This window comes from Petromyzon marinus, chromosome 41 (genome assembly GCF_048934315.1).
Source record: "Petromyzon marinus isolate PM22_M1 ecotype Great Lakes invasive population chromosome 41, UKy_Petmar_22M1.pri1.0, whole genome shotgun sequence".
In the NCBI taxonomy this organism is placed as follows: Eukaryota; Metazoa; Chordata; class Hyperoartia; order Petromyzontiformes; family Petromyzontidae; genus Petromyzon; species Petromyzon marinus.
This window is the reverse complement of record NC_133707.1, coordinates 4121023-4247703: the sequence shown is the minus strand read 5'-3', so window position 1 is coordinate 4247703 and position 126681 is coordinate 4121023. Positions and strand designations below refer to the sequence as shown.

The following is a 126681-nucleotide window of genomic DNA, read 5'->3' as shown; positions in this document are numbered from 1 at the left end:
TGCGTTGTGACGCGTGATGCTTTGCTGTCGGGGGGGGGGGGGGTGGGGTTAGGCTGACCCGGTAAATATCTGGCAGTGAAATTCAGCCAGGGCCCACTTGGAACTGCACCCGGGTCCATCTCCGTCGTCCTTGGCGAGGGCCCGGGGTCCGGACCGCGGAGAGATCTACGCTCCTTAGCGCAGAGCCCACTGCCAAAGTGGTGCGGTGCGGAGAGATGAAATATCACTCGGGACTTCCTGTGCGAGCTGGCGTCGGCCTCGCGCGCTCTGCCCTGTGGTATTTTTTTTTCCCCAGAATCAATCTATAAAAATCCACATCCATCGCTCACACTTGCGCAATCTCTCCACAGTCCATCTCCAAACTCCTCAAACCCATCTTCCCAAAATCGAATTTCCACAAGCGAGGGACCGTATTCCGAAAATTCACTGTGGTCTTGCGCTCTTTCACCGGAGGAGGGACGGCAAAATCCACGCGAACTCACCCTTGCCTCCCGAAGCCCCTCTCGTCTTGGCCAGCAGACCCAGACATTAGCATCTCGCTCCTGAACGCATTGCCAGCAATCGCGCGCAAAGAGGAGAATCTGGCAATGCCAGGACAGAGGAGAATTACCCTCCGATGGCGTTGGCTCTTGAAGTGCCGCATGATTATTGAGCAACTGACCAACAAAAAAACACCGGGTGGGGGGGGGGGCGGTGATAGCGTCCCAGGGAAACTTATGACAGATTTTCCGGGATAAACGGCGACCTACCCTCAAGAAGAAGACAATCCTGGGAAATACAGGGCAGGTGGCAAACCTACCCCAGACTTCAGTGGTGGCGCTCTGCACAGGAAAAGGAACGCGCCTTGGGTGGAACCCAAGCAGCTCAATGGGTCTTTAGATTGGTCACGAAAATGTTTAATTTTTGTGGGTCAACAAAGTATCAGCTCTTAATTAAATCAAATTAATTCAAGGTAAAAAATACATTCGCGTTCGTCACTAGGTTTCCACTGGAATCGGTTGCCGATTTCTCGACTTTCGGAGGCGATAAACGGTTCTGAAAACGATCTTGATTTGAAGCTTTCGTGACTGCAGGAATCCATACTCTTGGGTTCTTTTGGTAAAGTCACGCTTGTTTTGTGCCCGAAACGTGATTTATTTTATTTTATACCGACGTGACTTTACCGAAAGAACCAAAGAGTATGGTTCTGAAAACGGTTTGCCTGTTTACAGCGGTTCGTGTTTCACAACCTTAGTTTCTGGATAAGTAAGCAGACAATACATCTGCTTCACGTGCCTGCCCCTTTAAAGACGGCCTTTGAGAGTGCACCATTTCAGTCCGCATTGGTGCAGTGCAAGCAAAACTTGGGACCGGTTTCCACATGCGGTGTCACATCAGGCGTGCGTGAACAGGCGCCAGATGTTATGGGCAAGTTCAAGTTCGCGTTGTTTAACGAGACCAGGATAGAGGAGGTCCCATTTATATTTTTTATATATAGCACCTTTATCCAAGGCGCATTACAAGGGTTATGAGTGGTACAATGAGGGTAGCTAAAGGTTGATGCGGTGAATATGGATGGGCGTGGGGAGGTTAGGTTAGTGGGTACGGGAATTACGGTGGGTACCTCGGGATGGGGGCAGTGCCGGATGAAGCTAGTGCAGGGCCTGTAGCATATGTTATAAAGGGGCCCTAAATATACAAATATTAAAGCAATTTTTTTACTTGCATAGTAAAATAATTGTATTTTTTTATTTGCTATACAGCCAGATAATACGACAAATCCCTAACCTTAAACACCCAGTCGTTCATAAAAGTTGAAGACGGTATAGTACTATAGTAATAGAGCAAGTGCAGAATCACTGAACCGGAATTGATAGCTTGAAAGCATTTAGCGCGGGGGGCCCTTGAAAGTGCGGGGCCCGTAGCTACTACACGTGTAGCGTCTTGTGCTACTCGGATTATCCGGAACTGGATGGAGGAGGGAAGGATGGGCCAGGGAGAAGAGGCGAGGGTGTTGAGGGAGGAGCGGAAACTCGACAGGGAGGGCGCTCGTTGCTTGACGTGGAGAGGGAAGTTTGTTCCAGTGCAACGGGGCAAGTAGGGAAACGGTGGATTGTGCGCAAGGAGAGGGGGGGGATCGGTGAGGTGTAGAGATATTGAGAGCGGAGGTACGGTGGGGCGACCTGGGCCATGGCTCTGCCAATAGGGGGGCGGAGATTGCTGCTGTTTTTGTATCTTCGCGTGTGATCCCAATTGAGTAATTTGCGGTGTCATTTTCTCATTTACCCAATTCGGGCCCTCTCATTCGCGTCACCTGCATGGATTATTACGCCGACGGTAATAATCAGGGCGGCCGCTGGCTTCGAACCACTGCAATAAACGGCGAACGCGCGTCCACCACCCGCCCTCTGTTACGTCACGGGCCATTGTTCACGGCAAGAAAAATGACAACACAAAATACCGATTAATCGCGTGTCCTGGTGGAGAACAAAAACAACTTCTGGAGTGCGAGGGGGCCTCGGACACGGCTGCCAAGTCTGGCCGCGTGGGGTCGCCCCTGGCCCCCGCCAGCGCCGCGTGGAGCCACGAGCCACGGCCATCGTGGTGGAGTCGTGGAGGGGCGAGCGGTGGTGCAGCGGTTGGCGCGCTGCACTACCACCCGCGAAACCGAGTTCGATTCCCGCTCACGGCCAACACCAGTGGATGATGTTCTGAAGCGGTTCTGGGCCTCCTCTAGGTCGACTCGGCCTCAAATGATTAGCTGATGCGATGAGTACACATCGCCACTGGGGAAACAAAGGCGGCCGGGCGTGGTGCTGGCCATCCACCCCCCCCCCCCCCCCCCGTGTGCCGTTCCGGCCTTCATAGGTGCTACTCGCTAACAGCACTTGCCCCAACAGTCTGTTAAGGCTATACGGGGGATCTTTTACGTGACCCCCCCCCCCCGGCTCGCCCAAGGCCGCCTCTGAGTCAATGAGCCGCATTGTGAATGAGCCCGCGGCTGGAGTCTGCTCTCAATGAACCTCGCCGTGAATGAATGGATCAGGATTTGTGAATGAGTTCCGCGAGGTTACTTTATAATTATCCTACACGTGAAGCCCCACGCCCCCCTCGCGAATGAATGGATAGGCACACGTGCGTATGGCTTCCACCTTTAGTACAAAATAAACACGGGACATATCGAGTGCTTTTTTCTGTTCAAATGAGCATTGAGTAGATGCTCATGTGGCCACCGCTTACAGCCCTGGGCTAGTGGTGGAAATTCCACGTTCCTAAGGCCGGGGGCGGAGACTCTAAATAGGAAACGCACTTTTCATCCCCGCAAAGCGATTCTCGTGTTTTAAAATTGGACCCCGGAGGGATTGATGCGCTGAGTCACCTTTTCAAGCCATGAGGATTTGGAACGCGCAACCTCGTGCTTGCGAATCATCCGCTCTGCCGCTGGCTGGGTGACCTCTCATGTTTAAGAAGGCGGAATGGACCTGAACTTATCCAGATTTAGATAGCGCCTTAATGCAATGCGCTTCATGCAACAATTATACAAATAGTATGTAAGAAAATAGTGGTTAAAATAAAGGTGGTGGTGGTGGTGGTGCAGTTATGTTCACAGGAGGGCAGGCGGGAGTGGTTAACGAGTGGTTGGGGTAGTGATAGTGGTTGGGGTAGTGATAGGGGTTGGGGTAGTGATAGGGGTTGGGGTAGCGATAGGGGTTGGGGTAGCGATAGGGTTTGGGGAAGCCATAGGGGTTGGGGTAGTGATAGTGGTTGGGGTAGTGATAGGGGTTGGGTAGTGATAGGGATTGGGGTAGTGATAGGGGTTGGGGTAGTGATAGGAGTTGGGGTAGTGATAGGGGTTGGGGTAGTGATAGGGGTTGGGGTAGCGATAGGGGTTGGGGTAGCGATAGGGTTTGGGGAAGCCATAGGGGTTGGGGTAGTGATAGTGGTTGGGGTAGTGATAGTGGTTGGGGTAGTGATAGGGGTTGGGTAGTGATATGGGTTGGGTAGTGATAGGGGTTGGGGTAGTGATAGGGGTTGGGGTAGTGATAGTGGTTGGGGTAGTGATAGGGGTTGGGTAGTGATAGGGGTTGGGTAGTGATAGTGGTTGGGGTAGTGATAGGGGTTGGGGTAGTGATAGGGGTTGGGGTAGCGATAGGGGTTGGGGTAGCGATAGGGTTTGGGGAAGCCATAGGGGTTGGGGTAGTGATAGTGGTTGGGGTAGTGATAGTGGTTGGGGTAGTGATAGGGGTTGGGTAGTGATATGGGTTGGGTAGTGATAGGGGTTGGGGTAGTGATAGGGGTTGGGGTAGTGATAGTGGTTGGGGTAGTGATAGGGGTTGGGTAGTGATAGGGGTTGGGTAGTGATAGGGGTTGGGGTAGTGATAGGGGTTGGGGTAGTGATAGGGGTTGGGGTAGTGATAGGGGTTGGAGTAGTGATAGGAGTTGAGGTAGTGATAGGGGTTGGGGTAGTGATAGGGGTTGGGTTAGTGATAGGGGTTGGGGTAGTGATAGGGGTTGGTGTAGTGATATGGGGTGGGGTAGTGATAGTGGTTGGGGTAGTGATAGGGGTTGGGGTAGTGATAGGGGTTGGGGTAGTGATAGGGGTTGGGGTAGTGATAGGGGTTGGGGTAGTGATGGGGGTTGGGGTAGTGATAGGGGTTGGGGTAGTGATAGGGGTAGTGATAGGGGTTGGGGTAGCGATAGGGGTTGGGGTAGTGATGGGGGTTGGGGTAGCGATAGGGGTTGGGTAGTGATAGGGGTTGGGTAGTGATAGTGGTTGGGGTAGTTATAGGGGTTGGGGTAGTGATAGGGGTTGGGGTAGTAATGGGGGTTGGGGTAGTGATAGGGGTTGGGGTAGTGATAGGGGTTGGGGTGGGAATAGGAGTTGGAGTAGTGATAGGGGTTGGGGTAGTGATAGGGGTTGGGGTAGTGATAGGGGTTGGGGTAGTGATAGGGGTTGGGGTAGTGATAGGGGTTGGGGTAGTGATAGGGGTTGGGGTAGTGATAGGGGTTGGGGTAGTGATAGGGGTTGGGGTAGTGATAGGGGTAGTGATAGGGGTTGGGGTAGTCCTGGTCGTAGCTGGAGACATTAATGTGATTGTAACAGGACAAATATAAGGTGCAGTACAATCAAATAGTATTGTTATGGATAGGCGTGCCTTGTTACTCGTGGTCGTGCCTTACGCCGATAACACACGCAGAACCCCTACCACTGTAGAACCCCTAACACACACACAGAACCCCTACTATTATAAAACCCCTACCACAAAGACAGATCCCAGACTTCTGTAAAACCCCTACCACCCACACACACACAGATAATTCCCTACCACAAAGATCTACTTTAAAGCCCCTACCACTACAGCACCCCTACCACACACACATCCACATGTCGAGCCCCTTTAAATGCCCATGTGGCGCTGCGCCCCTCCCCCCCGGCCGGGCGGCGAGCCGCGTCACGTGACCGCGAGAATCATTTGGCCGGAGTGGAGGAGAAGGAGGAGAGAGTTCAACATCGCGGCTCCATCACTCCGCGTGGCTCCAGGTTAACGCCGCGCCCCGCTCGTCTCACCCCGGCCCGAGTGTGGAGCCTCCTGCTCCCTCCTCCATCTGCTCCATCTCCCTGCCCGTGTTCCTCCTGCTCCCAACTCATCCTTCTCCCGTGGCTGCTCCGTCTCCCGTTATTCTCCTTGTTCTCCCCCCCCCCCCCCCCTGTTGCGCCTCCATCTGCTGCTAACTTCACATCCCGCTTCAGCTCTCCTCCGGTCCGTGCTCCGCCTGCTCCCCCCCTGTTGCACCTCCATCTCCTCTTGAGCTCCTTTCTCTGCTCCGCCCGACGCTCCTCCGTCTCCTGCTCACTTCAGCTCCTCGTGCTCTGTTGCTCTTCTGTATCTCAATCTACTCCTACTGCTGGCTGCTGCCACATGCTCCGTTTTCTCGTCATCTCCCCTCTCTGCCCCCCCCCCCCCCACCCACGGTCTCCCTGTTGCTGAATGCGGCTCCCATCGTCTGCTCCAAGGAGCCGGCGGCGGCTCCCTCTCGGCTCCCTCTCGGCTCCCTCTCGGCTCCCTCTCGGCTCCCCTAACCTCCGCCCGTGAAGAGATCGCGGCTCGGAGTCGAGACGTGAGACGTGGCTCTGCCCGCCGCGTCCCGGCGATCAGGATGATTGTGATCGTGATAATTACTTAATGATATGATGATTATGATGATGATGATAAAAGTGGTAAGGATGATGGCAAAGTTACGAACGGACGATAGTAATTATGTTATGACAATTGTGAAGTTAATCTTGATGATGGGATAAGTAAAGTGATGCAGTGACGATATGATGATGGCGATCGATGATGAGATTATGCTGGGAGTGTGTTAAAAACTGAGCTCGGTTCACGGCCGGGAGACCTACCACGGTCTAGAGAGACAGAGAGACAGAGGTTCAGAGAGACAGAGGTTCAGAGAGACAGAGGTTCAGAGAGACAGGTTCAGAGAGACAGAGGTTCAGAGAGACAGAGGTTCAGAGAGACAGAGGTTCAGAGAGACAGAGGTTCAGAGAGACAGAGGTTCAGAGAGACAGAGAGAGACAGAGACACAGAGACAGAGACACAGAGAGACAGAGACACAGAGAGACAGAGACACAGAGAGACAGAGACACAGAGAGACAGAGACACAGAGAGACAGAGACACAGAGAGACAGAGACACAGAGACACAGAGAGACAGAGACACAGAGAGACACAGAGAGACACAGAGAGACACAAAGAGACACAAAGAGACACAAAGAGAGACACAGAGAGACACAGAGAGACACAGAGAGACACAGAGAGACACAGAGAGACACAGACACAGAGAGACACAGAGAGACAGAGAGACACAGAGAGACACAGACAGACACAGAGAGACACAGACAGAGAGACACAGACACAGAGACACAGAGAGACACAGAGAGACAGAGACACAGAGAAACACAGACACAGAGAGACACAGAGACACAGACACAGAGAGACACAGACACAGAGAGACACAGACACAGAGAGACACAGACACAGAGAGACACAGACATAGACACAGAGACACAGAGAGACACAGACATAGACACAGAGACACAGAGAGACACAGACATAGCCACAGAGACACAGAGAGACAGACACAGAGACACAGACGTTCATAGAGACAGAGGCAAGAAACAAAGATACTGTGAAAGACAGATAGAGGGACAGACGGACAAAGACCGAGATTCAGACGGACGGAGAGACCGAGAGACAGGGGACCATCCATTTAGTACGTACGCCTGGAGGGGGGTTAACCCAAATGCGCACGCTTGTGTATGGGGATCTACTAATGTGCGTACGCATAGGAAACCGGGGGGGGGGGGAGGGGGGTGAAACCTCGATAATAATTAGTCTTAATTGGCCTTCAACTGAGTTAGATAGTCCGGCGGTGGGACTATCTGTTTGCTTAAACACGTTAATATTATTAATCCTTGATCGTTTCTGCGTGGATTAAATATCGGCCGTTCTGTAGGAGACACATGGTTGCCAGGCTTAGGACGGAAGCTGTAATATTTACGAAAAATTTGAGCTGAATATAATGTATCTTGTGTAAATTTAACGGCAGTGAATCTGGCACAAAACTATGTCATAAAACACCTCACTTCATGTCACTATAGCACTGTATATAACTGACCTTCAATTTGTTCAAATTCACTGCTCTGATACTTTAGTATCTTATGTTTTCGGTCGCTGGTGTTGAAATAAATTGGAATTCGATAAAATATCTGGAAAATCGCCGATAAATGTCTATTTTGCCATAATGTAGAAGCATACATCTACTTTGTTGCTGCGTATAATTATTTTTTAGATTCACTTGCAATAAAGAAAACGTCAAACTTAAAGCGAATTTGCGAAAAATAAATTATTTCCGCTCGACCTTCTGCGTGAGTGTAAAAATCCACCCGGCATGTGGAGTGACGTCACGCGCGTTACACACAAACATTCTTGGCTCATCTCATTTTCAGTTCATTTCAGTTTCATCTATTAGGTGTAGCCCTGTGAGCCATTCGGCTCTTGAATCGGGTGCAACCGCAACAAACAAAAACGTGAACAAGAAAACAACTTAAAGTGACTATGCGCAACAGAAAAATCCAGGAAAAAACGGCAAAGTCTTCCAGAAAAAGCATCGTATATCAACGCTGTGTGCAAAAATCCCAGTGGGATGCAAGTCAAACAATAACAACCATAAGACAATTTGGATTAAAGATATCAGTCGAACTCTGTATTATAAGAAAAAAATGGCTAAACCAAAACATTTTCGAAATCACCAAAATAAAGCTATACTGTACAAACAATGTAACAGTGATCATAGGAACTGTGATTCAAATTTAACAATAAACGATATACATAACATGTACGACCAAACTTTGCAGCCATAGCTGGTAGCATGAATCTTGTAGTAATTCGGGGGAGGGGTGTAAACAGTCCGCGTGCGTACAGGGAGGGAGGGGGGGGGGTCAAGTTTTGACAGATTTGTGCGTACCTACTAAACGGATGGCCCCTAGATAGAGGCATAGAGATGCAGAGACAGATCAACACAACGACAAAAGAGACACGGAGAGACACCGACATAGCGGAGCTGTACTCGTGCTTTGCTTTGTATCGACTCGAGGCGCGTCTGAGAACAGGCGGCAAGGGTAGACTGGTTATCCGTGATGCCATGGTTATCCGTGACTGCCAAGGTTATCCGTGATGCCCTGGGTTATCCGTGACTGTCAGGGTTATCCGTGATGCCATGGGTTATCCGTGACTGTCAGGGTTATCCGTGACTGTCAGGGTTATCCGTGATGCCGTGGGTTTTCCGTGACTGCCAAGGTTATCCGTGACTGTCAGGGTTATCCGTGATGCCATGGGTTATCCGTGATGCCCTGGATTATCCGTGACTGTCAGGGTTATCCGTGACTGTCAGGGTTATCCGCGATGCCATGGGTTATCCGTGATGCCATGGGTTATCCGTGACTGTCAGGGTTATCCGTGACTGTCAGGGTTATCCGTGATGCCATGGGTTATCCGTGACTGTCAGGGTTATCCGTGACTGTCATGGTTATCAGTGACTCTCATGGTTATCCGTGATGCCATGGGTTATCCGTGACTGCCAAGGTTATCCGTGACTGTCATGGTTATCCGTGATGCCCTGGGTTATCCGTGACTGCCAAGGTTATCCGTGACTGTCAGGGTTATCCGTGATGCCCTGGGTTATCCATGACTGTCAGGGTTATCCGTAAATGTCAGGGTTACCCGTGACTGTCAGGGTTACCCGTGACTGTCAGGGTTACCCGTGATGCCATGGGTTATCCGTGACTGTCAGGGTTATCCGTGACTGTCAGGGTTATCCGTGATGCCCTGGGTTATCCGTGATGCCCTTGGGTTATCCGTGATGTCCAGGGTTATCCGTGATGTCCAGGGTTACCCGTGACTGTCAGGGTTATCCGCGACCGTCAGAGTTACACATCGCTATCAGAGTTATCCGTGACTACCTACATGGGTTAGTCACCATACTCTCCGGATTCTCAGACGCATCCCTCATCCCCTGTATTTTAAATCGTTCTCTCGTCCGGCAATTAACGGGATTTTCTGTTGGTGGTGATGCTGCTGCCACTCCTACGTTGGCAGTGGTGCTCAAACACCAACAACAACCACCTTTAACAATAACCACCTTTGTCGATAACAACACAAAGGAATAGACGACGATGATTAATGATGGTGGTTGATGATAATTGCCAAAGACGGTAAATATGATTCAATGAGGATGGCGATGATGATGACGACGATCGTTGAAAATGAATGCTCATGAGGGTAATGATGATTCAGCGTTCATGATGATGAGCAACGGTAGTTTCCTCTTTATGGTGGTTGATGAATGGTCACGCCGTGAGAAGTGATTCATCTCCATGTTGATGGTGATGGTGGTCGTGGTGAGTTGAGGTCACAAATCGGTCGCTTTCGTAATATTACATGTCGCGATGACGCAGGGGAGATGTGATTTAGAGATGAGGAGCCACAGCTCCTCCTCCCACGCGCCCCCTCTCCTATATAAATCTGCTCGCCATGATTCGGAGAGAGAGAGATATTGTGTGTCCAGGAGCGACTCTTAAGAGTCCCGCAGAGAATCACCGAGAGTCTCTTGGACCCCCCCTCCCCTCCCCCCCCGGGAGATACCCGCAAAGGGACGTGCCCGCATTTACACCAGACTCTCTCCGATCCTTGTCTTAGTGCCGCGGGGAGAAACCGTAAGAGCTGAAGAGTCAACGGAGAGAGAGACCCAGCTCCAGGGAGAGACGGAGAGACCGTGAAGAGAGGAGAGCTCCGGCTGGAGTCGAGAAAGAGAATCCGATAGCTCCAGGGATACACGGGGAGAGTGGAACGCATCACAGGAAGAGTCGGCGAGAGAGGAGGAGAAGAAGCGGGGCGGTTAAAGAGCTCTGGGGAGACTCGGTTGAGAGTTTGGGAGGAATCCGAGGAAGAGGCGGCGAGCGTGGGAGAGCTCCAGGTGGAGTCGGAGTCGAAGGAGAAATTGAGAGCTCCAGCGAGCGAAACGCATCCAGGAAGAGACGGTGAGAGAGAGACGGTGAGAGAGAGACGGCGAGAGAGAGACGGCGAGAGAGAGACGGCGAGAGAGAGACGGCGAGAGAGAGACGGCGAGAGAGAGACGGTGAGAGAGAGACGGTGAGAGAGAGACGGTGAGAGAGAGACGGTGAGAGAGAGAGTGTTAAAGAGAGCCGGTGAAAGAGTTTTTGGAGAACTTCGCTGGGAGAGTCGCCGAGGAGCTCCGCGCCCGGTCTCCCAGAGTCGCATCCACGCACCTGGTTGCCATGACAACCGGTCCCCTGCTCCTCCTCCTCCTGTTGCTGTCGGCGTGGGGAGGCGGTGGCGCGGGGTCCTGGGGGGACTCGGGGGACCCGGAGTACCCAGGTAACCCTGGGGATCTCTACTCCGACGACAGCGAGGATGGCATCGACTACAGGGACCCCTGCAAGGCTGGTGAGACGAGAGGGGGCATGCGGGAGCGAGAGGGGTCTCTGAGCTACTATTGATCTGGCTCGGTGGTGGTGGTGGGACAATCACAGGGCTGAGGGAGGAGCGGTGGTGCTGTGGTTCACCACGAACGCGGCCACCTGAGTTCGATTCCCTGGCCCGCGGCTAACATCGCGCAAGCCGCACCTCGTGCTGTTAAAAGGCGACCTTTGTATTTCTATTGAGTGTTAGGATGTGTGTTGAGGGGCAGTATTAGGCGCGTGTGTTAGTGGATGAGCAGTGCTAGTGGTGTGCGTGTTGTGTTGCAGTGTGTTTGGGTGTGTGAGTGAATTATGTGTAGGAGTGTTTGTGTATTATGTGTAGGAGTGTGTTTGTGTATTGTGTGTAGGAGTGTGTTTGTGTATTGTGTGTAGGAGTGTGTTTGTGTATTGTGTGTAGGAGTGTTTGTGTATTGTGTGTAGGAGTGTGTTTGTGTATTGTGTGTAGGAGTGTTTGTGTATTATGTGTAGGAGTGTGTTTGTGTATTGTATGTAGGAGTGTGTTTGTGTATTGTGTGTAGGAGTGTTTGTGTATTGTGTGTAGGAGTGTGTTTGTGTATTGTGTGTAGGAGTGTTTGTGTATTATGTGTAGGAGTGTGTTTGTGTATTGTGTGTAGGAGTGTGTTTGTGTATTGTGTGTAGGAGTGTGTTTGTGTATTGTGCGTAGGAGTGTGTTTGTGTATTGTGTGTAGGAGTGTGTTTGTGTATTGTGTGTAGGAGTGTTTGTGTATTGTGTGTAGGAGTGTTTGTGTATTGTGTGTAGGAGTGTTTGTGTATTGTGTGTAGGAGTGTGTTTGTGTATTGTGTGTAGGAGTGTGTTTGTGTATTGTGTGTAGGAGTGTTTGTGTATTGTGTGTAGGAGTGTTTGTGTATTGTGTGTAGGAGTGTGTTTGTGTATTGTGTGTAGGAGTGTGTTTGTGTATTGTGTGTAGGAGTGTTTGTGTATTGTGTGTAGGAGTGTGTTTGTGTATTGTGTGTAGGAGTGTGTTTGTGTATTGTGTGTAGGAGTGTGTTTGTGTATTGTGTGTAGGAGTGCTTGTGTATTGTGTAGGAGTGTGTTTGTGTATTGTGTAGGAGTGTGTGTATTGTGTAGGAGTGTGTTTGTGTATTGTGTGTAGGAGTGTGTTTGTGTATTGTGTGTAGGAGTGTGTTTGTGTATTGTGTGTAGGAGTGTTTGTGTATTGTGTGTAGGAGTGTTTGTGTATTGTGTGTAGGAGTGTGTTGTGTATTGTGTGTAGGAGTGTGTTGTGTATTGTGTGTAGGAGTGTTTGTGTATTGTGTGTAGGAGCGTGTTTGTGTATTGTGTGTAGGAGCGTGTTTGTGTATTGTGTGTAGGAGCGTGTTTGTGTATTGTGTGTAGGAGCGTGTTTGTGTATTGTGTGTAGGAGCGCGTTTGTGTATTGTGTGTAGGAGCGCGTTTGTGTATTGTGTGTAGGAGCGTGTATTGTGTGTAGGAGTGTGTTTGTGTATTGTGTGTAGGAGTGTTTGTGTATTGTGTGTCGGAGTGTTTGTGTATTGTGTGTAGGAGTGTGTTTGTGTATTGTGTGTAGGAGTGTGTTTGTGTATTGTGTGTAGGAGTGCGTTTGTGTATTATGTGTAGGAGTGTGTTTGTGTATTATGTGTAGGAGTGTGTTTGTGTATTGTGTGTAGGAGTGTTTGTGTATTATGTGTAGGAGTGTGTTTGTCTATTTTGTGTTGGAGTGTGTTTGTGTATTGTGTGTAGGAGTGTTTGTGTATTATGTGTAGGAGTGTTGTGTATTATGTGTAGGAGTGTTGTGTATTATGTGTAGGAGTGTGTTTGTGTGTAGGAGTGTTTGTGTAGTGTGTAGGAGTGTGTTTGTGTATTGTGTGTAGGAGTGTGTTTGTGTATTGTGTGTAGGAGTTTGTTTGTGTATTGTGTGTAGGAGTTTGTTTGTGTATTGTGTGTTGGAGTTTGTTTGTGTATTGTGTGTAGGAGTGTTTGTGTATTGTGTGTAGGAGTGTGTTTGTGTATTGTGTGTAGGAGTGTGTTTGTGTATTATGTGTAGGAGTGTGTTTGTGTATTATGTGTAGGAGTGTGTTTGTGTATTATGTGTAGGAGTGTGTTTGTGTATTATGTGTAGGAGTGTGTTTGTGTATTATTTGTAGGAGTGTGTTTGTGTATTATTTGTAGGAGTGTGCTCGTGTATTGTGTGTAGGAGTGTGCTCGTGTATTATGTGTAGGAGTGTGTTTGGGTGTGTGAGTGTATTATGTGTCAGTGTATGTGTTGAAGTGTGTTATCATGTCGGCATCGCTCGCTGTGCCGAGTCTCAGGAATGTGGCTCCTCTCCGCCCCCCCCCCCTCTTCCCGCGCTCTCCCCCCACGCTCCCATCTCTCGTTGCCTCCTCCCCGGGGAATTCTCTCCATCTCGCTCTCACAGCTGGCCCCACTCTCTCAGTGCCATAACTCTCCCCCCCTCTCTCCCTCTCACCCACCTCTCTCTCTCTCTCTCTTTTTCTTTTACGATCAGAGGAAACAAGAAGATGCTCCGTGTAGTCGGCACTTTGCTTCGTTCATCATTTCGGTTTTTTGTTTTTTAATGATTTGCTTGATGTAACCCCCCCCCCCCCTTTTAAATGAAAGATTTCACAATCGATTTCACGCTCTGCTCCCCTTACCCCTCTCTCTCTACCCCCTCTCTCTCTCCACTCTAAGATGTAATTGCTGCTTAAGAAGACGCAGGCTACTCCTGCTGAACCTGGGATAAAATTCAGGCTGAGCTTTTAGAATAATTATTTTAATAATATTGTATGCCTCAACGGAGTCTCAAGACTCTTTATATAGGTGGGTCTTGCTTTCACTGGGATGTTTGGCCAATTCCATTCACTTGGAATTGACACAGCGCAGTTGGCGCAAAAGGTCCAAAACGCCAAGCGGGCAGCTACAAACAGCACCCGCTCGTAATAACAAATAGCAAGAGATAGGCGGAGTGTAACGCGTCTCTTGAGTTGAGGTTATTGTTGACATAAGAGCTCGGTGGGATAGGAGACGGTGGTGAGAATGATGCGGAGAGAGAAGTGAGAGGTGACCTGCGGTGTGGTCGGTGGTGGGAGTTGGATACGGCGTACAGAGTGCGATGACGCGGTCACTGCCTGCTTGATGCATCGCTTACATTCTGTGTCGCCCTCTTGTGAGCTATGTCAAGCGCCTCGCGTGAAGGCGGCCGCCTCTCTGTGTGGACAGAAATGACATCGCGTCCTCGCCGTGCGATGATGAATCGGCGAGTACGTGTCACAGTGGCAGCGCCGGGTTTGGCACCGGTGGGTTCGGAGTTGGGTTACCCGTGGGTCAGAGTTGGGGACGCGTGGGTCAGAATTGTGGACCCGTGGGTCGGAGTTGGGTTACCCGTGGGTCGGAGTTGGGGACCGGTGGGTCGGAGTTGGGTCCCCGTGGGTCGGAGTTGGGGACCGGTGTCTCGGAGTTGGGTACCGGTGGGTCGGAGTTGGGTCCCCGTGGGTCGGAGTTGGGTCCCCGTGGGTCGGAGTTGGGTTACCCGTGAGTCGGAGTTGGGTTACCCGTGGGTCGGAGTTGGGTACCGGTGGGTCAGAGTTTGGTCTCGGTGGGTCGGAGTTGAGTTACCCGTGGGTCGGAGTTGGGGACCGGTGGGTCGGAGTTGGGTACCGGTGGGTCGGAGTTGGGTCCCCGTGCGTTGGAGTTGGGGACCGGTGGGTCGGAGTTGGGTCCCCATGGGTCGGAGTTGGGTTACCCGTGGGTCGGAGTTGGGTTACCTGTGGGTCGGAGTTGGGGACCGGTGGGTCGGAGTTGGGTACCGGTGGGTCGGAGTTGGGTACCGGTGGGTCGGAGTTGGGTCCCCGTGGGTCAGAGTTGGGTTACCCGTGGGTCGGAGTTGGGGACCAGTGGGTCGGAGTTGGGGACCGGTGTCTCGGAGTTGGGTTCCGGTGGGTCGGAGTTGGGTCCCCGTGGGTCGGAGTTGGGTTACCCGTGGGTCGGAGTTGGGTTACCCGTGAGTCGGAGTTGGGTTACCCGTGGGTCGGAGTTGGGTACCGGTGGGTCAGAGTTTGGTCTCGGTGGGTCGGAGTTGGGTTACCCGTGGGTCGGAGTTGGGTACCGGTGGGTCGGAGTTGGGTCCCCGTGGGTCGGGGTCAGGTTGGTCTAGAGACGCTATCGGGCTTTGAAGCTCGACCAGCCCAAGACCGGTTCAGACGTTCGCCGCTGACGTTGGCCCTGAGCCGGAAGCGAACTGGGGTCGTGGGGTTCGCAGCGCAGCGCGCTCACCCAAGCAGCCACCCGAAGTCGGCCTGCCCTAGGCCCTCTCAGCTTTAAATAATTACCTGTTGCGGTGTGTACAAATCGCCACTGGGGAGACGAGGCAGCCGGGCGTGGTGCTGGCCACCTACCCCCTCGTGTGCTGTGCTGGCCTTCATAGGTGCTTGCTAACAGCACTTGCCTCGACAGTCCGTTACACGCTATACGAGAGGACGGGGTCTTTGTCTTTGTGTTCGTGTGTGAGACGGAGTGCGTGTGTGTGTGTGAGAGATACGCGATGCGTCACATTCGGCCCTTGGTGCGCACCACACTAGAGGGGGTGACACGCGACGGGGGGCAACGGGGGGCGAAATGCCTTCGTCTGACCACGTGTGCATTGTCTCCGAGGAGTGTGATTCCGTGCGTCACTCGTTACACGCAAAGTCCTCGCCACAAAACGGACCACAACACCTCGCTGATCTCGTCAAGGAACTTAAACCCTCACGCGAACTCCGTTGGTCATCCTCGCAGCAGCGGCTGCTGGCTGGCCATCGAACAAAGGCGGTCACCGCATCACGCCCTTTCCGATGCGCTTCTGCGGCCATCTGGAACGCTCTTTTGGTCATAGGAAGCCACTGGAGCTGTTGCACTTTCAAGCCATCTCGATTGAAAACGAATTTCTTCCAAACTGTAGACTCGCACAGAGACTCATAAACTCGCACAGAGACCCATAGACTCACATAGATGCCCATAGACGTACACAGACGCATAGGTTCACAGACCCATAGACTCCGCATAGAGACCCATAGACTCCGCATAGAGACCCATAGACTCCGCATAGAGATCCATAGACTCCGCATAGAGACCCATAGACTCCGCATAGAGACCCATAGACTCTGCATAGAGACCCATAGACTCCGCATAGAGACCCATAGACTCCGCATAGAGACCCATAGACTCCGCATAGAGACCCATAGACTCTGCATAGAGACCCATAGACTCCGCATAGAGACCCATAGACTCCGCATAGAGACCCATAGACTCCGCATAGAGACCCATAGACTCCGCATAGAGACGCATAGACTCCGCATAGAGACCCATCGACTCCGCATAGAGACCCATAGACTCCGCATAGAGACCCATAGACTCCGCACAGAGACCCATAGACTCCGCACAGAGACCAATAGACTCCGCACAGAGACCCATAGACTCCACATAGAGACCCATAGACTCCGCATAGAGACCCATAGACTCCGCATAGAGACCCATAGACTCCGCATAGAGACCCATAGACTCCGCATAGAGACCCATAGACTCCGCATAGAGACCCATAGACTCCGCATGGAGACCCATAGACTCCGCATAGAGACCCATAGACTCCGCATAGAGACCCATAGACTCCGCATAGAGACCCATAGACTCCGCATAGAGACCCATAGACTCCGCATAGAGACCCATAGACTCCGCATAGAGACCAATAGACTCCGCATAGAGACCCATAGACTCCGCATAGAGACCCATAGACTCCGCATAGAGACCCATAGACTCCGCATAGAGACCCATAGACTCCGCATAGAGACCCATAGACTCCGCATAGAGACCCATAGACTCCGCATAGAGACCCATAAACTCCGCATAGAGACCCATAGACTCCGCATAGAGACCCATAGACTCCGCATAGAGACCCATAGACTCCGCATAGAGACCCATAGACTCCGCATAGAGACCCATAGACTCCGCATAGAGACCCATAGACTCCGCATAGAGACCCATAGACTCCGCATAGAGACCCATAGACTCCGCATAGAGACCCATAGACTCCGCACAGAGACCCATAGACTCCGCACAGAGACCAATAGACTCCGCACAGAGACCCATAGACTCCGCATAGAGACCCATAGACTCCGCATAGAGACCCATAGACTCCGCATAGAGACCCATAGACTCCGCATAGAGACCCATAGACTCCGCATAGAGACCCATAGACTCCGCATAGAGACCCATAGACTCCGCATAGAGACCCATAGACTCCGCATAGAGACCCATAGACTCCGCATAGAGACCCATAGACTCCGCATAGAGACCCATAGACTCCGCATAGAGACCCATAGACTCCGCATAGAGACCAATAGACTCCGCATAGAGACCCATAGACTCCGCATAGAGACCCATAGACTCCGCATAGAGACCCATAGACTCCGCATAGAGACCCATAGACTCCGCATAGAGACCCATAGACTCCGCATAGAGACCCATAGACTCCGCATAGAGACCCATAAACTCCGCATAGAGACCCATAGACTCCGCATAGAGACCCATAGACTCCGCATAGAGACCCATAGACTCCGCATAGAGACCCATAGACTCCGCATAGAGACCCATAGACTCCGCATAGAGACCCATAGACTCCGCATAGAGACCCATAGACTCCGCATAGAGACCCATAGACTCCGCATAGAGACCAATAGACTCACACAGGAATCCATAGACTACTTTTGTGTTCAGTGTTGTTGCCCTTCACCCCGCACCTACGATGAGCACGGTTGGCTACGCACGCGTGGGTCACCGTTCCGTGACAAGGGTCACGGTCGTCAGGTCTCCGTTGGCACGCGACTCATGACACAGGAGGCTCGGGGGCAGAGCGAGCGGCTCGCAATCGCAAGGTCACGAGTTCCAATCCAGGCTGGGGCGGGGGGGGCGGGGAGTGGGGGCTTGATTGAGTTTGTCAGGGGAAGTCAATTAGTGGTTGTCCCGTGGATAGACCTGCCCCCCAGACACCCCCTCCCCACCCTCCGGGATCTAGGAATGAGGAATTTCCACCAGTGGCTTAGAGCTGTGCACCCAGGGGATGTCATCCCACCCTGCGAATGAGCAACAAGTCTGCAATGCTCATGTTGAGCAGGAAACGGCGTGGCCGATCGGTGCGTCCGTTGCTGTGTGTCCAGCGGGCTTCTGGTTCGTGGGCCTCCGTGATCTCATCTCCAGTTGCTCTGTCACTCATCCCCCTCCATGTCTCTCCCTGCCTCTTCGTTCCCAATCTTCTCTCGGTCCCTCCTTCTCTCTGTGCCCAATTCCGCTTTCAGTTATTTTCCCTCGTTGCACCTCTTCACTGGAATCAACTTCCCCTGTACATGAAGCATTCCCCCTTATTAACCTCCTACACTTACCGTACACTTACGCTGCACTTTACCCTACGCTTACACCGCACTTAACCCACACTTACCCTACACTTATCCTACACTTACCCTACACTTACCCTACACTTGCCCTACACTCATCCTACACTTATCACACACTTGCCCTACACTTATCTTACACTTATCCCACACTTGCCATACACTTGCCCTACACTCATCCTACACTTATCCCACACTTGCCCTACGCTTACACCGCACTTACCCCACACTTACCCTACACTTATCCCCCACTTGCCCTACACTTGCCCTACACTTACCCTACACTTGCCACACACTTGGCCTACACGTGCCCCCACTTGCACTACACTTGCCCTACACTTACCCTACACTTGCCACACACTTGGCCTACACGTGCCCCCCACTTGCACTACACTTGCCCTACACTTACCCTACACTTGCCACACACTTGGCCTACACGTGCCCCCACTTGCACTACACTTGCCCTACACTTACCCTACACTTGCCACACACTTGGCCTACACGTGCCCCCCACTTGCACTACACTTGCCCTACACTTACCCTACACTTGCCACACACTTGGCCTACACGTGCCCCCACTTGCACTACACTTGCCCTACACTTACCCTACACTTGCCACACACTTGGCCTACACGTGCCCCCCACTTGCACTACACTTGCCCTACACTTACCCTACACTTGCCACACACTTGGCCTACACGTGCCCCCACTTGCACTACACTTGCCCTACACTTACCCTACACTTGCCACACACTTGGCCTACACGTGCCCCCACTTGCACTACACTTGCCCTACACTTACCCTACACTTGCCACCCTACACTTGCCACACACTTGGCCTACACGTGCCCCCCACTTGCACTACACTTGCCCTACACTTACCCTACACTTGCCACACACTTGGCCTACACGTGCCCCCACTTGCACTACACTTGCCCTACACTTACCCTACACTTGCCACACACTTGGCCTACACGTGCCCCCACTTGCACTACACTTGCCCTACACTTACCCTACACTTGCCACACACTTGGCCTACACGTGCCCCCCACTTGCACTACACTTGCCCTACACTTACCCTACACTTGCCACACACTTGGCCTACACGTGCCCCCACTTGCACTACACTTGCCCCCACTTGCACTACACTTGCCCTACACTTACCCTACACTTGCCACACACTTGGCCTACACGTGCCCCCACTTTCACTACACTTGCCCTACACTTACCCTACACTTGCCACACACTTGGCCTACACGTGCCCCCCACTTGCACTACATTTGCCCTACACTTACCCTACACTTGCCACACACTTGGCCTACACGTGCCCCCACTTGCACTACACTTGCCCTACACTTACCCTACACTTGCCACACACTTGGCCTACACGTGCCCCCCACTTGCACTACACTTGCCCTACACTTACCCTACACTGACCAAAACAAAGTGAATAAAATTAGTAATCAATCAAAAAGCAATCGGAACAAAAACAACTACATCCCATACAGCTCACAGTTTGATTTCACGACTCGGCAAAAGACAAAGGCCCCCCCGTGTAGCCTAAACAGACTGTAGGGGGCAAGTGCTGTTAGTGAACACAGATGAAGGCCGGCACGGCACACGAGGGGGTGGGTGGCCAGCACCACGCCCCGCCGCACTTTGTTTTCCGAGTGGCGATCTTTACACACCGCACCAGGTACTCATTTGAGACTGACTCGACACAGACACACACACACTTAAACATCAATGTCACGGACACGCGCACAGAAGTGTGTACGTGATGCGCCATAGTATGGATACTCTAAATGCTTTCTCTGAGTGACCTGTAATGACCCATAAACAGAGGCCCATAGACTAACACAGAGACCCATAGACTCGCACAGAGACCCATAGACTCGCACAGAGACCCATAGACTCGCACAGAGACCCATAGACTCGCACAGAGACCCATAGGCGCTCACAGAGACCGATAGGCTCGCACAGAGGCCCAAAGACTCGCACAGAGACCCATAGACTCGCACAGAGACCCCTAGACTCACACAGAGACCCATAAACTCACACAGAGACCAGTAGACTCACACAGAGACCTATAGCCATAGACTCGCACAGAGACCCATAGACTCGCACAGAGACCCATAGACTCGCGCAGAGACCCATAGACTCGCACAGAGGCCCATAGACTCCCACAGAGGCCCATAGACTCCCACAGAGGCCCATAGACTCGCACAGAGGCCCATAGACTCGCACAGAGGCCCATAGACTCGCACAGAGGCCCATAGACTCCCACAGAGGCCCATAGACTCACAAAGAGGCCCATAGACTCGCACAGAGGCCCATAGACTCGCACAGAGACCCATAGACTCGCACAGAGACCCATAGACTCGCAGAGACCCATAGACTCGCACAGAGACCCATAGACTCGCACAGAGACCCATAGATTCGCACAGAGGCCCATAGACTCGCACAGAGACCAATAGACTCATACAGAGACCCATAAACTCGCACAGAGGCCCATAGACTCGCACAGAGACCCGTAGATTCACAGAGAGAACCAGAAACTCACAGAGAGGCGCACAGATTCGCACAGGGATCCATAGACTCACATAGAGACGTAAAGACTGGCATGAAGGCCTCGAGACTCGCATAGTGACTCAAAATATCACGGACCTAGAAACTCGCAGAGAGACCCATAGACTCGCATAGAGACCCATAAACTCTCACAGAGACCCATAGACTCGCACAAAGACCCATAAAGTCGCACAGAAACCCATAGACTCGCACAGAGACCCGTAGACTCACACAGAGACCCATAGCCATAGACTCGCACAGAGACCCATAGACTCGCACAGAGACCCATAGACTCGCACAGAGACCCGTAGACTCGCACAGAGACCCATAGACTCGCACAGAGACCCATAGACTCGCACAGAGACCCATAGACTCGCACAGAGACCCATAGGCTCACAGATGCCGAGTTGTGATTGAACCGGTTTCTCAAGTGCAGGAAGTTTTTTTTATGAGTCCCAGCCTGGTAACCAACATGTACAATTTCATTCCGGACTTATTTTGGCTCAACTCCAGCTCTGAGGATGAAAAACAACGGGGTGTGACTGTTCGTGCGAGGGACGTCACCCTGCAGCAGGGTGTGTGCGAAAGTCCCGACCCCCTATGTTGGCTAAGGAAGCTGCTTGAAATAATTTCGGAAGCGGTTCTGTGATATTCACTTCCACAGACCGTTCTCTTAATATCGGGGTGTTCCGCTGTTCAGGAAGTTTGGGATTATTTTGTGAGGGTTCCTAATGGAATATTTATCCCTGGACGTGACGCCGATACGGAAAAAGAAAAAAAATCTGCAAAGGAAGTATAACATATACACTGTTACAGAATACCATTAACATTTGGCTGTTTTTCAACATAGTTTCCACCCTGTTCTCTGCACCTGCACCGGCTCGGGACGAGCGGCAGCATTCCACCCGCCGCACGGCCGTTCATCATCACCGTTGTTATCATCGCCACCACCATCATCGCCACCACCACCATCATCGCCACCACCACCATCGTCGCCACCACCACCATCGTCGCCACCACCACCATCGTCGCCACCACCACCATCATCGCCACCACCATCATCGCCACCACCACCATCATCGCCACCACCACCATCATCGCCACCACCACCATCATCGCCACCACCACCATCATCGCCACCACCACCATCATCATCACCACCACCACGTAGCCATTAGGGCTGCAGAGATGAGGATGTGAGGTGTGAGGGTGGTGCCGGCACGCCTGGGCTGTGTGGTGGACGGGGGCAGCGCAGTCCACCGAGCTGCGCACGTGTGTGTGTACACGTGTGTGTGTGTGTGTACACACGTGTGTGTGTGTACACGTGTGTGTGTGTGTACACGTGTGTGTGTACACGTGTGTGTGTGTGTACGTGTGTGTGTACACGTGTGTGTGTACACGTGTGTGTGTGTGTACACGTGTGTGTGTGTACACGTGTGTACACGTGTGTGTGCGTGTACACGTGTGTGTGTGTACACGTGTGTGTGTGTGTACGCGTGTGTATGTGTACACGTGTGTGTGTACACGCGTGTGTGCGTGTACACGTGTGTGTGTGTACGTGTGTGTACACGTGTGTGTGTGTGTGTACACGTGTGTGTGCGTGTACACGTGTGTGTGTGTACACGTGTGTGTGTGTGTACGTGTGTGTGTACGTGTGTGTGTGTACACGTGTGTGTGCGTGTGCACGTGTGTGTGCGTGTGTACACGTGTGTGTGCGTGTGTACACGTGTGTGTGTGTGTACACGTGTGTGTGTACACGTGTGTGTGTGTGTGTACACGTGTGTGTATACACGTGTGTGTGCGTGTACACTTGTGTGGTAAACAAAGGCAGGAATCCAACAGGGGTTGGCGGGTTCGTAGTGCAGCGCGCTAACCGCTGCACTACCACTCAACACCCTCCTCACCATCACCCACCGCCTCACTACTCTCCTCACCAACCTGCTCGCCGCTCCCATCAGCCTCTCCTGCCCCCGTTCCTCCTCCTCCCATAATGCTGGAGGGAAGGAGAGTGGTAGAGAGGGGGGGGCGGTAGGGGGGAGAGTGATAGAGGGGGGGGGGAGCGGTGGGGGGGGGAGCGGTGGGGGGGGGGGAGCGGTGGGGGGGGAGCGGTGGGGGGGGTGGAGCGAGAGAGAGAGAGAGTCCAGGTCCAGGCTGTTCTCCTATAACGCCTCCGGCTGTTCCCACAACGCAATGAATGTATTAGGCAACACGGTTCTGAGAACGCGGGATGCGTTCAGGACGTGACGCGATCGAGCGAACGGAGCGACGTCGCAGCGCGAGCGGGAGGAATGAGCGGCCGTAGCGGCTGCCTCGACGGAGCATCGCTCGAAGTGGGCAGCTGCTCAACGCCACCCACGCGCCTCAGTGTTGGTTCGACCTCCGAACACATCTCACCCTATGGTCGCTGACTGCGCCCTTACCCTGTCGTATTCATCGATTTACTAACACGCGATTTCCCACCCACCCCCCTGAACTACCGCCACGTGATAGTTGAATAGACTGAGCAAGGCGTGGCCTCACCTTGGCCTGTCGATGAATGTGAGGGTTGATGGGTCACAGCCCCCCTTACCGCTGGTGAGTCTGACCCCTGTGCCCCCCTTACCGCTGGTGAGTCTGACCCCTGTGCCCCCCCCCCTCCCCCCACCGTTTTCATGGCAGCTGCGTTCGTGGGGGACGTTGCCCTGGACGACCGCGACCTGAGGCTCCTGAGGCTGCACGGGGCACGGGGCAACTCCACACGGAGGGCACGCGGGGACCTCACCACGGGTACGAGGGCCTCACCACCGCATCGCTCTAACACTCACCACCTCGCTCTAACACTCACCACCACCTCACTCTAACACTCACCACCACCACCACCTCACTCTAACACTCACCACTACCTCACTCTAACACTCACCACCACCTCACTCTAACACTCACCACCACCTCACTCTAACACTCACCACCACCACCACCTCACTCTAACACTCACCACCTCGCTCTACCACTCACCACTACCTCACTCTACCACTCACCACCACCACTACCACCACCTCACTACCATTCACCACCTCGCTCTACCACTCACCACTACCTCACTTTAACACTCACCACCACCACCTCACTCTACCACTCACCACCTCGCTCTACCACTCACCACCACCTCGCTCTACCACTCACCACCACCTCGCTCTACCACTCACCACCACCTCACTCTACCACTCACCACCACCTCACTCTAACACTCACCACCACTACCACCACCTCACTCTACCACTCACCACCTCGCTCTACCACTCACCACTACCTCACTCTAACACTCACCACCACCACCTCGCTCTAACACTCACCACCACCACTACGTCACTCTAACTCTCACCACCTCACTCTAACTCTCACCACCTCACTCTACCACTCACCACCACCTCGCTCTACCACTCACCACTACCTCGCGCTAAGACTCACCACCACCACCACCACCTCACTCTACCACTCACCACCGCATCGCTCTACCACTCACCACCTCGCTCTAACACTCACCACCACCACCTCGCTCTAACACTCACCACCACCTCACTCTAACACTCACCACCACCACCTCACTCTACCACTCACCACCTCGCTCTAACACTCACCACCACCTCACTCTAACACTCACCACCACCTCGCTCTACCACTCACCACCGCATCGCTCTACCACTCACCACAAACTCGCTCTAACACTCACCACCACCTCACTCTAACACTCACCACCACCTCGCTCTACCACTCACCACCACCTCGCTCTACCACTCACCACCTCGCTCTAACACTCACCACAACCTCGCTCTAACACTCACCACCTCGCTCTAACACTCACCACCACCACCTCGCTCTACCACTCACCACCACCTCACTCTAACACTCACCACCACCTCACTCTAACACTCACCACCTCGCTCTAACACTCACCACCACCTCACTCTAACACTCACCACCACCTCACTCTACCACTCACCACCACCACTACCTCACTCTAACACTCACCACCACCACCACCTCACTCTACCACTCACCACTACCTCACTCTAACACTCACCACCACCACCACCTCACTCTACCACTCACCACTACCTCACTCTAACACTCACCACCACCACCACCTCGCTCTACCACTCACCACTACCTCACTCTACCACTCACCACCACCACTACCACCACCTCACTCTACCATTCACCACCTCACTCTACCACTCACCACCTCGCTCTACCACTAACCACCACCTCGCTCTACCACTCACCACCACCTCGCGCTAAGACTCATCACCACCACCACCTCACTCTAACACTCACCACCACTACCACCACCTCACTCTACCACTCACCACCTCGCTCTACTACTCACCACTACCTCACTCTAACACTCACCACCACCACCTCGCTCTAACACTCACCACCACCACTACGTCACTCTAACTCTCACCACCTCACTCTACCACTCACCACCACCTCGCGCTAAGACTCACCACCACCACCACCACCTCACTCTACCACTCACCACCACCTCACTCTACCACTCACCACCTCACTCTACCACTCACCACCTCACTCTACCACTCACCACCACTACTATCTCACTCTAACACTCACCACCGCATCGCTCTACCACTCACCACCACCACCACCTCACTCTACCACTCACCACTACCTCACTCTAACACTCACCACCTCGCTCTACCACTCACCACCACTACCACCTCACGCTAACACTCACCACCACCACCTCACGCTAACACTCACCACCACCACCGCATCGCTCTACCACTCACCACCTCACTCTTCCACTCACCACCACCACCACCTCACTCTACCACTCACCACCACCACCTCACTCTAACACTCACCACCTCACTCTACCACTCACCACCTCACTCTACCACTCACCACCGCATCACTCTACCACTCACCACCGCATCACTCTAACACTCACCACCACCACCTCGCGCTAACACTCACCACCACCACCACCTCACTCTACCACTCACCACCACCACCTCACTCTACCCCTCACCACCACCACCACCACCTCACTCTACCACTCACCACCTCACTCTACCACTCACCACTACCTCACTCTACCACTCACCACCTCACTCTACCACTCACCGCATCACTCTACCACTCACCACCACCACCTCACTCTACCCCTCACCACCACCACCACCACCACTCACCACCGCATCACTCTACCACTCACCACCACCACCACCTCACTCTACCACTCACCACCACCACCACCTCACTCTACCCCTCACCACCACCTCACGCTAACACTCACCACCACCTCACTCTACCCCTCACCACCACGACCTCACTCTACCCCTTACCACCACCACCTCACGCTAACACTCACCACCACGACCTCACTCTACCCCTCACCACCACCACCTCACGCTAACACTCACCACCACCACCACTTTACTCTACCCCTCACCATTTTGCCTCACCACCACTGCTAACACCACCACAACCTCACCGTCACCCTTACCAACATGCTCACTGCTACCCTCACCACCCACCTCGCCACTCTCCACGCGCGTGCTCACAGCACTCCGCGGGAGCGTCGCCATTCCTCTTTGTGACGTCACCGCCGTCGTGGACTCGCTGGGGAGTGGGGGTGAGGGGTGGGGGTGAGGGGCGGGTGGTGAGGGGTAGGAGTGAGGGGTGGGGGTGAGGGGTGGGGGTGAGGGGTGGGTGGTGAGGGGTGGGTGGTGAGGGGGGGGTGGTGAGGGGCGTGGGTGAGGGGGGGTGGTGAGGGGTGGGGGTGAGGGGGGGTGGTGAGTGGGGGTTTGGGGGGGGGTTGCGGGGGGGGGGTGCCCGTTTTATTTTGCTCTTCGAGTTTTGAGTTCTTGGCATCGCGTCTGCCGTGCAAGTCGATACAGTCTCGATTGTGAAAGCAACTTTTATGATGCTACTACGACTCACTCGTGTACCCTGAAGAGTCACACTCCAAGACTCTCTTTCAGTAAGGGAGCCATCGTGCTGCTGCTGCTGCTGTGCGATCCCAATCGAGTCATTCGCCCGTCACGTTTTTAGCGTTGGGATGTTTTTTGTTGTTGCTGTTGACCAATGGCATGTGCGTGCGGTACATTGCGTGCTGTTGTTTTGGTTGTTGTTTAGTTACGGGGAGCAAACTGTAGGGCCCGGAGGGAAACCCTCGCAGACCAGGGGGAGATAATACAAACTCCACCAACTCACTCACATTCTGCAGAACAGGGGGAGATAATACAAACTCCACTAACTCACTCACATTCTGCAGAACAGGGGGAGATAATACAAACTCCACTAACTCACTCACATTCTGCAGAACAGGGGGAGATAATACAAACTCCACTAACTCACTCACATTCTGCAGAACAGGGGGAGATAATACAAACTCCACTAACTCACTCACATTCTGCAGAACAGGGGGAGATAATACAAACTCCACTAACTCACTCACATTCTGCAGAACAGGGGGAGATAATACAAACTCCACTAACTCACTCACATTCTGCAGAACAGGGGGAGATAATACAAACTCCACTAACTCACTCACATTCTGCAGAACAGGGGGAGATAATACAAACTCCACTAACTCACTCACATTCTGCAGAACAGGGGGAGATAATACAAACTCCACTAACTCACTCACATTCTGCAGAACAGGGGGAGATAATACAAACTCCACTAACTCACTCACATTCTGCAGAACAGGGGGAGATAATACAAACTCCACTAACTCACTCACATTCTGCAGAACAGGGGGAGATAATACAAACTCCACTAACTCACTCACATTCTGCAGAACAGGGGGAGATAATACAAACTCCACTAACTCACTCACATTCTGCAGAACAGGGGGAGATAATACAAACTCCACTAACTCACTCACATTCTGCAGAACAGGGGGAGATAATACAAACTCCACTAACTCACTCACATTCTGCAGAACAGGGGGAGATAATACAAACTCCACTAACTCACTCACATTCTGCAGAACAGGGGGAGATAATACAAACTCCACTAACTCACTCACATTCTGCAGAACAGGGGGAGATAATACAAACTCCACTAACTCATTCACATTCTGCAGAACAGGGGGAGATAATACAAACTCCACTAACTCACTCACATTCTGCAGAACAGGGGGAGATAATACAAACTCCACTAACTCACTCACATTCTGCAGAACAGGGGGAGATAATACAAACTCCACTAACTCACTCACATTCTGCAGAACAGGGGGAGATAATACAAACTCCACTAACTCATTCACATTCTGCAGAACAGGGGGAGATAATACAAACTCCACTAACTCACTCACATTCTGCAGAACAGGGGGAGATAATACAAACGCCACTAACTCATTCACATTCTGCAGAACAGGGGGAGATAATACAAACTCCACTAACTCACTCACATTCTGCAGAACAGGGGGAGATAATACAAACTCCACTAACTCATTCACATTCTGCAGAACAGGGGGAGATGATACAACCTCCATGCACTCACGCTCTAACAAACATTCACACTCAAAGATCTCCTGTAAAACCTTAACAGAATTTCGGAGCAAGTGCTGTTAGCGAGCACCTATGACGGCCAGCACGGCACACGAGGTGGTGGTGGGTGGCCAGCACCACGCCCGGCCGAATTTTTCTCCCCAGTGACATTGTCAACACACCGCACCAGGTACTCATTTGAGGCTGAGTCGACCTAAGGCAGGAGGTCCAGGACCGGTTCAGATCATCGTCACTGGTGTTGGCCGTGAGCGGGAATCAAACTCGGGCCACCGGGTTCGTAGCGCATCGCGCTAACCGCTGTACCACAATAGATCACCTCCCCACCACCAGGAGGACATCGAGCAACGCCTGGTACCACCTCGTGGATCTCTGGCCCTCACCCGGCCACCAGTCTCTGCGAGTCGCCACGCTCCGTCCCAGCTCGACGTAAAACAATAACCCCGTGGCCTCGTCTCCCCAACGTCGCGAGGAATTGGCAAAAAGTCCCCCGTAGGTCGAAGTCATCCAGACGGGAACCCACAGCTGGCCTCCTCGGATACACAACTCCTCCACAGCCATCCTCATCTGCCACTCCTAGTGCACAATGAGTCATTTGCACCCCGCCCCCCCACTCAAAAATGATTATTGGTACGAACGAAGATGGCAGACGCTAACAAAAATAGAGGATTCCTTTAAAAAAAAACCTATTAATTTGGCAACAAGAGCACGTCGACCAAGGAGACGGAGTGATGATGGCAATGGAGAGAGACCTTCAGTGGATTGACCGCGGCTGCTGATGATGAATGTGATGATCCACCACCAAGAGATAAGACACCAAATGGGAACGTTGTCACACAAAGCAGACAACAATAACAATACGCTTGCTGCTCGTGGTGGACACTGCCCGTGGTGGACACTCCCCGTGGTGGACACTGCTCGTGGTGGACACTGCCCGTGGTGGACACTGCTCGTGGTGGACACGAGCAGCCTTTGCCACCCCGAGTGGTACCGACCCGGGACCCCCTTCCTTGGCCCATGGACCCATGAATCATCCTTGCCGCTGTCTCACGACGCGCGGACAGAGAGAGGCGTTGACAGCGGAGAGACGCGTGGACAGAGAGACGCTTCCTTGTCTCGTCGTGCGCACCCCCCCCCCCCCAAACTCATCATCCCGGCACGGCCCCCATCCGGCCGCTCCAAGATGGCCTTCAAAGCGGTCGCACGCGAGACCCCCATGTGGTTTCCATTTTTGCGGAGATTAATTCGCTCCACATGCCCCCACCCATCCCCATCCCCCCAACCCCCCTACAACCCCCCCATGCCACCCCATCCCCCCCACCCCCCCACACCCCCCATGCCCCCCACCCCCCCATGCCCCCCACCCCGCGTTGCCGTTGAAGAGGCTGTAGGGGGCAAGTGTTGTCGCCGGCACGCACTGACGACGGCCCACGCCTCGTCATCTTTTGCCTCCCTCGTGGTCCTAAATTTGAGGCCGAGTCGACCTAGGGGGGGGGGCGGAGGAGGGGGTTGGCGCTAGTCATCAGCGATGTTGGCCGCGAGCGGGGATCGAACACGCGGTCACCGCAGCCCCCAAAGCGCCACGCTGACGCCCTCCAAAGGCAAACGTTCCCCGTGTAGCCTCAACAGACTGTTGGGGCAAGTGCTGTTAGCGAAGTAGCACCGACGAAGGCCGCGCTACGGCACGTGCGCTCATGAGCAATTAAACGAGGACTCTTAACGCACTCACGGACTCGCACTGATACACACACACACTCGCACTGACACACACACACACTCAATCATTCGCACGCAACAAACTCGGACACATAAACACACAATGACTCTGCGTACTTCATCACGCGAACTCTCGTAAATGTAGAAAAAAAAGATTCCCCCGTTTCGCCTTAAGTGTCTCCCCAGTGGCGATGTTTACACACCGCACCAGGTCCTCATTTTAGGCGGAGTCGACCTAGGGGAGGCCCAGCGCGGCGCGCAAACCCCCCCCCCCCCCCCGCCACACATACACGCGTTCATAGACGCAGCGGAACACACGAACACACACGCACAGAGGAGACGCGATGGGAGGAGGGTGGGCGGAATGGCTGTTTGAGAGCTGTGTTTGGCTCGAGGCTGATGGAATCCCATCCGGTCGGCTCCAGCGAGCTCCCAGTGAGAGGACCTCCACGCACATCTCTCAGTCTCGGCAGGGAGCGCGACACTGACTCTGTACTCCTCCTCCCCTCTCACCCCCCCCTCACTCCTCCCCCCCCCGACTCCATCCCCCCCCCCCCCGACTCCATCACCCCCCCCCCCGACTCCATCACTCCCCCCGACTCCATCACTCCCCCCCCGACTCCATCACTCCCCCCGACTCCATCACTCCCCCCCCCCCAACTCCATCACTCCCCCCCCCGACTCCATCACTCCCCCCCACCCTCCCGACTCCATCACCCCCCCCCCCGACTCCATCACCCCCCCCCCCCCCGACTCCATCACTCCCCCCCCCCCCGACTCCATCACTCCCTGGCCTATGTTACTCCATCACCTACTTCACTGTTCTGTACTAATGTTTTCCCCTATAAGACGTGTTCCCCTACAAGACATCATCAATGTGTGGGCCTTCACACATTTGAAACCATTGGGGGGTTGACAGCATCACAATAATGATGGGGGGGGGAAGTGTTTTCACCATTTGTGTACTGTCAGGGGCCACACTAGAGGCCACCAGGGACTGCCAGTGGCCTGCCATCATTCTCTCACTCCATCATTCCATGAATCCACCACTCCCCCGACTCCACCACTCCCTGGCTAACTTACCCCAGCGCCTACCATCATCACGCCATCACTCCCTCGCTCTATCACTCGCTGCCTCGCATCGCTCGCTCCCATGGCTTGCCCCCCCCCCACCCCTTCACTTCGCCCCCCCCCCCCCTAATCGATGCGTGGTCGCCACTTTGGACACCTGCTGCTCCCTCGCCAGGGCCCTGCTGAGCCTCACCAGGAATAAACACACCATGTTTACTTGCGCGCGCCAGCTGCCAGGACCTGTTGCTGCTGCTGCTGCTGCTGCCTGTTTATATTTAGACACTCGGCGTTGGGCGGGTGTGTGGGTTTCCAGAGCGTTCAGCAATATCTGGCGTCCCGACGCAAGCCTCGGGCCAGGCTACTAATTGGTAGCGCGCATCGCGAGCTCAACTCTAGCGGTGTAAGGATTTGTGTTTCATCATTATTTATCGTGGGAGGGGTGGGGCGGCGGTAGATGCGTTCCTGATAAGGGCTGCGTGAAGCGAAAGCATAACGCCGCGCCCTCTGCGTTCTAACGGGGCACGCGTTCTAACGGGTGCGCGTTGTGCGTTGTCCAAAAAGTGTTATTCCGAAAGAAAGAACCACGTTACAGCGAAAATAATTCCATGAATCCATCACCCTCCCGACCCCATCGAAAACCGTGTTTGAGTAAAAACTGCGTGTTAAGCGAGGACTGAACGTGATTACCAAATTTGGAAAATGAGCCATCGATATTACTTCGGACATTTGCGAGACAAACGCTGCCGGGGGTGGTGCCAGCCACACCACCCATTCATGTGTCGGGCTGAATTTTAATAGGAGCTCCTAGTAACAAAGACAAAGATCCCCCTTAAACATACCGTTGGGGCAAGTGCTGTTAGCAAGTAGCACCTATGAAGGCCAGCACGGCACACGAGGGGGTGGGTGGACAGCGCCACGCCCGGCCGCCTTTGTCTCCCCAGTGGCGATGTTTACCCACCGCACTAGGTACTGATTTTAGGCTGAGTCGACCTAGAGGAGGCCCAGGACCGGTTCAGATAACAGTCGTAAGCGGGAATCGAACTCGGGACGCCGGGTTCGTAGCGCAGCGCGCTAACCGCTACACCACGGCACACTCCACACACACTCGCACACAGACGGGGGAGGCTGGTTTCAAACTGCAGCGGCTAGAAATCAAATTCCCCAAACAAACAGAGTCCTTACCCCCGCCCCTGCCAGGCAGCTGCGTTCATTCCGGACGGAGCTTAATCCCCTCTCTCAAATAAACAACCACCCCCAACCCCCTGGAGTTGTTATCTGTCAGCTGGACCGCGATGACGCGGGGACCCCTCGTCCTCCGCCTGGTCTCGGCCCCCCCCACTGGCACCATGCCCCGGCCGCCGTAGTCTCCCCCCTCGCCGCACGCCCTGTTCGCCCGAGCGGCGGCGTGGCCGTTGACGTGATTCAAAGCCGCGGTAGCGAGGAAATGATCTGCGCTCCGACGCTGCTGCCGCTGCTCTCGCCGTGTATGATGATTATTGTTATAGCCTGACCAGGAAACCATTCGTCATGCGGGATGTGAGGTGGGGTGGAGGGGTCCGCCTTGGGCTGTGGGAGTGGGCCCTGACTCTCATCTCACGCGGGGCCCCGGTGTGGGCGATCGGGCTCCGAGTCTTGACGTGCGCTGTCTCACTCTCTCATTCGTGCTCAGCCACGGCACGGTGATGGTCCGTGGCCCTCTTAAGTTGCTCGCTCCGTCCCTCGCTAGCTCCGTCACTCGCTAGCTCCGTCGCTCGCTAGCTCCGTCGCTCGCTAGCTCCGTCGCTCGCTAGCTCCGTCGCTCTCGAGCTCCGTCACTCTCGAGCTCCGTCACTCTCGAGCTCCGTCGCTCGCTAGCTCCGTCGCTCGCTAGCTCCGTCGCTCGCTAGCTCCGTCGCTCGCTAGCTCCGTCGCTCGCTAGCTCCGTCGCTCGCTAGCTCCGTCGCTCTCGAGCTCCGTCGCTCTCGAGCTCCGTCGCTCGCTAGCTCCGTCGCTCGCTAGCTCCGTCGCTCGCTAGCTCCGTCGCTCGCTAGCTCCGTCACTCGCTACAGTGAGGGGAAAAAGTATTTGATCCCCTGCTGATTTTGTACGTTTGCCCACTGACAAAGAAATGATCAGTCTATCATTTTAATGGTAGGTTTATTTGAACAGTGAGAGACAGAATAACAACAAAAAAATCCAGAAAAACGCATGTCAAAAATGTTATAAATTGATGTGAATTTTAATGAGGGAAATAAGTATTTGGCCCCCTCTAAATCAGAAAGATTTCTGGCTCCCATGTGTCTTTTATACAGGTAACGAGCTGAGATTAGGAGCACACTCTTAAAGGGAGTGCTCCTAATCTCAGCTTATTACCTGTATAAAAGGCACCTGTCCACAGAAGCAATCAATCAGATTCCAAACTCTCCACCATGGCCAAGACCAAAGAGCTCTCCAAGGATGTCAGGGACAAGATTGTAGACCTACACAAGGCTGGAATGGGCTAAAAGACCATTGCCAAGCAGCTTGGTGAGAAGGTGACAACAGTTGGTGCGATTATTCTCAAATGGAAGAAACACAAAAGAACTGTCAATCTCCCTCGGCCTGGGGCTTTATGCAAGATCTCACCTCGTGGAGTTGCAATGATCATGAGAACGGTGAGGAATCAGCCCAGAACTACACGGGAGGATATTGTCAATGATCTCAAGGCAGTTGGGACCATAGTCACCAAGAAAACAATTGGTAACACACTATGCCGTGAAGGACTGAAATCCTGCAGCGCCCGCAAGGTCCCCCTGCTCAAGAAAGCACATATACATGCCCGTCTGAAGTTTGCCAATGAACATCTGAATGATTCAGAGGACAACTGGGTGAAAGTGTTGAGGTCAGATGAGACCAAAATGGAGCTCTTTGGCATCAACTCAACTCTCCGTGTTTGGAGGAGGAGGAATGCTGCTTATGACCCCAAGAACACCATCCCCACCGTCAAACATGGAGGTGGAACACATGCTTTGGGGGTGTTTTTCTGCTAAGGGGACAGGACAACTTCACCGCATCAAAGGGACAATGGTCGGGGCCATGTACCGTCAAATCTTGGGTGAGAACCTCCTTTCCTCAGCCAGGGCATTGAAAATGGGTCGTGGATGGGTATTCTAGCATGGCAATGACCCAAAACACACGGCTAAGGCAACAAAGGAGTGGCTCAAGAAGAAGCACATTAAGGTCCTGGAGTGGCCTAGCCAGTCTCCAGACCTTAATCCCATAGAAAATTTGTGGAGGGAGCTGATGGTTCGAGTTGCCAAACGTCAGCCTCGAAACCTTAATGACTTGGAGAAGATCTGCAAAGAGGAGTGGGACAAAATCCCTCCTGAGATGTGTGCAAACCTGGTGGCCAGCTACAAGAAAGTCTGACCTCTGTGATTGCCAACAAGGGTTTTGCCATCAAGTACTAAGTCATGTTTTGCAGTGGGGTCAAATACTTATTTCCCTTATTAAAATGCAAATCAATTTATAACATTTTTGACGTGCGTTTTCCTGGTTTTGTGTTGTTATTCTGTCTCTCACTGTTCAAATAAACCTACCATTAAAATTATAGACTGATCATTTCTTTGTCAGTGGGCAAACGTACAAAATCAGCAGGGGATCAAATACGTTTTTCCCTCACTGTAGCTCCGTTACTCGCTAGCTCCGTCGCTCGCTAGCTCCATCACACTCCATCGACCTTCCCACGGCACCTGTGTGTCGTCGGGATGAGTCTGCGATTTAAACACTTCGGATTTGAATTTTGATTTAAAGCTTTCGTGACTGCAGTGATTCATATTCTTGGTTCTTTCGGTAAAGTCACACTTCGGATTTGCCAGGACTTTTTGCGTTTCTCTGTTACTCGGTCATTCACATTCCGTGCATGGACATTGCTTCGTCATTTACACGCCTGCAATCGGCACTGTGCAACCAGCACTGTGGAGGCAGCAGCGAGGGTTGGTGGATCACCACAGAGATGTTGGGAAACTTTCTTCCCGTGGGCATCGAGGAGGAGGAGCCCATACCCCAGGCTCTGCCAGCAAAAATGTGAACCCTGCCTGTTCCATCTGTACGGGATCGAGTGTTTGCTCCTTCGCATGCATGGGTTATTTCCGAGTTCCTCTCTACTATGGTCGCACCGATTTGCTCTTCCCTGCGGTTCCACCAAGTTGTGCTCTCTCTCTCTCTCTGTCTCCGCTGCGGTCGCTGCAGACGTCCGGCCGGGCAGCAGCAGCACGAGGAGGAGGCCCGAGGGGAGCGCGCGGCCAAGGAGAGCGGCCACGGCGCGGCCCGAGAGGATCTGGCCCGGCGGCGTCATCCCCTACGTCATCGGCGGAAACTTCACCGGTGAGCAGGAGGCGGGGGGCGGGAGGGGGGTGGTGGTGAGGAGCGGGGAAGGGGAGGGGGGACCCTGTGGTACCGCCGGCGTCCGTCGGCGTCCGACTGCGGAGGCCCTCTCGGTACCCATGCGCCGCCAGGCCTGGAGAGCCGAGCCCGCTTGGGTCCGCTGGGCCGGCGCTCCTGTGGCAGGCAGCCGGAGCGGGCGCAGCGATGGATTCGTGAATCTATCCGTGCGGAGCTCTGCCTTTTAAGCACGCGTGTCCCAGGACTTTCCCCGAGCAGCAGCACTTGCCGTCCCAACAGCCTGTTAAAGGCTACCTGGTGGATCTTTGTCTTTGTAAGGGTGTGTGACACGGGGTGTGAGTCAGCGTGTCATGTGTCAATGGGGGCGGTAGTGCAGTGAGATGTAGGGACAAGTCATTATGCAACTGCAAGAACATAAACTGGCAGTCTTTAGTCTGTGACCACATGTATGTGTGTGTGTGTGGGCAGCGGTAATCGTAGCGGTTAGCGCGCTGCGCTACGAACATCCTGTTCAATTCAGAGTTCGATTCCCGCTCGTGGCAAACACCAGTGATGTTTATCGGGAACCGTCCTGGACCTCCCCTAGGTCGACTCAGCCTCAAATTAGTCTCTGGTGCAGTGTGTGCGAACATCGGCACTTGGCAGACATAAAGGTGGCCGGGCGTGGTGTTGGCCACCCACCCCCTCGTGTGCCTTGCCGGGCTTCACGGGTGCTGCTCACTAACAGCACTTGCACCGACAGTCTGCGTAGGCTACACGGGGGATCTTTGTCTCTGTGCGCATGTGCAGGGAGCCAGCGCGCGATGTTCAAGCAGGCGATGCGGCACTGGGAGCGCTTCACGTGCGTCACCTTCGTGGAACGCAGTGAAGAGGAGAGCTACATCGTCTTCACCTACCGGCCGTGCGGGTGGGACTGCGCGACGACGCGATGCGACCGAGCGATGACGTCGCGGGACCGAGCGATGACGTCACGGGACCGAGCGATGACGTCACGGGACCGAGCGATGACGTCACGGGACTAAGCGCTGACGTGACGGGACTGAGCGCTGACGTGACGAGACCGAGCGATGACGTCACGGGACCGAGCGATGACGTCACGGGACCTATTGATGACAACACATAACCTATTGATGACGGGATGGGACCTCAAGAGAGTGTCGATGCATTTGGGCTCGCCTCTCTATAGATGTAGGTAGGGATGATGAGTCAACCCCCCCCCCACCAACCATGAGTTGAACTTGTGACCTCGCGATTGCGAGCCACTCGCTTGGTCCGCCCTGGCCAGTGACAAAACCGATGACGTCATGGGATGGTGGTGGTGGCGGCAATCGGTGGCAATGGTGGTTGTGGCGATGGTGTTGGCAGTGGCGGTGGTGATGGCAATGGTGGTGGCAGTGGTGGTAGCTGTGGTGATTGTGGCGGTAGTGATGGCGATGGTGATGATGGTGTTGATGGTGGTGGTGGTGCCGGTGGCGGCAGTGGTGATGGAACGATGACAAAACCGACCGGCGTGGTCACGTGACCAGCGAGGGGCAGCCTCAGCTGGAGGGGGGGGGGGGGCGTGGATTGTGTAACGTGCGGGCAGAGGGCCGGAATGGAACGAGATGGCTTGTGAGGAGGAGGAGGGGCCTAGCGGGTGAAGCCCCCCCCGGTGGCTCTCATTTTATTAGAGCCACATTGTCACCACTCCCACCTCCTTCCCAGCACCACAGCAGCGCCAATCACCCCCCCAAGGCCCCCTCCCCAATTCTCTCGCAGTTGCTGACGAGAATAACGGAGGCGCGGAGAGCGATTGCCCACAATTCCTTGTGCGCGCGCATGACAGGTGTAGTGAGTTAGCTGTGATGAGTTAGCTGTGATTAGTTAGCTGTGGTTAGTTAGCTGTGGTTAGTTGGCTGTGTATTCTTGATTCTTTCGGTAAAGTCACGTAGAAGGGAAACAATAAAATAATAAAAATACGTGACTTCACCGAAAGGACCAAGAATATGACTCCCTGCAGTCACGAAAGCTTCAAATCAAAATTTATTTAGCTGTGGTTAGTAACTTTGGCTAGTTAACTGTGGTCAGACACCGCGGCGAGTTAACCACGGCTAGCTCAATTGTGGTCGGTCACTGCGGTGAGTTAACCGTGGCTGGCCACCGTGGCGAGTTGGTGGTGGCTAGTTCAGTTTCAGTTTCATTCATTAGGAGGTATAACCCCGTGAGCCATGCGGCTCTTGACTCGGGCGCAACCGCAACAAAACAAAAGCATGAACAAGAAAACGTCTTAAAGTGACTACGCGCAACAGAAAAATCCAGGAAAAAAACAGCAAAGTCTTTCAGTTAACCGTGGTTAGCAACTAGCGGTGGGTGAGTTAACCGGCCGGAGTGTGTGTGTGGGGGGGGGGGGGGTGTGTCCGTCCACAGCTGTTGCTCGTTTGTGGGCCGCATGGGCGATGGGCCGCAGGCCATCTCCATCGGGAAGAACTGTGACAAGTTCGGCATCGTGGTGCATGAGCTGGGCCACGTGATCGGCTTCTGGCACGAGCACACGCGGCCCGACCGGGACCACCACGTGGGCATCGTACGCGAGAACATCCAGCCCGGTGGGCCGTCGTCGGCGTCATTAGCATCATTGTTATCGTTGTTATCATCGTAGTCGTTGTCGTCGTAGTCATAGTCATCATCATAGTCATTGTTAACATAATAGTCATTGTTAACGTCACTCATTGTTATCGTCATCAGCATCATAGTCGTTGTTATCATCATCATAGTCATTGTCATCGTCATAGTCATTGTTAACATCAGTAATTTTTATATTCTTGGTTCTTTTGGTAAAGTCACGTTGAATAATAAAAACAATAAAATAATAAAATATATATTTAAAAAAATTCCCACGACGTTTCGACTGCAACACAAGCAGTCATCATCAGGTGTGAAAACCAACGGCAAGAACATTTGAAAGAAGTGGCAGTTAGTATTTATTAATTTATTTTTAAACGTTAGCGCCACGGATAGCGATTTGACAGTTTGTTTAGATGGACGAGTCCATCTATGTTCGTAAAACAGGAGGGGGGAGACGAAAAATTAATGTATGCTGTCTGAATGCCACCGTAAGCGTGAACAATCAATTAAGACCCGAAATGGTTTATCAAATCCTTCAAATGATTGGTAAGCCAGAATCCATCTTATAGTCATTGTCATCGTCATCATCGTAGTCGTTGTCATAGTCATTGTCATCGTCATAGTCATTGTTAACATCATAGTCATTGTTAATGTCAGTCATTGTTATCGTCATCAGCATCATAGTCGTTGTCATCGTCGTTATTGTCTTCGCCACCATCATGGGCGTCGTCATCATCATCGTTGCCACCGTCGTCATCATTTTCGTCATTGTCGTTGTTATTGTCATCGTCATCCTCGTCGTCGTCATCAACATTACTATCAACATCATAGATCGTGTGGACACAATCGGTATTGTGTTGGTGAACATCTGACCTGGTGGGCCATAGTCACCGCCATCACTCACCCCCGTCATCATCATCATGATCATTGCCATCATTGGCATCATCGTCATGACCATGATCATCACAATCGTTACTGTTGGCATGATGGTCACGCCGGTAATGTGTGGGAAAAGATCCAGCCTGGACAACATCGTCAACATCATCATCACCACCACCACCATCATCTGTGTGTCGTTAGCATTGTCAGCGCTGTTATCTTTGCATTCCCCCTCGTCGACGTCGTCGTCATGGTCAGAGTAATTATCGCTATCACCCAGATCATCATCATCATCATTTGTGCAACAAGCTTCATTGTAAGTCATTGTAATCATCATCATCATGGTCACCTCGTTAGGAATGTCTCCGTGTTGTCATGGTGGGGTCACAGGTCAGGAGGAGAATTTCCTGAAGATGGAGCCGGGAGAGGTGGACTCTCTGGACGAGCCGTACGACTTTGACAGCATCATGCACTACTCACGCAACACCTTCTCCCGGTCAGTGTCAACCTCGCCCAGCACGTCCACCGCATCCACCACGTATACCACACCGCGTCCACCACACACCGCGCCAACCACACACCACGCCCACCATGTCCAAACCACACACCGCACTGCGTCCACCACACACTGCGTCCACCACGTCCATCACGGACACACCATAACCGCACACACCACACACACAGCCCACTAGAACTGCCTCGCATGCCACAGCCACTGAACCACACACACCGCTCACGCCACACACACACACACTGTGGCCTCCTTCCTGCCAGGGAGCCTTCCACACTGCACGCGGTCCCACTTCGCGAGGGCTGAAGGTGCACCCAGCCTGGTGTAGCCAATCCGTGGCATGTTGCAGATGCCTCGCCCGTCGCGCCTTCTCCCCATCCGTCGCGGATACGACCGTTCGCGCCGAATTTAATGAGCTAAAGTTCGCCCATCGAGCCCCCTGCCCCGTGTGGGCGCCTCGACCATTTGCGATTGCCCGCGGGATTCCTGTAAGTACGCATCGTAGAGAAGTGCTGTTGCAGTGACCCCCAAACTGCACTGCACTGCTCGCGATGATGATGCTGCTGCTGCCGCCGCGGAGGAAATACACGCGGTGTCGTCTCGTCTCCATCTTGTGTCCCACGCAAACCCAGCCCGGGTCACATGGTGCTCCCAGGGTCACAGTGAAGTAGGCAGAGGGAGGAAGGTTCAGGCAGCCCGCAATCTTTTCCTTTACTCCTTTGTTGTTGCTGCTGTGCTATATTTTGTTTGACTCCCACCGACTCTCAACGTTTACCGCGCAAATAGGAGTCGTATTTTACTTCGCGTTTCACGTTCGGAGTTAAAGTAGGGTAACGTCAAAACAAACGGGGAGAGGGGTGGGCGTCGTGCTACTCATCGTGAACCAGACCCTCGAGTTTTCCCATTTGCGCTTCGAGTTTGCGGATCGCGGATTTGCCGATTGCGGCGAATTTCAAGAACGTAACCGGGCCTGCGAAGAACATGTGGGTTTGGTGTGTTTGTGCGTAAGTGTGGTGTACGTGTGTTTGTGCGTAAGTGTGGTGTACGTGTGTTTGCGTGTAAGTGTGGTGTACGTGTCTTTGTGTGTAAGTCTGGTGTACGTGTGTTTGTGTGTAAGTCTGGTGTACGTGTGTTTGTGTGTAAGTGTGGTGTACGTGTGTTTGCACGCAAGTGTGGTGTACGTGTGTTTGCACGCAAGTGTGGTGTACGTGTGTTTGTGTGTAAGTGTGGTGTACGTGTGTTTGCGTGTAAGTGTGGTGGTGTACGTGTGTTTGTGTGTAAGTGTGGTGTACGTGTGTTTGTGTGTAAGTGTGGTGTACGTGTGTTTGCACGCAAGTGTGGTGTACGTGTGTTTGTGTGTAAGTGTGGTGTACGTGTGTTTGCGCGTAAGTGTGGTGTACGTGTGTTTGTGTATGGCACAGTGGTTAGCGCCCTGCGCTACGAACCCGGCGACCAACGTTCGAATTCTGCCGACAACCCAACAACAGTGGCCAATAGAGTATCTGAACCGGTCCTGGCCCTCGCTAAGGTCAACTTCAGCTTTGAAATGACTACCTGTCGCAGTGCGTAAACATCAGCAATGACGGGGAGACAAATGCGGCCGGGCGTGGTGTTGGCTATTGACAGCACTTGTCTCAACAGCGTTGTCAAAGGCTATGTAAGGGACCTTGGTCTTTTGATTGTGTGCTTGTTTGCGTGTGACTCTGCATGTCCACGCGTGTCTCCGTGTCTCTGTCTCAAAGTGTCTCCGCATCTCCATGTGCATGGCCCACATGTCTCAGCAGCCTTTTCGAGGCTTCACGGATGGTGGGGGGGGGGGGTCATCGTGTGGGATCATCGTCTTTGTAGGATCATTGTTTGTGGGATCATCGTCTTTGTGGGATCTCTGTCTCTGTGGTATGTGTGTGTTTGGCAGGGGCATGTTCCTGGACACGATTCTGCCTCGCAAGGACGAGACCGGAGTGCGCCCGGCCATCGGTCAAAGAACGCGGCTCAGTAAAGGGGACATCGCGCAGGCCAACAAGCTCTACCGCTGCCTGGGTATGCACAACAGCAACAATAACAACAGCAGCAACAACAACAATAACAGCAACTGCCTTTCGGCACTAAGTGGCGGTGATGTCACCACGGCGCTTGTGCCAGGCCACGTGCACTCCCAAGGCCACGTGCACTCCCATGGCCACGTGGCAAGCCGATGGTCAGTGGGCAGAAGAGCTCCTCGGTGTGTCGAGGACGCGGGGGCCCGCGTCCGCTATTCCATCACCGTGTAATCCAGCAGATATTATTGCTTGCGCCAGGCATGAATCCATGATGTTGTGTGGCTGCGCTGATGCCGGAACAGCGCGTTGGTAATTACAAGCCCATGGGCTGCACGGCAGTCTGGCAGCCTGCTACCCTTGTTATTGAGCTGGCCCGGCCCGGCCTGGCCCATGCCTTCCAATGACTCCGGCCCAAGTGTCTGTGTCATGACCCACTCGGGCATATTAAAGTCACCCAACAGGAGGGTGACTCTGTCCCGGGGGGCCACTTTAGCTAGCACCTGGGACAGGAGGTTATAGAAGTCGTCTGACTCATCGGCCTTGTCTGGGTACGCACACACGAACAGACACGTGCCCACACAGACGAAGGTCCTCCAGGTAGCCTACACAGCCTGTGCCAACAAGCAAATGAAGAGGCTCGTGTGAAGGGCTGGCAGCAGGGCAGACCTGTGAGTTGGTGGTGTGACCAACACCACCCATGCCAGACCGTTCTTGTCTCCCCAGTGTTGATGTTTTACACACCAACACCGGGGACGATCATCTGAACCGGTATTGGGCCTCCCCTAGGTCGACTCAGCCTCACGCGAGTCTGTAGTGCGCTGTGTAGTTAACATCGGCACTCGAGAGTCAAAGGCGGCGGGCGTGGTGCTGGCCACCGACCCCCTCGTGTGCCGTGCCGGCCTTCATAGGTGCTCCTCGCTAACAGCACTTGCCCCCACAGTCTGTAACGGCTATACGGGGGATCTTTGTATTTGTGCACGTGTGGAAACTCTGTGAGTGACGAGCAGAGTGCTCGTGTCGTGGTGGCAGCCGCTTACAGCAAACGCCCCCCCCCCCCCCTTCCCTCACCAACGCTGTTGAAGCTTCGCCGTTCTGGCGCGGATTGGCATCTCCCTTCGGTGCAGCTCACCCCCCAGCCCCCCCCCTCCAACCCGCCCCCATCCCCCCCTACCCCGCCCCCATCCTCCCCCAGCTGCCAACCACACGGTTTTGGGAAACCTGGAATGTGAGAGCCCAAAGGATGCCAGAAAAGAACGTTCCCCCACACGTGGGTACGCCAGGCACCACCAACAACGCCAGGCACCACCAGCAATGCCAGGCACCACCGACAATACCAGGCACCACCAACAATTCCAGGCACCACCGACAATACCAGGCACCACCGACAATTCCAGGCGCCACCAACAATTCCAGGCACCACCAACAATGCCAGGCACCACCAACAATTCCAGGCACCACCAACAATACCAGGCACCACCAACAATTCCAGGCACCACCGACAATACCAGGCACCACCGACAATTCCAGGCGCCACCAACAATTCCAGGCACCACCAACAATGCCAGGCACCACCAACAATTCCAGGCACCACCGACAATACCAGGCACCACCAACAATTCCAGGCACCACCAACAACGCCAGGCACCACCAACAACGCCAGGCACCACCAACAACGCCAGGCACCAAGAACAATGCCAAGCACCAACAACAACGCCAGGCACCACCAACAACGCCAGGCACCACCAACAACACCAGGCACCACCAACAATTCCAGGCACCACCAACAACGCCAGGCACCACCAACAATTCCAGGCACCACCAACAATTCCAGGCACCACCAACAATTCCAGGCACCACCAACAATGTCAGGCACCACCAACAACGCCAGGCACCACCAACAACGCCAGGCACAAACAACAACAATGCCAGGCACCACCAACAATGCCAGGCACCACCAACAACGCCAGGCACCACCAACAACGCCAGGCACCACCAACAACGCCAGGCACCACCAACAACGCCAGGCACCACCAACAACGCCAGGCACCACCACCAATGCCAGGCACCACCAACAACTCCAGGCACCACCAACAACGCCAGGCACCACCAACAACGCCAGGCACCACCAACAACAACGCCAGGCACCACCAACAACAACGCCAGGCACCACCAACAACGCCAGGCACCACCAACAACGCCAGGCACCACCAACAACGCCAGGCACCACCAACAACGCCAGGCACCACCAACAATTCCAGGCACCACCAACAACGCCAGGCACCACCAACAACGGCAGGCACCACCAACAACGCCAGGCACCACCAACAACGGCAGGCACCACCAACAACGCCAGGCACCACCAACAACGCCAGGCACCACCAACAACGGCAGGCACCACCAACAACGCCAGGCACCACCAACAATGCCAGGCGCCACCAACGGCAGGCGCCACCGTATGACTGTGTGTGACTGTGACTGGCTGTGCCTCCCCGTGACTCGCCCCACCCCCACCTCTCTCTCTCTGTCGCTGTGTGCGCAGCGTGCGGGGAGACGCTGCAGGACATGACCGGGAACCTGTCGTCCCCCGGTTACCCCAACGGGTACCCGTCCTACTCACACTGCATCTGGAGGATCTCCGTCACCCCCGGCGAGAAGGTGACACCGCTTCTCCACATCGTCACCTCCTCCACATTATCACCTCCGCATCGTCACCTCCTCCACAATATCACCTCCTACACAATGACCTCCTCCACAATATCAGCTCCTCCACATCGTCACTGTTCCACGTCATCACCTCCTCAACGTTCTCACCTCCTCCACATTACCACTCCTCCACTTCATCACTCCTCCACATCTACACGTCTTCCACGTCATCAATTCCGTAGATCATCACTCAACTCCTCTCGTGTGATATGTCGACAATTCCAACGTGTCATCACCGGATTCCTCCCTAGGTTAATGGCAGGGCTCGTGTTGGGGGTATAGGGATACAGTGTTAGTGATATGGCTGCAGTGTTGGGGCTCCAGCGGGTGATCCGTGCTGACCGCGCTGCCCGCAGATCGTGCTCAACCTCACGGCGCTCGACCTCTACCGGAGCCGCCACTGCTGGTATGACTACGTGGAGGTGCGCGACGGATTCTGGAAGCAGGCGCCGCTCCTGGGTACGTGCCCCCCTCCCCGCCCCCCTCCCCACCCCACCCCTCTCCCCACCCCCCTTCCCCCAAACATCTCCCAGCATCACCCCCCCTTCCCCACCCTCCCTCCCCACCCCCCCTTCCCCTCCAACATCTCCCAGCATCATCACCACCACCTCCCCATCCCCTTACCCTAACCCCCCAAAGAAAATACCTCGCCTGGTGTACAGAAGGTCGTGGGTTCGATCCCGACCCTCACACCTGCTGTATATTTGCGGTTTGCGGTGTCTCTCTCTCTCTCTGCCCAGCGGTCGCGTGGATTTTTCTCTGGGTCCTCCGGTTTTTCCCTTCCATCATTTAGCATCAACATCAGCATGTGTTTGGCTGCTATAAATGTCCACATGATGCGAAGCCACTTTGTTCAGCTGTCATCTGTGATTTCAAGGTCGCTTCTTCAAAAAAAAGCTACGCAGCTCAGTGGTAAAACACAAAAAGTCTATAGTCGTGGAATTGGAATGTTCCCCTAACTACTAACCCTAATTCCGTAACGCTATCCCTTAACCCCATTCTCCAACCTTAATCCCTGTAATGCTAATCCATTAACGCTCATCCTCTAACCCCTATCCCCTAACCGTGGTACTGCTCCCCTGCCCCCCGTGCCCTGCAGGGAAGTTCTGTGGGGACCGTGTGCCCGGCTCGCTCGTCTCCTCCGACAGCCGCCTCTGGATCGAGTTCCGCAGCAGCAGCAACTGGGTGGGCCGCGGCTTCTACGGCACCTACGAGGGTGAGCGTGCCGCCCCCCCTCCCCCCTCCTCCGTCAGAGTCCACCAGCTACTCCAGCAACACCAGTAGCCAGTACTAGCACCAGGATCATCACCCCTGGCACCACCAGCAGCACCACTACAATCGCGACTAGCAGCAGAACTAGCAGCGGCACCACCACCAGCCACACAGCCCAGAAGTCATTGTCAAACAGAGCGGAAAGAGTGGGCTGTTGTTTGCTGGCGTCACGGTCAGAACCAGCCCCACGCCCTGCAAGTTATTCGCAGAAGATCTCGCGGAATAAAGAAAAAAACCGCATGGCAAGTCGTCGCCCCCCCTTCCCGGAAAACCACCGCAGACTCCGCCCACCCGTGGCATGCGGCAGCGGCGGCGGCGGCGGCGGCAGCGGCAGCGGCGCCTCCCTTGGCGATAGCGCCGCGCCGTAGGCATGGCGAGAACACCGACCGCGCGAGTGCAGCTTTGGTTTCGTTTTGATCTCGCTCGGTGAGACGGGGGCACAACCCCCGTGGTGTTCACCCCCCCGAGTGATGTCCCTCGCCCCGCCAGCGATCTGCGGCGGGGAGCTGCACAGGGACTCGGGCACCATCCAGTCGCCCAACTACCCCGACGACTACCGCCCCTCCAAGGAGTGCGTGTGGAAGATCGTGGTGCCCCAGGGCCACTCCGTGGGCCTCACCTTCCAGTCCTTCGAGGTGAGGACCCCCACCCCACGTCGCACCGGTCCTCTCAGTTCCCATTACTCCCAGTCTCCCATGCTCCCATGCTTCCAAGTTCCCGAATTCCCATGCTCCCTAGCTCCCATGCTTCCGTGTTCCCGTGCTCCCTAGCTGCTGCGCTCCCCCGCCGTCGCGTGACACCTGCTGCCACCGTGCCCCACCCGCTCGCAGGTGACCTCGTCAAGGAACATAAACTATCACGTGAGCTTTGGTCATCCTCGCAGCAGCGGCTTTTGGCTAGCCAAAGACGGTGGTCGCCCCGTCGCGCGCTTTCGGACGCGCTTCTGCGGCCGTCTGGAACGTTCTTTCTTCCGATATTACGAAAACTCACTTCTTAAAAACTGCTTTTTGTGTCTGACTCGTTGCCCTTCTCCCCCCCCCCACCCACCTCCCCACAGCCCGCACCTCCGTTGAGCACGGTCGGCTACGTACGGCGCGAAACAATCTCACCGTACGTGCGTGCGTGCAGGTGGAGCGCCACGACACGTGCGCGTATGACTTCCTCGAGATCCGCGACGGCGACTCGGAGAGCAGCAAGCTGGTGGGGCGCTACTGCGGCTACGACAGGCCGAGCGACGTGCGCTCGAGCAGCAACAAGCTGTGGATGAAGTTCGTCTCCGACGGGACCATCAACAAGGCCGGCTTCTCCGCCTCCTTCTTCAAGGGTGAGCGGTTGGCGCCGGTGGCCGCGGAGGATTCGGGGAACGAGGCGGGAGAGGGAGACGCGCCGTATCGCTGTGGCTCGTGTCGCTGCGTGAAGAGGGGGGGCGAGAGGGCTTGCGGGGAGGAGCATGACAGCCGAAGGAAAACACTCACCCAAACTCGAGCGCCGACGAGCGAGCCAATCGCCCACTTGTAGGAGGCCTACCCCTAACCCCAACCGGCCGACCACTCGCGAGTACTAACCAGGACGGCCAATCACCAGCGGCTACCCCGAACCACCCAGCCAGCCTCTCGTCCTAACCAACGAGCCAGCCGGCCACCAATACTCGCCTTTCCCTGAACCCTTACAAACCAGCCGCAAGTACCAGCCCTGGCTCTAACACACTCCCGCTAGCCAACCCCCGCTCTTGTTATCAGTCGCTAAACCTCAGAAGGGAACTAATGGAGGTGTCCGGTGTGGATGTGGAGTGTAACGGTGAGTGGCGGTGTAGTGGTGGGCGTGATGGAGAGTGGCGCGGTGATTGTAATGACGTGGCGTGCCGTGGTGAGTGTGACGGCGGTCGCGTGCCGTGGTGAGTGTGACGGCTGTGGTGTGACGCCGATGGCATGACGACGGTGGCGAGACAGCGGTGAGTGTGACGGCGGTGAGTGCGACGCCGATGATGTGACGCCGACGGTCGCGTGCCGTGGTGAGTGTGACGGCTGTGGTGTGACGCCGGTGGCGTGACGGCGCGTTGTGCTGCTGCTCCTGTTGTAGAGACGGACGAGTGCTTGCGCTCCGATCGTGGTGGCTGCGAGCAGCGCTGCATCAACTCCTTGGGCAGCTTCACGTGCGCCTGTGACCCCGGGTACGAGCTGGCACCCGACAAGAGGACTTGCCACGGTACACGGGCCCCGCCACCCATGCAGCGCCGCCACCCAGCAACCCACCACACGCCACCTGCACCACCTGCATCACCACCTGCACCGCCACCCAGCAACCCACCACACGCCACCTGCACCACCTGCACCGCCACCTGCACCACCTGCACCACCACCTGCACCGCCACCTGCACCACCTGCACCACCTGCACCACCTGCACCACCTGCACCACCACCTGCACCGCCACCTGCACCAACTGCACCACCACCTGCACCGCCACCTGCACCGCCACCTGCACCACCTGCACCACCACCTGCACCGCCACCTGCACCGCCACCTGCACCGCCACCTGCACCGCCACCTGCACCACCACCTGCACCACCACCTGCACCGCCACCCAGCACCCAGCAACCCACCACACGCCACCTGCACCACCTGCACCACCACCTGCACCACCACCTGCACCGCCACCCAGCAACCCACCACACGCCACCTGCACCACCTGCACCACCACCTGCACCACCACCTGTACCACCACCTGCACCGCCACCTGCACCGCACCCAGTGCGTGCCCGCTCACTCTTCCTGTGTCCCACTCCCGTCCCTCTCTCCTCTCTCTGAGCTCTCTCCTCCATCCCTCCTGCTCCCTCCTCCATCACAATTCCCCCAACCCCTGCCCCCCAAACCGCTCAACCCTCCTCCTCCTTCCCACTGTTCCTTCCTCTTCCTCCCTGTTCCAAATGTCTAATTATCGTCGGTTCTAATGTATTAATGCTACGTCGTGTGTTTCCGCGTTTTTTTTTATAATGCCAATTAACATTTTGATATCACAATCGTACAATTAACGTCAATGTGTGCGACTAATGCGAACATAACTTAACTGGAATTTAACTTCGTGCGAATTAATATTGGCGCCATAAGATGCGACGCTAATGCCACGCAACTGGATCGGAAAGTATCCTGACACCCATCACCTATCGCCATGCGAACCATGACCATTGAAACCAATCACCATGGAAACAATCGCCATGGGAATCCCCATCATCATAGAAAGCATCACCATGGGAATCCATACCCTCTGCACCCATCACCATGGTATACTGGCATCCATCTCCCGTGACCATGGCAAGCATACCCAAGTTCCCATCGCCCTGGCAATAATCGCGATGGCAACTTCATCATCCACACCCATGACTATGACGCCCATCACCCGGGCTCGCCATCACCCGGGCTCGCCATCACCCGGGCTCGCCATCACCCGGGCTCGCCATCACCCGGGCTCGCCATCACCCGGGCTCGCCATCACCCGGGCTCGCCATCACCCGGGCTCGCCATCACCCGGGCTCGCCATCACCCGGGCTCGCCATCACCCGGGCTCGCCATCACCCGGGCTCGCCATCACCCGGGCTCGCCATCACCCGGGCTCGCCATCACCCGGGCTCGCCATCACCCGGGCTCGCCATCACCCGGGCTCCCCATCACCCGGGCTCCCCATCACCCGGGCTCCCCATCACCCGGGCTCCCCATCACCCGGGCTCCCCATCACCCGGGCTCCCCATCACCCGGGCTCGCCCTCACCCGGGCTCGCCATCACCCGGGCTCGCCATCACCAGGGCTCGCCATCACCAGGGCTCGCCATCACCAGGGCTCGCCATCACCCGGGCTCGCCATCACCCGGGCTCGCCATCACCCGGGCTCGCCATCACCAGGGCTCGCCATCACCAGGGCTCGCCATCACCCGGGCTCCCCATCACCCGGGCTCCCCATCACCCGGGCTCCCCATCACCCGGGCTCGCCATCACCAGGGCTCGCCATCACCAGGGCTCGCCATCACCCGGGCTCCCCATCACCCGGGCTCGCCATCACCCGGGCTCCCTCTGCACCATCGCCATGGCGATGGCTGCCACGCTCCGCTACTAACCGAGTGGGTCCCCCATCCCCGTGCCCCCCCCCACCCCCCCTGCCCCCCCCCACCCCCCCTGCCCCCCACCGTGCACGGTGCAGCGGCGTGCGGGGGGCTGCTGACGAAGGCCAACGGGACGCTGACGAGCCCAGCGTGGCCACGCGAGTACCCGCCCAGCAAGCACTGTGTGTGGCAGATCGTGGCGCCCACACAGTACCGCATCTCGCTCAGCTTCGAGGCCTTCCACCTGGAGGGCAACGACGTGAGCCGTGCCGCACGCACGCACGCACGCGAAGATCCAGCATGTAGCCTTTAACAGGCTGTTGGGGGCAAGTGCTGGTAGCCAGTAGCACCAATGATGGCTGGCTCAGCGCACGAGGGAGTAGTGTGGTTAACGCTACGATTAGCACGGTTGGCTAGGTACGGTGCGAAAGAAGTTCAACGCACATGCACGCTGCATAGGGCTGAGTCGACCTAGGGGGGAGGGAGGGTGCACAGGACCCGTTCAATTGTTTCGTCACTGATATTGGATCGGTTTGGGCGAATGGAAGCGGGGATTCCACCGTGTTCACGACGCGGGCCTCGCTAACCACTCGCTCGCGCGTGCGCCAGGTGTGCAAGTACGACTACGTGGAGGTGCGCAGTGGCCTGTCGGCAGACTCGAAGCTCCACGGGAAGTTCTGCGGCAGCGAAGTCCCCTCGGTCATCACCTCGCAGTCCAACAGCCTCCGCGTCGTCTTCCACTCGGACAACTCCATGTCCAAGCAGGGCTTCAAGGCCTACTTCTTCTCTGGTCAGACGCGCGCACTCATCCGCTCACTCACCCATCCACTCGTCGATTCTCACCTCACTTAACAACAAACTCCATTCGCCACTAAGTGGCGGTGACGTCACTATGGCGCTTGTGCCAGGCGATGTGCACGTTAACGCCACGTGAAGTGTCGAACGCCCGCTAGCAGGAGGTCACGGGACAGACCCAGGTGTCACGGGTCGACTGAGATGACTGGCTGATGCACCACCTGTGCCCCCTACTGTGTCAACCTGCTGTGCTTTAGCCACCTGGCACTCCACTTATTTGTCGAGAGTTGCTCCTCTGCCCTCCGTTGTTGCTGGAGGGCGATTGCCTCCAACTGCCCAGCAGCGTCCTTCACGAGCCTCCTCCACAGAGGCCAATTTTGACACCGCTGGTACCAGTCATCGGTTAGTCCACTCAGCTCCACATCCACCTGTACTGCATCACTCAATCTCTTCTCTAGCCCGTGGCGCGTCTGTTCAGTTCCCTCTATTCGGCCGAACAAAACCTGTTTAGGCATGCAGTGGCTGGGCATGCCGGCTACATGACCTCGCCACCTCCCTCTCACCTAATCCACCCACACCACCTACCTCGCTCACCTCATCCACCCACTCACCTCAACCATCCACCCCACATACTCACTCACCTCTCTCACTCATCTCGTCCACACCCACCCTTACCTCATCTACACCCACCCACCCTCACACCTCGTTTGCAGCGACCCTCACCGTCTACACTCACTCACCATGTCCACCCACTCACCTCGTCCACCACTCACCTCGTCCACCCACTCACCTCGTCCACCATCTGCTACTTGGCTCGCATCGCTCCACTTGGGAATTCCATCATCGTCTCTTGTTCCCAAGGCTCTTACAACAACGTCCTTGCTCAATGTGAGACACGGGTGTCTTACAGTTGGGGGGGGGGTGTTTAAACATCGCCACTGGTGAGACAAAGGCGGCCGGGCGTGGAGCTGTCCACCCACCCCTTCCTGTGTCCCAGTGCCGGCCTTCATAGGTGCTGCTCGCTAACAGCACTTGCCCCAAGTCTGTCAAGGCTATACGGGGGAATCTTTGTATTTGCCTTTGTTGACCGCACACGTGCACACAAAGATAAAGATCCCCCGTTTAGCCTTAAGACTGTGGGGGCAAGCGCTGATAGCGAGCACCTATGTAAGGCTGGAATGGCACATGAGGGGGTGGGTGACCAGCACCATGCCCGACCGCCTTTGCCTCCTCAGTGACGATGTATACACACCGCACCAGGTACTCATTGAGGCCGAGTCGACCTAGGGGAGGCCCAGGACCGGTTCAGATAATCGTCATTGGTTGTTGGCCGTGAGCGGGAATCGAATCCGCGTCGCCGGGTTCATAGCGTTAACCGCTCCACTACCGCTTCCCACTACACACACACGGGCGCATAGCTTGAGTGGACTGCACTGCCTCCGTGTCCACCGCACAGCCCAAGCGTGCTGGCACCGCCCTCGCATCCTCATCTCTGTCGCCCAAGGGCAGCGCGGCCACAGAGAGGGGGAGCGCGCGTGGGACCCCGCTCGGCGGTAGGGGGCGCTGTCAAGGTCATCTCCGGGAGGGGGAAGATTTGTGTCTGTGTGTCTCTGTGTGTGTGTGTCTGTGTGTGTGTGTCTGTGTGTCTCTGTGTGTGTATGTGTGTCTCTGTGTTTGTCTGTGTGTGTCTGTGTGTTTGTCTGTGTGTGTGTCTCTGTGTGTCCGTGTGTCTGTGTGTGTCTGTGTGTGTGTGTGTCTGTGTGTGTGTCTGTGTGTGTCTCTGTGTGTGTGTGTGTGTGTCTGTGTGTGTGTCTGTGTGTGCTGTAGACAAGGACGAGTGTGCCAAGGATAACGGCGGCTGCCAGCACGAGTGCGTGAACACGGTGGGGAGCTACGTGTGCCGCTGCCGCCAGGGCTACTCGCTGCACCCCAACCAGCACGACTGCAAAGAGGGTGAGGATCGCCCCGCCCATGCGAACCCTGACCCTCCAACCCTGACCCCTAACTGACCCCCCCGTCCCCCGTAATCCCAAGGAGGGGGGAGACCCCCACCAAGTATATAGGAGGTCGTGTGGGTTCGATCCTGATCCTGACGCCTGCTGCTGTATATTTGGAGTTGGCGACGTCTCTTTCCCCCGTGGTTGCAGGGATTTTTCTCAGGGTCCTGCGTGTTTTTCCCCTCCACACTTAAGGCTCAACATCAGCACGCGTTGAGAGTATTTGGCTGCTATAAATTCCCAAACGATAAGCCGCTCCCCATTGCTCTATCACTTGTGGCCAGGTCGTCTCTGAAAAAGAGAGCCGTATAGCTCAGTGTGGGCCTTAGCTGGTAAAATTAAAATGTAATTGTTTAACAAAAGTTTTCTTGAATTGTTGCTTAACGCTAACCCCAATCCCAACGCTAACCCCAATCCCAATGCTAACCCAAAATCCTCTAACCCTGCCCCCTACACCACCCCTGCAACCGCCCCCCCTGGGTCTGGCTACCCATGTACGTTTGGATCTCGCGTGTCCTGTGTGTGCTTTTCATGTCCCACGCGTCTCGCGTCACATGTCCCGTGTGACGTGCACCCCCAGCTGGCTGCAAGCAGCGCGTGGACAGCGCGGAGGGAATCATCACGAGCCCCAACTGGCCGGACCGCTACCCGAGCCGCAAGGAGTGCACGTGGACCATCACCGCCACGCCCGGGCACCGCGTCAAACTGGTACCACGGCAGCTCCGCAGGCGGCGGCGGCGGCGGCATCACGAGCGCGGTCGCACTGATCGCGCCGGGATCGAGCGGCGTCACGGATTTCGAATGCGATCACGGCGTGAGCTCAGGATCGTCGTGGATATCGCGCGACCTTGGCATGATCGCGGTGCGGGCTCAAAATCGCGCCGAGATCAGAGATCATGGTGAAATCGCGCCAAGATCACAATGCCGTTACAGTGAAAACCCTCCGAGATCGCACTGCTGTCATGGTGAAATCACGGCAAGATTGCACTCCCGTCACAGTGAAATCACTCCGCGATCGCACTGCCGTAACGGTGAAATCACGCCGACATCATCGCACTGCGGTCACATCACATGACAACGCAGCCAAGCTCTCGCCTAGATCATGCTGGCAAATCCCATCACAACATTACACCCAGCTCACACCATGAAACCAAGACTTGTGACCCACTGTGGTTACAGGTGCGACTATGGTGGCTGTCATAGTGGTTGGCGTCACTGCAGCTGTGGTTGCGGCCGCCTTGCTGCAGCTGCATTGGTATGGTCGTACGTACGCACGCGTATATGTTGTAACGTCTTTCACGCGGTACGTAGCCAACCGTGCTCATCGGAGGATGTTGTTGGTGTAGCTGTCGAGGTTGTGAATCTGTGGTTGCAGCTGCGTGGACATCTCGGTTGAGGGCTGTGTGGTTGTGATGGTTGGCGTAAATCATGAGTCGCGGTAGCTTCGTGGTTGCGATGGTTGTGGTGGTTGCCGCTCCAGGCGTTCAAGGAGTTCGAGGTGGAGCCGCACCAGGACTGCGCGTACGACCACGTGGAGGTGTTCGACGGCGAGAACTCGGGGGCGCCATCTCTCGGCCGCTTCTGCGGCATGCGGCGCCCGCTGCCCGTCGTCTCGTCGGGCAGCGCCATGCTGCTCAAGTTCTTCTCCGACGCATCCAAGCAGCGCAAGGGCTTCCAGGCGACACACTCCACCGGTGAGACGCTCCCGCCAAGAGGGGGATACACGGGGACGGACCGGCACGGGGATACACGTGGTCTCCCCGTGCCTTTCCATATTTCCCCGTGATCTCCCCGTTCTTGCCTCGACTCTACCTAGCATCACCTCGTGTCTCCCCTGTAACCTCAACAACATGCTTCTCCCACATCTTTCCCCCCTGGGTCTCTCCCCTGGGTCACTCCCCAACATCGCGTCTCGTCTCTCCGCGTGGCCTACCCCCCCCCCCGACCCCGTGCTGCGGCACTGCAGAGTGTGGCGGGCGCCTGCAGGCGACGGTGCGCACGCGCGACCTCTACTCGCACGCGCAGTTCGGCGACAACACGTACCCCGCGCAGGCCGACTGCGAGTGGCAGCTGTGGGCCGAGGGCGGCTACGGGGTCGAGCTGATCTTCCGCACCTTCGAGATGGAGGAGGACCAGGACTGCACCTACGACTTCCTCGAGGTGCTGGACGGCGTGGGCCCCGGCGTGCAGCCCCTCGCCCGCTACTGCGGCGCCGGCGTGAGTACCGCACCTCGGGCCTTCACCCGGCTCGGCGCTCGGGGCCTTCGGTTCAGGCTTCGGTCTCCCTGTGCTGTCGCCTGGTGATGCGAGTTGCAATTGCTGGCAAAAACGTCGTAGTCGGATTGTAAATGTTGTGGATTTGATCTCCAACGCACATGGTGGTGCTGTAACTAGCAACGAATTGGCACGTTCTGTTTACGCGACGAGCCTTACTAATTTGCCGTGTCCGCTGGTGGCGGGTTTAACGACGCATTTCCATTCACGTGATCCAACCTAAAGCAAACCTTTATTATGGACGTAGGCTTTCGCAGCCAATATTATCTATAAAGTTTAGTTTTTTTTTATTATCCCCCCACCACTACTTTTTCCCGGGGCCGTCGTTTCGAGCCTTCACCCCCCCCCCCAGCCGTTTTAATTAATTCCACGCAGCCTCTGCAGAACCACCGCCAGGGTGTGGGTCCGCTTCACATTGGCTGGCCGTCGAACGAAGACGGCCGCCGCATCGCGCGCTTGCGGATGCGTTTCTGCGGCCGTCTGGAACGCCCTTCCTTTCCGATATTCGGAAGCCACTGGAGCGGTGCACTTTTAAATCATATCGATTGAAAAATTTGTGTTTGGTTTGTTGTCCCACCCCCGCACGCGGTTGACTACGTACTGTGCGGAAGAAGTTCAACACACACACACATTTGGACCTTCACTCCGACCTTCATGCAATCACCTTACACCCTCGCTCCACCTTGCAGGGCCTTACAGGCGCCACTCCCCCCCCATCTCATCCGTACATTTTAAAAGAGCGTCACGGAACGTGCGCGTGGGTGGAGAGCGTGAATTTGGAGTGACGACGTAGATTAGGAGCGCCCAATGAGTACGAGCGGCATCATGACTGCTGTTAGCTGTGGCAAGAGAGACGTCGAGTGGCTGAGATCCCAATGGAGAATGCGAGTGGCAGTGTGACTTCGGTGGTGATAAGACTGCGGGGGGCCGAATCATCCCCCCCCCCCCACTCCCGCCCCCCACTCCCCCGCACAGCCCTCGGAGCCGGTGTACAGCACGGGGGACAAGTTGGTGCTCCGCTTCCACTCGGACGACTCGATCAACAAGAAGGGCTTCCACCTGCGCTTCACGAGCACCGGCTTCCAGGACGCCCTGCAGGAGGAGCAATAGCACTCCTGAGTTCCCCCCCCCCCCCCCGACCCCTCCAGCCTCTGCCCCCTGCTCACCGGCCCACCGTTAGCCCCCCAGACTGGCGCGAGCCTTTCCACGAACTGCTCAGTCGCACTTCTCCGCCGACCTTTGTAAGAGAGGAGGGTTTTTTTGTTGTTTTCCCCCACCCCTGTGGATTTTAACCCAGCATCCTCATCCCCCGCCCATCGGCCCCCCCATCCCCTTCGTGTGTGTCGGGCTGTAAGCCGCTCCCATTCCTGTCAGAGCGCTGTAGTCGACGGTACAGGGAGGCCTGCCGCTGTTTGTGAATGACGTCGTGCGGTGTGGCCGGGGCTGTCCAAAGACAACAGCAGACCCGCTCCTATGCAACGCAGGGAACCGTTGCCATATCCAGCGATCGCCTATTATCCGTCTACCTGCCTGAGCTGTGCCTTATGAGTAAATGGGACAAACGCCATGACCCTTGTTGTTGTCCGATAACGCGGGGAAACAAGGCGGGAGGGAGGGTGGGCTTCGTACAAATATTTTTTGTTGTAAACAACTCGTCTTGTCGTAGCGCCGGAGGAATCGCCGGAGGAATCGGCGCGCGACGTACGGTGCTTGGGCGCGACCTCGTGATCACGCACCTGCGGTCATCGGGGCCAGGTGTGCACGCGAGTCTGTCTGCCTGTGTGCGTCCATGTGCGATTAGTTAGCAAAAGGCACAGGGCAGCAGCAGAAGGGAGCGGTGGGGATGGGGCAATACCGATGAGTCCTGATGAGGGCGAAACCGGTGGACGGCCATCTCTCGGTTTCCGCTGCTGCCCGTTCTCCGTGTCGGTGCTCCGACTAAACGTCGCCACGGCCACGTGTTCAGCTCTTTTTGAGTTGGTGGTCTGGACAAGGCTGCGATGATTTGTGCCTTTCCCTGCTCTTTGTGCGTACACCCTCCGCGTGTCCGGGAGGTCTTCGCCACTCCTCCCGTTGCCTCTCCCTGGGAGAGGGCGAGTACTCTCTCTTTACCTGTTCTACGTTAACCGCCCTGTGAATTGCACTCACCGTGTGGGAACCAAAAACACGCCACGGGATCAACGGAATAAATGTGAATATCCCTCCCAGCGCCTCTCCTCCCCCACCTTCCGTGATAAGTGGTACGGTCCGAACGGTAACCTCCACAACCCGAGTTGCATTCGGTCCACCGGTACTGGACTTCACCATTCCACACGATGGTGTGGGGGTGGTGGCAGGGCAGGTGACCTCGAGCCACCCGCCTGCAGCGGCGCCCACAACACAGTGAGCTCCAGTTTGTGCCAATCACGGGCAGGGTGGGGTGGGTGGGGGGGCGAGCGAACCTGAAAAACCGTGCGGAGTGTGGGGGGGGGGGGTTGCTGGCACTGGGCAGAGCGCAGTCCGACCAACGGGGAGCTGTGCCGAGTCCGGTGACTCCTGGTCGAGACGCCAGTGCCGCACAACCCGTGTAGCGGCGGTTTACTCCACTACACCCTGCCGCAGAGCGGCCTTACCCCGAGCGAGCGCCGTTCACACCTAGGGCTGCCACCACCACCAGCGCTGTCGCCGAGCGAGCACCGTTTCCATGGGCGCCATCGCCACGGTGACCACGCTCCGCTCCCTGCTCCAACGACGATACCCGTTTCCGTTGCGGTGACGTGTCTGGAGGGGGGTGGGGGGGGGGAATCTGCAGGCAACGCGAGCGGCGAGCGAGGAAGAGGCGAGACCTTGACAGGGAAAAGCAGAGCCACTATTTATTTGTCTAACGCGTTGACACAGAACTCTTGAACAGATACAATCAACTACCGCGTTTTCGTGATCGGAGGAAGGTGGGGGGGGGGTGGTGGCAGCGGGCGTGGTGGTGGGGGAGGGGGGGTGTTAGGTGGGGAGCGGAGTCTGGTACTTTCTAGAAACCCGGAGGCATCCCTCGCTGTTACTGGAGCCGGTTCGCGGGGCCCACCAACCCCCCCCACCCACAGTTCACTGATCGAGACGGAGTCCGAGCATTGGCACGGCCGCGGCAGCGCTCGCACGATGACTGCATGCGGAGCGACACTTTACTGCCCCCCACCCCGCCCCCCACCCCGCCCCCTCAGCGCACAATGCACGCCCCTCGACGTGGAACGAACGGAAACCACCTTCGGTTAAATTCATTAAAGTCAATTTTTAAAACGACAGCGACCGGGGCTTCTTCACTCTGCGTGTGAACCTCTCTGGCCGGAACGATCGCCGCATTCTAACCGTCGGGGCCTGGCGCGTGGGGAGGTGAGTGTGGGGGGGGGGGAGGTGAGTGTGGGGGGGGGGGAGGAGGGGGGGGGAGGGGGGGGGCATGCACAGCATTGGGGGCGTGGGGTACAGGGTTCACCGCAGGCCACACACTGTCACCAACATCTCCCGGCGGGCGTTCTCTCCGAAAAGCGCCAACACGTTAAATTATCTCCGACTCGGCGCGATCTGCACGGCCTTTCTCACAACCAGGACATCATTGCACGGGGGAGGGGGAGCAGAAGGAAACAAACACGCAACTCCACAAATTATAAAGTGACACAACCAAGAGTGATTATATTATAATAATACTGCACAGCTATAGCAACACTCCACGATTACAACAATGGCAGCGGCGGCAGCTACCACCCACCACGGCCACGCAGAGACAAGGGGGCATTTCGGTTCCATCTCCCATCACGTTGCGAACACGGCCAGAGCACTCGCAGATTTCCCACAGCCCCCCCTCCCCCCCCCCCCAGTGTATAGGGATAGCGGTCCCACCCTTGACAGGTCCACCACAATCGAGTTGATGGTCCCCACCCCTTGACAGAGGGGGGGTCCCCCTTACGATTGTCCCGCCCATACTGGACATCCGTGACCGTGAGAGCTTCATCGCCCGTGGGATTCCTCCTCCTGCAGTCTCTAAATAAAGATTCGGATTGACAGCCCGGTCTGACACGCATTTTAACTCGCGGGGAAATCTGACCCAGATATTAAATCAGGAAACGAGGAGGTCCCTGCCAAGTATTGAGTACCCCCCCTCCTCTGCCTTTGATGTGGCTGACGAGTCCCCTTTGACTGACAGAGGGGGGGGGGGTCCATTTGGACAGGCGAGCCCCCCTTCATGCAGGCAGGTCTCGCCGGGGCTGTAACCAAGTCCCCTTGCACCGAAATCGGTTCCTATGGATAGAGGAATGCCTTTTGAGAGGGGGGATTCCGGAACAGAGACAGGACAGGGGTCCCCTTGGCAATAGAGGACCCCGCACCTTGGGTAAAGGGGGGGGCGGGGAGGGGGGGTTCTCTCTCCCCTGGGACCCTCTGAAATGACGACGTTCAACACCGAGTCCCTTCCACCCCCCCTCGCCGTGGGGGGAACTGGTGCCCGCTCAGACCCATCCTCGCCAACGCGTGCTCGCTCTGCAAGCGAGCAAAGATTCGCGAAAGCACGCACAACACCCCATCGTTCCACGTCGCGCTCAGCATAGCCAACGCGGTTTACACTTGGGGGGGGGGGCGGGGGGGGGGCGGGGGGGGACGAAACAAGCAGTGGGGGGCTGGGTGGGGGGGGGGGGTACACACAGTGGCCATTCCGCGTCCGTGGCTGCGTCTCAGAAGTTGAGCGTCTCGGACATCATCTTCCACCACGTGAGCATCTCCTCCTTCTCCTCCTCGCGGTGCGCGTTGGACGTCAGGTCGAAGTTCAGCTGTGGGGGGAGGGGAGGGGGCAACGGACAGGGGAGGTCGCTCCGAGCCCACGACCGCTGGCTCACCATGCATCACTAATACAGCTGCGTCATCGCCACCACGTCGTTATAATCACCACGTCGTCATAATCACCACGTCGTCATAATCACCACCGTGTCGTCATCACCAACACGTCATCATCATCACCAACACATCACGACCATGTCATCATCACTACCACGTCATCACCAACACATCATCGTCACCACTGCGTCGCCATCATCATCACAACCCGGAGTGGGGGGCTGCTTGCCTTGGTGGGGGGGCTGTAAGCGACCGCCACCTTCTTGGTGACGCTCTGGAAGCCCGGTGCCGACGCCGTCACCTGGTAGTCCCCGGGCACCAGCAGGCGCCAGTAGTCCCCGTCCCTCGCTGCGCACACACACACACACACACGCAAAGGTCCCCCGTATAGCCTTAACAAGCTTTTTGAGGCAAGTGCTGTTCGCGAGCACCTATGAAAGCCGGGGCAGTGTCCAACCGCCTTTGTCTGCCTAGTGGCGATGTTTACACACTGCACCAGATACTAATTTCAGACAGAGTCAACCTAGGGGAGGCTCAGCACCGGTTCAAATATTCGCCACCTGTGTTGACCGCGAGCGGGAGTCGAACCCGGTTCGCCAGGTTCGTAGCGCAGCGTAGCGCGCCAACCACTACGCCACCGCTCCCAAACACACACACCGACACATACCGACACACACACTGACACACACACACACTGCCACACACCGACACACACCGACACACACCCTGACACACACCGACACACACACTGGCACACACCGACACACTGACACACACACTGGCACACACCCTGACACACACACTGGCACACACCCTGACACACACACTGACACACACACTGGCACACACCGACACACACCCTGACAAACACACACACTGGCACACACCGACACACACCCTGACACACACCGACACACACACCGACACACACCGACACACACCGACACACACACTGGCACACACTGACACACACACTGGCACACACCCTGACACACACACTGGCACACACCGACACACACCCTGGCACACCGACACACACTGACACACACTGACAGACACTGCCACACACTGACACACACACACAGGACATGTGCGACTCCTTGTTTACACGTGGCAACAGGTGGTCACTTGAGGCCGAGTCGACCCGGCACACGCACGGCGCAAGCGTCAGACCAAGCGTTGTGGCGCGCGGTCTCTTGCCGACAAGCCAACGCCAACGCCAACGCCAACGCCCGCTTCCGCTCGCCGCCACCGCCGCCGTCGCCGCTCGACAAGAGACGCGTGGGCGAGGAGGGCGCCTACCTGTGGTGATGTCGTGAGCGATGCCCTTGACGGAGATGGTGGCGTTGGCGATGGCGCGCTCGTTCTCGTCGCGCACCAGCCCCTTGATCCCACGGTGCACCTGGGCACCGGCAGGTGGGGGGGGGGGGGGCGGGCAGGGGTGCGGGAGGAAGTGAAGAGTGAGAGAAGGGAGTGGAGAGCGAAGGAGAGAGGGAGGGGAGTGAGTGGAGAGGGGAGTGAGTGGAGAGAGAGAGGGAGTGTGAGTGAGGGGGGAGTGAGTGGAGAGAGAGAGGGAGTGTGAGTGAGGGGGGAGTGAGTGGAGAGAGAGAGGGGAGTGAGTGGAGAGCGAGGGAGAGTGAGTGAGGGGGAGTGAGTGGAGGCTGAGTGAGGGGGAGTGAGTGTAGAGCAAGTGAGGGGGGAGCAAGTGAGGGGGGAATGAGGGGGGAGTGAGTGAGGGGGGAGTGAGTAAGTGGAGTGTGAGTGAGGGGGGAGTGAGTGAGGGGGGAGTGAGTGGAGAGCGAGGGAATGTGAGTGAGTGTAGAGCGAGTGAGTGGAGACTGAGCGAGTGGAGGCTGAGTGATGGGGGGCGGTGCGTGGCACCACCTGCTGTACGTAGCTGACGAGCGAGTCGCGGTTCTCGCGCCAGTAGCGGCGCAGCTCCCGCTCCGCCGGGAACTTCTCACAGCTCAGCTCCAGCGTGATCTCAAAGCAGTTGCTGCTCAGGTAGTTGAAGTCCTGCATGCCTGTACACGCAACACGGTGTGAGGGGGGGGGGGCAGCACGGGGGGGGGCAGCACGGGAGGGGAGGCAGGGAAGGGGGACGGATCAGCAGGACAACAGCAACGTGTGAAAACTAAGGGTAGGGTTTTACCTTTTCCGGCAATGTAAAGACATTCAAACACCAAGTAGAACCCTTTTTGCAAGGAATCACGTCTGGATTAAACCGCACGTGCCTGCGGCAAAAGGTGCAAACAGCCAGACTCCGATGGTTTAATCTAATGCAAGCGTTTGTCTTTGATACTGATTGGCCCACACCAGAAATAGCCTTCTGTACGGTCTTGTCTCTGCACCAGTGTCCCATCGACAACAACAACAACAACGTTCGCCATTCACCACCGAGAGTGAGGGGGCAAGGCGATGGGACGAGCGAGGAGCGGGGGTGAGGCTCGGGTGAGGGGCCGGCGACGATGATGATGATGACGACGACGGCGATGATGATGACGACGACGGCGACGATGATGACGACGACGGCGACGATGATGACGACGACGACGGCGATGATGATGATGATGACGACGATGTGTGTGGAGCAGCTCACGGCAGGCGAGCGAAGGGAAGAGGCCAAGGAGCGAGTGTCTGTTGCAAGTGCCGGGAGGAGCGGGGGGGGAGGGAAGGGGGGAAGGGGGCGGGGGTGACGCACCCTCCCGGCACGCTGTACCACGCCGCGCCGTTGGTGGTGCCGTTGACGAAGCGGTCGTCCCCCTCCATGTCGCAGGGCGGGCGCCGCAGGTTGGACATGACCGGGTGCGGCAGGGAGTAGGCGAGCGCCAGGCTCTTGAAGACCACGTCGTCCGGGCAGGCCGTGTACTGCTGGTCGGTGCCTGTGGGGCGGCGGTGCGAGGCAAAGACAAAGATCCCACCCCCACCCGTGTAGCCTTAACAGACCGTTCGGGCAAGTGCTCTGAGGAATCAGAGGGTTTTTACGAATATAAGTGTGTCGTTTAAACCCGCCACCACCCGACACAGACAATTTGTAAGGTTTGACACGTTCACAAAATGTGGCAATTACAGTGAGGGAAAAAAAGTATTTGATCCCCTGCTGATTTTGTACGCTTGCTCACTGACAAAGAAACGATCAGTCTATAATTTTAATGGTAGGTTTATTTGAACAGTGAGAGACAGAATAACAACAAAAATCCAGAAAAAGCATGTCAAAAATGTTATAAATTGATTTGCATTTTAATGAGGGAAATAAGTATTTGACCCCTCTGCAAAACATGAATTAGTACTTGGTGGCAAACCCCTTGTTGGCAATGGCAGAGGTCAGACGTTTCTTGTAGTTGGCCACCAGGTTTGCACACATCTCAGGAGGGATTTTGTCCCACTCCTCTTTGCAGATCTTCTCCAAGTCATTAAGGTTTCGAGGCTGACGTTTGGCAACTCGAACCTTCAGCTCCCTCCACAGATTTTCTATGGGATTAAGGTCTGGAGACTGGCTAGGCCACTCCAGGACCTTACTGTGCTTCTTCTTGAGCCACTCATTTGTTGCCTTGGCCGTGTGTTTTGGGAATACCCATCCACGACCCATTTTCAATGTCCTGGCTGAGGGAAGGAGGGTTCTCACCCAAGATTTGACGGTACATGGCCCCGTCCATCGTCCCTTTGATGCGGTGAAGTTGTCCTGTCCCCTTAGCAGAAAAACACCCCCAAAGCATAATGTTTCCACCTCCATGTTTGACGGTGGGGATGGTGTTCTTGGGGTCATAGGCAGCATTCCTTCTCCTCCAAACACGGCAAGTTGAGTTGATGCCAAAGAGCTCCATTTTGGCCTCATCTGACCACAACACCTTCACCCAGTTGTCCTCTGAATCATTCAGATGTTCATTGGCAAACTTCAGACGGGCATGTATATGTGCATTTTTGAGCAGGGGGACCTTGCGGGCGCTGCAGGATTTCAGTCCTTCACGGCGCAGTGTGTTACCAATTGTTTTCTTGGTGACTATGGTCCCAGCTGCCTTGAGATCATTGACAAGATCCTCTGTGTAGTTCTCGGCCGATTCCTCACCGTTCTAATGATCATTGCAACTCCACGAGGTGAGATCTTGCATGGAGCCCCAGGCCGAGGGAGATTGACAGTTCTTTTGTGTTTCTTCCATTTGCGAATAATCGCACCAACTGTTGTCAGTCACCTTCTCACCAAGCTGCTTGGCAATGGTCTTTTAGCCCATTCCAGCCTTGTGTAGGTCTACAATCTTGTCCCTGACATCCTTGGAGAGCTCTTTGGTCTTGGCCATGGTGGAGAGTTTGGAATCTGATTGATTGCTTCTGTGGACAGGTGTCTTTTAAACAGGTAACAAGCTGAGATTAGGAGCACTCCCTTTAAGCGTGTGCTCCTAATCTCAGCTCGTTACCTGTATAAAAGACACCTGGGAGCCAGAAATCTCTGATTGAGAGGGGGTCAAATACTTATTTCCTTCATTAAAATGCAAATCAATTTATAATATTTTTGACATGCGTTTTTCTGGATTTTCTTGTTATTCTGTCTCTCACTGTTCAAATAAACCTACCATTAAAATTATAGACTGATCATTTCTGTCAGTGGGCAAACGTACAAAATCAGCAGGGGATCAAATACTTTTTCCCTCACTGTAGTTACGAGCACACCACAGCACACCGGTGTGTTGGAGTGTAACCAACTATCACGTTTTGTCATCCCCCCGCCCACGTGACTCCCCCCACCCCCGTGACTCCGCCCCCGTGACTCCCCCCGCCCCCGTGACTCCCCCCCCCCCCGTGACTCCCCCCCCCGTGACTCCCCCCCCCCCCCGACTCCCCCCCCCCCCCGTGACTCCCCCCCCCCCCCGTGACTCCCCCCCCCCGTGACTCCCCCCGCCCCCCGTGACTCCCCCCGCCCCCGTGACTCCCGCCCCCGTGACTCCCCCCCCCCCGCCCCCGTGACTCCCCCCACCCCCGTGACTCCCCCCGCCCCCGTGACTCCCCCCCCGTCTCCCCCCAACCCCGTCACCCCCCACCCCGTCTCCCCCCCACCCCCATGTCACCCTTCCCCCCGTGTCGCCCCCCCCCCACGTGTCCCCCCCACCCACCGTATCCACCTCCCGTATCTCCCCCCCCCCCCGCCTCACCCGTGCGTGTCTCGTCGTACGGGTAGTTGGCCACGATGTCTCCTCCGTGCAGGTTTGCCGACAGCACGAACGGCACGTCCATGATCCAGTGGATCATCGCCTTGGTCTCGGGCGCCATCTGTGCCACGGCCGCGACACAGGGCGGCACGGAGGGGATGTGCGATGAGTGGCCGTGTGGTTATAAAAACTAAAAACGATTTTTATTTTACCAGGTGAGGACCCCCCACTGAGCTATGGAGCTTTTATTTTTCAGAAGAGACCTGGCCACAAACGTGGAAATGTGTAGCAGGCAAATACTCGGAACGCACGTCCTTAAGCGTAAACTCCAAATCTACAGCAGCAGGCGTCGGGATTGAACCCACGACCTCCTGCACACCAGGTGAGGTAGTTAACATCTCCTAGCCACCGATGTTATGAGAGTGGGTATGCGGGTGTGGGTGCAATGGTGAGCGGGGTGTGTGGCTGCAAGGTGAGGAGTGGGCACTGTATGTGGCTACGGGAATAGTGGGTGTGCAGGAGAGTGGGGGCGTGGGATGAGTGGGAATGTGTGGCTGTGCTAGTGAGTGAGTGGATGAGCGAGTGTGTGGGCGAATTGGTGAGCGAGCGAGTGAGTGGATGAATGATTGTGTCGGCGACTTGGTGAGCGAGCGAGTGGGCGAGTGGGTGGGCGAGTGGGTGGGCGAGCGGGTGGGCAAGTGGGTGGGCGAGCGGGTGGGCGAGTCAATGAGCGAGCGTCCGGGCGAGTTAGCGAGCCGAGTGCGTGGGTAAGCAAGCTCGCGTGCGAGTGGGGGGGGGGGGGGGTGGGGGGGCGACACGGAGAGGACGGGAGACACGTTGGGCGAGTGGCCAGGCGTGTGGGCGAGCGTGAACGAGCGAGCGACGGGGAGCGGGGCGGCTCCCACGCACCCGGGGGTCGTTGTCCACGCGTGCCCGCAGGTCGTGCAGCAGGTGGTTGTTGGCGCCGCCGGTGCGCTCGTTGGCGTACACGATGCGGTCCAGGTCCGGGAAGTTGCGGTTGAGGTCGACTCCCTGGGCGTTGTTCCGTCCCAGCAGCCAGTCCTTGTCCGGGCCGTCCTGGGCAGCGCGCGGGGGAGGGGGGTACGCCGATCGTCATAATGGTCACCATCAAATAACGTTCACTTTCTCACCCCATTTCCAGAAGCAGCTGCAGGGCTGTCTGCGAGTTTACGAGACGCTCGAGGCAACGGCCTCGTCCCTCCTCGCTGGCACCACGCGCTTTGCTGTTGCTTTGTTTTTATTCGTTTTGCTGTTGTTGTTGTTGTTGCTGCTGCTGCGGTGGTAACCTAGGTGGCTCTTGCAAAATGAGGTTCTTCTATCCTGGCCTCTACAGTTCTCACCTGAAGTTGAACAAAATCAACTAGAGCAGTCTGCAATGCTCTCTCGCCCACTCACCCACCCATCCGCTCTCATTGTCTAGCTCACCCACTTACCCGCTGTCACCCTCTTGCTCGCCCACTCACCCGTTCACCCGCTCCGGCTCGCTCACTCGTTCACCCGCTCCGGCTCGCTCACCTGGCTGGCGGCGAGCTCGAACCCGTCGGGGTTCATGCTGGGGATGATGTGGATGCGCGTGCTGTGCAGGAGGTTCACGATGGTGCGGTTGCCACGCTTGTACTCGGCGCACAGGTACTGCGCCAGGTTGATGAGCAGCTCACGCCCCACCGCCTCGTTGCCGTGCATGTTGCCCACGTACTTGAACTCCGGCTCGCCTGCGGTGGGGGGGGGGGGGGGCACGGGGGGTGGGGCCGGGGGGGGGCACAGTCAAGGGCAGCCAGGCTAGACAGGACGTCTGTGAAAAAGAGCTTTATAGCTCATCCGATTCCTCCAGTATAAATATTCAAACTGTGATCCTGGGGGTCACGCGCAGGTCACCGAATACGGCCGCGCCAGCCCGCCAAACTCGTGCCGGACAACGCCGCGAGAGATCGAATGCTGTCCGGACCCGCGCAGGGCAAGTGTCGCACGGTCGACGTGCCCCGCAGCGTTAACCGGGGCGGCCTGCCGGATTCCAACCAGCCTCCACCGCCGACCGGCGCGGCCGCTCCCCCGCTGGGCTCCCCCCCCCCCCCCACCCCGCCCCCCAGTGGCCCCCTCCTGGGGCCCGTTGAACGTCCCGGCCAGGACGGTGTCACAATTCGCGACGTCCGGTTGGGGTGGGGAGGCGGTGGAGCAGGAGCCACACTCGCGCCTCGTTGCTCGAAGGCCCCGGGGGGGTTCGAGTCCCGACTCGGGTGCCTTTCCGCGCGCAGTTTGTGTGTTCTCTCTCCCTCTCTCTCCCTCTCTCCCCCCACTATTCCGCATGCGTTTTCTCCAGTTTCTCCCATTTCCTCCTCCCATAGATAAACACACACACAGAGTGACAGGGTATTGACGAACAACACCCCGCTGCCAAAGAAAAATACTGCAAATGACTCCACCGTCATAATCTTTATTTATTATGAAGGAATCCGATGAGCAATAAAAAGCTTTACCTGTATTTAACCAGGTAAAGCCCGCCGAGCCATATAGCTCATTTAAGTGGCTTATCACGTGGCAATGTATAGCAGCCAAATACTTTAAACGCATGTTTCTAAATGTGGAGGGAAAAGTCGCAGTCCCGGAGAAAAATCCACACCACCACGGGGAGAACATGCAAACTCAGGGTCGGAATCGGGATCGAACCCACGACCTCCTGTACACCCAGCGAGGTAGTCGACATCTCGCCACCGTGGAAAAGCATGGCAGCGACCCTCCTGACAAAGAGCCTCAGAGCTCGAGCGAGGCTTTCCCGCGTAAACAAGCGGAATTCGCTCACAACCGGCAATTTCTACAATGGGACAATTTTGCCGAAAATGCGACAAGCGGCGCAAAACGCCGCCGCGCCGGCGCCGTGGACGCAGAGGGCGCGCGAGCGGTGGAATTCCATCGCTCGGCGCCCGCCAGGATGTGGCGAGTCGATAATCCCGCCTGCGGCCACACGGCCAGACGGACCGACCGCGACCACGGCTGGAATTGCCCAGCAGACCTGGGCCTGGCCGGGGCAGGGGAAGGGCAGGGCAAGGGCGGGGGCAGCGTTGGGTTTCTGCAGGAAGCGCTGGGTCGGTGGCTGTGGGCTGCGCGCCGCAGGAGGTCGCGCTACTCAAACGGAGCGCTGCTCGCACGGACGTCCAGCGGCGCCAGGGAGGGGGGCCCGGCGATAACCGCATGGCGGCGGCGGCGGCGGTTAGCCCCACGGGGGTCCCGAGGAAAACCTACAACCGCCCCCGGCAACCCACTGCCTGCTTCGATTGCCCACCCGGGGTCTCCCCTGCCCAGTTCAATCTCCCTCTCCTGCATCTGTGGCACCACCATCAGCACCACCAAGACCAACACAACCGCCATTCGCCACTAAGTGACGGTGACGTCACCACGGCGCCTGTGCCAGGCCAGGTGCACTTTGAGGCCACGTGAAGTGTCGAAGCCTCGCTGACAGGAGGTCACGGGACAGACCCAGGTGCCGTGGGTTGGCTGACTGAGATGACCAGTAGATGCACCAGCTGTGCCACCTACTGTATTTTAGCCACCCGGCGCTCCGCTCGTTGTTGTGAGCGTCGCTCCTCTGCCCTCCGCTCATTATTGTGAGCGTCACTCCTCTGCCCTCCATTGTTGCTGGAAGGCGACTGCCTCCAACTGCCCAGTAGCGTCCTTCACGAGCCTCCTCTAAAAAGGGTGATCTTGACACCGCTGGTTCCAGTCGTCAGCAAGTCCACTCAGGGCCACATCCTCCCGTACCGCATGAGTCAGAACCACCACCATCATCAGCACCACCACCACCACCACCATCATCAGCACCACCACCACCACCAATGATGTGCGTTGGTGGTGGTGCACACCGCTGAGTAGCTAGGAACCCCGCGTGGCCGGGAGCTGCCAAGTCCCGGCGATCACGGAGCTGAGCTGACGCTGAGCCAGGCCGAGCGCCGTAATTGCACGCCGGCGCCGCGGAGCGTGAGCGGGGGGCATTCCTCATCCCCCCCCCCTCTACCCAAGGGGTCACGGGCGATCGAATTCCGGCAGTGGCCGCTGGCCACCCTCGCTCTGCCCCCCCCCCTCCCCCGTGGGCAATCGACCACCGGCCGTGCTCACTGCGGCTCGGGAAGGAAAGAAGCCACGAGCCACCGTGCCCCTCCGCACCACCGCTCTACCGCGCTACCGCACCACCACTCTACCGCGCCACCGCACTACCGCACCACCGCACAACCGCACAACCGCACAACCGCTCAACGGCACAACCGCTCAATGGCACTACCGCAATGCAGCCCCTACACCCCCCTGCTCCCGCCGGCGCTCGCCATTGACTCGAAGCCGGCGAGCCAATCGGAAGCGGGGAACGTGCCGAGCGCGAGGCCCATGCCACGGTGGCTACGAGATGTTAACTACCTCGCCCGGTATGCAGGAGGTCGTGGGTTTGATTGCGACCCCGACGCCTGTTGTGGCTGCATGAATTTTCTCCGGGTCCTCCGGTTTCTCTCCCCACATTCAGAATCAGCACACGCTCAGAGTATTTGGCTACGATACATTTCCACGCAATAAGTCACTTGCCTTGAGCTATCATTTGTGATAAGCCAGGTCACTTCTGAAAAAGAGCTACATAGCTCAGTGGGCCTTACATGGTAAAAGTAAAATGTGTTTAGTTTAGTGGGCCTCACGGAGCCACAGTCAATCACAGTGGACCCCGGCGAGCAGTCCCTCTCTCCCACTCACCGGCTCAACCACCTTGCTCGCCCGCTCGCCCACTCACCCGCTAACCCACAAACTCTCTCGCCTGCTCGCCCACCCCAATTGCCCGCATGCCCGCTAACCCACAAACCTGTTCACCCATTCACACCAAAGACAAAAATCCCCCGTATAGCCTGAACAGACTGTTGTTGGGGCAAGTGCTGTTAGCGAGCACCTATGAAGGCCAGAACGGTACACGACGGGGTGGGTGGCCAGCACCACGCCCGACCGCCTTAGTCTCCCCAGTGGCAATGTTTTTATCCACCGCACCAGGTTCTCATTTGAGGCCGAGTCGACCTAGGGGAGGCCCAGGACCGGTTCAGATAATCGTCACTGGGTGTTGGCCGTGAGCGGGAATCGAACCCAGGTCGCCAGGTTCATAGCGCAGCGTAGCGCTAACCGCTACACCACCGCTCACGCATTCACTCCACCCACTGCCTCACAACTACCGCTTCTGAGCGCCTCCCTCCCTCCCTCACCTCCACTCCTCCCCCGTCCCCGCGCGTCACAAAGACGCCACGGAGAGGAGGAGGAGGAGCAGGCGAGAAGTGTAAACAGGAAAGGGCCTTCGGTCTCCAGACACTTCCTGGTGATTGCGGCGATGCGCAACGCGGAGGAGGGGACTTACCCAGCAACGGGATGAGCAAATAATCAGCAAATGCCAACAATCATGCGCCTGATAAATCCATGACGGGATTTACCAGGGAGGGGGGGGGGATGCGGGCGGGGTATGTGGGTGGGTGGGGTTGGGGGAGCGCGAGACCTGCCGCGGGTTTTTTTTTTGGTGCGTTTTGCTGGGACCGTCTGTTTCCAATCACTCGCGAAAATTCATCCGTGCAGGAGCCCCTCGGCGCGCGTCCAGGAATAGCCATCCAATGGGGTTACCGTGTGCCCCCCCCCCTCCACCAGAGCTCTGTTTACCATGCCCCCCCCCCGGCACCATCCCCGGCTATTACATCACTGACAGGGCCTCAGAGTCCCCCCCACCCCGTGTCCCTCTCACAATGGCAAGGGACAAAACGACCGCTGCCGGTACCGAGCGACTCCCCGGCGCAATACGCCAACGTCACCGTCCATGCTCGATCCACTGCTGCACGAGCAGGCAGTTGAGCAATTTTACCCACCGCCCCCCCCCCCCGCAACATATTAGCGAGCGATTCCATGGATTGGGCACATCGCCCGCAACGTCGTCCGTTTTATACGCCGCGCGGTATTGTTGTTGTTGTTGTTGTCGACATGGAACGCGTCCAGCTGTCTGACCGTGCTTGTTCACTGCATGCCCAACGCAGGCTGGACGGCCGCACCTACGAGACGGTGGTGTGGCTGGGCCCACCACCACCACGCCCGGCCGCCTTTGTCTCCCTAGTGTCGATGTTTACACATCGCAGTAAGGTACTCATTTGAGGCCGAGTCGACCTAGGGGAGGCCCAGGACCGGTTTAGATGATCGTCAATGGACCGCCGGGTTTCGTGGCGCAGCGCGCAAACCACTACACGACCGCTCCCCCACACACGTGCACAAACACAGGCACCCCCTGTTACAGCCCGCGCAGCTCATAGTACCGCAGCCTCCCCAGTGACAACCACGTCCAACTGTACAGCGTCACAAGGAGCAAGCGGTTGCCTGGCAACCCCCATCCATTTGGGATTTCACGACAGGAAGCTGTACTCTGCGATGAGCTCTCACACACACACACAAAGACAACGATACCCCGTATAGCCTCAACGGGCTGTTGGGGAAAGTGCTGTTCTAGTGAGCACCTATGAAGGCTGACGCGGCACACACACACGCAGGCACACGCACGCCATACCGCACCCACACGGATACCACTCGCTCATGCTTACCAGGTCACCCTCAGCGCATCTATATTTCCATTCCTGGTTAAATAAAGGATAAATACTACAGAGCGTCTGTTATCCGTGGAGATATGGGAGCGGGGGGACCAATACCGCGGATCATATTATCTGCGGGGTTATCTGCCATTTTGTCCCTCTTATCCGCTGGGTAAAAACTAAAATCAGCGATGAAAAGGATGAATTTGGGTGGCGGCTCCTCTGATCCGTGAAGAATCGCGAGCACGAGGAAGCGGCATCGCCATGGCATTGTGGGTAAAAAAAATGTTTTATAATTCAGGGAAAATTGTGGATAAGAGGGAGAAACAGAGCTGCGGGCAATAAGAGCTTCTGCGGATCCTGCAGCCGCGGCGGATAAGTCGGTGTCGCGGGTAAAGGGGCGGCGGGTAATAGGAGGTTCTCTCCTGAACTCTTTATCCGTCGTCACGACGCAGCCCTTCGCGGTTAGTCAATCCAACCACGGCCGTTTCAAAAGGTCAGGCCTGGTGGTAAAATAAATCTCTACAACGTTAAACACAAAGCGGCCGCCAATTCCGCCACAGCGCTGGGGCTCCCCTAGGCAGTCAAAATTAACGAGACACCGATGAACCAGCCGCCCCCCCTGCCCCCCCCCCCCGCCCGCCACATTTATCCTGGAAGACAGCCGTCATGTGCACTGCGCAAAAGAATCACCACCACCACCACCGGCGGCGGCGTTGGCGCTGTGGAGGGCACGAGCCACAAGATTCACAACGAGACGCTCAGCCACCCCCCTTCGCACGTCCCCCCCAGTAACACGGCCTTCTGGGAGCGAATCTTTCTCAGCGGCATTGGTTTCCGTAGGGGAAAAACGCGGACCCGGTTTCGACGGGCAGCAGCGTCTCATCGGTAGAGTCGAGGCTGCCCGGCGTTGCGATAGGACTCCACGTGATGTTATCTGCGCGGTGACCGCTCAGCCACCGCTCCAATTTTTACATACAGTGTCGCCGTTTCTCGAAACTGCATATCTCTCATCATCGCCAAGGAGCCACAGATGAACTGGAAGGCAGCAGCCATGCGGCGAGCAGTCACCAACGGTTTCCCAAGCCCTGCAATCTTCTGTATACCAATATATTTTCAGCCAATTGATGGAGTGTTTAACTACACAAGTGGGGGGATAACTGGAGCACCTAAATTAAAACCCATGCGTGCGAGGGAGCAACGCTCCATCCCACGCAGATGGACATGGATGATATCAGCCCGCACTTTGCTGTACCATGCACTCTCCTGGCGAATACGGGGGGGGGGGGGTGTTACTCATCCTCGACGCCCAAGAGATAGGGAGTTTCACAACATTCGTGATGGTGCAAGATTCTGTAACGGAGTGGGTAAGGAAGAGGCAGCGGAAGAGAAAAGCGGTGTAGAAACTCGGCAGTGTGCACGAGAACATGGACCGGCGAGGACTGTCCCGATTATTTACCAGCATTGTGCAATCCTATCTCCACCACAACCCCAATGATTATCTTGTGTTGTGTGAAAGCGTTCCCGGTTCAACTAGGACCTCGTGACTAACAGTGTACTTGCCTAGAAACGTCTGGCAAGCTCGCCAGCATTGGTATAAGCGAGCCTGGTGATGGCTGACGAGGCCAATATGAATGTTGAAAGATAACTTCCAAGAACGCCGTGTAGCCTGAACAGACTGTTGGGGCAAGTGCTGTTAGCGAGCAGCGCCTACGAAGGCCGGCACGGCGCACGAGGGGTGTGGGTGGCCAGCACCACGCCTGACCGCCTTTGTCTCCCCAGTGGCGATGTTTTACCGCACTAGGTATTCGAGCCGGAGGCGGGGGGCAGGGGGCCCAGAACCGATTCCGATAATCGTCACCGACGTCGGTGGCAGTGAGCGCCAATCGAACTCGGGTTGTCGGGTTGGTAGCGCGAGTGCGCTGGTCCACCACCGCCACCGCCGCCACCCACACAAGGGCCACCTGCGGGCGGGGGATCAATCTCCCAGAACGGCAGTGGCCTGAAACGCCGAGACAGTCCGAAGGCACGAAACGCGATCTCCCTCCCTCCCTCCCCACAGGGCCCGCTCGCTGCTCAGCCCGCGATGGTTATCGCACGCTGGAGAATGCCGTTCTGTGTTCCAAGATCCTTCGCCGTCACCCCACCCACCACGATCCTGCCCTCCATCCCCCGCTCGACACGCTGCTGGAAGGCGATGTTGGAAGACGTGACGGAGACAGCTGGGCGTCTTCCATGAAACGCCATGATTCGGGGGGGTCACAGTTCAATTCGCGAAATCAGATCTCTTCCGCCTGTGCATTTTTTTTATTTTTACCATCTCATTTGCACTGGGGTTCTTTTTGCCGTTGTTTTTCGTCATCGTGGCCGCGTGCTGGACGCCAGACAGACCGTACAACCGGTGCGGGGGGGGGGGGAAGTTGAAATCGCCTTCGTTCGGTCAGGCCACACGCACAGCAACGGCGGAAACATCACCCAGCGAAGATCGACTCGCATGCCACGATCCCGCGTTTGCGGATGGGCTGGGGTGGGCCCTCAACTCCCAATGTCCCCCCCCCCCATCCCCCCAGCTCTGGCCCCACCCGAGTTCACTCGAACGCAAAGGACGCAACGCCTGTGGCCTTGAATTAAAGGGTCAATATTTGACACGAACAGCACGCATGAATCTCCACGTGCTGCGAAGAAGGGCCGCTCCCCGAAAGTGTCGCCGATTCTATTTTTTTTTCCTTCCTTCTAAGGCCGCAACAGCGTTGTTATTGACAAAAGCATCGGGTCCGTCGTCATTGTTGTTGTTGGTTGTGCTTGCGCAACCACTGCCAACGCGCCAGTCGCAGAAGTAGCAGCAGCAGCGTGACCAAAAAATCTGCTCAAGTTCACTCTGCCGGGCGGAATCCTGCTGCGACAGGACCCCCGCCCCCCCCCCCCCCCACACAGCATGCTGTGTCATCACCCCGAGGAGTCCACACTGATCCATGATCCGATCCACCCGCTCCCCGACTGCTACCGACAACGGTACAGCCACACCTGTCGATTCACCGCCAGATGAATGTACGTTGAACTTCTTTCACCGCGTACGTAGCCAACCGTGCTATAACCGGGGGTGCAGCCTTCCCGTGCATGCCGTGTAGCCCACAGAGGATTCCATCACCACGGGTTGTGAACTTGCCCAGTGGCGGTTTGGCAATCGCGACGAAGTGTTGGGGGGGGGGGGGGAATCAAACTCAGGTCCTCTGCTGCTGCTGCTGCTGCCACCACTACAGAGAGGGGAGAAGCACGCATAGACGTGGGCCCGGTGCACGCGGGGCGTGGCGGTGGCAGCCGGCCGTGTTTACCTCCGGACGGCAAAGCTTCAGAAGCGACCGCTCCTGCTCCGCCGCCCGCGAGCCCGCACGGAGTAAGCCGATTACGCCGGGGGCGGGGGGAGGGGGGGTGGCGGCGGGGGGGGGCTGCACGAGTCCCCCCACCGAGAGCACGGGAATGCCGCAGGGCGGACAACACCACAGCCGGCGACGTGGACGCTGGGGCCACTGAGGAGCGCCACCGCATGCCGTAACTCGCACCTCCGATTCGCACGGTTGGCCACGTACGGTGCGAAAGAAGTTGAACGTGCATCCAGTAACACACGTGCACACGGACATAAGTGCAGACGCACGCACACGCAGACGCGCAGACACGCGGGCACACACACACACAGAGACAATCTCAAGAAGCCATTCACTGGAGCCATTATCCCTGGCCCCACGATCTCCATCCTGGAAGGTCACGTCTGGTGACCAGCGCTTACAATCTGGTTGGATGGGGGGGGCTGCGGTGGGTGAGGGGGGGGGCTGCGGTGGGTGAGGGGGGGGGGCTGCGGTGGGTGAGGGGGGGGGCTGCGGTGGGTTTAATGGGGGGGGGGGGGTGAAACGCCTCCGGCTCGGGCCCCTTCCCCGGCAATGATCTCGGCAGCTCCGCTCACCACCGCTCACCATCACTCACCATCACTCACCACCGTCTCACCATCACTCACCACCGTCTCACCATCACTCACCACCGTCTCACCATCACTCACCACCGTCTCACCATCACTCACCACCGTCTCACCATCACTCACCACCGTCTCACCATCACTCACCACCGTCTCACCATCACTCACCACCGTCTCACCATCACTCACCACCGTCTCACCATCAATCACCACCGTCTCACCATCAATCACCACCGTCTCACCATCAATCACCACCGTCTCACCATCACTCACCACCGTCTCACCATCAATCACCACCGTCTCACCATCAATCACCACTGCCGTATTTATTGGGACAGTCGCTGGAAATTGAACCGTGAACCCTGCGGCCGAGTCACCGCACACACCTGTCTCATCCCCCTCCCTCCCCCGCCTCGTCCCCCCTCCCTCCCTCCCCCGCCTCGTCCCCCCTCCCTCCCTCCCCCGCCTCGTCCCCCCTCCCTCCCTCCCCCGCCTCGTCCCCCCTCCCTCCCTCCCCCGCCTCGTCCCCCCTCCCTCCCTCCCCCGCCTCGTCCCCCCTCCCTCCCTCCCCCGCCTCGTCCCCCCTCCCTCCCTCCCCCGCCTCGTCCCCCCTCCCTCCCTCCCCCGCCTCGTCCCCCCTCCCTCCCTCCCCTGCCTCGTCCCCCACCTGCGTACCAGGCGAGGCAGTTAACATCCCATAGCCACCGTGGCGAGGTGTTAGCATGAATGACGACAGCCGGGATCATCCTCCTCCTCTCTTGAGCCATCTCCATGGTGAATAATGAATGAGTAAACCCAGGCAGAAGGTCGCGGCATCTGCCGTGCAGTGCGAGCGGCTTTAACACCCACGGCTGACCGCACGCATGACGGCAAATACGTGCGAGCACGCGTGTGTACGTGTGTGTGTACGTGTGTGTACGTGTGTGTGTGTACGTGGGATTGGCATCGTCTCCGACTCCTCCTGATGTCGATGGTAAATGGGCGAGGTTTAGGACTGACTCATGCAGCTGCAATGGCTGCTTTGGGTATGCGGTCCAGACCTCCCCAGAGACCCTGGCTGACAGAGGAGGTGTTCAGGATGGTTGAGAAAAAGCGACAGGCCCACTGTCATCGGCTAGAGAATCCCACGTCAGAGAATGAGGAGGCTTACCGCAGCCTTCGCTCGGAGGTTCGGAGAGCCGTGAGGCGCTGCAAGGATGGGTGGTGGTCGCGGGTTGCTGAGGAGATGGAGTCTGCCTCAGTGGCCCATGATCACAAATCTCTATTTAACTCCATCAAAAAAGTAACCTGCAGCGCCACACCTATTACCATCATTAGGGGAAAAAACGGTGATCCAATCTCCGACCCCCAGGAACAGGTTTGCAGATTTGCTGAGCATTTCTGTGAGGTCCTGGGGGAGGGAAAATCCCTCAGCCAGGAAAACATCGTGGCACAAAGTGAGGATGACCCCGCTGAGGCTGCAGTGCCTCAAATATTGGAATAAGTCACCCCCTGTGAGTGGCTGGCTGAGGTGCCATCTGTTGAGGAAGTACTGAAGGCGATCCGGAGTCTGAGACCAGGAAAGGCAGTGGGCAGAGATGATCTTCCAAGCGAAATGCTGAGGGAGGGAGGCGTTTGTGCACAGACTGCCCTATATGACATCATAACAACAGTCTGGACCACTGGACGGGTTCCGCAGGATTGGAAGGATGCCCTGGTGGTCCCCCTTTTTAAGACTGTAACAACTACAGGGGCATCTCACTCCTCAGTGTGCCGGGAAAGGTCCTGGCAAGGATTATTCAACATCGCCTTGCCCGGCACGCTGAGGAGAGGCTTGCGGAGCCCCAATGCAGTTTCAGGAAAGGGCGGTCCTGCACAGATGCCATATTTTCTGTCCGTCTGCTACAGCAGAGGTGTAGGGAATTCCAACAAGACCTACATCTCTGCTTTATTGACCTGGTCAAGGCCTATGATACCATCAGTAGGCCTGGGCTCTGGGTTGTTCTTCGTGCTTTTGGAGTACCTGACCCTCTGCTCACGATCATTAAGGACCTTCATGATGGTGAGTGGGCCCGTGTAAAACTACGTGGCCGGGAGTCAGAGCCATTCCCTGTACACCTTGGGGTGCGACAGGGATGTCCTCTGGCTCCCACATTATTTAACATCTATTTCGACCACGTAGTTCGTGAAGCCTTCAATAGCTGTACCGGGGGAATCTCCATATGGTACAGATATAATGGGAGGCTGATCGATGCCCGGGTGCGGTCAAGGGATGGCTCCCCATTGCTCAACCATGTTATGTATGCTGATGATTTGGTAATAGCTGCTCATTCAGAGGAGGAGTTGGAGACGCTGCTGCTGAGACTGGAACGTGCCACGAAGAGATGGGGCCTTACTATCAGCCCCACCAAAACTTAGCACCTGCCTGGGTATTTTGTACCATCGGACACTCCACCCCCACGACTCCCAATCAGAGATGGGGCAGTTGTGGAGCGAGTGGAGAGTTTCCTATACCTGGGCAGTGTGCTTATGACCGGCTCCAGTTTAACAGCAGAGGTCTCACTCCGAATCAGTTGAGCGGCAATATCTTTTCATCGGTTGTGTAACGCTGTGTGGAAGCTACCTGGTCTGTCGCTCCGCACTAAGCTTCAGGTCTTCTCGGCCACGGTCATTCCCTCCCTTCTCTACGCTTGCGAAACGTGGACCCCCCTAATGGAACATCTTCGCCGGTTAGAAACATTTAGGCTGGCCTGCCTACGATCCATCCTGGGTTTAACCAGACTGGATTGTGTGAGGAGCTCACAAATCCTTGAAAGATCTGGGCAAGGTCCCATCGGTGAGCTCCTCCGGCAGGCATGGCTGCGATGGCTGGGTCATGTAGCCCGCATGCCCAGCCACCGCATGCCGAAACAGCTTTTGTTCGGCCGGATTGAGGGGGCTAAACGGGCGCGGGCTAGAGAAGAGATGGAGTGATGTGGTACAGGAGGACGTGGAGTTGAGTGGACTTGCCAATGACTGGTACCAGCGGTGTCAAGATCGGCCTCTGTGGAGGAGGCTCGTGAAGGATGCTATTGGTCAGTTGGAGGTAGTCGCCCTCCAACAACAATGGAGGGCAGAGGGGCGACGCTCACAACAACGAGCGGAGCACCGGGTGGCTAAAGCACAGCAGGTTGGCACAGTAGGGGGCACAGGTGGTGCATCAGCCAGTCATCTCAGTCAGTCGACCCGTGGCACCTGGGTCTGCCCCGTGACCTCCTGCCAGCGGGCGTTCGACACTTCACGTGGCCTCAGGGTGCACATAGCCTGGCACAAGCGTCGTGGTGATGTCACCGTCACTTAGTGGTGAATGGCGGTTGTTGTTGTTGTTGTGTGTACGTGTGTGTGTGTACGTGTGTGTACGTGTACGTGTGTGTACGTGTGTGTACGTGTACGTGTGTGTACGTGTGTGTACGTGTGTGTGTGTACGTGTGTGTGTGTACGTGTGTGTGTACGTGTGTGTGTACGTGTGTGTGTGTGTACGTGTGTGTGTACGTGTGTGTGTGTACGTGGGTGTGTATACGTGTGTGTGTGTACGTGGGTGTGTATACGTGTGTGTGTGTACGTGGGTGTGTGTACGTGTGTGTGTGTACGTGTGTGTGTGTACGTGTGTGTGTGTACGTGTGCGTGTGTACGTGTGCGTGTGTACGTGTGCGTGTGTACATGTGTACGTGTGCGTGTGTACGTGTGCGTGTGTACGTGTGTGTGTGTGTGGGGAGCGGTGGTGCAGCGGTTCGCGCGCTGCGCTACAAATCCGGTGCCCAGAGTTCGATTCCCGCTCATGGCCAACACCAACAGTGACGATTATCTGCACCGATCCTGGGACTCCCCTAGGTCGACTCGGTCTCAAATGAGTACCTGGTGCGGTGTGTAAAACATCGCCACTGGGGAGACAAAGGCGGCCGGGGGTGGTGCTGGCGATCCCCGGCCTCTTGTGCCGTGCCTGGCCTCCGTAGGTGCTCGGGGGGGGGGGGGGTGGTGGGAACACTTGCTGCTACAAACGTTCAAATGACAAGCCTGGTCGCTTTTGAACAAGTTCATACCTCCGTTGGCTTTGCCTGGTAGGATGTGGATGGTGTCGTTTTATGTGTGTGAGTGTTTGAGTCTTTGTGTTTACCTTCCTTGTACTTTGCACTCCTGTCGTGTTGTTGTACCGTTTGTTGTTGTTGACGTTCCTACCCACCAGGGACTGGACATCTGTGCAAAAAAGATCTTTGAAGCTCATCGGATTCCTCCTGTGTAAATAAATATTCCGATTCCAAGCGGCACACAGGTGTGCTAGCCACGACACTGGCCTTTTAGCGCCTGCAAGTATTACAAACGATGAGCTAGTTCCATGTGGACACAGAGACAGGCAAGAGCTCACGGTTGTAAGGCATCTTTGTGTATTATTTAGTATAATTGGTTTTTAACCCTTTTATCTGGCAACAAAACTGACACCTTTCTTTTACAAGGAGTCATGTTTGCATTGACCTCAATACCTGCGGTCGGAATGCAAACAAAAAAACATAACTCTGATAATGTATTGGCACTGTCCTTGAAATTGATTGGTCCACACCCGAGACAGCTTTCTTTAGAGCCTCGTCTCACATGGTGTTGGACCAGAAGATGCCAAAAGGCGCACAACTCAAAGACAATGCACCATCAGAGTATGAGAGCTCGGGGTAAGCATGTCAGATAAAAAAGGGTACAAAATGAAAGGGTAAAAAACCAATGATCATATTTTGCTACTGGCAAAGGAGGTTCCAATTGTATTATTTAGTTATTAATGGCTGGGTTTGTATGGCAGTGCGAGGGGGGATTGCTTGGATGAGTGCAGGAGGTCATGGGTTCGATCCCGACCCTGACGCCTGCTGCTGCTGTATATTTGGAGTTTGTGTATCTCTCGCCCCATGGTCGCGTGGATTTTCCTCCGGGTCCTCCGGTTTTCCCCTCCACATTTAGAAACATGCGTTTCGAGTATTTGACCGCTACCAATGTCCACTTGACAAGCCACATCATTTGTGGCCAGGTCGCTTCTGGACAAGAACTATATAAGCTCAATGGGGCCTTACCTGGTAAAATAAAATTAAAAGTTAAGTAAGGAGCATCAGGTTTCTACCGAAACGAATGCACCGCCTCGGTCTACAGAAGCCCAGGAGTAATTTGATTGCATCTTTCGCTTTGTAGCGAATTCGATTTGTTTGAATTCCACGCTGTGTTCATGCTCATGATGGGTAACATGACGAAAGGGCTTCAGGAAGTAGAGAGAGCTCGTGTAGTTTCGCTATTCCTCCTCCATTGAAGGACGACAGTGGATCATTATGTGGTTCGTAGTGTGGGTTGAATAGCTACAATCGCAACGTGGGCCCGCCTTTAATCAACATCTGTGTATCCCTACGAGTCTCTCTGAAGCTCTACGGGTCTCTCTGTATTTCTATGGGTCTCTCTGTATTTCTATGGGTCTCTCTGTATTTCTATGGGTCTCTCTGTATTTCTATGGGTCTCTCTGTATTTCTATGGGTCTCTCTGTATTTATACGAGTCTCTCTGTATTTATACGAGTCTCTCTGTATTTATACGAGTCTCTCTGTATTTATACGAGTCTCTCTGTATTTCTACGGGTCTCTCTGTATTTCTACGGGTCTCTCTGTATTTCTACGGGTCTCTCTGTATTTCTATGGGTCGCTCTGTATTTCTATGGGTCTCTCTGCATCTCTAAGGGTTTCTCTGTATCTCTAAGTATCACTACCGAGTCTCTATGGGTTTCTCTGTATCTCTAAGTATCACTACCGAGTCTCTATGGGTTTACTATATGCTACGTAGTTTTGGGGTTGTATTGCCACATTCTGCCTTGTCTTTAATTTCCCATTCATGGAGATGTGGTGGAACATCGGCCTGCTGGTGATGTTCTGATGCAGTTGATGGTTCCACCACCATTGTCTTCTAGGAGGAAGAATGGCACAGCCAGGAGGTGCGGTGTTTTTGGATCTTGAAGGAGGAAGGTTTTTTTTTTATTATTCTGGACGTCCACGTTGTTCCACTCTGTTCGCAGAGCAGCAGCGTTCTTTCCGGATCTGGATAGTGGCAGCGCAGATCACTCGATTTGGTTGTATATTGGTGCCAATGTTATGTAAACATTTTTGTTTAGATGAATCCTGGTTGGTTTGGCCTCGATGATTTTTGTGGATTATATATTTGGTTACACTGGCCAAACCGCAAATTGTTGATCAAGAGTTTGATTAAACCAGTTTTTTTTCTGTCTGAAACTCGGGTCCTTGTGACTTCCGCATTTACCAACTTTTATTTTTAGAGGTGTATTTAAATATTTGAGCTGGAAAACCAATTGATACGGAACGTCTCGCTTGCAAGGGCGTCCGGGGTTGCGATTAACGTTTACATAGCAGACACGTATACACATACATACATACACAGCAAACAAAGATACACGTCCCCCGTATAGCCTTCAACAGACTGTTGTGACAAGTGCCGTTAGCGAGTAGCGCCTACGAATGCTGGCAAGGCACACGAGGCGGTGGGTGGCCAGCACCACGCCCGGCCACCTTTGCCTCCCTCGTGCCGACGTTGAATACACACCGTGCCAGTTTACTCATCTTTAAGGCCGAGACGACCTAGGGGAGGCCCAGTGCAAGTTCAAATATTGGTGCTGAACGGGAATTGAACTCGGGTCACCAGGTTGGTAGAGCAAAGCCCTAACCACTAGACTAATACTATCCGTTTCCATACAAAGACACATATCCCCCGTATAGCCTTAAGACTTTTGGGGCAAGTGCTGTTAGCGAGCAACTCTGCAGGCCAGCATGGCACACGAGGGGGTGGGTGGCCAGCATCACGCACACACTCTCACTCACACCAACGCAAACATTTTCAACCTAAAACCAACAAAGCACATACGTACTCAAACAAGGAACAATGCGCCCAGTCAAACACAGACATAAATTAACAAAAACTCGTAAATAATTAATCGGTGTACCCCGCCGGTTCGAACCTAGCAGGCCGCCCTGGTTAAAACTGTGGCGAATATTTTAAACCGCAAAAGCAAAACACTCCTACGCGTCCCGTCTGCTTCACAGCGGATATTACGGATCCTCGTGACGGCATTCTAAAGAGGGGGCCACCGGCGTCTCGGGCACAACACGTTGGAGACAAACCTCACCGAAAGGTGACACCGCCAATTAAACACGTGCGCGTCTCCCAAACTCGCCAGGGTCTCTCGCTTCGCGACTGCCTCACGGCGCGCCAGGAACGTTCGCGCGGGCACCGAACCGCACGGAATTATTTGAAAAATCGTCCAACGGCTTAAGGACGCAAAGTGTCTCAACCTAAAGCGGCAGGTTCGAGGGCCCCGAGAATAAGCAAGGGGATCAGGTGGACGTATTATGGATGAGATTGGTGGCGAAAAGCCGACGCGTTAAACTCAGCTGGACGTCACCACCGATCATGCGGTTACGCAATAGCTAGCACGGCTATCTCGCTAGGTGCATTGTAAGAAGGGGGGCGGCGGCGGGGGGCTGGCAAGGTTCGAAAGCAAGCGGAAATACATTGCGCTAATTTAGTTTTGAGCGGGAGGGGGGGGGGATCAGGCCACGTAAATTATTTTGTTCAAACTTGTGTCGTCAAGACCCCCCCACCACCCGACACAGCCGCACGTAAAATGGTTTAGAAGAGGGTCCGGCGATTGTGCCGTGATTTCGGCCGGCTGGCCGCCTCGCTCGCCCGCCTCGGAGAGGTCTAAAGAAGCAACTTCCGCCGCTAGATCGAAGGGAGACGAAAGTGCACGATGTTTATTTTGCACGTAGCCTTTGGCCGAGCGTCTTACACACAAAACACGGGAAGCAGGAATTTGTTTTCTAAAGAGCACAGGAAGAGCGAGCGAGCGAGTGAGCGAGCGAGCGCGGAGCCGGCCACGGTGAAGTCGCCGTTGAGTGCGATCCGTCATCGCTGCCGTGCATGGGGGCAGGGAGGCCGCGCCGTGGGCGACCTCATCCATCGGTCGATTCGTCGTCGCCCCTCCGCGTGAAACCGATCGCGGCCCCCCTCGCTTTGCGTTCCGTCCGTCTAACGCGAGCGGGCGGCTGGCTCCGTTCCGTCTCCACGAGGCCTCTCCACACCTCGACGAGGCCCGCACCACCGTCACCGCGAGCATCCTAGCCGCACTAATCGGGTCCTGGTGTGGTGGCGGTGGGGGGGGGATATTTTCCACCCGGCAACAACGCCATGCGTTTCTCATTTGCATGCCAACACCGCCGCAGCGCTCAGTCGCTCTTTTTTGGTTACTAGGGCTTGCCAGGTGCTGTAGGCGTGGGGCTACGGGGTGGCCAGGAAACGTTACCAGGGAACGTCGTGGTGAGCGAGGGTTCTTCTCACCGTGCTCCGGATTCTTACCCGCAACGCCGCTTGTGAACCGGTATCGGTCAAAACATCGCTCCCCTGTACTAGGACCCTCCTGATAAAGTCTTGAGACTATTTGTCTGCTGGCTAATATAGCTGGCATTGTTATTGTATTGTCATTATCTTGAGACTATTTGTCTGCTGGCTAATATAGCTGGCATTGTTATTGTATTGTCATTATCTTGAACTATTTGTCTGCTGGCTAATATAGCTGGCATTGTTATTGTATTGTCATTATCTTGAACTATTTGTCTGCTGGCTAATATAGCTGGCATTGTTACTGTATTGTCATTATTTTGAACTATTTGTCTGCTGGCTAATATAGCTGGCATTGTTATTGTATTGTCATTATCTTGAACTATTTGTCTGCTGGCTAATATAGCTGGCATTGTTATTGTATTGTCATCAGCTTGTACTATTTGTCTGCTGGCTAATATAGCTGGCATTGTTATTGTATTGTCATTATCTTTAACTATTTGTCTACTGGCTAATATAGCTGGCATTGTTATTGTATTGCCATTATCTTGAACTATTTGTCTGCTGGCTAATATAGCTGGCATTGTTATTGTATTGTCATTATCTTGAACTATTTGTCTGCTGGCTAATATAGCTGGCATTGTTATTGTATTGTCATTATTTTGAACTATTTGTCTGCTGGCTAATATAGCTGGCATTGTTATTGTATTGTCATTATCTTGAACTATTTGTCTGCTGGCTAATATAGCTGCCAATGTTCTTGCATTATTTTCTTCAAATTATTACAGTATTATTCTATCCTTTTGATAGACTCACCCCCGTCATAAGAATGTGGAATTCCAACCACTGTTCATTTGAGCATTGAGGTTGAGTGGGAGTGGGGGTGGGATTTGTTGTATAATCTGCTAGCTGTGTGTGAGTGTGTGACCAGATCCCATACACCTGTCAACCCCTTATCAATGCCTACCATATTACAGACCAATTCAGACCTTATTGCTCACCCCGTGCCCTTAGAAATCTCAACGTTCATCCTACCAAGTCCCATCACAAGGGAGAAACACAGACACAAATAGACAAAACATTTTCCTGCCCGTATTGGAACGGCTGTACGCCGTATGGACCTTAAAACTCAATTTCCCTGTACAAGAATACGGGGTAAATCGTATGGGTCGACAGTTATGAAATCTGGGTAACATTATTGACAACAGGCACAACTTTTGGGGTGCCGTCTTACTTTCCGCAGCGTTGTACAATTCGGGAGATTACGGTAACACGCGAAGCCCAGGTGTGGCCATAAATTCTGAGCACAGATGGGAGACGCCGCCGAGGTGCGACGTGGGGTACCGTCATGGTCACGAGTCACCCAGGAACAGGTGGGACAAGTGGGACGGGTGGGACAGGTGGGAGGACAGGTGAGATCTGAACCGCGAGTCCAGGTGTCTCATCAAAGCGAACCCTACCACCCTGTATCTCCCGGAGGTCTGGCAGAAGGAAGGAAGCGATTGCACGGTGCGGTGCGAGGCTTCATTCCAACTGCAGCTGTCTCGTAAAGTGCTCAGGATAATATTTCTCTGCTACCCACCCTGCTATTGGGGGTTGGAGAGGTCCAGGGGTGTGGGGATTTCGAGGTCACGATGACCTCTTGACCTCTACCTCATCATTGACGTGGCCGGCGCAGTGACGACTCACCCCAAGTTCACGCCATAACCCACAATCGTCGTAATCAACATCATCATTCTCGTCATCATGATTCATCATCATTATCACCAAAGACAAAGACCTCCCCGAATTGCCTTTAACGGGCTACTGGGGCGAGTACTGTTCACGAGCAAACCCATGAAGGGCGGAACGGTGCACGAGGGGGTGGGTGGCCAGCAACACGCCCGACCGCCTTTGTCTCCCCATCACCACCGCCATCAATGTCACGAACATCACCACGCGCGGCGGGGTCGACAGAAATTCCACCCCTGCCAATGATGAATTTGTCTGGGTCCCCTTTACCCCGTCAGAACCCCTTCCCCGTCTCAACCACGTGCTCCTCGCGTGAGTCACCTATACCACAATGTCCATGGCCTCCTCCCTCCTCATCCCCGATCATCCTCCGTCGTGTCCCCTCCCGCACGTCCATGCTTTTGTCCCAAGCCGTTAAGAGTCATGTCCCATGATCCCCCCCCCCCTCACACAAGCCCCACCATTACACCCCCCCCCCCATCGATACTCATCGTTCCCGTGTGCGCTAAACCCTCATCATCTCCTACCCTCATGTTCCCCCACCCAGCCCACCTCAGCCACCTGCCCTGATGACTCATCATCATCTCCTTTGATAGTCCCCCCGTCTCCCCCCCCCGTCTCCCCTCCATCCCCCCCCCCGTCTCCCCCCCCCCATCCCCCCCATCTCCCCCATCACCCCCGTCTCCCCCCATCTCCCCCACCCCGTACCCCCCCCCCCACCTCACCGGGCTGGTGCTCCCCAGGCCGGTCTGTGAGCTCGATGGCGAGCAGCTCTCGGCCCTCGAAGCTTCTCCCCACGCTGTAGACGCGGCTCACGTCCGGGCACTGCAGCCACACGGCGAGCAGGGCACGACGGAGCTCGGGGTAGCGGTGGTACACGAAGGTCAGGCCCTGCTCCCCTGGCTCCTCGTCCACCCCTCGCTTGCCCGGCTCCGCCGTCTCCGTCTTCACCCCCTTCACCTCCTCCTCCTTCCCCACCGCCGCGATCTCCTCCTTCTCATCCTCCACGGAGGCGCCACCATTGTTTCCGTTGTCTGTCGGCCAGCACAGCACGACCGGGCAGAGAGACAGCAGCAGCAGCGACAGCGAGAGCCTCATGGTGCCGATGGTGATGAAGATTCACTTGCTGCTGATGCTGATGGTGGCTGCCGTTGAGAGCAATGCGGCGATGGATCCTGTACCAACAGCCTCTGTTACGCACAGCTGATGTATGCGCCGCGGCCACCGCTTCTGTCCGTGTCGTCTCGAGCTGCTGCTGCTGCTGCAGGCTGTTCGTGGAGCTGCTGCTGCTGCCGCCGCTGCTGCCGCTGCGCCCGGACGCTATCGTGACCGCTACGTGCCAGCTGTGTCAATATCCGCGGCGCGTTTCTTTGCTGCTTTACGTGCAGCGGTGGCTATGCCTGCAAGCGTGCCTGCTATGTCCCAGCCGTGGCGTGTCTCTTATTGTTGTTGTTGCGGGCTCAATAGCTATAGCGCGCGGCTACGGCTGTCTGCCGAACGTACAGCGGCGCTGCTGTAGCCGACCGAGTTCTATGGTGTCGGAGCCGCGTGCGGAGCGGGGTTTTAAACCCCAGCCCCCTCCCTCCTCCCCCCCCCCACCCCCAGTGACGTCACCGCGTAGCCTCGGCGTCCTGACGTAACCGCGTCGCCTCGGCGTCCTGACGTCACCGCGCACGCCCTTGTTGCTGCGGCGGTACGGCGGGGACGTCACCGCGTCCGAGCTGGCGTCGAGACGTTGCTCGGAACGTCGGCCAACCCCAGCCCCCCCACCCCCGGCACACAATTCAAATCCGATCGTCTCGCTCGTGGTCGATCAATGCGGCGTTCTTTGAGCTCCCATCGAGGCTTGAAGGCAGAGTGCCTCTCCGCAATTACACTGCAGCCATGCGCCTCTTTAGCTCCCTATTGTTTTAGACATGTGCAATGTTATTGATACATCCGTCGGGAAAGTCACTTAGGTAGAACAAATAATTATAGATCACGACGTTTCGGGCGCAACACAAGCGAGGGTCGCTTGTTTTGCGATCGAAACGTCGTGATGTATTATAGATCATTATGTTTTTCTACCCGATATAACCAAAGAGAATGGGTTCCTGCAGTGACGAAAGCTTAAAATCAAGATTAACATCCATCGGCGTTTGATGAAACGAAGTAGTTGTGGCTTACGTTCCCGGGCTTCATTTGGGTTTCGATGATTTACCTTCGAACAAAAAATATAGCCATATCTCGCACCCAAGGTTAAGAGCCAATGGTGTAGTGTATAGTGTAGTGTATAGTAGTGTATAGTGTAGTGTATAGTAGTGTATAGTGTAGTGTGTAGTAGTGTATAGTAGTGTAGTGTGTGGTGTATAGTGTAGTGTATAATAGTGTAGTGTATAGTGTAGTTTATAGTAGTGTAGTGTGTGGTGTATAGTGTAATGTATAGTAGAGTAGTGTGTGGTGTATAGTGTAGTGTATGGTAGTGTAGTGTATAGTGTAGTGTATCGTAGTGTAGTGTGTGGTGTAGTGTGTAGTGGAAAGTGTAGTGTAGAGTGTAGTGTGTAGTAGTGTATAGTAGTGTAGTGTGTAGTAGTGTATTGTGTGGTGTATAGTAGTGTGTGGTGTATAGTGTAGTGTATAATGTAGTGTATAGTGTAATAGTGTATAATGTAGTGCATAGTAGTGTATAGTGTAGTAGTGTATAATGTAGTGTATAGTAGTGTAGTGTGTGGTGTATTGTGTAGTGTATAGTAGTGTGTGGTGTATAGTGTAGTGTATAGTAGTGTAGTATGTAGTAGTGTATTGTGTGGTGTATAGTAGTGTGTGGTGTATTGTGTAGTGTATAGTGTAGTGTATAGTGTAGTAGTGTATAATGTAGTGTATAGTAGTGTAGTGTGTGGTGTATTGTGTAGTGTAGTGTGTAATAGTGTATAGTAGTGTAGTGTGTAGTAGTGTGGTGTATAGTGTAGTGTGTGGTGTATAGTGTAGTGTGTAGGAGTGTGGTGTATAGTGTAGTGTATAGTGTAGTGTGTAGTAGTGTATAGTAGTGTAGTGTAGTGTGTGGTGTATAGTGTAGTGTAGTGTGTAGTAGTATGGTGTATAGTGTAGTGTGTGGTGTATAGTGTAGTGTGTAGAAGTGTATAGTAGTGTGGTGTATAGTGTAGTGTCTGGTATATAGTGTAGTGTGTAGTAGTGTATAGTAGTGTGGTGTATAGTGTAGTGCAGTGTGTAGTAGTGTATAGTAGTGTGGTGTATAGTGTAGTGTGTGGTGTATAGTGTAGTGTATAGTGTAGTGTATCGTGTAGTAGTGTATAGTAGTGTGGTGTACGGTGTAGTGTGTGGTGTATAGTGTAGTGTATAGTGTGGTGTAGTAGTAGTGTGGTGTATAGTGTAGTGTGTGGTGTATAGTGTAGTGTATAGTGTAGTGTAAAGTGTAGTGAATAGTAGTGTATAGTAGTGTGGTGTATAGTGTAGTGTGTGGTGTATAGTGTAGTGTATAGTGTTGTGTATAGTGTAGTGTGTAGTAGTGTATAGTAGTGTGGTGTATAGTGTAGTGTGTGGTGTATAGTGTAGTGTATAGTGTTGTGTATAGTGTAGTGTGTAGTAGTGTATAGTAGTGTGGTGTATAGTGTAGTGTGTGGTGTATAGTGTAGTGTATAGTGTTGTGTATAGTGTAGTGTGTAGTAGTTTATAGTGTAGTGTGTAGTAGTGTATAGTAGTGTAGTGTGTAGTGTAAAGTGTAGTGTGTAGGGTATATTGTATTGTATAGTATAGTGTGTTGTAGTGTATAGAGTAGTGTATAGTGTAGTGTGTAGTATTGTATAGTAGTGTAGTGTATAGTGTAGTGTGTAGTATATAGTGTAGTGTGTAGTAGTGTATAGAAGTGTAGTGTATAGTGTAGTGTGTGGTGTATAGTGTGGTGTATATTGTTGTGTATAGTGTAGTGTGTAGTAGTGTATAGTAGTGTGGTGTATAGTGTAGTGTGTAGTAGTGTATAGTAGTGTGGTGTATAGTGTGGTGTATAGTGTAGTGTATAGTGTAGTGTGTAGTAGTGTATAGTGTAGTGTGTAGTATATAGTGTAGTGTGTAGTAGTGGAAAGTAGTGTAGTGTATAGTGTAGTGTATAGTGTGTAGTAGTGTATAGTAGTGTAGTGTATGGTGTAGTGTGTAGTGTATAGTGTATAGTGTAGTGCGGTAGTAGTGTATAGTGTAGTGTATAGTGTAGTGTATAGTGTAGTGTGTAGTAGTGTACTGTATAGTGTATAGTTTAGTCTATAGTGTAGTGGTGTATAGTGTAGTGTATAGTGTAGTGTGTAGTAGTGTAGTGTATAGTGTAGTGTATAGTGTAGTGTATAGTGTAGTGTGTAGTAGTGCATAGTGTAGTGTACAGTGTAGTGTATAGTGTAGTGTATAGTAGTGTGTGTATAGTGTAGTGGTGTATAGTGTAGTGTATAGTGTAGTGTGTAGTAGTGTACTGTATAGTGTAGTGTATAGTGTAGTGTAGAGTTTAGTGTGTAGTGTATATCGAAGTGTATAGTGTAGTGTATAGTGTAGTGTATAGTGTAGTGTGTCGTAGTGTATCGTAGTGCAGTGTATAGTGTAGTGTGTAGTAGTGTGTAGTAGTGTATAGTGTAGTGTAAAGTGTAGTGTAGAGTGTAGTGTGTAGTAGTGTATAGTGTAGTGTATAGTGTAGTGTATAGTGTAGTGTAGTGAATAGTAGTGTAGTGTATAGTGTAGTGTATAGTGTAGTGGTGTATAGTGTGTAGTAGTGTACTGTATAGTGTAGTGTATAGTGTAGTGTGTAGTAGTGCATAGTGTAGTGTATAGTGTAGTGTATAGTGTAGTGTGTAGTAGTGTAGTGTATAGTGTAGTGTGTAGTAGTGTATAGTGTAGTGTATAGTATAGTGTGTAGTAGTGTATAGTGTAGCGTGTAGTAGTGTATAGTGTAGTGTTTAGTGTAGTAGTGTATAGTGCAGTGTATAGTGTAGTGTGTAGTAGTGTATAGTATAGTGTGTAGTAGTGTAGTGGATAGTGTAGTGTATAGTATAGTTAGTGTGTAGTAGTGTATAGTGTAGTGTGTAGTAGTGTATAGTGTAGTGTATAGTGTAGTGTATAGTGTAGTGTTTAGTAGTGTATAGTGTAGTGTAAAGTGTAGTGTGTAGTAGTGTATAGTGTAGTGTATAGTAGTGTAGTGTATAGTGTAGTGTGTAGTAGTGTATAGTGTAGTGTATAGTAGTGTATAGTGTAGTGTGTAGTAGTGTATAGTGTAGTGTACAGTGTAGTGTATAGTATAGTGTGTTGTAATGTATAGTGTAGTGTATAGTGTTGTGTATAGTAGTATATAGTAGTGTAATGTATAGTGTAGTGTATAGTGCAGTATATAGTGTAGTGTATAGTGTAGTGTATAGTAGTGTATAGTGTAGTGTATAGTGTAGTGTATAGTGTAGTGTGTAGTAGTGTATAGTGTAGTGTATAGTGTAGTGTATAGTAGTGTAGTGTATAGTGTAATGTATAGTGTAGTGTATAGTGTAGTGTTGAGTGTATAGTAGTGTAGTGTATAGTGTAGTGTATAGTGTAGTGTATATTGTAGTGTATAGTGTAGTGTATAGTGTAGTGTATAGTGTATAGTGTTGTAGTGTATAGTGTAGTGTATAGTGTAGTGTGTAGTGTAGTGTATAGTGTAGTGTAGTGAATAGTAGTGTAGTGTATAGTGTAGTGTATAGTGTAGTGGTGTATAGTGTGTAGTAGTGTACTGTATAGTGTAGTGTATAGTGTAGTGTGTAGTAGTGCATAGTGTAGTGTTTAGTGTAGTGTATAGTGTAGTGTGTAGTAGTGTAGTGTATAGTGTAGTGTGTAGTAGTGTATAGTGTAGTGTATAGTATAGTGTGTAGTAGTGTATAGTGTAGCGTGTAGTAGTGTAGTGTTTAGTGTAGTAGTGTATAGTGCAGTGTATAGTGTAGTGTGTAGTAGTGTATAGTATAGTGTGTAGTAGTGTAGTGGATAGTGTAGTGTATAGTATAGTTAGTGTGTAGTAGTGTATAGTGTAGTGTGTAGTAGTGTATAGTGTAGTGTATAGTGTAGTTTATAGTGTAGTGTTTAGTAGTGTATAGTGTAGTGTAAAGTGTAGTGTGTAGTAGTGTATAGTGTAGTGTATAGTAGTGTAGTGTATAGTGTAGTGTGTAGTAGTGTATAGTGTAGTGTATAGTAGTGTATAGTGTAGTGTGTAGTAGTGTATAGTGTAGTGTACAGTGTAGTGTATAGTGTAGTGTGTTGTAATGTATAGTGTAGTGTATAGTGTTGTGTATAGTAGTGTATAGTAGTGTAATGTATAGTGTAGTGTATAGTGCAGTATATAGTGTAGTGTATAGTGTAGTGTATAGTAGTGTATAGTGTAGTGTATAGTGTAGTGTATAGTGTAGTGTGTAGTAGTGTATAGTGTAGTGTATAGTGTAGTGTATAGTAGTGTAGTGTATAGTGTAATGTATAGTGTAGTGTATAGTGTAGTATTGAGTGTATAGTAGTGTAGTGTATAGTGTAGTGTATAGTGTAGTGTATATTGTAGTGTATAGTGTAGTGTATAGTGTAGTGTATAGTGTATAGTGTTGTAGTGTATAGTGTAGTGTATAGTGTAGTGTGTAGTGTAGTGTATAGTGTAGTGTATAGTAGTGTAGTGTATAGTGTAGTGTATAGTAGTGTAGTGTGTAGTGTGTAGTAGTGTATAGTGTAGTGTAGTGTATAGTGTAGTGTATAGTGTAGTGTAGTGTATAGTGTCGTGTATAGTGTATAGTAGTGTATAGTAGTGTAGTGTATAGTAGTGTAGTGTATAGTAGTGTATAGTGTAGTGTATAGTAGTGTAGTGTATAGTGTAGTGTATAGTAGTGTAGTGTATAGTGTAGTGTATAGTAGTGTATAGTAGTGTATAGTGTAGTGTATAGTAGTGTATAGTGTAGTGTATAGTAGTGTAGTGTATAGTGTAGTGTATAGTGTAGTGTATAGTGTAGTGTATAGTGTAATGCATAGTGTATAGTGTAGTGTATAGTGTAGTGTATAGTGTAGTGTATAGTAGTGTATAGTGTAGAATATAGTAGTGTATAGTGTAGTGTGTAGTGTAGTGTATAGTGCAGTGTATAGTGTAGTGTATAGTAGTGTAGTGTATAATGTAGTGTATAGTGTAGTGTATAGTGTAGTGTATAGTGTAGTGTATAGTAGTGTATAGTGTAGTGTATAGTGTAGTGCATAGTGTAGTGTATAGTAGTGTAGTGTATAGTATAGTGTATAGTAGTGTATAGTAGTGCATAGTGTAGTGTGTAGTGTAGTGTATAGTGTAGTGTATAGTGTAGTGTATAGTGTAATGTATAGTAGTGTAGTGTATAGTGAAGTGTACAGTGTAGTGTATAGTGTAGTGTATAGTAGTGTATAGTGTAGTGTATAGTGTAGTGTATAGTAGTGTATTGTGTAGTGTATAGTGTAGTATATAGTGTAGTGTATAGTAGTGTAGTGTATAGTAGTGTAGTGTATAGTGTAGTTTATAGTGTAGTGTATAGTGTAGTGTATAGCAGTGTAGTGTATAGTAGTGTAGTGTATAGTGTAGTGTATAGTGTAGTGTATAGTAGTGTATTGTGTAGTGTATAGTGAGTGTATAGTGTAGTGTATAGTGTAGTGTATAGTGTAGTGTATAGTGTAGTGTATAGTGTAGTGTATAGTGTAGTGTATAGTAGTGTAGTGTATAGTGTAGTGTATAGTGTAGTGTATAGTAGTGTATAGTGTATTGTATAGTGTAATGTATAGTGTAGTGTATAGTGTGGTGTATAGTGTAGTGTATAGTGTAGTTTATTGTGTAGTGTATAATGTAGTGTATAGTGTAGTGTATAGTGTAGTGTATAGTGTACTGTATAGTGTAGTGTATAGTGTAGTGTATAGTATAGTGTATGGTGTAGTGTATAGTGTATGGTGTAGTGTGTAGTGTAGTGTATAGTGTATAGTAGTGTATAGTGTATAGTAGTGTATAGTGTAGTGTATAGTGTAGTGTAAAGTGTAGTGTATAGTGTAGTGTATATTGTAGTGTATAGTGTAGTGTATAGTGTAGTGCGGTAGTTCTTAACCTTTACTGCAGCCTTGCACCCCTTTCGTTCTCATTCAATAAAACATGTACAATGTTAATAAATACGTAGGGTTTGATGAAACAAAGTAGTCGTACTTATGGGCAGTCCATAAATGACGTCACGCACCTGCGGGGGGGGGTCATATTTTTGTGACGATGCGTGACGAGGGGGGAGGGAGTTTGAGAAATGTGACGTCACACCAAAATGCGCAACTTTAAATAAATATAGAATTGTTATAACAACACTAATTGTTCTAACAACACTTCTACAACATCAGAGTGCACTACAATGACAATAGTTTAAAGCGATTTGAAGCATGTTTTATTTTAAAAATGGAAATATGGTTTTGGGGGGGGGCGGGGGGCAGAGCTTTGTGACGTCATATTTGAGGGGGGGTCTGACTTTTTGTGACGCCGCGTGACGAGGATGGGGGGGGGGTCAAAAATCGTCAAAAATCGCGTGACGTCATTTATGGACGGCCCCTAACGTGCCCGTGCCTAATTTGTGTTCTTACAAAAAAACAATCTGCCCGTGTCTCGCACCCACCCTGAAAGGGCATCTCGCACCGCCAGGGGGGATGCGACGTGCACCCCAGGTTAAAGAGGAACCCACTGGTTTTAAGATTAGGGGGGTGGGGGGGGGGTCAGCAAAAACACGCTTTCACCATTCGTTTCAAAGCGATGGAGAAAAGGTCACCGCCAAGGACGCGTCCGGAGACACAACGAGGACACCTGTAGCCGCACGGTGGCAATGCGCCATGCCGACCAATCGGCGCATTCGTTAAAACACCAAAACAATATTGGATTTTCGTACAAAAAAAATAGTGGCCCGCTAGGAAACAATTTATACCGGTGAGCTGACTTTGCGAACCGGTAACCGATGCTGAAAACGGTTATCGTTTGCCGACGATAACGGCTAACGTCGCGGTGCGTATCTCTCGGTGTGCCGCTACGGCATCGATTAAATATTAATTTACATTCCTGAACATTAATTATTAACATTATCCGAGCTCCGGGAGAGATACAAGCCGCGCTCCATCAATATTAATACAGCCACTACCAACAACCGCGTGTGGCCTTGAATAGGGGACAAAGTAAAATAACATTTGCGACGTTTCGGGCAAGAGCACTTCTTAATGGCACCTTACCTTCGTGTAAAACCGTTTCGCTTCGCAATAGATCAGCTTCGCCGCTGTCCAAGCTTCTACCGAGGGATTTGAGATTAGGGGCCAGTACTGAATAACGAGTTTAGGATTGTGTAAACAATAAAAATAAACAGCTTACCGGTTTGACTCGCACGCAAGAGAATGTCCAGCGACAAACAAGGCTGGTTCAGTGGCCCTTCTACAATTAGCTGTACCCTGGGCTGTTCGTCGGTAGCGTGGGGCCCGGGGCAACTCACACGACACCGAAAGCACTACGACATTTGACACCGTGATGCCAGAACCCCCCCCAGTGCCGGATTATATCCTCGTAGCAAAATTCGCTACAGATGCTACGGACTCCACACCATTAAGGGCCCCCGCGCTAAACGCTTTCAAGCTATCAATTCCGGTTTAGTGATTCTGCACTTGCTCTATTACTATAGCACTATACCGCCTTCAACTCTTATGAACGACCGGGTGTTTAAGGTTAGCGATCTGTTGTATTATCTGGCTGTATAGCAAATGAAAAAAATACAATTACTTTACTGTGCGAGTAAAACATTTGTGTTTTAATATTTACGTGTGTTTTCTTAATTTCTGGCCCCCTTATAACATATGCTACAGGCCCCGCACTAGCTGAATCCGGCACTGCCCTCCCGCCCCCCAAAGCGCGGGGCCCGGGGCGATGTCGCCCTGATTCGCCTACCCTCGGGCGGACACCTCTGGCTGCGGTCCCTCTGCGTGTGCTCTTCCGAAGGGAACCCGTTGTCGGGAACGTCACCTTCGACATGTGCATGTCCTTGTAAATGCCGCGCGGGCTTGTTGACGAACGTGCTGAGTGTGCCTGTGCTTGCACCACCACTGCCAACGCAGCAGCAGCAGCAGCATCGCCACTTAGCGGACATTAATATTAATGAGGCATCGCTCGGCGATTGATTCACTCCACTGCTCCCATCCCCCCGCCTCCCAACATCCCAAATCTTTAATCTTTTATGTCTTCGGCACCACCCCCTCCCCCCATGTAGAACTCTACTCCCTACGCCGCTCCGGCTACCCGCCAACTCACCCTCTAACAAAGACAAAGATCCCCGTACAGACTTAACAGACTGTTGGGGCAAGTGCTGTTCGCGAGTCGCACCTATAAAGGCCTGCACGGCACACGAGAAACTCAACTGAGGCTGAGTCGACCTAGGGGAGGGCCCAGGACCGGTTCAGATAATTGTCACTGTGTTGGCCGTCAGCGGGAATCGAACTCAGGTTACCGGGTTCGTAGCGCAGCGCGCTAAGCGACCCACGACCACTCTTCACGCAGAAGTACAAATTCCGATACATACAAACTGCAATACAGCACACGGGCGAGTATACATGGTCTCGTGTACGTGCTACTCAAACCGAATAATGCACGTGGGCTAGTGTATATGGGTAGGATACATCGGCTATGGTATATGGGCTAGGTTACACGGTATAAAGAACGTGAGTTAGTGTACATGGGCTAGGCTACACGGGATAGTGTACTAGTCTCCTGACTGGGAATGTAACTGTGTGGTGCCGGGCTTGTGAGGCCACGGCGGGATGTCTCCTGTTGCGTGTACACCACGGACACGGCGTGTAGCAGCAGCCCGAGTGAGCGCTGGTTAAGCGCGGTGGCACCACGCACAGCGTGCGGTGCGGGCTCCCGTTGATGATAGAGCGAGGGAGCGTCAGCCCAGCCGGGGTTACGTTGGGGGCACGATACTCTGGCTGACCTGGGGACACGTGACCGGATGATACTGGACGGGGGCCACCGGTGGAGGGGGCTAATGGGTGGTCACGTGGTCCGGGAAGAACTCTCGAGAGCCTTCGGGAAAGGGCGAGAGAGATCGAGAAGGTGGGCGGGGCGAGAGGCGGAGATCAAGCTCCAGCCCGGCCCGATATAAGGGGGGGAGGGGGCCTGTGAGGGTCACGGGGTTCTTGCTGTTGGAGAGGCAGGAGATCCACGTCAAGCTTGAAGAAGCCTCCAGCCACGTGGTCCGGGACCCAGCTTGTGGTTCGGACCGGGATAGTGGAACCGTGTCTAGTTCCGCCATAGTGTGGTTAGTTGGGTGGTCACGACCCGATAGTTTGTTGTGTTAATAGCCTGGAGTATTTTGTGTTAATAGCCTGGAGTGTGTTGTGTTAATAGCCTGGAGTATTTTGTGTTAATAGCCTGGAGTATGTTGTGTTAATAGCCTGGAGTGTGTTGTGTTAATAGTCTGGAGTATGTTGTGTTAATAGCCTGGAGTGTGCAGTGTTAATAGCCTGAAGTATGTTGTGTTAATAGCCTGGAGTGTGCAGTGTTAATAGCCTGGAGTATGTTGTGTTAATAGCCTGGAGTGTGTAGTGTTAATAGCCTGGAGTGTGTAGTGTTAATAGCCTGGAGTGTGGTGTGTTAATAGCCTGGAGTATGTTGTGTTAATAGCCTGGAGAGTGTTGTGTTAATAGCCTGGAGTGTGTTGTGTTAATAGCCTGGAGTGTGTTGTGTTAATAGCCTGGAGTGTGTTGTGTTAATAGCCTGGAGTGTGTTGTGTTAATAGCCTGGAGTGTGTTGTTTTAATAGCCTGGAGTGTGTTGTGTTAATAGCCTGGAGTGTGTTGTGTTAATAGCCTGGAGTATGTTGTGTTAATAGCCTGGAGTGTGTTGTGTTAATAGCCTGGAGTGTGTAGTGTTAATAGCCTGGAGTGTGTTGTGTCAATAGCCTGGAGTGTGTTGTGTTAATAGCCTGGAGTGTGTTGTGTTAATAGCCTGGAGTGTATTGTGTTAATAGCCTGGAGTGTGTTGTGTTAATAGCCTGGAGTGTGTTGTGTTAATAGCCTGGAGTGTGTTGTGTTAATAGCCTGGAGTATGTTGTGTTAATAGCCTGGAGTGTGTTGTATTAATAGCCTGGAGTATGTAGTGTTAATAGCCTGGAGTATGTTGTGTTAATAGCCTGGAGTATGTTGTGTTAATAGCCTGGAGTGTGTTGTATTAATAGCCTGGAGTATGTAGTGTTAATAGCCTGGAGTATGTTGTGTTAATAGCCTGGAGTATGTAGTGTTAATAGCCTGGAGCATTTTGTGTTAATAGCCTGGAGTGTGTTGTGTTAATAGCCTGGAGTATGTTGTGTTAATAGCTTGGAGTGTGTTGTGTTAATAGCCTGGAGTATGTTGTGTTAATAGCCTGGAATGTGTTGTGTTAATAGCCTGGAGTCTGTTGTGTTAATAGCCTGGAGTGTGTTGTGTTAATAGCCTGGAGTGTGTAGTGTTAATAGCCTGAAGTATTTTGTGTTAATAGCCTGGAGTATGTTGTGTTAATAGCCTGGAGTGTGTTGTGTTAATAGCCTGGAGTGTGCAGTGTTAATAGTTTCATAAAACGTGTTGCTCCCAAGACAAGGTCTGCGACTCTTTTAGACTCTGTACACTAGTGTACATGAGGTAGTGATTATGGGTTCGTGTACACAGGCTAGGGTACACGGGCTAGGGTACACGGGCTAGGGCACACGGGCTAGGGTACACAGGCTAGGGCAGCCTTTTTGGCACCAGGGACCGGTTTCGTGGAAGACAATTTTTCACGGGGTGGGTTCATCTTTGCGTCTTTCCCCCTTTTCAAATAAGCTCTCCAGCAACGTTTGTTTTTTACTCATTTTGTCTACTAGGGGTTAGAGCTTGTGGGCTTACTCATTGTGGCTACTAGGGGTTAGAGCTTGTGGGCTTACCAACACTGTGACTGAGACGAGTGCGCAGTGTGGGAAAGAGGCGCGGACGGAAGTGGTGAATAATAAAATAATGGAGGCGGGTCACGTGCGGACTCACCGCTCTCACCTCCTGCTGCTGTGCGGCCCGGTTCCTAACAGGCCACGGACCGGTACCGGTCCGCGGTCCGGGGGTTGGGGACCCCTGGGCTAGTGTACACGGGCTAGGGTACACGGGCTCGGACACACGTTACGTGGCAGAGTAAGTTGCAGGGAGATGCGAGCCGGAGTGAGAGTTTTATTCCCGCAGTGCGGTTTCCAGCATCTGTTGGGAACAATACAATCTTCCAAACAAGACGGTCAACACTGTTTCCGAACAAACACTCTTGTAAACAACATGACGATGATAATGACTAATTTTGTTCCGAACAGATATAGGTTTTTGTTGGGTTAGATCGCGTAAATGTGTGTGTCGTTAAACCCGTGACTCTCCGACACAGCCAATCAGTAACAAGGTTTGTCACGTAAACAGAACGTGCCAATTCGTTACTTGTACAGCACACCGGTGTGTTGGAGAGTAACCCCACAACATTTACAATTCGAGTACGACGCTTCGCCAGTAATTACAACCAGTATCGTCAGGCGACAACACTTCCCATCAACTCTCTTCCAAACACTACGAGTGATCATTACCCCTCTGAACCAGAGCATTGACATTGTTCCAAACTAGGTGATCAATACTGTTCTGAACTCGGCGATTGATCCTGTTCCAAACAGCACAATTCATTCTTGCCCACAACACGATGATCACCACACTGTTGTGATCAACACTTCTTTTTTTCACAAGGCAACGTTCGAGAACAAGACAACGTTCGAGAACAAGGTAGCGTTGTTCGAGAACAAGGTAACGTTCAGGAACAAGGCAACGTTGTTCAAGAACAAGGCAACGTTGTTCAAGAACAAGACAACGATCGACACTGTGCCAACCAACTCTGTTCCCAACAAGAAGACTGACGATTGTCCTAATCGAGAAGATCAATACTGTGTTCCGAACGTGTTGACCAAGATCATCGCTCGCCGACAGCGGAGAGGTTCATCACTTGACCGCGATGATCGTGTTCACGAACACCTGAGTCCTAGACTATCACCTGCCCGAGGGCTGCGCTCACCTGTGCGAGGGTGACTCACCTTGGCAATCACCGATCTCACCTGCGACCAAGGCTCCCGCTGCAGCGGAGCTGAGACCCGGCCCAGGTTAGACGGGAAGAGAATTTGACCAGGAGCAGATCTCGACCCCCCATTTCCCACTGGCACATCCGAGCCGAGCCACCTCAGGGCCCTCAAGGCACGGGTTTTTTTTCCCACTGGCTTATTTACCGTGCCGATCCAGAACCAAACCAAGCTATGCCACCCTCATGGCAGACATCTGAATCTGGCTCAGGGGTTCAATTAGGGTCAGGAGCAGTTGCTGCTGACGTCAGTAAGTTCAGTTGTGAGGACACGGCGTCACCGCGTCTTCTTCACATTAATTTCGAGTGGTTCAATCGCGTGTGAGGTCAGTGGCACGGGCTCGGCTCGGCTCCGCTTCTGCAGTGGGAAGGGAAAACAAAAAACTTAACCTGGGCGCCTCGTGAGCTGTGGCTGGCTGGATGGAAACGGCCCTGGGATAGCTCCAGCACGGCTCGGTTGTACCAGTGGAAAAAAAAAGAGGTATTCGAAACTAAAACACCACCTGTGTAATTCGAGCGTGACCTATACGGACTTTATCATAGACCGCGTGTCCACGTGCGCTCTGCAATGAGATATATGTGTAGACGGTGCGTGTGTTCACGTGTGTGCTGTGTACGGTGAATGTAGAGTTCATTATACATTATCACTCGACTCTGTACGTTTTTTTTGTTATATTAAAACTATTTTTTTTATTTTTGCCAGGTAACGGGCCGTCCATAAATTACGTCACGCAATTTTGGACGATTTTTGACCCCCCCCCCTAGTCATACAGCGTCACAAAAAGTCAGACCCCCCTAAAATATGACGTCACAAAGCTCTGCCCCCCCCCCTCCCAAAAAAAGAAAACATGCTTTAAATCGCTTTAAACTATTGTCATTGTAGTGCGTATTTAATGTGGCGCTGCACTCTGATGTTGTAGGAGACAACGTTTATTAAAAAGTCTATTTAATTAAGTAGAACGTGTTGTCTATATTTATTTAAAGTTGTGTATTTTTATGTGACGTCACATTTCTCACCCCCCTCTCGTCACACATCGTCACAAATGTCTGACTCCCCCCCCCCCCCGAGGTGCGTGACATCATTTATGGACGGCCCCTAAGGCGCACTGAGCTATACAGCTCTGTTTCAGAAGCGACCTGACCACAATGACAGCTCAACCAGTTGGCGGCTTATCGCGTGGAATTTCACTTCAACCGCGATGTTGATTCTAAATGTGGAGGGCAAAAAAAAAACGAAGGACCCGGAGACAAATCCACGCGACCACGGGGCGAGAGGACACCACTGTGGCAGTCGGAGCGATAGTTTTGGGGGCAGGGTGTCTCTTGATTGACGATGAGCGAGGGACGCGTGCTTGGCTTTGTGCCAAAGTGGTTGCAGGCGTGTGTGGGATTAGATCAGCTCATGAGCACGAGGGATTGGACTCGTCATGAGCACGTCGTGCTATAATTAATTTGGAGAAAAAAAACCACCAAGGGTGTGACTAAAAAAAGGGCCCCGCTTGCGGGGAACCACGATAAAAAGTGCGGGGATTCTATTCCGCTCCTCATCATGCTCGATGCGGCTGTCGTGCTGGAGACGTGAGACTGCCGACCACGGGGAAGCTCCTCCTCGTCCACGGCCACGGAGCCAGCCGTGTTGGTGGGTCAGCATCACAACCATCGCCTTGGTGGAGTCCGGCCTGGGGCTGATAACCACTTGCTGCTGGCCTTTGGGCACGATCGACTGGGGTTCTGCAGTGGACGGCTGGTCCATTCACCCGTTGGTGGGCCTCCTGAACCATCGCCTTTGGAGCCAGGGGTGGGGCATCACGGGGAACCACACCCGCTGCTGGCGTGAAGGCAACGCTTCGTGAGGACTGCGGGGGGGGGGGGGGCGTTGACAGCTGGGGACATGTGCGGGGAGGAAGGGCGGGGATCCTCCTGAGGTGGTGCTTGGAACGTTTTGTTTGGTCCGTTCCAGAGCCGGGTAATACTTTCACGCGTGCCTCCGGGGGTTGCTCCGCAGCTTTCTCCCACCAGCGTTCGTGGTGGAGGAGATCTGTGAAGCCGTGGGTCGTCGGGTTGTTGTGTAACTGTTGTTTGTTGTGCGGTTGCGAGGGCCATTTTGGGTTGGTATAATTGCTCGTGATGTGTGCACTCCTCCGGAGAATTAGCAGGCCTGTTACCATTTGACAATTTAAAACTTGTATAGAATTTTAAATTCTAAGCAAACACGATAAATATGGAGTATACCGGCAGTGGTCTTTGTTATATTCCGCACACCGTCATTTGGGGCGTCGCTTGAAACGGGCCCCCACCATAACCTAAACCACAGCGATGCTAGCGAGGGTTTCGGGTACAGACGGAAACCCCCATCAAGCATGTCCCAAAAGGATGCACCGTTGCAACCGCAAACTCCAAATATACAGCAGCAGCAGGCGTCAGGGTCGGGATCGGACCTACGACCTCCTCCGTACCAGGCGAGGTAGTTAACATCTCATAGCCACGGAGTCGAAAACTGAGAAACAGCTGCTGTCATGTTCACGCCGTTTTTATAATCCTCCTGGACTCGGAGCACTAAAAGTAAATCTGGTATTTTATGTAATAATAATGCGATGCCAAGATAACACTGAAGTTCTTGTTTTTATATTATCTTGGATTTAAAGAATATTCTGGCGAAAGAAGGGCATGAATAATCGGAGCACAAATTTAACCTTTGGAGTAATTTCAAATGAACCGTGTTCAGTCTTCCTCTTCGTTACTGCCACCGCTTCCGTGTATCTATCCATTGTTATTATCATTACTAAATGTTTAAAAAATGTCTTCTGTCGCCGATTCAACGCAACTCAATGTGCATTTCGTACGCGGGAAAATCGCGTGTAGCCAGTTACCCAGCTAGTTTCTTCGGTGGCAACGGGCAGCAGCAACAGCCACTAACATCAGACGCATTGTTTGTGGTGTTGCAGAGGAACCCGGCTAGCAGCCAGCCAGGGAAACTGGAGGCCATAGGTCACCTTTAATAGCCGTGTGGTTTCAGCATTAACACCGGACACTGGTTCAGTAAGCTTTCGCTTTATTTATCCACAGACTGAGGGGGACTCCACAAAAGTCATCAGCTGGACCAAGACTACACCGCCGACTAAATTCAATTAAAAACGCGGGTTTCATAAAACACCAAGCGCTATGATTTATTTGTGATGTCCTCCCCCCCTCTATATATGTATGTGTATATATTTGTTTTCTAAGCGCACGTGTGTGTGAATGTAATGTGTGTTATTGCTGTGTAGGCGTGCGGCATGTGTGCTAGCACGTACCGGTAACGTAAATCGCCTGCCTGCAACTGCTTTGTCCAGCATCTGGGCGAGTAGTTGCGCAACACGGACATTAAATGGCGCGTTACTCAGAACACCAATAACCAATCATAGGTGGCAAATAGCCTCTACTAGAGAACTCACTGTTCATATGCCAATTTTAAAACACAACCATTGCAATATAATTATCATCTGGTCCTGTGTGGTATTAACAAGCGCGGCTTCCAACTCCCATTATCCACTTCCTCGTAAGTGCGGTGAAGAAGGGCCATTGGCCGAAACGTCACCTGGCCACCGTGTAATTGGCAAATGCGAGTCTTGTTGAGAGAAGTGCAGCACGCGTGGTGATGAAACACGTGGATGCAATCGCTGGGAAGCTCGATCCTTGAGAGCTTAGCTTGCCTCTCGCAAACAATCGGTTGCGCAACTGCTGGCAACCGGTTGCAAAGACGTCCTGAATTCAGTGATGATGATGATGATGCGCAGTTATCGCTGGTGCACAAGCGCAAACAAACGACAAACTCAACACTTTCATCAATGACACTGAGACCTTAAAGAGGAACAAAAGAATAATAATAATCATGCAACGAATAGGCGACGTTTCGGGAAATAACGTTTTCAGAACATCTTAAGCATCGTCGGTCGCATGCAACCAAGTTGGGAAACTGGTCACCCAGGTTGTAGACTCTGCTTGAGAGTATGTAGGCGACTCTCACCACTCACGTAGGCACACACACGTGTGTGTTTCTACGTGAGAGTGTGTGTGTGTACGTGAGCAGTGAGCGTGTCTGATCTGTACACGGGATTTTACGGCACACGATACAGTTTATACTGCAGCACGATGACACGCCCAACTTCCAAGTGACCGCGACACCTCGTCCACCGTCATCGCTTCATTCACGGAGACCAGGAGGGGCATCGTCCACCCACACCCCCAAGTATCGATCCCCACCACTGTGTCCAAGGTTAGGGGATGTAGGAGTATAGGGGTGGGGATACCGGGGGGTAGGATTCGGGATATATGTTGAAGGGCTCTAAGGGTAGGGTTAGAGATATAGGGATAGGGTTAGAGATATAGGGGTAGGGATGGAGATGTTGGAGTAGAGTCGGGTCGATAGGGATAAAGTTGTGGATATTGGGGTAGGGTTAGGTTAGGTTGGGTATAGTTCAGGGCTGGGTCTAGAGTTCAGGCTAGTTCAGGTCTAGCGATAGTTGAACCCTGGCACGCACCGACTGATGCAACCACCACCATCATCATCGTCGTCGTCAGGCCGAATCAGGACTGAGGGCTGACTTCACATCATCGGAGCGGCCGTCGGAGCAATCTGGAAGGAGCGAAGGGGCGTTCTGGCGTAAACCCGACACAGACGATACGCGTCAAGGCCGACAAACGGTGTGGAGATCATTCGTGGTGGGGGGGGGGCTCTTTGGAACACTTACCAGAACCCACTTTCCCATCGCTGTGATTGTGTCCACTGATCACAGATGGCCACGCCATGAAACCTAAACAGCCACTCCTGCATCCACGACCATCCACTCGCTGCGAGCAACGACGAGGCTGTGCTGGGTTACCACGTGCTTTTATCCCCCCCCCCCCTAGCCACCCTTTTGGTGGAGATCAAACGTGGAACGAGTTTGATGTCATCCTCCGACTGCGCCCGATCAAGTCGGGGGATGTGGGGGAGGGGGGGGTGCAGGGGGTGGGGTTGGAGCAGCGAAGATCTCGCGACCAGATCGGATTTCCCCATGGTCGAGACTAAGAACGGAGTGGCGGCCAAGGCGTGGAACGCGCACGAGAGGACGCCGAGAGAGAGAGAGGTGAGCAGCTGAAGTAAGGATCGCGCGCAAATGCCTCGTTCGCGGATCGTTTCGTCACAGGATCGGGAGACGCGGCTTGGGGGGGGGCCTTAATCCAGCAGTGGATTGACCGTGGCTGACAACGACGATGATCGAATGGTGTTTCGGGTCACCCCAACCGGCACTGGCAATCGGCAGGCGGACACTGAACAGGGTCGGACTGGCAGAGCTGTGACGACTCTGCTGCCGATGAGACGGCGAATGTCGAAACCGCTTCCTCCAGAGTTCCTAGCTCGTGACGATCCAATGCTGCCGAATTCACGCACTGACAGAAGGCCGCGTGGCTGATGGAACGTGTACACATCTAAGGATGTAGTGGAAGGGGGGTGGGGGCAAACACGTGAAAGGAGTCGAGTTGTCTGCTAATCTATTTAGTTAATCATAAACGGGTTTTTTTTGGTGGGGTTAGATCGCGTAAATATAAATGTGTGTCGTTCACCCGCCACCACCCGACACAGCCAATTCGTAAGGTTTGCCACGTAAACAAAACGCGCCAGTGAGTTACGACTCCAGCACACGGGTTGTGCATCGGAGAGCAAACCCACAATATTTTACATGTCGAGCGCAGTGACCTATCGCTGGTGATTACAGTAACAAGCGGACTCCATCAGGCGATTTGGCAGCACTGTGAGGAAGTCTTCGCGTTTTCGGTCTTAAACGGAGGAGTGAATGTGATGCCATCACTGTGAGCCCATCAGGTGCGAAGACCGTGGGATAAATGTTGTTGTTCTTCATTCACAAATGGGCGCGTGACTCTGCACGCGTCACAAGGCAATGGGGGTGGGTGGGGGGCGTTCGGGGAGTGCGCGAGACCAACGCGATAGCGGCCTCTAGTGTTGGCAGTGGAACATTGCCACGAGAGCGCTGGGAAGGGGGGGGGGGCAATGGGGGGGGGGCAATGGGGGGGTGGCAGTGAAGAGTTGAGACTTTAGAGTTCGAGAGATAGGTGAACGGGACGAATCGCCTGCTTAAATGTCTCTTAGTATTCCTCCCCAACGACTCTGGTGACTTTTCTGTGTCGTCTATTACAGAGCTGCGCGTTCAACTGGGACCCAAAACTCACGGGGTGGGGGGGGGGTCAAATAGAAACATTTTGCGAGGAATCTGCATTAACCACACACGGTACTTGTGGTGTACATGCAAACAAAACATGCTCTGATAATATATGATGCATTGTCTTTGAAACTGATTGGTCTCCACCAGAGACAGCCTTCTTTAGGGCCTAGTCTCACCGGTGACACGTCTTCTTAGTAATTTTTTCAACGGTATGGCAGTTCACCAGCATTGACTCAAGCACGCAAGACTGGCTGGGGTGAATATTGCGCCTCTGGCGGCTGCGGTGGTTGCACGTGCTTCGAAACACTCAACAACAACTGGCGAGAATCGATTCTCACGCGCGCGGTTCAACAAAACGAGCGTCGTGACGGCCGTGTCCGGCACCTGAGCCATCAAACATCGCTTCGCCTTGAAGTCGTGCGGCTTAATCTACTGCAACTGCTTTGTCCGCATCTGAGCGAGTAGTTGTGCACGTGTCTGGGCGTGGTTAAAGTGTTTGGGCCCGCCCCTTTATGGTTAGTTCCACCCCCCCCCCACGTCAAGATCTTAAAGACCAATCAGTGCAGCACGTGACAATGCACCGCGTGACTGCGCATCGACGCCTGAGCGTGGAGTATCGAACGCAGTTTTAAGTTAAATCATCGAAACACAAATTAAGCGTGGGCACGTAAGTACAACTACTTGGTTTTCATGAAACCGATGTATTTATTAACATAAATGTTTTCACGGTTGAGAGCCAAAAGGGTGCAAGGCTGCAGGAAAGGTGACGAACCACTGCTCTACCGTAATTAGCAACCAGGGTTGCACAATTGTTCGCAACCGGTTGTAGAGACGCCCACGTACAAACGAGTCGGTTGCGTGCAACCAAGTTGGTGTGGTTCGAGCTACCACCTGTATGAAATTGACTCGGTGGGACGGTCTGGGAATCCGCATCTGCGTTCGAGTGGCAGGAATATGTCTTGTATAGGAACGCCCCCTACTTACGAACATTCGACTTATGAACTTGAGAGACACAAACAAACCTGGTCCGTATGTCCAGTTGCCTGTTCGGACCGAGAGTCGTAAGTTCAACCGCCGCGCAATAGATGGCGGTGGTGGCATCTACAGAACATGAAGAACCAGTGGCATCTACATCTAGAGGACATTATACAACTTTTATAGCCGTTCCCCGTGTATGGAGTACACACCATGCAACTTACGAACAAATCTATTTCCGAACAGACCTCTGGAACCTAACTCGTTCGTAAGTACAGAGATCTGGTACCGACGTTGAGTTGAACCTCAATCTTCGGCTACCGCACGGTTTGGATGATAGACCTCGGTGCTTTGGTGTACGGGGGGGGGGGGGGTTCATATGACATCTCTAGGTGTGGAATAAATTCTCATCGGGGTTTTATAATCGACGGTTCGTTTTGCTCCCGAACTCCGGAGCTCTGCTGGGATGGGTGACATCGGGAGCTGCGTGCCAGAGCCACCTGCGGGCCCCCGACTGCATGGAGGAGGCTGTCGCCTCCAAGACCCTACCAGATGTACCCCCCTTCGTCGCCCGCCTCCAAGTCCTCCTCCTCCTCGTCCTCGTCATCCCCGTGCTCCTCGTCCCCCCTCTTCGTACCGCCCGTCGCCGCCTCCTCGTCCACCTCGTCCTCCTCCTGGTCATCATCGTCTCCGCCTCCCGTGGGCCAGATCTGGGTGCCGGCGCTGCCCCAGTCTCCGGACGCATCGCCGTCTGAGCGGGGTCACGGGGTCACGGGTTTGTGTGGGGGTGGGTGGGGTGTGGGGGTGGGGGTGGGTGGGTGGCGTGTGGGGGTGGGTGGGTGGGGTGGGGTGTGGGGGTGGGTGGGGTGGGGTGTGGGGGTGGGGTGGGTGGGGTGGGGTGTGGGGGTGGGTGGGGTGGGGTGTGGGGGTGGGTGGGGTGTGGGGGTGGGTGGGGTTGGGTGGGGTGGGGTGTGGGGGGTGGGTGGGGTGGGGTGTGGGGTGTGGGGTGTGGGGTGTGGGGGGGGTGGGGTGTGGGGGTGGGTGGGGTGGGGTGTGGGGATGGGTGGGTGGGGTGGGGTGTGGGGGTGGGGTGGGGTGTGGGGGGGGGTGTGGGGGGTGGGGTGTGGGGGGGGGGTGAGTGGGGTGTGGGGGTGGGTGGGGGGGTTGCTTACCGCAGTCTGGAGGTCCGTGTGTGCGCGACCCCACCACCTCCTGGCCAAAGCGGTCCACGCACCAGCAGAGACGCGCCGTGGCGCCAGCGCACTGCGCAGGGCGGTAGTAGCCATCCTCGTCGCAGCTCGGGGTGTGCAGCACTGCACACACACACACGCACACACACACACACACGCACACACACACGCACACACACACACACGCACACACACACGCACACACACACACACGCACACACACACGCACACACACACGCACACACACGCACACACACACACACGCACACACACACACACGCGCACACACACACGCACACACACACACACGCACACACACACACGTGCAAAGCAAAGACAAAGGTCCCCCGGCCAGCGTTCCGCACACACAGTGGCACGCCACCACCAGTGCCACCACCATCACCACCACCTGTACCACCACCTTTACCACCGCCACCATCACCACCACCTTTACCACCGCCGCCACCATCACCACCACCATCACCACCTTTACCACCGCCGCCACCATCACCACCACCATCACCACCTTTACCACTGCCACCACCACCATCACCACCACCATCACCACCTTTACCACTGCCACCACCATCACCACCACCACCATCACCACCTTTACCACCGCCGCCACCATCGTCACCACCAGCGAGCGCCGATTGCCAACGCGGCACGATCCGTGCAGGGTGGAGCAGCTGCAGAGTGGAGCGGCTGCAGGGTGGAGCACTTTTCCTACCTAGCAACGTCTGTCCAGGCTGCTCCTGCTGGAGGCGCTCCACTTCGGCCAGACACGGGGGCTCTGCAGAGAGACGATGGCGAGGGTCGTGATGGTCATGATGGTAATTATGGTGGTGGTGGTGGTGGTATCGGTGATGACAATGATGGTGGTGGGGGTGACAACGATTGTGGTGATGATAGTGCTGGTGATGAAGATGACGATCTATGAGACTTCCTGTTCACCTCCAGCTGCCCTCATATCCGTGTGTCCCCGTGTCCCCGTGTCCCCATGTCTGCATGTGTCCCCGTGTCTCCGTGGGAACCACAACACGGGCGGCACGTGGATAGCACCCACAGGTCTACACAGACGGGTTCGTGATCCCCGTCATGGTCACACCGCCAAGGTGCGAGCTCCTGAACAAGGATCCCCCTGCCTCCAAGTTCCTCTGTCCAGGCCAGATCGTTGCTCGACACCATCATCATCATCACCATCATCACCACCATCATCATCATCACCACCATCATCATCATCACCCCCTTCATCATCACTATCATCATAACCATCATCACCACCATCATCACCACCATCATCACCACCATCATCATCACCATCATCATCACCATCATCACCATCACCATCATCACTATCATCACAATCATCATCACCACCATCATCACCATCATAATCACCATCATCACCACCATCATCATCACCATCTGCATCACCACCATCATCATCATCCCCATCATCATCACCACCATCATCATCACCACCATCACCACCATCATCATCATCATCACCATCATCACCATCATCATCACCATCATCACCATCATCATCACCATCATCATCACCATCATCACCATCATCATCACCATCATTATCATAACCATCATCATCATCACCAGCATCACCACCATCATCACCATCACCATCATCACTATCATCACAATCATCACCACCATCATCACCATCATAATCACCATCATCACCACCATCATCATCACCATCTGCATCACCACCATCATCCCCATCATCATCACCACCATCATCACCACCATCACCACCATCATCATCACCATCATCACCATCATCATCACCATCATCACCATCACCATCATTATCATAACCATCATCACCATCATCACCACCATCATCACCACCACCAACATCACCATCATCATCACCACCATCATCATCACCATCATCATCACCATCATCATCATCACCATCATCACCATCACCATCATCACCATCATCACCATCATCACCATCACTATCATCACCATCATCATCACCATCATCACCACCATCATCATCACTACCACCATCATCATCATCACCATCATCATCACAATCATCACCACCACCATCATCACCATCATCATCGCCATCATCACCACCATCACCATCATCACCATCATCACCATCATCACCACCATCACCATCATAATCACCATCATCACCATCATCATCACCATCATCACCACTATCATCACCACCATCATCACCACCATCATCATCACCATCATCATCACCATCATCATCATCACCATCATCATCACCATCATCATCACCATCATCACCATCATCACCATCACCACCATCATCACCACCATCATCATCACCATTATCACCGTCATCATCATCATCACCATCATCACCATCACCATCATCACCATCATCATCACCATCATCACCACCATCATCACCACCATTATCACCATCACCATCATCACCACCATCATCACCATCATCACCACCATCACCACCACCATCATCACCATCATCACCATCATCACCATCATCATCACCACCATCACCACCATCACCACCATCATCACCATCACCATCAGGCCTCCCTCCCAAAGCCGCCGCAAACCTCTCAGGATCTCGCCCCGGTACGATCAGTTCAGGGCCGAGGAGGCGAGTGATGAGGTGAGGGCTGACGGGATGACGCGCGATGTGGCAAGGGTCACGATGAGGGTTGACGAGGTGAGGCTTGACGAGGTTGACCGACACCAACCCCCCAGCCCTCCCCCACCCCAGCTCCCCACCTCCTCCCCCAACACCTCCAATCAGCACGGTTGGCTACACACGGCGCGAAAGAAGTTCAACAACAACCGCCATTCGCCACGAAGTGGTGGTGACGTCACCACAACGCTTGTGCCAGGCTACGTGCACCTCGAGGCCACGACCGAAGTTCAACGCACGCGCACGCGCACACAAGCCTCCCAACCCCGCCAGCCCCCACCTCCCTACCCCCCCCCGCCCCCCCGCACTCACTGGGCCGCTGGTAGCAGGAGCACCACTGCGCCGCGTGCAGCTCCGAGCGCTCTCCGGGCGAGGCGCAGGAGCGCAGGAAGGGGCGGATGCAGTGCTCGTACTTGTCCTGGTAGATGCCGCTCAGCTCGGACGCGTCCAGCCGCCGGTCCGCGTTGCCGTCCAGCCGCTCGAACATCCAACCCACGGGGCCCGCGCAGGGGGGCGCGGCGGCACCCCCGGGACCCCCGGGACCCCCGGGGTCAGCGGCGGGCATGGCCCCGCGTGCGGCTCGCCCGTCCCCGTACAGAACCCCGAACCAGTCCTTGAGACGGCCCGACACGTCCAGCAGGTCCTCCTGCGTACACACCTCTGTGGGGGGGTGGGGGGGGGCAAGGAGGGGAGGGGAATGTGGGGGGGGGGGGGCACGAAGGGCAGTGGTGGATATTAAACGTTGCCGAAGAGGGGGCCGGGGTAGCGGTCCTAAAATAAATAAATAACAACTCTTGATTTAAAGCTTTCGTGACTGCAGTGATTCATATTCTTGGTTCCTCACGTTGAAGGGAAACAATAAAATAATAAAATATATAAAACAATAAAATTCTCACGACGTTTCGACTGTAACACAAACAGTCATCATCAGGTGTGAAAACCAAAGACAAGAAGCATTTGAAAGAAGTGTCGGTCTGTATTTATTTTAAAACGGTGTTTGTGTTTGTTTATTTATTTATTTTAAAAAACGTTAGCGCCACGGAGAGCGATTTGACAGTTTGTTTAGAAGGACGAGTCCATCTATGTTCGGAAAAGAGGAGGGGGGAGACGAAAATTTAATGTATGCTGTTTGAAAGCCACCGTAAGCGTGAACAATCAGTTAAGACCCGAGATGGTTTATAAAATCCTTCCAATGATTGCTAAGCCATAATCCATTTTCTCGGTTGAAATTGTTTCTTTGTTTGTATATGTGGATAGCCTCATGAACGAATCTATCATGGTAGCCCGATGGCTTGCAAAGACAGCATACATTAAATTTTCGTCTCCCCCCTCCTCTTTTCCGAACATAGATGGACTCGTCCTTCTAAACAAGCTGTCAAATCGCTCTCCGTGGCGCTAACGTTTTAAAAAAAAAACATAATACAAACACCGTTCAAAAGTAAATAAACACAAACAACGTTTTAAAATAAATTAATAAATACAAACCGCCACTTCTTTCAAATGCTTCTTGCCGTTGTTTTTTTTTTTACACCTGATGATGACTGTTTGTGTTACAGTCTAAACGTTGTGAGAATTTTATTGTTTTATATATATTTTATTATTTCATTGTTTCCCTTCAACGTGACTTTAGCGAAAGAAACAAGAATATAAATAACAACTCGTTAAACAGGGCCCCAACACGAATAACATTTAGCAACGTTTAATCTATTGTCTCTAGTACATCATAAAATATCAATGTTGGGGGTCTCAAGTGCGGGGCAAGATTGCATCCATGGCCCACCTACCCCGAATCCGCCTCTTGTTTATGCGACTCTATGGGCTTCTGCATGAATCTATGGGTCTCTGTGTGATGAGTCTATGGGTCTCTGTGTGATGAGTCTATGGGTCTCTGTGTGATGAGTCTATGGATCTCTGTGTGATGAGTCTATGGGTCTCTGTGTGATGAGTCTATGGATCTCTGTGTGATGAGTCTATGGATCTCTGTGTGATGAGTCTATGGGTCTCTGTGTGATGAGTCTATGGATCTCTGTGTGATGAGTCTATGGGTCTCTGTGTGATGAGTCTATGGGTCTCTGTGTGATGAGTCTATGGGTCTCTGTGTGATGAGTCTATGGGCATCTGCGTGAGTCCATGGGTCTCTGTGTGATGAGTCTATGGGTCTCTGTGTGATGAGTCTATGGATCTCTGTGTGATGAGTCTATGGATCTGTGTGATGAGTCTATGGGTCTCTGTGTGATGAGTCTATGTGTCTCTGTGTGATGAGTCTATGGATCTCTGTGTGATGAGTCTATGGATCTCTGTGTGATGAATCTATGAGTCTCTGTGTGATGAGTCTGGGTCTCTGTGTGATGAGTCTATGGGCTTCTACGTGAGTCTATGGGTCTCTGTGTGATGAGTGTATGGGTCTCTGTGTGATGAGTCTATGGATCCCTGGGTGATGAGTCTATGGGTCTCTGTGTGATGAGTCTATGGGTCTCTGTGTGATGAGTCTATGGATCTTTGTGTGATGAGTCTATGGGTCTCTGTGTGGTGAGTCTATGGGTCTCTGCATGATGAGTCTATGGGTCTCTGTGTGATGAGTCTATGGGTATCTGTGTGATGAGTCTATGGGCTTCTGCGTGAGTCCATGGGTCTCTGTGTGATGAGTCTATGGGTCTCTGTGTGATGAGTCTATGGATCTGTGTGATGAGTCTATGGGTCTCTGTGTGATGAGTCTATGTGTCTCTGTGTGATGAGTCTATGGATCTCTGTGTGATGAGTCTATGGATCTCTGTGTGATGAATCTATGGGTCTCTGTGTGATGAGTCTGGGTCTCTGTGTGATGAGTCTATGGGCTTCTGCGTGAGTCTATGGGTCTCTGTGTGATGAGTCTATGGGTCTCTGTGTGATGAGTCTATGGATCTCTGTGTGATGAGTCTATGGGTCTCTGTGTGATGAGTCTATGGGTCTCTGTGTGACGAGTCTATGGATCTCTGTGTGATGAGTCTATGGGTCTTTGTGTGACGAGTCAATGGATCTCTGTGTGATGAGTCTATGGGTCTCTGTGTGATGAGTCTATGGGTCTCTGTGTGATGAGTCTGTGGGTCTCTGTGCGATGCGTCTATGAGTCTCTGTGTGGTGAGTCTCTGTGTCTCTTTCTGATGAGTCTATGGGTCTGTGTGGTGAGTCTATGGGTCTCTGTGTGATGAGTCTGGGTCTCTGTGTGATGAGTCTGGGTCTCTGTGTGATGAGTATATGGGTCTCTGTGTGATGAGTCTATGGGTCTCTGCATTATGAGTCTATGGGTCTCTGTGTGATGAGTCTATGGGTCTCTGTGTGATGAGTCTATGGGCTTCTGCGTGAGTCTATGGATCTCTGTGTGATGAGTCTATAGGTCTCTGTTTGATGAGTCTATGAGTCTCTGTGTGTCAAGTCTGTGTGGTGAGTCTGTGGGTCTCTGTGTGATGAGTCTATGGGTCTCTGTGTGATGAGTTTATGGGTCTCTGCGTGATGAGTCTATGGGTCTCTGTGTGGTGAGTCTATGCGTCTCTGTGTGTCAAGTCTGTGTGGTGAGTCTGTGGGTCTCTGTGTGATGAGTCTATGGGTCTCTGTGTGATGAGTCTATGGGTCTCTGTGTGTGGTGCGTCTATGGGTCTCTGTGTGGTGAGTCTATGGGTCTCTGTGTGGTGAGTCTATGGGTCTCTGCGTGATGAGTCTATGGGTCTCTGTGTAGTGAGTCGACTGCGTGATGAGTCTATGGGTCTCTGTGTGTCAAGTCTGTGTGGTGAGTCTGTGGGTCTCTGTGTGGTGAGTCTGTGGGTCTCTGTGTAAGGAGGTGAGGTATGATGAGGCGTGGGGTAACGAGGTGAGGAAGGCGAGAGGGTGTGAGGGCTGCATGGGTAATGCGGTGAGGGATGAAGGACGAGGTGTGTAAGGGTGAGGAGGCGAGGGATGAAGAGGTGAGCGGGGGTGAGGAGGTGCCCCCTCACCATCGTGTGTGATGTCCTTGGTGCTGTCGGACGCGGGGACACACGGACACCGTCCGGGGCAACGCATCGCGAGACGCTTCCCCGCCAGGCACGCCTGGTGCTGCATCTTGCACTGCGCAGACACGGGGACACGGGGATATAGGGTCACGTGGACACACGGGGACACACGGGGACACACGGAGATGTGGGGTCACGTGGACACACGAGGATATGTGGTCACGTGGACACACGGGGGGGCGTGGGGGGGATACAAGGACATAGCAAATGACCCCCCCTACCCCCCCCCCCGTGCAAGCCCTGGGGAGGAGAGCACCTTGGAGGAGTAGGAGTGCCCGTCGGAGGCACAGACGGGGTCTCGGGGTCCGTGGGGGCATGGGGGGCACTGCTTGCGCCCAGGGCCCCCCCCTCCCTGGCTCACCCCCTCGGCCGGTCTCTTAGTGGCACCGTGCTTGCCGCTAAGGGCACACAGACAGCGGCCATCGTCGTCATCAACAGCAGCGATATCATCTGAAGTGTCACTGTGTCGTCACTGTGTCGTCACTGCGAGGGTGGTGTCAGTGTGCCGTGTCAGAGTGCCGTGTCAGAGTGCCGTGTCAGAGTGCCGTGTCAGCGGTGTCAGAGTGCCGTGTCAGAGTGCCGTGTCAGAGTGCCGTGTCAGAGTGCCGTGTCAGAGTGCCGTGTCAGAGTGCCGTGTCAGAGTCAGCGTGCCGTGTCAGAGTGCCGTGTCAGCGGTGTCAGAGTGCCGTGTCAGAGTGCCGTGTCAGAGTGCCGTGTCAGAGTGCCGTGTCAGCGTGCCGTGTCAGAGTGCCGTGTCAGAGTGCCGTGTCAGCGGTGTCAGTGTGCCGTGTCAGAGTGCCGTGTCAGCGTGCCGTGTCAGCGGTGTCAGTGTGCCGTGTCAGTGTGCCGTGTCAGAGTGCCGTGTCAGAGTGCCGTGTCAGAGTGCCGTGTCAGAGTGCCGTGTCAGAGTGCCGTGTCAGAGTCAGCGTGCCGTGTCAGAGTGCCGTGTCAGCGGTGTCAGAGTGCCGTGTCAGAGTGCCGTGTCAGAGTGCCGTGTCAGCGGTGTCAGAGTGCCGTGTCAGAGTGCCGTGTCAGAGTGCCGTGTCAGCGGTGTCAGAGTGCCGTGTCAGAGTGCCGTGTCAGCGTGCCGTGTCAGCGGTGTCAGAGTGCCGTGTCAGAGTGCCGTGTCAGCGTGCCGTGTCAGCGGTGTCAGCGTGCCGTGTCAGAGTGCCGTGTCAACGTGCCGTGTCAACGTGCCGTGTCAGAGTGCCGTGTCAGTGTGCCGTGTCAGAGTGCCGTGTCAGAGTGCCGTGTCAGCGGTGTCAGCGTGCCGTGTCAGAGTGCCGTGTCAGAGTGCCGTGTCAGCGGTGTCAGTGTGCCGTGTCAGAGTGCCGTGTCAGCGTGCCGTGTCAGAGTGCCGTGTCAGAGTGCCGTGTCAGAGTGCCGTGTCAGAGTGCCGTGTCAGAGTGCCGTGTCAGAGTGCCGTGTCAGTGTGCCGTGTCAGCGGTGTCAGAGTGCCGTGTCAGCGGTGTCAGCGTGCCGTGTCAGAGTGCCGTGTCAACGTGCAGTGTCAACGTGCCGTGTCAGAGTGCCGTGTCAGTGTGCCGTGTCAGAGTGCCGTGTCAGAGTGCCGTGTCAGCGGTGTCAGCGTGCCGTGTCAGAGTGCCGTGTCAGAGTGCCGTGTCAGCGGTGTCAGTGTGCCGTGTCAGAGTGCCGTGTCAGCGTGCCGTGTCAGAGTGCCGTGTCAGAGTGCCGTGTCAGAGTGCCGTGTCAGAGTGCCGTGTCAGTGTGCCGTGTCAGCGGTGTCAGAGTGCCGTGTCAGCGGTGTCAGTGTGCCGTGTCAGAGTGCCGTGTCAGCGTGCCGTGTCAGAGTGCCGTGTCAGAGTGCCGTGTTAGAGTGCCGTGTCAGCGGTGTCAGAGTGCCGTGTCAGCGTGCCGTGTCAGAGTGCCGTGTCAGAGTGCCGTGTCAGAGTGCCGTGTCAGCGGTGTCAGAGTGCCGTGTCAGCGTGCCGTGTCAGAGTGCCGTGTCAGTGTGCCGTGTCAGAGTGCCGTGTCAGCGTGCCGTGTCAGAGTGCCGTGTCAGAGTGCCGTGTTAGAGTGCCGTGTCAGCGGTGTCAGAGTGCCGTGTCAGCGTGCCGTGTCAGAGTGCCGTGTCAGAGTGCCGTGTCAGAGTGCCGTGTCAGCGGTGTCAGAGTGCCGTGTCAGCGTGCCGTGTCAGAGTGCCGTGTCAGTGTGCCGTGTCAGAGTGCCGTGTCAGAGTGCCGTGTTAGAGTGCCGTGTCAGAGTGCCGTGTCAGAGTGCCGTGTTAGAGTGCCGTGTCAGTGTGCCGTGTCAGAGTGCCGTGTCAGAGTGCCGTGTCAGAGTGCCGTGTCAGAGTGCCGTGTCAGAGTGCCGTGTCAGCGGTGTCAGAGTGCCGTGTCAGAGTGCCGTGTCAGCGGTGTCAGTGTGCCGTGTCAGAGTGCCGTGTCAGAGTGCCGTGTTAGAGTGCCGTGTCAGCGGTGTCAGAGTGCCGTGTCAGCGTGCCGTGTCAGAGTGCCGTGTCAGAGTGCCGTGTCAGCGGTGTCAGAGTGCCGTGTCAGCGTGCCGTGTCAGAGTGCCGTGTCAGTGTGCCGTGTCAGAGTGCCGTGTCAGAGTGCCGTGTCAGAGTGCCGTGTCAGAGTGCCGTGTCAGAGTGCCGTGTCAGAGTGCCGTGTTAGAGTGCCGTGTCAGAGTGCCGTGTCAGCGGTGTCAGAGTGCCGTGTCAGAGGGCCGTGTCAGAGTGCCGTGTCAGAGTGCCGTGTTAGAGTGCCGTGTCAGAGTGCCGTGTCAGCGGTGTCAGAGTGCCGTGTCAGAGTGCCGTGTCAGAGTGCCGTGCCCCTACCCGCCGCCGCTGCTGCGCCGTGGCTCCGCGCCCGGGGCCGCAACGCACGTGGTCGCGTCGCGGCCCCGGCGCACGCAGCGCCGGTGCGGTCCGCAGCGCACGTCCCGACACGGGTCCCAGCCGCCTGCACAGTCACGTGCACAGTCACGTGCACAGTCACAGACAAGACAGAGATCCCCCATTTCGCCTTCACAGACAATTTAGAGCAAGTGCTGTAAGCGAGCATCTATGAAGGGCGGGACAGCGCACGAGGGGGTGGGTGGCCAGCGCCACGCCTGGCCGCCTTTGTCTCCCCAGTGGCGATGTTCGCACATCGCACCCAGGTAGTAATGTTGAGGCTGAGTCGACCTAGGCGAGGCCTAGGACGAGTTCAGATACTGGTGTTGGTTGTGAGCGGGAATCGAACCCCGGGTTGCATGGTTCGTAGCGCAGCGCGCTAACCGCCACACCACCGCTCCCCACAACAGGCATACACACTCGCACACACTCACACTATGGTCACAGTCATACAGGCGAGCTCACACGCAGTCACACTACAGTCGGACGGCATCGTCGGTCGCACGCAGCCGTTGCCCTACAATCAACACGAGCCATACATTAACAAACAGTCATAGCCACGGATTGTTTTCGCGTCGTTGACGTTTGCCCACTGCAAGTTACAATGCATGTCACAAACTATGGCAGCCATCTAGTCCAACACCAGTGGAGACTAGGCTCTAAGAAAAGCCGTCTCGGGTGTGGACCAATCAAATTCAAGGACAGTGCCAATATCATTATCAGAGTTGTCTCTTTTTGTTTGCATTTTTGACTGCTTGTGTTGTGGTCATTGCAAACATGATCCCTTGTATAAAGGTGTCAGTTTTTGTGCCAGCTAAAAGGGTAAAAACCTATTACTATACGGCAGGAAAAGCCGGGGAAAGCGGAGAAGCCGGAAGAAACTCGTTCAGAAGAGGGGCGAGAAGTTGCAAACTGCGCACAGGGAGGCACCCGAGAAGGGAATCGAACCCGGGGGCGAGTGTCGCCGCTGCGTCGCCACTCGCCGTGTCTCACCGGAGGCGCCTTGAGCCTTCGTCTGGTCCCACGATTTGAAGGAATCGTCCTTCGCACGCACGCACGCAGAGACACAAAGATAAAGATCCCACCCCCTCCCCGTATAGCCTCAACAGACTGTTGGTGCAAGTGCTGTTAGCGAGCGCCTATGAAGGCCGGCACGGCACACGAAGGGGGTGGGTGGCCAACACCACGCCCGGTCGTGTCTTATCTCCCCAGTGGCGACGTTTACACATTGCGCCAGATACTCATTTGAGGCTGAGTCGACCTAGGGGCGGCTCAGGACCCGTTCAGGTAAACAGGTTACCAGTATTGACCGGATTGGATTCGAGTCACAGGGTTGGTAGCTCAGCTCGCGAACCACTACACACACACACGCAGCCACAGTTAAACACACGCACACACACGCAGCCACAGTTACATACAAACACGACGTGTGTGACTTGGTAATCGGTGTGACGAATCTTAATTGGGTATCCAATTACGTGTCTAATTGAGTGCCTAATTAATTGGTTGTCTATTTGGATGCCTACTTATGTATGTATCGTCAACTTCTTTCGCACTGCACGTAGTCAACCTTGTTCAACGGAGGCGCGGAATGTTGCGTCTCATTGAGTGTATAATTGGCTGTCTTAATCGCTAGACGTGCAGTGAAAGCAAGAGATAAATTATACACCAACCTCGACCTCCTAGGTAGCGTACAGCGTGGGGGGAGGGGTGGGGGGTTGAGTTACAAGAATCATACAAAATCACTGTCCAATCACCATCGCAATCAAAATCACACATTATCAAGGCTCATGGTTCATCCACTGCTGGATGAAGATCTCCTAAAGACGTCAACATCAGTCACTACAATCCACTCCGCTCCTGATCTCACAGCTCCATCTCCGCGGCGGGTCGGCCTCTTGAGCGCGTCCCCCTCCTCACTCGAATCACCGCGGCCCAGCGGTAGCGCATGGGCCGCTCGTTGCAAGAGGTTTTTGACGGTTCGAATACAGCGGCCGCCCTGATGAATACTGCGGCGTGTATTAACCATACAAATCCTACGACTGCCACCACCAGGCGCCCGTCTCCACAGTGAATGTCAAAGATCCAGTGACGCCATTGGCAAGAGCAGGCCATTGTGTGCCGGCGTCATGGTCGACATTTTCCGAATTCCCCTAAGCTACGCGCGAATGACTCAAGCGGAATCTACAACGCAATCGCGACACCCCGCTTCAAAAACTCAGCAGCGTCAGGGGCGGAGCCAGGGGGGGGGGGGGGTGACAGGGGGTGACATTCTGCGTGTAAGTGTACGACACTCGGTCTGGCGGACTCCGTGAAACTGCGTTGTCAGAGTGTGTCGCCAACCGATGGCGTCTAGTTCGACAGCCTGACTCTCTAAATAATTCTTGAAATTAACATTTGTTGAATGTCACCCCGGCCTGAAATCCTGGCTCCGCCCCTGAGCAGCGTCCTCCTGGAAACGAGTCACGAGACTCCGCGAGGCTTCCTCTCCTTGACTCGACTCCGCTTGCCCTGGTGCGCCGCGGGTAAAGCAGTCGCTGGTCGCCTGCAAGGTCACCGCGCAATGCTCTTCGGAGTCTCAAGGCTCGTTTTCAGGAGGCGCCTGCTACTTTGGGATGTTTGTCCAATTCCTATCGGGGTTTTTTTTTATGTAACGCGAGTTTCCTGCTCGCCGGAACAATAAAAAAAAATCACCACGCAGACGAGGAGGTAATGATATTAATAATTAAAACGGATAATTGCGCATTCCGTCCTCCGATCCCAGCGCGCAACGTATGAAAAGCAGGAAACAAAAACAGAACCCAGGGAGCAACCGACCAAACTAAAGAGGCGCGGACACTTTAAAGAGGTGGGGTTTTCAAAGCAGATTTAAACATATCTCCTGAATCCGGTTGCCTGATTTCAAGTGGCAAGGCGTCCCATAGTTTGGGTGCCACGCTAACAAAAGCCCGGTCACCGAAACAGCGCAACCTGTAGACCTGGCAGTGCTGAGCAGTTGTAGATCAGAAGATCTTAAGGACCTTGATGGAATATGTAAATGTATCAGTTCCTGTAAGATCTTAAGGACTTTGATGGAATATGAAAATGTATCAATTCCTGTGAGATCTTAAGGACCTTGATGGAATATGTAAATGTATCAGTTCCTGTAAGATTTTAAGGACCTTGATGGAATATGTAAATGCATCAGTTCCTGTAAGATCTTAAGGACCTTGATGGAGTATGTAAATGTATTAGTTCCTGTAAGTAATGTGGGCTGAGCCCTTTTTAAAGCCGTATCGGTTAATAAACACTCCCAAGGGTCCGCTGCAAACAACGCATCAGCGTCCTGCTCGCTGTTACTGCTCCCTCGGTGGCCATGAGGCGAGCAGTACAGCAAGTAGAGTCCACGGCTGGCGAGGCGCCGTGGGGAAGCCACGGCTGCTGTCCGTGGTGCTGAGCCGAAGCTGCGGCCGAACGGACAGAAGCAGCGAGGCCACAGGACGGAAGCAGCGTGGGATGGTGGTGGTTAGGATGTTGGCTATGGTACTTGTGGTACCGGTGGACTACCTTCGTTTAACTTATACTGTAAAGTATTGCGATGCCTCTTCTTTAGTGGGGGCGAGGTCTTACTCAATACATACATTGATTTAATGAATTGCTAATGGTAGGGGCAGTGGTGGTGGAGGTGATGGTTGTAGTTGTGGTGGTGGTTGGTTACGGTGGTGGTATTGGCGATTTTGTTGGTGCATCTGCTAGTGGTGGCGGTGGCGGTGGTAGCGGCGATGGCGGTAGTTGTGGTGGAATTCAAATGAGATATGAGAGTGCGGCAGGACAGAGATGAACTGACGATACGGACGAGAGGGAATAGCGATGTAGCCAGGAAGAGACGGATGACAGAGATGCATTCAGACAAGGTCAGAGGAAGAGAATTCTTATCTCAGAAGGGAGATAACAGGAGAGCAAAGGGAGAGATGAGGGAGGGCGGACACGCGTGGGTGGATTACCTCACCCAATGGACCCACTCTCACCAGCCGCACCCCGCGTTAAGCCACCTACGTACAATCGCTATTTCCAGCAGTCGTGTGGGTTAGTTAACTCGACAGACTTAATTACAGTAAACATTGTTACAATGTCAAAGCTCGCAATCATGATTTGGTCTGATGGAAAGTTACATACTCCACCCCCCCCCTCCCTCCCACATATATATCAGCCGGATCCGAATTAAAACCGGATGTCTGGGTACAACCCCAAATACTTCCCCTGAATATTTTACCCTTTGAGCTTTCTGGGGCCCGAGGTAACCGCGTATATGTTCATGCTCAGCACCAGTACAGTGAGTTAATGTCACTGCATAACTGGGCACACGCAGGCTTAGTGTGTGCAGTGTGAGTATGTTCGCGTGTGTGAGAGTGTGTGCGAGTCTGTGCACCTGTGAGTGTGGGGGTGTGGCATGGTGCTGGCCACCCACCCACCCCTTCGTGTGCCGTTCAGACCGTCACGCGTACCCGTCGCTTCGTGTGCGCGGTGCGTGGTGCGTGTGCTCGGTGCGCGTGCTCGGTGCGTGTGCGTGCACAAAGCCGAATGATGTCGACTTGGCCGTGCAATCGGGTTAAGCACGCTCCCGCCGTGGCGATCCGCTGAAACGCGGGGCTCACGGTGGCAGGGAAAGAACAGCAGGGAAGGCGCGGGCAGACCCCGGGGGAGCTGTGCGGAGACGCAGGGCAGACGAGGAGACGCCCGGGGGGGGGGGGGGGGGGGAGCAGGGAGCGTGGTGGGAGCAGGGGGCAAGGGGATCACGGGGAGCAGAGATAATAGGGGGAGCGGGGAGAGCGTGAAGTGGGGAGGGGGGGGTGGAGGCAAGAATAGTGTGGTGGTGGTGGTGGTCGTGGTGGTGGTGGTGGTGGTGGTCGTGGTGGTGGTGGTGGGGGTGGTGGTGGTGGTGGTCGTGGTGGTGGTGGTGGTGGGGGTGGTGGTGGTGGTGGTCGTGGTGGTGGTGGTGGTGGGGGTAGTGGTGGTGGTGCAGGTACCACGAGGGGGGGGGGGAGGGTGCAGAGCAGGGGGGAGGGTGTGCTGCAACGAGGGAGGAGGGGGGAGCAGGGACGAGGGGGGAGCAGGGAGGTTGGGGCTCCGTACGTCGTGGAATTTTCCAGGGTAGGCGAGGTCGGGGTGGGGGAGCGGCCCCCCCGGGCCCCCCCGCAGCTTCAGCGCGCGGGACTCGAGGGGGAGTCGCGACGCGAGCAGCAGCAGCAGCAGGGGGGGGAGCCCGGCACACAGCGTCTAGAGAGGGGGGGGGGCACAAAGACAAAGGTCCCCCGTATAGCCTTGACCAGACTGTTGTGGCAAGTGCTGTCAGCGAGCACCTATGAAGGCCGGCACGGCGCACGAGGTGGGTGGCCAGCGCCGCCTTTGTCTCCCCGGTGGCGATGTTTACTCCACACCGCACCTCTGGGTCGACCTCTGGGGAGGCCCAGGATCGGTTCAGGTAATCGTCGCCCGGTGTTGACCGTGAGCGGGAATCGAACTCGGGTCGCCGGGTTTGTAGCGCAGTGCGCTAACCGCTACGCCACCGCTCCCCCACACACAGCCACGCGCACGGCAGTGCCGAGATGCGTGCAGACTGCATAGAGGGGAGAAGGGGGGGGGGGGGAGAAAGGGGGGGGAGAAGGGGGGGGAGAAGGGGGGGGAGGGGAGAAGGGGGGGAGGGGAGAAGGGGGGGGAAGATGTAGGGAAAGGGAGGACCGGGAGACGCGGGGAGAGATTGGGGAGAGCAAGACGACTCCTCACCGCTCCTCACCATCACTCACCACCCACGACCACTCACCACCACTCACCTTTTCATGCATCGCTCCTGCAAAGCGCTCCTCTCGCTGCAAGCGCAGCTCCCCCCTCCTCTCGTGTCTCTCCCTCCTCTCCCGTCTCCTCTCTCCTTCTCCCTCCCGTCTCTAACCTCTCCTCTATCTCTCTCTCCTATCTCCCCGTCTCCGCTCTCTTACAGTGTCTCGTTATTCTCTCCCTCTGCCCCCGTCTCTCTCCCTCTCCTCTATCTCTCCCCCCGCTCTCCTCTATCTCCCCCGCTCCTCTGTCTCTCCCGTCTCTCTCTCTCCCGCTCCTGTGTCTCTCCCGTGTGTCTCTCTCTCCGGTGTCTCTCTCGCGCTCTCTCCGTCTCAGCGCAGACCCCACCGTGTGTGAGCGATGCCTGGGCGCTGTCTCTCGCAGAGGAGTCGAATGTCGGAGTCGACGGATCCGATCCGGAAAAAAACGAATGCACGCTGCCTCTGCGGCGTGAACACACAACCAGCATCATCATCATCAGCAGCAGCACCATCATCATCATCAGCAGCACTGCCATACACGTAATAATCATGACACAGATCATCAGCATTATCAGCATCATCATCAGCACCATCATCATCAGCACTGCCATACACGTAATCATTACACAGATCATCAGCATCATCATCATCAGCACCATCATCAGCAGCATTGCCATACACGTAGTCATTACACAGATCATCATCAGCATCAGCACCATCATCATCAGCAGCAGCACTGGCAATCACGTAATCATGACACAGATCATCAGCATTATCATCAGTACCATCATCATCAGCACTGCCATACACGTTATCATTACACAGATCATCATCAGCATCATCATCAGCACCATAATCATCATCAGCAGCACTGCCATACACGCAATCATTATACACATCATCATCACACACCATTACACACACATCGTCATCATCACACATCATTACACACATCATCACACATCATTACACACATCATCATCACACACCATTACACACACATCATCATCACACATCATTACACACACATCGTCATCATCACACATCATTACACACATCATCATCATCATCACACATCATTACACACATCGTCATCATCACACATCATTACACACATCATCATCATCACTCATCATTACACACATCGTCATTATCACACATCATTACACACATCGTCATCATCACACATCATTACACACATCATCATCACACATCATTACACATCATCATCATCACACATCATTACACACATCGTCATCATCACACATCATTACACACATCGTCATCATCACACATCATTACACACATCATCATCACACATCATTACACACACATCGTCATCATCACACATCATTACACACATCATCATCATCACACATCATTACACACATCATCATCACACATCATTACACAAACATCGTCATCATCACACATCATTACACACATCATCATCACACATCATTACACACACATCGTCATCATCATCACACATCATTACACACACATCGTCATCATCACACATCATTACACACACATCGTCATCATCACACATCATTACACACATCATCATCACACATCATTACACACACATCGTCATCATCACACATCATTACACACACATCGTCATCATCACACATCATTACACACATCATCATCACACATCATTACACACACATCGTCATCATCACACATCATTACATACATCGTCATCACACATCATTACACACACATCGTCATCATCACACATTATTACACACATCATCATTACACATTATTACACACATCATCATCACACATCGTCATCACACACCATTACACACATCATCATCATCACACATCATTACACACACATCGTCATCATCACACATCATTACACACATCATCACGCATCATTACACACACATCGTCATCATCACACGTCGTCGTTATCACACGTCATCATCACACATCGTTATTACACACGTAGTCATCACACACATCGTCATCACACACATCATCATTACACACACATCTTCACACATCATCATCATCCCACATCGTCATCATCACACATCGTCAATATCACACATCGTCATCACACACATCGTCATCATCCCACACCAGCACTGCAGATGGCGATGTGTGATGATGTTGAGTTTGTGATGATGTTGAGTTTAGATGATGTTGAAGATGTGGATAATGATGATAATCATCTGTGTGATGGTGATAAACATGTTGATGCTAATGACGTGTGCATTGATGATGCGTATGACAGGGCTGATGATACTGACAATGATGAGTGTGATGATGACACACACATCATCATCACACACATCGTCATCACACACATCGACATCACACACGTCGACATCATCACACGTCATCACACACGTCGTCATCACACACGTCATCATCACACACGTCGTCATCACACACGTCGTCATCACACACAGTCATCATCACACACGTCATCATCACACATCGTCATCACACACATAGTCATCACACACATCGTCATCACACACATCGACATCACACACGTTGACATCATCACACATCATCACACACATCGTCATCACACACGTCATCACACACGTCGTCATCATCACACGTCATCACACACATCGTCATCACACACGTCATCATACACGTCGTCATCACACACGTCGTCATCACACACAGTCATCACACACAGTCATCATCACACACGTCATCATCACAAATCATCATCACACACATCATCATCACACACATCGACATCACACACGTCGTCATCACACACAGTCATCATCACACACGTCATCATCACACACGCCGTCATCACACACGTCGTCATCACACACAGTCATCATCACACACGTCATCATCACACATCGTCATCACACACATCGACATCACACACATCGTCATCATCACATGTCGTCATCACACACGTCGGCATCATCACACATCGTCATCACACATCGTCATCACACACATAGTCATCATCACGTCGTCATCACACACATCGTCATCACACATGTCGTCATCACACACATCGTCATCACACACATAGTCATCATCACATGTCGGCATCACACACATCGTCATCACACACATCGTCATCACACACGTCGTCATCATCACATGTTGTCATCACACACGTCGTAATTATCATACGTCTTCATTGCACATATCGTCATCGCACATCATCATTGCACACCACGTCATCATCACACTCATCATTGTCAGTATCATCAGCCCTGTCATACGCATCATCAATGCACACGTCATTAGCATCAACATGTTTATCACCATCACACAGATGATTATCACCATTATCCACATCTTCAA

General features: G+C 54.0%; 3 protein-coding genes and 1 long non-coding RNA gene across 5 annotated transcripts; 2 read left to right on the top strand and 2 right to left on the bottom strand.

Moving 5' to 3' along the window:
* Nucleotides 1–5077: 5077 nt before the first annotated feature.
* LOC116951018 (dorsal-ventral patterning tolloid-like protein 1) lies at nt 5078–57896 on the top strand. The gene is made up of 21 exons (XM_032969286.2): nt 5078–5521; nt 10234–11001; nt 23661–23768; nt 35519–35653; nt 36461–36578; nt 38078–38256; nt 39545–39650; nt 41581–41705; nt 44244–44359; nt 44764–44866; nt 45507–45623; nt 46169–46314; nt 46808–47003; nt 47759–47884; nt 49868–50028; nt 50379–50559; nt 52392–52517; nt 53142–53269; nt 54042–54255; nt 54528–54778; nt 55811–57896. Exons 2-21 carry the CDS (start codon nt 10833–10835, stop codon nt 55943–55945), a joined length of 2940 nt encoding a protein of 979 aa, XP_032825177.2. The 5' UTR covers nt 5078–5521; nt 10234–10832; the 3' UTR covers nt 55946–57896.
* Nucleotides 57662–87035, bottom strand: CPE (carboxypeptidase E). Its single transcript, XM_076073248.1, has 9 exons — nt 86228–87035; nt 66367–66563; nt 65740–65907; nt 64834–64951; nt 62394–62571; nt 61574–61715; nt 60992–61091; nt 59919–60037; nt 57662–59625 (listed from the first exon to the last, which is right to left on the bottom strand). The coding sequence occupies exons 1-9, from the start codon at nt 86598–86600 to the stop codon at nt 59530–59532; spliced, it is 1491 nt and encodes a 496-aa protein (XP_075929363.1). The 5' UTR covers nt 86601–87035; the 3' UTR covers nt 57662–59529.
* Nucleotides 87036–101004: 13969 nt separating this feature from the next.
* Nucleotides 101005–102792, top strand: LOC142930551 (uncharacterized). The gene is made up of 2 exons (XR_012946506.1): nt 101005–101280; nt 102708–102792. It is a non-coding gene; the product is annotated as an uncharacterized LOC142930551 (long non-coding RNA).
* Nucleotides 102677–123874, bottom strand: LOC116950893 (testican-2-like). 2 transcript variants are annotated; one of them, XM_032969040.2, is made up of 11 exons: nt 123388–123874; nt 122690–122833; nt 119251–119259; nt 118571–118619; nt 117521–117644; nt 114977–115118; nt 114664–114775; nt 111008–111355; nt 108740–108802; nt 107992–108132; nt 102677–107570 (listed from the first exon to the last, which is right to left on the bottom strand). In XM_032969040.2, the coding sequence occupies exons 1-11, from the start codon at nt 123397–123399 to the stop codon at nt 107365–107367; spliced, it is 1350 nt and encodes a 449-aa protein (XP_032824931.2). In that variant the 5' UTR covers nt 123400–123874; the 3' UTR covers nt 102677–107364. The 2 variants fall into 2 exon arrangements, with proteins under 2 accessions (XP_032824931.2, XP_032824932.2); XM_032969041.2 differs by lacking the exon at nt 119251–119259.
* Nucleotides 123875–126681: the final 2807 nt, after the last annotated feature.

Coding starts and splice junctions, on each gene's coding strand:
- LOC116951018 (XM_032969286.2), top strand. CDS start 10,833: ATGACAACCGGTCCCCTGCTCCTCCTCCTCCTGTTGCTGTCGGCGTGG. Junction 38,257..39,544: donor ACGCGAGAACATCCAGCCCG/GTGGGCCGTCGT, acceptor GTGGGGTCACAG/GTCAGGAGGAGAATTTCCTG. Junction 41,706..44,243: donor CAAGCTCTACCGCTGCCTGG/GTATGCACAACA, acceptor CTGTGTGCGCAG/CGTGCGGGGAGACGCTGCAG.
- LOC116950893 (XM_032969040.2), bottom strand. Junction 108,133..108,739: donor GCCTGGACAGACGTTGCTAG/GTAGGAAAAGTG, acceptor GTGTGTGTGCAG/TGCTGCACACCCCGAGCTGC. Junction 107,571..107,991: donor ACACGGACCTCCAGACTGCG/GTAAGCAACCCC, acceptor GACCCCGCTCAG/ACGGCGATGCGTCCGGAGAC.
- CPE (XM_076073248.1), bottom strand. CDS start 86,600: ATGAGGCTCTCGCTGTCGCTGCTGCTGCTGTCTCTCTGCCCGGTCGTG. Junction 64,952..65,739: donor GCGTGGACAACGACCCCCGG/GTGCGTGGGAGC, acceptor GCCGTGGCACAG/ATGGCGCCCGAGACCAAGGC. Junction 59,626..59,918: donor CTTACAGCCCCCCCACCAAG/GCAAGCAGCCCC, acceptor CTCCCCCCACAG/CTGAACTTCGACCTGACGTC.